General features: G+C 37.4%; 4 protein-coding genes and 3 long non-coding RNA genes across 9 annotated transcripts; 6 read left to right on the forward strand and 1 right to left on the reverse strand.

Moving 5' to 3' along the window:
* Positions 1-5,235: 5,235 nt before the first annotated feature.
* LOC115417111 (asialoglycoprotein receptor 1-like) lies at positions 5,236-11,460 on the forward strand. Its single transcript, XM_030131137.1, has 4 exons — positions 5,236-5,370; positions 8,689-8,852; positions 8,935-9,041; positions 10,306-11,460. Exons 1-4 carry the CDS (start codon positions 5,313-5,315, stop codon positions 10,454-10,456), a joined length of 480 nt encoding a protein of 159 aa, XP_029986997.1. The 5' UTR covers positions 5,236-5,312; the 3' UTR covers positions 10,457-11,460.
* Positions 11,461-14,616: 3,156 nt separating this feature from the next.
* LOC115417757 (CD209 antigen-like protein A) lies at positions 14,617-22,142 on the reverse strand. Its single transcript, XM_030131805.1, has 6 exons — positions 22,031-22,142; positions 18,734-18,802; positions 18,534-18,647; positions 16,669-16,811; positions 15,771-15,871; positions 14,617-14,764 (listed from the first exon to the last, which is right to left on the reverse strand). The coding sequence occupies exons 3-6, from the start codon at positions 18,619-18,621 to the stop codon at positions 14,617-14,619; spliced, it is 480 nt and encodes a 159-aa protein (XP_029987665.1). The 5' UTR covers positions 18,622-18,647; positions 18,734-18,802; positions 22,031-22,142.
* A 7,258-nt stretch (positions 22,143-29,400) lies between these two features.
* Positions 29,401-39,760, forward strand: LOC115413597 (uncharacterized). Its single transcript, XR_003934490.1, has 3 exons — positions 29,401-29,414; positions 31,268-31,274; positions 39,638-39,760. It is a non-coding gene; the product is annotated as an uncharacterized LOC115413597 (long non-coding RNA).
* A 1,080-nt stretch (positions 39,761-40,840) lies between these two features.
* Positions 40,841-97,654, forward strand: LOC115417766 (uncharacterized). Its single transcript, XM_030131817.1, has 33 exons — positions 40,841-41,036; positions 42,289-42,402; positions 42,514-42,888; positions 42,995-43,140; positions 44,434-44,534; positions 44,804-44,937; positions 49,705-49,908; positions 51,147-51,260; positions 51,372-51,731; positions 52,736-52,758; positions 53,299-53,399; positions 53,669-53,802; positions 58,680-58,847; positions 61,170-61,376; positions 63,347-63,396; positions 67,219-67,405; positions 69,245-69,358; positions 69,470-69,748; positions 69,855-70,000; positions 71,270-71,359; positions 78,574-78,760; positions 80,008-80,121; positions 80,233-80,523; positions 82,446-82,579; positions 87,765-87,951; positions 89,207-89,320; positions 89,432-89,638; positions 89,745-89,890; positions 91,181-91,281; positions 91,619-91,746; positions 95,716-95,846; positions 96,528-96,629; positions 97,538-97,654. The coding sequence occupies exons 1-33, from the start codon at positions 40,841-40,843 to the stop codon at positions 97,652-97,654; spliced, it is 5,202 nt and encodes a 1,733-aa protein (XP_029987677.1).
* On the forward strand, positions 57,920-63,601 carry LOC115429363 (uncharacterized). Of its 3 annotated transcripts, XM_030148721.1 has the most exons (7): positions 57,920-58,113; positions 58,561-58,847; positions 60,945-61,058; positions 61,170-61,376; positions 61,483-61,629; positions 62,926-63,026; positions 63,347-63,601. In XM_030148721.1, the coding sequence occupies exons 2-5, from the start codon at positions 58,652-58,654 to the stop codon at positions 61,581-61,583; spliced, it is 618 nt and encodes a 205-aa protein (XP_030004581.1). In that variant the 5' UTR covers positions 57,920-58,113; positions 58,561-58,651; the 3' UTR covers positions 61,584-61,629; positions 62,926-63,026; positions 63,347-63,601. The 3 variants fall into 3 exon arrangements, with proteins under 3 accessions (XP_030004581.1, XP_030004591.1, XP_030004601.1); XM_030148741.1 differs by lacking the exon at positions 61,483-61,629 and having other exon boundaries at positions 57,922-58,113; XM_030148731.1 differs by lacking the exons at positions 62,926-63,026; positions 63,347-63,601 and having other exon boundaries at positions 61,483-61,942.
* Positions 80,641-84,626, forward strand: LOC115429381 (uncharacterized). The gene is made up of 3 exons (XR_003936775.1): positions 80,641-80,775; positions 82,076-82,150; positions 82,446-84,626. It is a non-coding gene; the product is annotated as an uncharacterized LOC115429381 (long non-coding RNA).
* A 19,938-nt stretch (positions 97,655-117,592) lies between the features above and the next one.
* Positions 117,593-119,393, forward strand: LOC115429377 (uncharacterized). The gene is made up of 3 exons (XR_003936773.1): positions 117,593-117,711; positions 118,967-119,067; positions 119,337-119,393. It is a non-coding gene; the product is annotated as an uncharacterized LOC115429377 (long non-coding RNA).
* Positions 119,394-131,933: the final 12,540 nt, after the last annotated feature.

Here is a 131,933-nt window from a genome sequence, read left to right on the forward strand (position 1 = left end):
TTCATCTTTTCATGGTCATCAGATATGACCCATGTAAGCATTCAGAGACTCTGTAGTTACTGTGGAAACACAGTCTTCTTCTACAACATTGGTTCACTAGTAAAACCCATGGAGTTGGATCAATGACAGTGGATGAGTCATTGGGTTTATGTTCTGTTAATGCTATATTTTACAGAAGTCACTTTTTCTTCAGTTTTTTTCTGTTTTGATACAATAACCTTTGACTTTACTCTGAGCTCTAATTAACATCTTCATTATCAGTCCGTTAGACAGAGGAAAAAAGATGATTTTCACTGGAAAAAATGCAAAATTCAGAGGACGATATTATAATAAATGGTGATAAATCACTTAGGAAAGGTTAAATACAGAGAAAAATTCATTTGGGAACTGACATAAAAGTCCCACTGGGTCCTTATGGGTATGTGGAAAAAGTTCAATTACATTATGAAATTATTCACATTTACAAAATTACCTTGCACAACAAAATGTGAACAACCTGAAATGTCTGGAGAAAAATAACCGGAATTTTAACAATATTATGCCTGTTACTAAATATTCGTGCATTTGCAGATCCACTGTGATCTGTAAGTTGTGTTAATAATAAGCTGAGATGTAATATTTTTGTATGATTATGCATGGTTGTTGGGGTTATTCCATTTTCATACTGTAATTTTGTTTTGCTTTTTTCACACTAAAACAAAGGGAAAAATTTGGATTATTATATATAAGAGATCATTCTATTTTTTTACTGGTCCGGCCCACTTGAGATCATATTGGGTTGTATGTGGCCCCTGAATTAAAATGAATTTGACCTGATTTAGTTTGTTGATGATTAATAATGTTACTTTACATTTTTCTGTTTGGCTTTCATGTTTAGATCTTTGTTTTAGCTGTTGAACTGACTTTTACACACAGTGATGTTAAATAACCATTCAGAGGTAAAGATATGAATACTGAATAGGCTGGTAAAGGTCATATTTGTGTTTCTGCCTGTTTTCTTATTGTGGTCTGTAATGAAATTGTTTGGTTAGAAAGAAGTGTCAAAAAAACAGAAAAGAAAACATACAGGGTGGGGAAGCAGGCACTACATCAATTGTTTTGAAACCAAACATATATTGGTGTCATAATCATACCTAACACTATTATCCATATCTTTTCAGAAACTTCTGCCCATATGAGTAATCAGGAAAGCAAACGTCAAAGAGTGTGTGATTTGCTGAATGCACTCGTCACACCAAAGGAGATTTCAAAAATAGTTGGAGTGTCCATAAAGACTGTTTATAATGTAAAGAAGAGAATGACTATGAGCAAAACTATTACGAGAAAGTCTGGAAGATACTATTAAAGAAGAATGGGAGAAGTTGTCACCCGAATAATTGAGGAACACTTGCGCAAGTTTCAGGAAGCGTGTGAAGGCAGTTATTGAGAAAGAAGGAGGACACATAGACTAAAAACATTTTCTATTATGTCAATTTTCTTGTGGCAAATAAATTCTCATGACTTTCAATAAACTAATTGGTCATACACTGTCTTTCAATCCCTACCTCAAAATATTGTAAATTTTGCTTCCCCACCCTGTATAGTGTGAAAAGACAACAATGAAAATAGTCCAGTTCAGTGCATATGTCATGAAAATTCTTCCTGTAAATACTGATATGAAATGTGTTCCGTTATAATCCAGTCAGACTCCTTATTAATGCAACAAATGATTTATTTGTTTATTAATTATACATATTATGCTTATTTATTTATGCATTTAAAACCTGCACAGCATCATGAAAACAGTATTAATCTATGACATATATAGTCCCACAGAATTCAAATCACTTTATTACTTTAAAAGTCTTTCACAGATCCAGTAATTTTTCTGCAAACAAGGAATGTCATTCCATCGCAGTGGTGGGTCAGAGACGTAGATCTCAGCACAGTCCTCTTCAGAGTGTCCTTGATTACTGTCAGGCTGTTTATCTTTCCAGAAACTATGAATACAATAGAAAATACATTTACACATTAGGAAACTTATTGTAAACTGTTAAGGGTCAGTATTTTGTTGATTCTGTAGTGTGCTGTGTCATTTGTGATTCTGTTGTATTTTTGTAGTTTTTTTCTGTTCTCTTCCTTGTGTGGGTGTGTTCTGTCTTTCCCTCCAACAGATAATGGTTGATTGAGGATGAGCTGCAGGAGTGGTGTTGCTTTGCTGGCTGCAGCTGATTGGTGCTTCACAGATGAGCTGGGAAATTTAAAGCCAGTTCTTCCTTCCTCCCAGGAAACTCCTCTCATTCCACCCCCCCACCCCCTATGCAGACCAGCCTTTTGTAATTTTTGTTAGAACTTTGTGAAATCAGCTATACAAGGAGGGAATCTTTTTCTTTAAGTTTTGTTAGGTAAGACTGATGTATTTTGGTTTCCTTCGTTGGTGTTTGTAGATTATTAGGGTTCCTTACCTGATTTAATTTTTCTTTTTTTGTAAATAAATATCTCATATTGCAGTGGTGTGGTTGCTGGTCATTTGTTTAATTTGCTCCTGTTTGTTAAGGGACATGGAGGGAGGGGAGTCTCACACCATGTTGCTTCTTGGCAACCCCTAGACCGAGTGTAACATAAACCCAGAGTGGTTCAAAGTGAAGATATTAATGACAGCTCTGAGAAACAGGACATAAGTACTGATCACATTATTACACCATCCCTAACCTCAGGAGAGTCCGTCTATCTCTCTCTCTCAAATGTTATTAAATAAACAACTAGAAGCACTCGGAGAGCGCAGACATCCGTCAAGGCAGATCAGTGCCCCTCACCCCCCCACCCCTGATCACCACCAAAACTGAATCATTTGTTCCTTGTGCCAGAATCAACATTTCCTGAAATTTTCATCCAAATCTGTCCATAACTTTTTGAGTTATCTTGCTAACAGACAGACAGACAGACAGACAGACAGACAGACAAACAGACAGACAGACAAACAGACAGATAAGCAGACAGACAGACAGACAAACAGACAGACAGACAAACAGACAGACAGACAGACAGACAGACAGACAAACAGACAGACAGACAAACAGACAGACAAACAGACAGACAGACACTGACAACGCCAACAAAAACATCACCTCCTTGGTGGAGGTAATAACATTTGTACCTTATGTTCAGTGTTGTCCCATCAACCCATTTCCACACCCCCTCCTTATCTACATCCGTCAGCCCGATCCAAACTCTTTTGTTGAAGGAAGTCACAAATTTCTACAACAAAAATAAAAGGTAAAATATGATTAACAGTATAAAAAAAAAATAAAATAAAAAAATAAATAAATAAATAAAGTAGTTAAATTTTAACAGAACACAGTAAAAATGCAAGAGAAAGGCTTCTGATTTGACTCTGAATGGAATTGTATCAATTTACTGCCCCCTTCAGGACATTTGAGGTTCCATCATTGAACATCTCATCTCTGAGTAGCAAGAACTGAGAAAACAGTTGAACCTAAAAAACAGAAACCAGACTTCTGGAAATCTTTGATGGCTACTACTGCAGTTTATGCGTCTCATCTGGGAGAAGGATTTATATTTTTCATGGGTGAAGATCATATAAAATGGGCTGGTTTACAAGAGAACTCTGCAAAATAAAGTTAAACATTCCAATTTCAATTAAAGCCGCAAGCGCCATCTAAAGGCCCTCGCTACGGGCACGTCCAGTAGAAGTATGTCCATTGTTCAGCAGGTGGCGCTCTAGCACCAAATTTCAATGTCTTCTGATGAATGGGTGTAGGCCTGGGAGATTGACAACTGATTTAAATTTGAGGCAGATCTTTGTTCGTATGTCCAAACGAAAGAAATTTTTGTATAAGTAAATCTGTAGGGGGCGCTATACAGCTAAAATTAAATTTCTTCCATTGAATGGGTGCAGGCCTGCGAGATGTACCGCTGAGTCAAATTTGAGCCAAATCGGTGTTCGTATGTCTGAATTAATGCAATTTTTGTGAAGGTAAATTGTACGGTAAATGGTGGGCGTGACCACAATAATATTTTTTGTCTCCTCATGATGAATCTGTGTACCGATTTTCATGAATCTACGACAAACTTTACGTTGGATGTGCTCCCATTGACGTAATGCATTTCCACTTTTCAAGGGGGCGCTGCAGCAACATTTCTTTACCAACATCCATGAAACCTATATGTAAATTCAATTTTGCACATTTCTGAAGTTTGGGCAAATTTTGGTGAGTTTTCGGGAATGTTTAGGGGGTCAAATTTGAGCTCAAAGTGCAGGAGAAAGAAAAATAAACATTAAATAAATAAATAAAAACAATAATAATCTGAGGAAGAACAATATAGCCGTTTCCGTGGCAACCACGTATTTGGCCTTAGTTGAAAGCTCTCGAGGTCCCCCACATGTCTGTGGGGTCAGATGTCACGTGTCGTGCACTTACACCCATGTGACTGACCCCGACAGGGCGTGGCCCATTGACTCCCATTCATTCTAAGCAGGTGTAAATATGCGATTTGTGCACATGTCATGTACATCTTCGGAAAGGTCTCAGTGCCATGAATGTGAATATGTGTGAGAGTGGTGACAGTGGCGAAAGGCGACCGCGTCACTGGTGATTTCGTCCCCATGCGCCCACTGCAGATTCAATAGGCCCTGCGCCAGCTTTACTAGGCTCGGGCCTAATAAAAATAATAATAATCTGAGCAAAAACAATATAGCCGTTTCCGTGGCAACCACGTATTTGGCCTTATTGGAAAGCTCTCGAGCTCCCCCACGTCTGTGGGGTCAGATGTCACGTGTCGTGCACTTACACCCACGTGACTGACCCCGACTGGGCGTGGCCCATTGACTCCCATTCATTCTAAGCAGGTGTAAATATGCGATTTGTGCACATGTCATGTACATCTTCGGAAAGGTCTCAGTGCCGTGAATGTGAATATGTGTGAGAGTGGCGACAGTGGCGAAAGGCGACCGCGTCACTGGCGATTTCATCCCCATGCGCCCACTGCAGACTCAATAGGCCCTGCGCCGGCTTTACTCGGCTCGGGCCTAAAAATAAATGAGAATGAATAAACCTGTGAGCTGTCAGATGTTCATATGTGTCCTCCTTTTTTGTCTCAGTTCTTATTTTTACTTTTGTAACTAACCTCAGTGGGACAGTTTTACTCGGAAACATGTGACGAAGCCCTGACCCTGAATTCTCATTGGATATAATATTTAAACCCCTCATCCTTTTGCCTCAGTATTATCCTTCTGTCTGCACTATTGCAGGACCATTTCTACCCTCTGCATAGAAGAACTACCATACTATTGTCTGATCAAACAAACAACAATGAAGAGCTTATTTCTTCTTTTAATCCTGGGAATTGTCCTGTATGAGGCGGCAGCAAGTGAGTTTTGGACTTTTTAAATCATCTGATTCATTGAAAAAAAGAGTTTTTATATGAGTTGATTTCTTCATAGTTGTTCTGTGTCTTATGTTTCGCAAGTTCTTTAGTTGAACTGTGTTGGTGCTGAAGACATGTCTACAGATTGTAGAAGTATTTTCAGACATTGCTTTTATTTTTCCTATAACATTAGTAAATAATGTCTGTTCATCTTATTGGTTTGTGATATTTTAGGTCAGTGCTGAATGTTGTCAGGAATGATCTATTATATTATTGAAATGTGACTTTAGAAAGGTAAATTTAATTTTTAGTAGTTGTTTCAATCAGTAACTTTATATTTTATCAGCAGTATTTTGATCGGTCACAGATCTGGTACTTTCCAAAATGACAGGACGCTGTGCATTTATGCAGAGCGAAGAAGAGCCAGTGCACATTCACAAATGAAGAAACAAAATATAAGGAAATGGAATTGTATTTGGCTCGTTAATATAACATATTTTTCTAGGCACTATATTTATTATACATATGCCATATTTTCACATGAAACTGCATTTTAGATTTCACAGTACCAGTTTCAGTCGGTTGATGGCGCTGTTTAAGCCCTGATGAAGCCAAACAGTTTTCTGCTTTGTGTTTAAAATATAACAATTAAAATAATGAACTAATATATGCCAATAGATTTAGTCCAAAGGCATGATATGCTGTCTAATATTTTTCATAAGAAAAGTGTACTTCTACCACAAGATATTACATGTAGCCTTAATGTATATTTAACTAGAAGCACTCGGAGAGCGCAGACCTCCGCCAAGGCTGATCAGTGGCCCCCCCCCCCGTGGGCCCCCCCCACCCTCGATCACCACCAAAATTTAATCATTTCTTCCTTATCCCATTTCCAACAAACCCTGAAAATTTCATCCAAATCTGTCCATAACTTTTTGAGTTATGTTGCACACTAACGGACAGACAAACAAACGAACAGACAGACAGACAGACAAACAAACAAACCCTGGCAAAAACATAACCTCCTTGGTGGAGGTAATAACAACAACAATGACAACAACAATATTAATAATAATTAAAGCCGCAAGCGGCATCTAAAGGCCCTCACCCTTGGGCACGTCTAGTACAAGTCAAGTCAGTACAATGTCCATCGTTCAGCAGGTGGTGCTCTAGCACCAAATTTTATGTCTTCTGATGAATGGGTGTAGGCCTGGGAGATTGACAACTGATTCAAATTTGAGACAAAAAGGTGTTCGTATGTCCGAACTGAAAAAATTGTTGTATAAATAAATCTGTCGGGGGCGCTATGGAGCCAAAATTCAATTTGTTCCATTGAATGGGTGTAGGCCTGCGAGATGTACCACTGAGTCAAATTTTAGCCAAATTGGTGTTCGTATGTCTGAACTGATGCAATTTTCATGAAGGTAAATTTGTAGGGGGGTGCTATTGAGCAAAATGGCATTTTCTTTTGATAAATGGGTGGAGGCCTGGGAGATTGACAACTGATTCAAATTTGAGTCAATTCGGTGTTCGTATGTCCAAACTGAAGCCATTATCGTAAAGGTAAAGTTGTAGGGGGCGCTATAGCGCCAAATTTCAAATTTTTCTGATAAATGGGTGTAGGTCTGGGAGATAGACGTCTGATTCAAATTTGAGCCAAATTGGTGATTGTATGACCAAACTGAAGCAAGATTTGTAAAGGCAAATTTCTGAAAAAACTTCACAAACTTTGCGACCTCCTTGCACAAAAACGGTAAAACTGATCCCAAAAATTCGGCTAACTTTTGATGCCCCACTTCTCTAGATACTGTACACCAATTTTGAGCTCATTTGGCCAAGCGCACAAGGAGGAGATAGTTAAAATACAACTTCAGTGAAAACGCTGACTCAGCATTTTGGAAATTTCAATCCAATATGGCCAACTTCTGGTTGGTTTAGGGGCGTGGCCACAATAATATTTTTTTGTTTGTCTCCTCATGATACATCTGTGTACCGATTTCCGTGGCTCTACGACAAACTTTACGTTGGACATGCTCCCTTTGACATAATGCATTTCCACTTTTCAAGGGGGCGCTGCAGCAACATCTTTACCGACATCTACGAAACCTATATGTAAATTAAATTTTGCACATTTCTGAATTTTGGGCAAACTTTGGTGAGTTTTCGTAAATGTTCTGGGGATCAAAATTGAGCTCAAAGCGCAGGAGAAAAAAAAAAAAAAAATTAAAGCCGCAAGCGGCATCTAAAGGCCCTCGCCAAGGGCACGTCCAGTAGAAGTATGCCCATCGTTCAGCAGGTGGCACTCCAGCACCAAATTTCAGTGTCTTCTGATGAATGGGTGTAGGCCTGGGAGATTGACAACTGATTCAAATTTGAGGCAGATCATTGCTCATATGTCCGAACTAAGGAAATTTTTGTATAAGTAAATCTGTAGGGGGCGCTATGCAGCTAAAATTAAATTTCTTCCATTGAATGGGTGCAGGCCTGTGAGATGTACCACTGAGTCAAATTTGAGACAAATCGGTGTTCGTATGTCCAAATTGATGCAATTTTCGTGATGGTAATTTTGTAGGGGGCACTACTGAGCGAAATGGCAATTTCTTTTGATAAATGGGTGTAGGCCTGGGAGATTGACAACTGATTCAAATTTGAGCCAAATTGGTGTTCGTATGTCTGACGTGAAGTACTTTTTGTAAAAGTAAAATTGTAGGGGGCGCTGTAGCGCCAAATTTCAAATTTTTCTGATAAATACGTGTAGGCCTGAGAGACAGATGTCTGAGTCAAATTTGAGCCAAATCGTTAATAATAATCTGAGCAAGAACAATATAGCCGTTTCTGTGGCAACCACATATCTGGCCTTATTTGAAAGCTCTTGAGCTCCCCCACATGTCTGTGGGGTCAGAGGTCACGTGTCGTGCACTTACACCCACGTGACTGACCCCGACTGGGCATGGCCCATTGACTCCCATTCATTCTGAGCAGGTGTAAATATGCGATTTGTGCACATGTCATGTACATCTTCAGAAAGGTCTCAGTGCCGTGAATGTGAATATGTGTGAGAGTGGCGACAGTGGCGAAAGGCGACCGCGTCACTGGCGATTTCGTCCCCATGCGCCCACTGCAGACTCAATAGGCCCTGCGCCGGCTTTACTCGGCTCGGGCCTAATTACTATATTCAGTAATCAGCTGAGTATGGCGCTGGAGCAGAACAAAAAGCTGCAAAAGTAGTTGAAGGGTGAGAAGAATATATGAGTATGACCTCTGACCCTGATGTTCCTGATTGATAATTCATAAGAAATATTCATGTCCATTGTTTTCCAGATAAGTGTTCATCCACGGATAGTTCTGGTTGTCCGACAGACTGGAGGGAGATTGGTGGTAGATGTTACTTCCTCTCCAGTGAGATGAAAACATGGGTGGAAAGCAGAAATTACTGTCGAAGACAAGGCGCTGACCTGGTGGTGATCAATAGTATAGAGGAACAGGTGCAGCATGTTGAATCTTTGTTTCTGTTTGAGTACACCTGCGATCTGTCATTCTGATTCACGTTCTGTATTATCTCACCAGAGAGCCTTGTACCGTCTGGATGGGGACCATGAGCTTTTGTTCTGGATTGGTCTGGATGGCAGAGATGGGGATTTCAAATGGGTCGATGGTTCCGCACTGACAAGACCGTAAGGAGCTAGCAAAAGAAAAATATTGAATCATTCATGTTTAAGAAGAATTAACTCAGGAATTACACACACTGGCCACTTCATTAGGTACACCTGTGCCAGTGTCATTTGTACTCAATAAACAAGTGGTGTTTTCTCTGTTTCTGATATAATAACTTTCAACTTTAATCTGTGCTTTAATGAACACCTACATCACAGGTGTCAAACATGTGGCCTGGGGGCCAAATCCGGCCCGCCAAAGGGTCCAGTCCGGCCCTTGGGATGAATTTGTGAAATGCAAAAATTACACTAAGATATTAACAATCCTTTGAGTTCAGGTTCCACATTTAGACCAATTCAATCTGAAGTGGGTGGGATTCAGTAAAATACTATCATAATAACATATAAATAATGACAACTCCAAATTTTTCTCTTTGTAAATGTAAATATTTTCATGTATTTACACTAAAACAAAGTATAATTTCATAAAAAAATGTGAATAACCTGAACAAATATGAACAACCTGAAATGTCTTAATAGAAGTAAGTACAATTTTAATAATATTCTGTCTGTTGTTAAATGTATTTGTGTGTTTGTAGATCCACTGTGATCTGTAAGTTACAATGAACATGTGTAAATGATAAACTGAGGCATAATATTGTTAAAATTACACTTATTTTTTCAGTTTGTTCATGTGATTCACATCATTTGAAGGGATAGTTTGTAGATGCAAACCTCTTCATAATGTAAATTTACTTTTTTTCACTCTGAAACATAGAGAAAGGTTTGGAGTTGACATTATTTATATATTATTATGTTATTATTTTACTGGTCCGGCCCACTGCAGATCCAATTTAACTGAACATGGCCCCTGAACTAAAATGAGTTTGACACCCCTGACCTACATGATCAGTAAATTAAATACAGGAAAATGCATGATTATACTGAAAAAAAAACCAAAAAACAAAAAAACCCGCAAAATACAGAGGATAATAATATTATAAATGGTGATAAATCATTTAAGAAAAGTGAAATCTATTTAAACATTCATTTGGGAACTGCCATAAAAGTAACACTGGGTCTTTATGGGTTAAACTGTGAATAAAATATAGTTTTATGAGATTCCCATTCTTCTGTTATTTACATTTTACACAAAATCCCAGCTTTTTTTGGAGTTGAAATTGTATGTGCATATTGTAGCATTAGTTCACTCTTTTAGGGTCTAAGGTAGAATTTTGAGCTGTGGAAATGTTTTAACTCTGTCACTGTACTTACTACCCTGCAGATTCTGGCAGGAAGGACAACCAGATGATGCAGGTCCAAACACCAAAGTTGAAGACTGTGTGGAGATGTATCACCACAACCCCGTGTACGCCAACTGGAATGACGCACCCTGTGAAAGCACACGCCGCTGGATGTGTGAAGAAACTAAATGATGTTATTTACAATTTAATGAAGCAAAGATGTTTTTTCATGGAATGGAAAATTTCCAATGATAAAAAACTCAAGCTTTGGAAACAAGTTCAATATCAGTATATGATGTGCCACATTCTGTACTCTGCTACTTTTGAGATACTTGGTGCTATTTTTGTGATGTTTTTGTAGTTTGTTACATGTCAAACTGTGTGTGAAATTGACAAAGTGCTTGCGGTGAGATGTCTGTGTAGGTTCTCATTTGCCCAGGTCATTGTTCTTTGAGGTAGTTCTTCTCAGTTCAACTGGACTGCTTTAGCTCTTTTGAAAACATTTTGTCTCTTGGATTAGAGACGAAACATTTTGACAAAATGTATCAGTCGTCGTTTGTTATCTGAAGAAGAACTGAAGAAGTCTCTCAGATGAGATGAAACGTTTTCAAAAGAGCTAAACCAGTCCAGTTGAGGTGAGATAAAATCTGAATGCAGTCTGTTCACATGTTCAGTTTAACCTTTTAACATTTACTCTTTCTGGGAACCCTCATTTGCAGGCTTCTTTTGAAAGAGAAAATCCTCAAATTTCTATATTTCACATCTAAACATCAGTTTAGACACGGCTCAAATGTAACCTGAACTTTTAACTCCACCGTAACTCTAAATCTGAAATGATAGAGGACATTTAGAGGTTAACCCTCCTAGACATAGAAGCAGCCACTGGTGACAAAAAGTATTCATTCATCTTTTTTTTTTTTTTTTTTTTTTTACCTTTATTTAGCCAGGAAAAAAAAAAACTAATTAAGATTATAAATCTCTTTTGCAAGAGTTATCTAAAATGTTCAATAACTTTTCAACCGCTATTCCCACCAATACGTGTAAATACTTCAGCTAAGATGCAGTTTCTCAGCTTTTCTGCAACAATCACCTATAACCCATTTGTTCCATCAGAAACTCTATAGTAAATGTGAAAACACTGTCATCTTCTGTGGCATTGACTCTCCAATAAAACCTTAGCAGTTTCATAAATAACAGTGGTTGTAGATGCTTGTTTTTTCCATTTAACTATGATCATGATTTTACTTCACTTTCTCTGTTTTGGATTTACTTTTATGATCATCTACATAATAAGTAAATTGAATGTTGTAAAATATTTGCTATTCACTGAAAAATGCAGAGGATATAATGATAAATAGTCCTAAATAACATAGTAAAAGATAGCTGTAAGAAAAAAAAAAAAGTTTATGTCATATCAGTCCCCGGACTCTTGCATGTTTTGTCTGTCTTGTCTGTTATTTCCTGTTTTATTTTGTTAAGTTCTCCTCTTGTGTCATGTCTGGTGTCCTTGCTTCCCTTCCCTGATTGTGTCACCTGTGTTGATTACCTGTCCCCGCCCTGATTTGTTCCACCTGTGTCTCATTGTCTTCCCTCCCTTCTGTGTATATAAGCCCTGTGTTTTCCCCTGTCCTGTGCCAGTTTGTATTCCTCCTTTTGGTGTGTCTACCTACCAGTGTTTCTTGCGATCCTGTTTGTTTGCCTGCCTGCCTGCCTGCCTGCCTGCCTGCCTGCCTGCCTGCCTGCCTGCCTGCCTGCCTGCCTGCCTGCCTGCCTGCCTGCCTGCCTGCCTGCCTGTTTCCAACCCAGATTGTTCTTCGACTCCTGAGATTTGCCTGACCCCCTGTCTGTACTTCAGCCTGATCTGCCACTCCCGTGTTTGACCTTTTTTCCTGGATTTATGGTACGTGATTCTCCCTTTTCCCCTATGTACTGTTGCCTGTCTGCTAGACTCCCTGTGCATGACCTGGTCTGTCCCCTGACGCTCCTCTGCTTTTTCCTAGTCGGGTTCCCCTCATGTGCTCCCGACCCAGGCCGTGGGTTTCCTCCCTTGGATTCGGACAACGTGACGAATCCGCGGAGACAATACACTGAGGACTCACCAAAAACCTCTTTTTGTGAACTGTATACCCTGTCTGTGTTGAATAAACACAACTTAATTGTATTTTTGTCTGGTGGTTGTGCTTTTGGGTCCAGACTTTGTACTTCCAGTCTTAACAGTTTAGAAGTCACTACCGAAATAGTTAAGTGCATATCTGTAAATGTCAGTGGTGGGAAAGACTCAGCTGTGTAAGTGCAAAAATGAAACTGAAAATATTAACATGAAAAGGTAATGGCATAATAACCTACAAATAATGTCAACTGCAAATTTTCTTCTTGGTTTAAAGACCCAAACATCCACTGTCAACCCAAAGCATCTACTGATACGAACTGTTGATCCACTAATCCTATCAATCCATGTCAATAATTGGTGTAAAATGCAGTTATTCATCTTTTCATGGTCATCAGATATGACCCATGTAAGCATTCAGAGACTCTGTAGTTACTGTGGAAACACAGTCTTCTTCTACAACATTGGTTCACTAGTAAAACCCATGGAGTTGGATCAATGACAGTGGATGAGTCATTGGGTTTATGTTCTGTTAATGCTATATTTTACAGAAGTCACTTTTTCTTCAGTTTTTTTCTGTTTTGATACAATAACCTTTGACTTTACTCTGAGCTCTAATTAACATCTTCATTATCAGTCTGTTAGACAGAGGAAAAAAGATTTTTTTCACTGGAAAAAATGCAAAATTCAGAGGATGATATTATAATAAATGGTGATAAATCACTTAGGAAAGGTTAAATACAGAGAAAAATTCATTTGGGAACTGACATAAAAGTCCCACTGGGTCCTTATGGGTATGTGGAAAAAGTTCAATTACATTATGAAATTATTCACATTTACAAAATTACCTTGAACAACAAAATGTGAACAACCTGAAATGTCTGGAGAAAAATAACCGGAATTTTAACAATATTATGCCTGTTACTAAATGTTTGTGCATTTGCAGATCCACTGTGATCTGTAAGTTGTGTTAATAATAAGCTGAGATGTAATATTTTTGTATGATTATGCATGGTTGTTGGGGTTATTCCATTTTCATACTGTAATTTTGTTTTGCTTTTTTCACACGAAAACAAAGGGAAAAATTTGGATTATTATATATAAGAGATCATTCTATTTTTTTACTGGTCCAGCCCACTTGAGATCATATTGGGTTGTATGTGGCCCCTGAATTAAAATGAATTTGACCTGATTTAGTTTGTTGATGATTAATAATGTTATTTTACATTTTTCTGTGTTTGGCTTTCATGTTTAGATCTTTGTTTTAGCTGTTGAACTGACTTTTACACACAGTGATGTTAAATAACCATTCAGAGGTAAAGATATGAATACTAAATAGGCTGGTAAAGGTCACATTTGTGTTTCTGCCTGTTTTCTTATTGTGGTCTGTAATGAAATTGTTTGGTTAGAAAGAAGTGTCAAAAAAACAGAAAAGAAAACATACAGGGTGGGGAAGCAAAATTTACAATGAACATTTAGTTGTTTTTTCTCAGCAGGCACTACATCAATTGTTTTGAAACCAAACATATATTGATGTCATAATCATACCTAACACTATTATCCATATCTTTTCAGAAACTTCTGCCCATATGAGCAATCAGGAAAGCAAACGTCAAAGAGTGTGTGATTTGCTGAATGCACTCGTCACACCAAAGGAGATTTCAAAAATAGTTGGAGTGTCCATAAAGACTGTTTATAATGGAAAGAAGAGAATGACTATGAGCAAAACTATTACGAGAAAGTCTGGAAGATACTATTAAAGAAGAATGGGAGAAGTTGTCACCCAAATATTTGAGGAACACTTGCACAAGTTTCAGGAAGCGTGTGAAGGCAGTTATTGAGAAAGAAGGAGGACACATAGAATAAAAACATTTTCTATTATGTCAATTTTCTTGTGGCAAATAAATTCTCATGACTTTCAATAAACTAATTGGTCATACACTGTCTTTCAATCCCTGCCTCAAATTATTGTAAATTTTGCTTCCCCACCCTGTATAGTGTGAAAAGACAACAATGAAAATAGTCCAGTTCAGTGCATATGTCATGAAAATTCTTCCTGTAAATACTGATATGAAATGATTCCATTATAATCCAGTCAGACTCCTTATTAATGCAACAAATGATTTATTTGTTTATTAATTATACATATTATGCTTATTTATTTATGCATTTAAAACCTGCACAGCATCATGAAAACAGTATTAATCTATGACATATATAGTCCCACAGAATTCAAATCACTTTATTACTTTAAAAGTCTTTCACAGATCCAGTAATTTTTCTGCAAACAAGGAATGTCATTCCATCGCAGTGATGGGTCAGAGACGTAGATCTCAGCACAGTCCTCTTCAGAGTGTCCTTGATTACTGTCAGGCTGTTTATCTTTCCAGAAACTGTGAATACAATAGAAAATACATTTACACATTAGGAAACTTATTGTAAACTGTTAAGGGTCAGTATTTTGTTGATTCTGTAGTGTGCTGTGTCATTTGTGATTCTGTTGTATTTTTGTAGTTTTTTTCTGTTCTCTTCCTTGTGTGGGTGTGTTCTGTCTTTCCCTCCAACAGATAATGGTTGATTGAGGATGAGCTGCAGGAGTGGTGTTGCTTTGCTGGCTGCAGCTGATTGGTGCTTCACAGATGAGCTGGGAAATTTAAAGCCAGTTCTTCCTTCCTCCCAGGAAACTCCTCTCATTCCACCCCCCCACCCCCTATGCAGACCAGCCTTTTGTAATTTTTGTTAGAACTTTGTGAAATCAGCTATACAAGGAGGGAATCTTTTTCTTTAAGTTTTGTTAGGTAAGACTGATGTATTTTGGTTTCCTTCGTTGGTGTTTGTAGATTATTATGGTTCCTTACCTGATTTAATTTTTCTTTTTTTGTAAATAAATATCTCATATTGCAGTGGTGTGGTTGCTGGTCATTTGTTTAATTTGCTCCTGTTTGTTAAGGGACATGGAGGGAGGGGAGTCTCACACCATGTTGCGTCTTGGCAACCCCTAGATGTAACATAAACCCAGAGTGGTTCAAAGTGAAGATATTAATGACAGCTCTGAGAAACAGGACATAAGTACTGATCACATTATTACACCATCCCTAACCTCAGGAGAGTCCGTCTATCTCTCTCTCTCAAATATTATTAAATAAACAACTAGAAGCACTCGGAGAGCGCAGACATCCGTCAAGGCAGATCAGTGCCCCCCCCACTCCCGATCACCACCATAATTGAATCATTTGTTCCTTGTGCCAGTATCAACACTTCCTGAAATTTTCATCCAAATCTGTCCATAACTTTTTGAGTTATCTTGCACACGGACAGAAAGACAGACAGACAGACAGACAGACACTGACGACGCCGACAAAAACATCACCTCCTTGGTGGAGGTAATAACATTTGTACCTTATGTTCAGTGTTGTCCCATCAACCCATTTCCACACCCCCTCCTTTTCCACATCCGTCAGCCCGATCCAAACTCTTTTGTTGAAGGAAGTCACAAATTTCTACAACAAAAATAAAAGGTAAAATATGATTAACAGTAAAAAATAAAAATAATAATAATAATAATAATAAAGTAGTTTAATTTTAATAGAACACAGTAAAAATGCAAGAGAAAGGCTTCTGATTTGACTCTGAATGGAATTGTATCAATTTACTGCCCCCTTTAGGACATTTGAGGTTCCATCATTGAACATCTCATCTCTGAGTAGCAAGAACTGAGAAAACAGTTGAACCTAAAAAACAGAAACCAGACTTCTGGAAACCTTTGATGGCTACTAATGCAGTTTATGCGTCTCATCTGGGAGAAGGATTTATATTTTTCATGGGTGAAGATCATATAAAATGGGCTGGTTTACAAGAGAACTCTGCAAAATAAAGTTAAACATTCCAATTTCAGTGATATTTGTTTGCTTTCCAAACGCATAATTCTGATTTGTTATTTAATTTTGTCTTTTTTTTTTTTCATTTTACTGCTTGGCTGTGTGTACTTCTTCCTGCACCTGTCTTAAGATAATGGGTTTTTTTTAGTCAGTTTGTGTTAAATTAGACTCAAAATATTTGGCATTTTATCTCACAGTTACAAACATTTTTTTTCCATTTTTAAAAGAGTTAGCATGCAGTTCCTGTCTATCAGCTAATCAATAATATTGCTTCATTGAAAACTAATGAAAGCTGGCAGATCAACATTAAGCACAATTAGACTTTGTACTGATATGCAAGTACGTAAATGATCACTGGATTCCATCAGTGCAAACAATTTGTGTATTGATTATTAGTTTTCACATGGGCTCATTTCCACCTGCATTTCCTCTCCACTGATGATCACCAGGTCAGCTCCTTTCTTCTTACACTCCTGTCTGCTTTCCATCCACGTCTTCTGTTCAGTCGATATGAAGTAAAAGCCGTTGTCAAACTTCATCCAGTTTTCACAAGACTCCCTCACTGTGTTAACAGCACACAAGCCACATTTATACAAACCAGCAACACGCAATAAAGTGCATTTTTAGTCATATCGTACAATCTGAAAAGTTCATAAGTGAATGTGAACATTTCTTGCAATGATTTGGAGTCATCTTTCTAATCAAAAACAACACAACAACTACAGTCTGTACAAAGATATTTAACAAAACTAAAGAGATCCATCCATACTATATGAATTCATTTTTTTCCCTAATGGTAGCAATATGGAAAAGTTTTTTTTTTTCATCTTGAATCATCCATGAATCATTAATCCATAGTTGGATGGTTCTGTACTGAAAAAAAAAAAAAAAAATACAAGGAGCTAAGAAAAATATTGAATGGTTCAAGTTACCAGGAAGATTTAACTCAGAAATTATATATTCTGGCCACTATATTAGGTACACTGGCAAGGCGTACCTATCAAATTAGCCAATATGTGCAGAGTATTTGTCGCTGCCGTTATCCTTGTGTCTCAAAGTTCAACCTGTTGTACGTTCATAGACTTTGTACCCAATCTGGCTATTATACTCAGACCTTTTCAGGCAGATAACTACCACCCAATGGATGTTCACTCGTTTTTGGACTTTTCTCCTTAAAACATACAGAATGTTTTATGTGAGAATCTCTGTAAAATGAACAATTTCTAAAATACTCAGATAAGACCAACAACCATGTCACATTCAAAGTCATTTAAATCCCCTATCATCAAATTGCATAATATTTGCATAATATTATGTGCTGTAAATTATGAGATATTCAAAGTTTTAGCTATTTTTGAGGAAACTGTTCTAGTTGTTTTAGCAGATTTGTGAATCTCTGCCCATTTTTACTTCTGAACAATTCTGCTTTTTTAAGATGCTCCTTTTTGCGCATGATCTTGTTACTGATCTGTTGACTATTAACCTAATTATTTACAAAATGTTCCTCCATCTGTTTAGTACCACTTTCCGGCCTTTTTTTTTTTTTTTTTTTTTCTTGCCTGTCAGAAGTTTCTGGTTATGTATCGTTTGTTCCATGTTACTTTTGTCTCAAAACAGTATATTTTCTTAGTTTAAACATTTGACATATATTCTATATTAAACTGTGAATAAAATATGGCTTTCTACTTTTATTTTATATTTTACACAATTTCCCATGTGCATATGGTATGTGCATATTTTAGCATTAGTTCATTCCTTCAGTGTGTAAAAGCAGAATTTAGAATTGTAGAAATGTTTTAACTCTGTTTTTGTACTACCTTGCAGATTCTGTCAGGATGAGCTGCATGAATTTATCATTTTTCCCGATGGTAGTGTTACAGAAAAATTTTGTAGTTAACTTTATACCTGATTTTACAGAACATCAACGCCCACACAGATGCAGTTTTTCTCTGCAGACACAGTTCTTGCCACATTTCCCCACCACCAGTTTGTGGTTAATAAAGTGCAGCAGCTAAAATATCGTGCAACATATACCAAATGCGCTATGTCTGTACATTTTTTTTTTTCACAAATTTTACACTTTGGACTGGATTTGCAGATGCTTGTCCAATAGTCAAAATATTATTAAAGTAGATTTAAGAGTGAAATGTGAACAATTTACTGCAAGATGTGAACATTTTGCAGGAAAAGAACAGAGTTTTAATGCTGTGTCTGGAAAAAGCTTAACCTATTGAAAAACCCCAAACCAACCAGCTCTGACTGGCAGAAAATAAATAATTTCCACCTGAAATCAAGTTGTTTAGACGCATCCACAAAGAGTTTCTTTCATTTGTCAGATTGGTGTAATTCATCTCCATCTGAGTCATCTTCATTTCCCACTCAGCGTTGTTCTTGGTAACTGTTTGGAACATTAAAAAAAAAAAAAAAAAAAATTAGCAGTGCCATTAATTTAGTACTTAAGCGGCTTGAGAATAACTTACTTACACAAGAAAACCAGAGCTATGAGTCCAGCTGTGAGGAGAAGACACAGCAGACCAAGAAATACTGCAGCACCTGTGGAAAACATCTAATAGTTTACAACTTTCATCAACAGAAGCAATTTTTCTTGTGTTAGTGTTGCTCACTGTTTCATATTTTCTTAGTGATGCAGCTATTAGAAGATTCTGAAACTATTACACATAATGCAGATAATAAGTACCACTGAAATATAGTAATATATCACAGATTTTTTGGTTAAACAACAAACGTCTTGAATTTAATAACCCAAATCCAACTACAGTATTGTATCATACAGTTGCGGAAAAAAGGATTAAACCATCAAAAGTCATCAGAAACAATGGTTATGTAATCAAGCACAAACTCCTGTGTGTATCATGTGACTAAAACAGACAGAAAAGAAAACATGGAATGCCTAAAAGCACTGTTTTTGTCAGTACAATGCCATAGATATTGATGTAAGAATTTAAGTGATTTTGGTTATTAACAAGAAAATATGGAAAATGGCTAAATATCAGCTCTTAAATTAAACTCTTATGAGATATTTTTGTTGTTATCATTATATTTGTCCAAACAAATGTACCTTTAGTTGTACCAGGCATTAAAATAACCAAGAAATTGAAGAAAACAAGGGTGGTCTAGTAATTTTTTCCGCAACTGTATATCAGATCGTCACACATATAATTCACTTAAAGAAATTACACTTGTTTTGAGGTGTGAAGTATTTATTTATTTATTTATTTAATAGGGACAGTGCATATTAATGAACATCTACAACAATTGCAGTTTGTTTGTGATGTGAAATGTGAGTTGTCAATGGAAATGTGCTAATGTGCTTATAAACAGTGACACAGTGGTCAAACACATTCTGACTGAACTACGGAAAAGAAGAACATTGGACCGATTACAGACACTCCCATGGAATATTATAGACTTCTATGCCTTTTTCTCATATGCAAAAAAAAAAAAAAAAAGGGGGGGGGGGGTGTATGTAGGTGTGTTTGTATGTATATGTATATATATATGTACGTATGTAGACATCTATGTTAGTGTATGTGCGTATGTATTTGTTATTATAAACACATGTGTTTGTGTATATTTATATGTGTACGAGTGTATATACAGATATTTTAGTTTTTATTCACTATTTTGAACACGGGCAATTGGATGTATATTTTTATGAGGGGGTGTACATAAATATACAGATGCGTAAATATGTATAGAGTTATTAAGTATACATGGGGATATTTATATGGGGTGTGTTTAGGGTAAGTGTTTACTTTGTAAATCACCTTGAATTAAATAAAAGTCTCTAAAAAAGGACATGTGCTAAGGTTAAAAAATACCAGAATATAACTATATTTTGTGTTTTATTAAGATTTTTTTTGTATCTTAATCCTTTCATGCATGACTTGTGAGAACCTTAGTCAAGAATTTTTTCTTCTGTGTTTTTATTCCACCTTAGGCATGAAAAGAAACAATGAACAGTTTTTTTTTTTCTATGGAGTTACAAAAATATCCATGCATTTAATTTTTGAAGAAAAGAAACCTGTTTGAAACCCAATATCAGAAAGTGATATGAAAACAATGAAATAAAAACATTTTTAATGCTGCTAATCTGATGTCTTCTCACATTTTAACATATTCTAATGCTAGTAATTACTCACTTCATGGAGATAATATGCAAAAAAAAAAAAAAAAACCTTCTTGTCCAACAAATAACAATTGATTTACACTAAAACATGTTCGTGCAGATCAGCTTTATCAAGAACAGCAAAGTTACAGTAATGGTGTGAATGTCAGGGTATGAGATGGTGCGTAAGTGTCCACTGTGTTGGCTGATATGAAACTAAAACAACAAAACCCATGAATATACAAGAGAGCAGCTGGAAAATAACTGTCCACTGTAGTGACTTATGCATGAAAGGGTTAATTGTCTCAAGTTTATAGTCAGATAAAATTGCCCAATATTGCCTTTTCAGAATGGTTTCATTGAGATAACATTAAAAATGTCTCTGTGGTATATTTGTGCCTGTCCCAAATTATATTGTGTCCCTAATAAACCACAGGTAGGTTTGGATAGATGTTATATAAAAATATAAACTGATGTATCATCGGCATAACATCAAAAATAATTCCTGTGCTATATCCATCCCCATCCCCTTTTCAAACCATGTGTTTATCCATCTGTCCAGTTGTCATCTGTTAAGTGTTAAACTGTGGTAGCAGGTTTGAAATAAACATGTGAATGAATGAATGAATGAATGAATGAATGAATGAATATATTTTTGAAACTTAAGGCTGAATAAAACTATTGAGCATCAAGTTTATCTAATGCTCTATAGACTGAATGCTAAAAACTAATGCACTGTAGGTTTCACATACAAAACCATCAACAGACAGGAAACCAGACTGTGACCACTCTGCTGTTCTCTGTGTTTGTCTTGGCACAGGTTCTCTTTTGTTTCCTTTAAAGAGGTTGTTTTAGAAAATAAAGTCTGTTCTGTTTTTTGTTTTTTTGTTTTTTTCTTTTCTGCGGTTTGTGTCATTCTGTCTGGCTCCTGGATATGCAAATTTACACAAACCATTCTTTTTTTTTTGCTAGTTATTAGGTTTTAACATCTTTAGTATCATACTTTAGGAGAAATCTGTGGAATAATCTACGACTGGAACTTTAATCAACATCTACTTTATCATTGTTTAAAAAGCATCTGAAAAGGACCTTAATTCATGAGAAAATGTAAGGCTGTATATCATTTGATTTGATGATTTGTAATGTGATTTGCATTTTGGTTGTTTTTTCTTTAGTTATTAATTCAGTTATATAGTATTTTTAATTCTTTTTTTTTTTTTTTCTCTGTGTATTGTTCATTTCCGGGGAGGTATTCATATAATCCTCTTTTGGCTTCTGACCTCTCCTGCACAGTATTGTTACTTGTTTGAATGTTTTTTTGTTTTTTTTTTAATTTTCTCTTGCTGTTTCATGATGTGCAAATAAAACTGAAAAAAAAACAAAAAAAAAAACAAAAAAAAAAAACATAATAGGAATGACTGTAAGTGATTAGGGAATTTATCTTAGCTGCATCAAAAGTAGCACACCATATGGTTTACATGATTATAATATATAATGTAAACAAATTAAAATAGAATAATCCATCCTGTAAAACAAGGTTCCCATAATATGTGCATATAGTTACCATCTCATTTTAACTTGTTCTTTTCTTTCTTTTTTAACTGAATCCTTCATATGTTTTGGGAGCCTTGTAGTAGAAAAGTGTTCATTACCTGTATGCACAGTTTTCTTTGGCTTTGGAGCATCTTCATTTACATAAATATTTTCTGAATCCGCTGCTTTAGGATGATTTATTCCATGATGTATCGGTGCTTCTACATTGGCGTAGACATTATCTTCATCCATTGTGTTGAAGTTACACACTATCTGTGTAAAAAGTGGTCAGTACAAACCTCACCTCACAGGAAGAGACTGCATCAGACCTGTCTTCATAAAATGAAACTGTTTCTTTGGTTAGAAACAGTTTCAGATCAAAAGTTTTGCCCCCCTGGTTAGAAAGTATCTTAGACAGAATCATTCAGTGAACGCACACTTACCATACATACACAACAGGGTTCAAAAGACACACAACTAAAATTGTTTTTAATATGAATGAAAATCCTCCTCTGGTAGTAAATTGTTTCATTTCATTTTTTCCTTGTTTTTTGTGTGTATTCATTGTGTTACCTTCATGGATTTATGTATGTATGTATGTACTTATTTTTTTACTTTTCTGGTATGTCAATATGGGTGTGTATGTATGTGCATGTGAGGATGATAAGTGAGGTTAATTATTCACAATCACAAAAGATCCAATGGACTTGATTGTTCATATATTATGCTGATAGGAAGCTGAAGGATAGACTGCTGTGTAGAGATGGAATGGGATTAAATAACTCATACTTCCTCCCGCTCCTTTTCAAATATGCAAATGAAATCTTACTTTGTTTTCATGTATACTGTATGTATAGCGGCTAAAATTTACTTAGGGGGTCAAATGAGTGGCCATTTCTGTCAAAAAAGAAGTTGTAAGAAATGCATAGAACTGTGTTGAAATAATGCTAATACATTTGCGCACAGACTACTGATATTATTTGACAGTGGAAGCTATATTTTCAGAAATATTGGATTTTGCTGGTGGACGGACGTGACATTACCCGTGATGATCTGGTCAATACCAGTACTTTATTAGTAATAAACTTATATACTTACTATTGCTAATTCTCCTCTTATTCATAAATGTTAGTGTTGTGGATCTAAAACAATAACAGCTGAACAAAAACACAAAATGTGGCAGTGGACGGATGTGACATGGTTGTTACAGATCCCATCATACTGATGCTCGGCAGCCATGTCACCGTTTACACAAATGATCCCTGTGCAAAAACTAGGATCAGAATTATTTATTGTATAGTTTATCATCATACTAAAGAGTAAATAACAATATAGAATTGTTAATTCTTTATAAAAATCCTTTTTATTAGAAAACTGATTGAAAAAGTGACGTGTGTCATTCTTAATGTATGTATTGGCGTAACATAAGCAGGATGGATCAGCACCATACTCCATATTGGAACCTGTAAAAATCAAACATGTGATATGTAGGATAGAATCTTGTAAGAAAAACTGGGGAATCTAAAACAAATAGTATATTTGTTTTTCAGGTAAATTCAGTTCAAATATAACTTGGCCATTTGTGACATGAAAATATAGCATGAATTGTGATGAAATTGGACATTTTTGAGCTGAAAACATAGTTCATTTGACCATCAACATGTTGCAACAAAACTGAAATCCTGTAAATTTGCAGAACTTGCATTTACCAACACAAAGTTCCTTTGGGAATTCATTTATATTGGTTTCTTATGCACAAAGACAGAAATAAGACCTCTAAGTAAATTTTAGCCGATGGGTTTTTTGTTTTTTATTCCTCCATGATTTCTTACTGTCTGTTTTCATTTCTAAATAGTTTTGATCTGTAAAAAAAATATAAACTTTTTTCAATTACAGTCTACTCTCGTTAAACCGCCCGCCGTTATACCGCCATTTCCGCTTATCGCCATCCGCCAGCCCAGTTCCATGCACAAACAACACTTATACCATTGATTTCCCGACCCTTATACCGCCAGCGTCGCGGCGCGGCACCTCCGAGGTGCGGCTCCCAGTGTTGTCTTTTCCGTGGAAACCGGGTCGAAATGGCTCTTTGAGTGTTAAAGGTTGCCGATCCCTGCCTTACAACATAACAGAATCAAGATTTATTTAGAAACGCAATTAGAACGGGTTAACGGAGGCAGCATAGACATCATATAGTAAAGACATGCACATTATGGACGCAACCCGTTGTAACGCCATTTTCGCTATACCGCCAATTTGGCTGTGAACGGAAGTTGGCGGTATAACGAGAGTAGACTGTATATTGCATTTTATTTTTCAAATTTTGCAAACTTAAAGATTTTAATGCAACATACTTTTAGATGCCTTTGCGTATCTCCACAAGGTTTGTCTGCTACAAATCATTATATAACAGCTTTACAGAATGGAAGACATTCACTTTATGGACTCAAGGATGAACTATCTTGATTTTAATGGCCTGGGGTCAAAGGTTGTATTCTCACAAAACTTGGCAATAACTCAGAATATGACAAAATAAGTAAGCAATGACATTTGTTTATCCAGGTCTTAAACAATGGACACTGTCTGTCCATTATTCAACTGTATGATGTCTTATACTTGTGCTTTGCATTATTATCTTCTGTCAAGATTTATGGCGCCGGGGATGCCGGCAGCCTGTTACGTCTTGTGCTGTTGTTGTAACGAAGAAATTTCCCCATGGCAGGATCAATAAAGGCATATCTAATCTAATCTAATCTAATCTAATCTAATCTAACACTATACTCCTCTGTTAGAACGGTCAGTAAGTGCAGACACCATGCCTCACTCATTCACTCACTCATTTGACTCTGATGCTAACTATCAACATGCTGCATCAGTCTTGTTTTTATCTTTTTATTTTCCATACCATTACTGCAGAATATGAATATTGTTACATTATGAAAGAGCGGCGAGAAACTACATTGTATTGTCTGCTGAATTCTACTGTTGCTGTCTATCAGGTATCCTCCAGTAAATGTGTCACTAAGTGTTGGTTTTAAGAAACTTAGAGACAGAACAATATAATGGATAGTACACAGTATTCTGATCTAAGCCAAGCCTCTTGTTTAATCTTGTTCAGGTTTACTTTGGAAAAAAACTCAAAAACCTGTTAAAATTGATAAAGGCATTTGCACTTTTCCTAATTCATTTTCCATATTTGTAAGAATAGGCCCAAGGAATTGCTGAAATAAACATTTGCATAGAGCACAGGTGTCAAACATGCAGCCTGAGGGCCAAAGGGTCAAGTCTGGCCCTTGGGACAAATTTGTGAAATGCAAAAATTACACTAAGATATTAACAATCCTTTTAGTTCAGGTTCCACATTCAGACCAATTCGATCTCAAGTGGGCAGGACCAGTCAAATACTATCATAATAACATATAAATAATGACAACTCCAAATGTTTCTCTTTGTAAATGTAAATATTTCATGTATTTACACTAAAACAAAGTATAATTTTGCAAAAACTGTGAATAACCTGAACAAATATGAACAACTGGAAATGTCTTAAGAAAAGTAAGTACAATTTTAACAATATTCTGCCTGTTACACAATGTTTTGTGTGTTTGTAGATCCACTGTGATCTGTAAGTTATAATGTACATGTGTAAATGATAAACTGAGGCAGAATATTGTTAAAATCAGTTATTTTTTTCAGTTTGTTCATGTTATTCACATCTTTTGAAAGGATAGTTACTAGATGTAAACCTTTTCATCATGTAAATTAACTTTTAACACTCTAAAACATAGAGAAAAGTTTGGAGTTGACATTATTTATATATTATTACGTTATTATTTTACTGGTTCGGCCCACTTCAGATCAAATTTAGCTGAATCTGGCCCCTGAACTAAAATGAGTTTGACACCCCTGGCATAGAGAGTTTTTTTTTTCCATTAGAGGGCAACCAAGAGCTATATATGTGGTCTAGGAAATGCTCTTGTTAATTTCCTTATTAAGTAATCTTGGAGCTCCTTATATTCATGCATACCATATTTCCTATAGCTTCCAGTTAATTGTCCTCTATGAGTACAACTGCAAAACATCTACTTGATTTATTTTATGATCACTGACTGTGTTATAAAATCACTTTGCCGGTCACATGCTTCATCATTCTGGCTGTTTTACAGGTCATGGGCTGTCAGTATTGCTATTTGGATCATCATCGGGTTTGTTTATGTTCCAGTAACTGAAAAAAACCAAACAACAACAACAACAACAACAACAACAGATATTCAGCAATATTTCATTTGTTTTGTTGTTGATGGTCATGGAGCATATACATACTCAACAAAACTTGATCGGATGCGGTTCAGTATGGTTTGGAAATATGTCAATAGGCATCGGTCACTATAGTAAAATGCCCATAAAGAAAAATAGTGACTGTCCTCATAGATCATCAGTATCATTATATAAGTGACCACAAGTATCTGAGAGGCTGGTGTGAGAATGGAAAAAAAAGTGTAAACTCAATGATTTTTGGGGTTAACGTCCATCCATTTCCCCGCCACATCTTTCTTTAGATCAGTCAGTCCAGCCCACACTGCCTTCTGGAAACTCCTTCATTACAGAGAAAAACATACTGCCATGTACAAGCACATACTGTGATATCATCTCTGCTCACTGTCATTTATTTTTATTTTCTCCTCTTATACACAGACACACACCTTTTCTTTTTCTTTTCTTTTCTTTGCTATTGTCTCTTGCTACTGTCTGAGTTGCCAGTTTTTTTTTTCCCAATAGAAGCGATGTAGTAGACACTACAGCTGAAATACACCTAACACCATCTCATATAATGTCTTACTGAAAAACCCATGAGGAAATGAAGTCAGTCAAAGAAAAAAAAAACATTCAATAGCAAAAGATTTCAATTTGAACCAACTCAGATCCTAACAATTGGTGTATGTGTTAGAATAGATATAATACTTAAGATTATTATAGATCATACTGTTTTGTAGCAGATTATATTTAACTAATCTGCTTAGATAGTGTCAAGAATCAATAAATGAAATAAATCAGTAATGTAGTTTGTGCTGATCAAAAGAGATTTGCAATATGACTGCTAGGAAATATCATATATACATTATTGAATAAACGGTTTTGAAATCCTCCAAAAAATTTGATGATCTCTTGAGAAAAATCATCCCAATCAAACTACTGCCCTTTGAGTCTTACAACCATATAGATCAGATGACCTGTCGTTGAAAAGATGTGACACTAATATTTGCAAATGTATTTATAATATGATGAATCACTGTTTACACTGTTGTATCTCTGCACTTTCAATACTAGTTTTATATTTTTTAAATTTTACTCTTTCATACAGTATATTTCTAATTCGCATATATTTCAGTTGCACTTTTTTATTCTTTATGGTTGTTTTTTTAAATAATTGTCTGTATCTTATTGTGTTGTTATTTAGATGTAAGTGGAGTGTCACTGGAAAAGACCACCTGCAATTTTATTGTACAACTGGTGTAATGACAATAAAGCCTATTCTATTCTATTCCATTCTATAAACTTAAAGACATAAGACAGTGGTAGTTTTCGACAGAAGTGTCAAAAACCTGCAGACGTCACATAATGTTTTTAGTTTTGGTTTATTTGGATCACAGTCACCATTGATCAATAGATAAATACTGGCAAGGTGTAATCTAATGAAATATTTAACTTGAGAGTAACTGATAAGTTAACTCCAACCTAAAAGCATTGTGGTGTGTAATTATCAGGATCAAAGTATCCTTCCTTCCTGTGTGTTCCTTGGAGTCAATTTGACCTCATTCCGCTGTCTTCGTCTATGGGATGTGGATGTGGAAGGCAGCAGAAGGGTTAAATATTGTTTCCATTTAACAAGGTTTTATAGCTGGGTTCAAAGTCTGGGCCTCATCAGATCTGAATTATGTTTTATTACTCTAGTTTTATTACATGCCATGATTTGCTTTTATGAGCTCAAGTTTGAACTCTTACAGGTTTCTGTCTGCACATGGGCAAGATAAACACCAGTATTTATAACCCATGTGTAGCAAAAATGTTGCATGGTTTAGACAATATTGGTTCTCTAACAAGTCAGCCATTGGTAATACATCTGTACATATGCAAAAGGATTTGTCAGGTAACTCTTCAAATGCATGTTCACAGTTAAAAAATAAGTTCTCAAGTAAAATAAAAAGGCAGACACATAGAAGTTGTTTCTTCAACCCATTAAACATGTACACAATGATAGAAATTACATCCTTGGCAAATGTTGGAATTAAAAGACTCATGTACTTGGGAGGAATAGAGGAAATGAACACAGCAGTTGTGAGTTTGTGTGCAGAGTCAAATGTCGTGCTGCGTCAGACAGCTGATAACGTGCATTTACAAGCTATAAAGCTGGGATTTTAATGTTTGACCAAACCCCACCCGCTTTTTAGAAAGGTTAATGCAAAATGAGAACAAAAGATGGCTTGTTAGGAGAAGAACCGTATGAGGTACACGAAGGTATAGAAGGCTGAACAGATAAAAATGCTGTTACCTGTGACATTTGGAACAGGTTCATCATCTGTTTCATGTTCACTCTGCTGCTGAAACACACAAATGAGAAAAGAAGTTGCAGTGGATGCAGGACTTAACCCCTTGTAGACCATTGTCTCAAATTTGCTTCAGTATTCATATGAACTGCACAAAAAACAAATCATACATATGTTAACCATTACAAGGTCAGGTGGGAGGGTCCTGATCTGGAAGGTTTCTCTCAGCTGCATTAGTGTGTTTTCACACCTGGATCGATTGGAGCTGTTGTTCTGAAACAAGTCTTTGGCTCAGTTTGGGCATATGTGAAAGCAGTAATCACACTCCATTTCAGAACAAAACAACCGAGGTGAGACCGCTTGGAAGAGGTGGTCTCAGCTTGATTGCAATCACTTCGCAGAGCGGTTCATTTACAGTGTGAATATGACAACAATGATAGAAATAGACAACTAAAGTTTTCTCTACTACTCTGGGTATGATATGTTGTGATGTTGCAAACATTACCATAAAGCAGAGTGGTTCTGTTGGAAAAGTGCCACTGCCAGACATAAACAGATAGCAGGTGAATGAACTTAATGAGCTTTAATACCTTTCGTCGTCCAGATAAACAAGTGCAGAAAATGAGTCGAGGAGCAATTTGGACGGAGAAAGACAAAGAATGCCTCATTGGCATTTGGGAAGACAAGCATACAGTATATTGGAAATGCTCAATAACATGCGCAAAAGCTCTGAAGTATTCAAGATTTTCAGGGAGCGCATGAAGGGCATGGAGCAGTGTGAACACAAACTGAAATAAGGTGGAACACTGTAACACATTAGTCGCTTTTCCATTGACCCTCAAATTGCATGAATATAACTTGTGCATAAGAAATTACTTAACGGAAAAACGACAATTTCACCAAAACTCTTGTTTTTTGATTAAAAGGTTTTGTGCTGGCAAGAGGTGGTTTTTCAGGGGTAGTGCAAATGGTATATCACACAAAACTGCAATGGAAAGACCTTTTTCCACAACTAGAATCACATGAATAAAAAAAAAAAAAAAAAAAGGATGTCAACGGATGTTACAACAGTGCAGAAAAAGAGTTTTAAAAGAAATATGGCGCCGTACATGTGGACACACCAGGAAACCGAATAATTTTTTAATTTAGGAGGGGATAGAGGGGTCATATATATGTCACAAAGGGGAAAAGAAAGGACTCAAATGCTCAGTACTGAAGGGAAAAAAATAACAAGTTTATTTAACAAAATATGAAAACAACGCAACGAAAACCTAACACAAAAGCTAAATCAGAAACAGAGTCCATAAAAAACATACAACACCTGGGTCAGAGTCCGTGGATGAATATGGGTAATTGTCCAGGCTATGGAAAGGAATGAGGAGAAATGGACCAGCGCTGCATGGCTGCAAACCAAAGCCTTAAATAGGAAAGAGATAATTGGCTGCAGCCATGCAGCGCCAGCAGGTGAGTCAGATGAAAGAAATCAGGAGAAACTGAGGGTCATACAGGCACAGGTCCATGACCAAAAGGGAGGAGCTGAAAATCACATAGGCACAGATCCTGACATATAACAACATATAGGGCGACACAGTGGTACAGTGGATAGCACTCGTGCCTCACAGCAAGAAGGTCTTGGGTTCGATTCCAACACCAGTTGATGGGGGTGGGTTTGCATGTTCTCCCCATGTCTGTGTGGGTTCTCTCCGGGTATTCCGGCTTCCTCCCACCATCCAAAGACATGCACTGATAGGTTAATTGGTTAATCTAAATTGCCCACAGGTGTGAATGTGAGAGTGATTGTTTGTCTCTATGTGTTCAGCCCTGTGATGAATTGGCAACTTGTCCAGGGTGTACTCTGCCTTCACCCCCATGTAGCTGGGATAAGCAACCCCCATGACCTTAGTGAGGATAAAACAGGTTCAGAAAATGAATGAATGAATATCTATAAATCAGCACAATATTTATGTTCATTGCCATGTTTATGGAACGGCTACTCATGTTATCTCACATAATAAATAAACAAATAATCACATTTGTGATTTAAAGGAAAAATCGACATTACGCACTTCTTTTTTTTCGACATTTAGTAAATATCGGTAAAGTTTTGCACATATGTCCAATGCAAAAGCCACTATTGTAATACTCCCCGAATCAGAATGAAATTCAGGTGTGAAAACACCCTTGAAATCATCAACATCCACAACATAAAAGACAGTTCAATTTTATACAATAAAAAAGTATAATTTTGCAGCAAAACAATCATACAATGGCAGATTATGAAAAGGAAATGTATAGAACTGCAGGTGATATAAAATATGAAAGACCCCTGAAGCTCCAGAAACCACAGCTAAATGATTTACAATCCTGAATACAATATATTTGGTCACAAACATACAAAGCAGTCACGTTTTGTCCTTGTCTATAACTTTAATTAATCAAACCAACAGCCAGATCACTTTCTGGATCATACAACTTACACTTTACACTTTACAAATAGTTGGACACAATAAAATGCTGAGAGAGGACTGTGAGACACATAGAACTCCCAATTCCACAATCAGGACTGTCTACAAGTTTGTAGTGTAGAAATCAAACAGACCAAGGACAGTGGGCTCTATGCACAGCCACACTACTTCCTGAACTTAAGGCAGTTCCTTTTTTTCCTGTCTTCCATTATTGGACACACTGATTAATCCAGGTGTGTCTGCTACTTCTTGTTGTGACTGCTGTGGTCAGACACACCTGGATTAATCAGTGTGTCTGATAATGAAAGACAGGAAATAAAGGAACTGCGTGAAGTACAGGAAGTAGTGGGGCTGTGCATAGAGCCCATAAGAAATCCATATTTTCTATTTCTGATATTGCTAAGCAAAATAATGTGGAACAAAGAAATCTGGTTCTAAATGTGTCACATGACATGTACCTGATAATCCTCTGAACCCTCGAACCTTAAAAATAAACATCGGTACAGACAGCTGCCTGTCAGCCAGCTGAGCCCAATTAGAAAAAGTAAAAAAAAAAACAAAATTAAAAAAAAAAAAAAAAAAACATCACATCACATTCTATTTAAACAGGAGGCAGACAGAGTATTGATAATTGAACTATTATAAGTCATTATAAGCTTTAGCTGAATGATTTTATTTTACGTAAATTAACCCTTTCATGCATAGTGGTCACTACAGTGAACAACTGTTCAGAGGTGTTCTCTTGTATATTCATCGATTTGTTTGTTTTAGTTCCATATACAGTGGACACTTATGCATCATTCCATATGCTGCAATTCATACCATTACTGTAACTTTGCTGTTCTTGATAAACCTAATCTGCAGTAACATGTTTGAGTGTAAAAAAAAAAAAATGCTGATTGTTATTAGACTGTAATTAAGAGGATTTTTTTTTTTTTTTTTTTTGCTTTTTTTAACCTTTTTTTTTTTTTCCCATATTCTCACCATGAAGTGAGTAATAACTAGTATTAGAGTATGATAAAATGTGATAAAACATCAGATTAGCAGCATTAAACATGTTTTTATTTCATAGTTTTCACACAGTACATCAGTAAATACATGTACAAAATACACGTTTCTTTGCTTCTAAAATTAAACACATGGTGTCCAGCTGAGTGGACATTTTTGTAACTCCATGAAAAATATGTTCTTACCAAAAATTCAATCACTTTTTTTTGGGGTTTTTTTCTTTGGTTTTTTCATGCCCAAAGAGGAATAAAAATCACTTGGGAAAAACATCTTGATTAAGGTTCTCACAATTCATGCATGAAAGTGTTAAACTGGGGTGTCAAACATGTGGCTTGTGGGTTAAAACCAAAAAGTCAGAGGTTCAGGGGTCACATACAGCCCAATTTGATCTCAAGTGGGTCTGACCAGTAAAATAATAGAATAATCACCTATTTAATCTCAATATTCCAAACTCCAAAACTTTACTAATATTTTGCCTGTTGCTAAATCTTTTGTGCCTTTGTAGATCCACTGTGATCTGTAGTGCAGATGTATGAATGATAGGGTGAGACATAATATTGTTAAAATGGCATTTTATGTTTGTTTATGGTTGTTCATATTATTCACATTTTTTTGTGAAAGAATAGTTTGTAAATGTACCTATTTAATATTTAATGGAATTTAATTTTACTTTTTTGCACTAAAACAACGATATAAACTTGGAGTTGTCATTATTCATAGGTTTTCATTTTATTATTTCTGCAGTTACAGCCCACTTGGCATCAAACTGGGTTGTATGTAGCCACTGAGCTAAAATGACTTTGACAAACCTTGAATTAAACCCTCAGTTTCACAATAGCTTGGCCATACAAATGAGGCTGAAACTGTTGCGTGCCACGTCCCCATTTCCACCAGACAGACACACACTAGACTGGCACATCACAGGTTATCATCTTCAACACTCATCACAGGCTCACCACACACTTGATAAACTGTTTCTGATGTAATTCAGAGTTCAGCTACTTCCTCCTCTTTTGTGCTGCTTTGTTTTTTTCGTTTTTGCTCTTTAATTGTTCCTCATTTTCATGCAAATTTAACTCAAACATCCTCCTTTTTCTCCCCACTTCTCACAGTTTCTAAGTTGACTTTGAGTCAGACCACAAGTACTTAAATACCTTTTTATCATTGTAAGAGAATCATTTTAAGAGTCTCAGTAAGTCAAACCGAAACCTTATAATGTACCAGCATGAGATGCAGTGTTAGAAAAGAGTTAAAGTATGAGTTAAAGTAACTGTGGAGTAATTTAAGTAGTTAAAGCTTTTTATTTTTCAGTCAAAAACGTTCTGTTGCATGATAAAGAGACTGTGTAATGTAAAAAATAAGGGCAAATTATAGCAGCAAAGTGACACAAAACATTCCTGAGTAGAATTAAAGTTATAAACTGTTCATTAAAATGTATTAAATCAAATATATTGCAATTTATAGAAGACCTAAAATACATTTAACTGTTAAGAGTTCAAATGAACTACGCCAGGAGGTATTATGATCACTTTGCTTTGTGTGTTTGTGTGTTTGCATGTTTGCGTGCGTGTTTGTTTGTTAGCAAGATAAGTCAAAAAGTTATGGACAGATTTGGATGAAAATTTCAGGAAATGTTGATACTGGCACAAGAAACAAATTATTAAATTTTGGTGGTGATGGGGGGGACAGATCGGTTTTGGCGGAGGTCTGTGCTCTCCGAGTGCTTTTCTTGTTGTTAATGTAAATGTCTGAGTCAAACGTGTTACATATTATTACAAAAAAATCAACATATATTATTTTTTTCATTCTTCTTATTATCATATGTTACAAATAAGGTATAAACAGTTCAAAATACAGTATAATGCAACTTTATTGTGAAAAAATTGTGAAATAAAGTGGAAATTCGGAAATGACCGAAAGCAGTGATTCTAAAATGAATAACATATATCCAATTCCTACTCTTTCATTATCATAGTCTTCTGTGAATTATGTAATGTGATGCTTTTTTCTATTAAAACTGGCAAAGACTGAATCAATTACTGGTTTAGATATATTTATTTAAACCTAAAATTATCCTTAATCTTTTCAGTAAACGCTATTTTTATCTACTGACTGCAGCTCTGTTTACATGGGACAAGTATTCATGAAATATTTGCATGAGATAATCAAAGTCTGTTTTTTTACTTGAATCTGTTGGAATTATTCCCTGGTTCTGATGTCAAGAGCAGGTTCACCACTATTAGAAAAATATCACTCGCAACCAGGATGTGGATTTAATCAGGTGATTTATTCTTGCAAGAAGGAGGGAAGAGTTTGACAAATCCAAACTCAAATGACTGTGTCAGGATCTGTGCCTGGGTGACTCTTTGCTCCTCCCTTTTGGTCATGGACCTGTGCCTGTGTGACCCTCAGCTCCTCTTTTGTTATAATCATTATCATCATCATACTCACCTGCTGGCGCTGCGTGGCTGCAGCCAATTACCATTGGCCTATTTAAGGATTAGGTTTGCAGCCATGCAGCGCTGGTCCATTACTCCTCTCTCCTTTCCATAGCCCGGACATTTGATCATATTCATCCACGGACTCTGACTCAGGTTTTGTATGTTTTTTTTCCTATGGACTCTACTTTAGTTTTTGTATTAGGTTTTTCGTTGTCTGGTTTTCATTTTTTGTTAAATAAACTTGTTATTTTTTCCCTTCAGTACTGTGCATTTGAGTCCTCTCATTTTCCCCCTCGTGACAGAAGGGACCAGCCATACCTGGACTCAGCCGGTACTGAAGGGACCCGTTTTTTCGTTTTTCCGTGTTTTTAGTTTTTTCATCCCTGGTTTCGTTTGTCTTTCCTTAGTTCTCCCCTTGTACCGTCGCTCCGCGCTTCCCTGCCCCATATCCGGCTTTTCTGAGACTTACCTTTGTCCTCAGCTCTGGCGGCTCGGTCTCCTCCGTGCCGGTTGGTTCTGGAGGTCCCGGATCCGTCGGGTGCATACCCCGGTTTGTTCTCCCGGTGTATCTGTCCTCTGTGTGTTTCCTGCCTTGTATTACCGGCGTTCCCATGTCATGTGGGGTCCCGGACCATGTTGAGTCCGGGCTCTCCTCCCGTGTTGTTTTTTCCGGTGCGTTTCTGTCTCTCGTCTGTTTCCTGCCTCGTGTTTCCAGTGTCCTGTTCCATGTGGGGACCTGGGCCTTCGTGGGGTCCGGGTTCTTCTCTTGTGTCTTTTCCTTCGTGTGTCTAATGGTTCGAGTGAGTTTATTAGCTCTGATCTGCCTGTTCATGTTAGTTTGTTTGTTCTGCTTGTTTTATTCGTTCCTCCCTGTCTCTCTCTGTCCGTGTGTGCCGTTTTCTGAGTGTATTTCTCCGTGTGTATTTCTCCGTGTGTATTTCTCCGTGTATTTGTCTTTCTGTGTATTTTTCAGTACTACCTGGAGGCTAGTACGCCGTCTGGTAGTTTCCCCTCCTTGAAGTCCGGTTCCGGCCGCGCAGCGTTTTCTGAAGCCTGATTCAGTTTGTCCGTGCAGCGTTCCTGCAATCTGATTCTGTCTGTTCGCGCAGCGTTTTTTAAAGCCTGTTCCTGTCTGTTCCTGAAGTCCGGTTCCGTCCGGCAGCGTTCCTGAAGTCCGGTTCCGTCCGGCAGCGTTCCTGAAGTCCGGTTCCGTCCGGCAAAGTTCCTGAAGTCCGGTTCCGTCCGGCAAAGTTCCTGAAGTCCGGTTCCGTCCGGCAAAGTTCCTGAAGTCCGGTTCCGTCCGGCAAAGTTCCTGAAGTCCGGTTCCGTCCGGCAACGTTCCTGAAGTCCGGTTCCGTCCGTCCACGCAGCGTTCCTGTTTCCCCGTCTCGGCCTCGCTCTTTGTGTCTCCCTGTCAGTCCAGAGTCCGTTCCCCTGTCAGTCCAGTCTCAGAGTCCGTTCCCCTGTCAGTCCAGTCTCAGAGTCCGTTCCCCTGTCAGTCCAGTCTCAGAGTCCGTTCCCCTGTCAGTCCAGTCTCAGAGTCCGTTCCCCTGTCAGTCCAGTCTCAGAGTCCGTTCCCCTGTCAGTCCAGTCTCAGAGTCCGTTCCCCTGTCAGTCCAGTCTCAGAGTCCGTTCCCCTGTCAGTCCAGTCTCAGAGTCCGTTCCCCTGTCAGTCCAGTCTCAGAGTCCGTTCCCCTGTCAGTCCAGTCTCAGAGTCCGTTCCCCTGTCAGTCCAGTCTCAGAGTCCATAGCCCTGTCTGTCCAGTCTCAGAGTCCATAGCCCTGTCTGTCCAGTCTCAGTCAGCTCGAGTCATGGGTCCAGCCATAGTCCAATTCCAGTCGATGTCTGTAGTCCAGTCAGTGTTCGGTCTGTCTTGTCTCAGTTAGAGTCACTAGTCCAGCCATATTCAGTTCCAGTCAATGTCCTAAGCCCAGCTGGAGTCCTGTCTGCCACAGCCCTGGAGGTCCACGAACCAGGGGATTTTTCTGTCCTGTTTTGGAGGGGTTCTCACGTCCTGGTCGGGAGGTTTCTCCATGATCTGGTCCGGAGGGGCTACATCATCCTGGTTTGGAGGTTTTCCACGTCCTGGTCCGGAGGTCTGTCCTGAGGTGCTTCGGCAGTCTTCCCGGAGGCTCTTCACGCCGCTTCACCGGGAGGTGCTTCAGCCTGTTCGCCCTGAGGTTCTGCAGCCAGTCCGCCCGGAGGCTCTTCACGCCGTTTCACCGGGAGGTGCTTCACCCTCTTCGCCCGGAGGCTCTTCACGCCGTTTCACCGGGAGGTGCGTCAGCCTGTTTGCCCTGAGGTTCTGCAGCCAGTCCACCGGGAGGTGCTTCACCCTCTTCGCCCGGAGGCTCTTCACACCGTCCCACCGGGAGGTACTTCAGCCTATCTCCCCTGTGGTTCTTCATGCCCCTTTTGCCAGGATGCCCTGGTCTTCGTGGGGGGCTTTTTCGCATCTCTGGGGACGTCAGGATGCCGTCCCTTGAGGGGGGGGTCCTGTCAGGATCTGTGCCTGGGTGACTCTTTGCTCCTCCCTTTTGGTCATGGACCTGTGCCTGTGTGACCCTCAGCTCCTCTTTTGTTATAATCATTATCATCATCATACTCACCTGCTGGCGCTGCGTGGCTGCAGCCAATTACCATTGGCCTATTTAAGGATTAGGTTTGCAGCCATGCAGCGCTGGTCCATTACTCCTCTCTCCTTTCCATAGCCCGGACATTTGATCATATTCATCCACGGACTCTGACTCAGGTTTTGTATGTTTTTTTTCCTATGGACTCTACTTTAGTTTTTGTATTAGGTTTTTCGTTGTCTGGTTTTCATTTTTTGTTAAATAAACTTGTTATTTTTTCCCTTCAGTACTGTGCATTTGAGTCCTCTCATTTTCCCCCTCGTGACAGACTGTCTCCTCAGGTCTCAGTCTGACAGTTGTGGAAAAACAATGCAAGGTCTGTCTGGAACATAGTTATGTCTGTCATCCTGGGATCTGTGTTACTTTGGATTATGGCATATCTCTACCAAGGCTGCAATGGTTATTTTCTCTAAATGACAAGAGTTTAACAAATGGCCGAGGCCTTGGTACTTTTCTGAGATCACACATGAATGAACACTTGAACACTGTCAAACTAAATTCATTAGAATGGCATTTGACTTTTCTTCCAACTTAGAGGGGTCATATTTTGCTAAAACTACATTTTTTTTTAGTCTTTGGTTCATTTATTTGTGTATTTGGACCCTAGTAGTTCATAAAGTTTAAATTTGAACCCTCCAGGTGCTGCAAAGCTATCTTTATATTCATTTTGGCAAAAATGGAGTGGATTTCTACAACCTGTTTTAATTCCCACTTAATTTGTTATGTCTATAACTAGTTATAGCAGGAATAACATTTGCACATATAAGGTCAAGACTTCCAACGAACATTTCTCAGAGTACGCCATAACTGTGTATCAGCAGCAGCAGTTGCAGTCCATGCTGAAAATATGTCCAAACTGCAAGGTGATTACCTAAAATGTTCAGTTGTTGGTTGTATTCATGAGCACAAGTGGCTGAACGGGGTGGAAGATGGACCTGTGGAGTTGAATTAATGAAGAATTCAGACCCAAGCATAGCATTTACAGTTTATGTAGACCACAGGGAAATGTTTTAAAATGCATAATTCCATTTAAAAAAGCAAAATATGATCCCTTTAACACACTTACAGACAGAACAATGTCCTTATAGTAGCTGTCACCCATCTCTGTATCATATAATAATGATAATAACAATAATGGATCAGATTTATATAGTGGTTTTCTATTAACACATACTCAAAGCACACATAGTGGATGCATTCTTTATTCACTCACACATTCCCACTCTGGTGGTGGTAAACTACATATGTAACCCCAGCGGCCCTGGGGCAGGCTGACAGAAGCATGACTGCCAATTCGCACCTACGACGCCTTCGACCACCACCGAACATTCACACATTCATTCAGAGATCAGTTCTGTAGGACTAGATGTTATGATCCCAATCTTGCATACATGAGACTTTGGGCAGGTACTGTGAGTGGTGGCACCCGTTGGGTCATCAGGTGGGCTTTCTCCTTCACAGGTGTTTTGCTGACTGGGCCCACAACACCTCCAGAGGGTTCAGCAGTGAGACCCAGCGTCCTGGGCTCACCCCCTAGGTGCCACCACTCACTTGACTGCCCACGTTGAGTCTTTCCTCTTCCACCACAGCCACTGACTCCCCTTCTCTACACGGCGTACCTCAGTTTCTTGCGCTCATAGGCCTCCTCCACAGCACTCTCCCAGGGGACCGTGAGCTCAATGATGTAAACGAGCTTGAGGGACGCCGACCACAGCACGAGGTCTGACCTCAGGTTGGTTGATGTGATTTCCATTGGGAAGCAGAGTTTCTGGCCTATGTCTGCCCTAAGCTTCCAGTTGCGTACCCCACCAAGCCTCCCAGCCCCTGGTCTCGGGTCGACGAGACTGGCTTGGCTCACACCCTGCCGAACAAAGGTTGTTGTTGGCCAGCGAGCTGCTGGGGGCGGGAGGGCATTGATTCTCGACCGCTGGCTTTCCAGCACAGCTGCAAGACATTGTAGTGCCTGGTTGTGCCGCCAGGTGTAATGGCCTTGAGTAAGGCTGGTCTTGCAGCCCACCAGGATGTGCTTGAGTGTGGCTGGAGATGGGCAGAGGGAACATGTGGGGTTTTCTCCATACCGCTCTCTCAGATTCATGGGTGACGGTAGCACATTATAGGCAGCCTTGATGGTGAAGCTTGCCCTGAATGCCTCAGACTCCCAGAGCTCCTGCCAGGAGATCTTCCCCTTCTCCACTCCCTCCCAAGTCATCCATTGCCCTTGCTTTGCCTGTGCCACCGCCTTTGCACACCTTGCTGCCTCTTCTTGTTGGCTCACCTCCTGAATGACCAGTTTACACCTCTGGGGTGCAGTAGCCTTGTTCCAGACTGGTGTGGTGTCTCCACTGCAAGACCACTCGTCCCATGATGTCTTTATGCCTGAGTGTGGCCTTTGCCTGCTCAGTTGCTTCTGCTGAGGTCCACTTCCTCCCAGTGGCCAGGATGGGGGTAACTTGGGCTACCGAGGGATTGTTTGAGTCCAACAGTGTCATCTCCAGCCTCACTTTGGTGCACTTGAACTCCTCTGTTAGACTGGAAATGCCTGCCCTGGGGCAGGCTGACGGAAACGTGACTGTCAATTTGCGCCTATGACGCCTTTGACCACCACCGAACATTCATACATTCATTCAGAGTAGCAGCACTGGAGGCAAGGAGGTTGAAGTGTCTTGCCTAAGGACACAACAGCACATGACTAGAATAGAGCAGGGTTCGAACCACCAACTCTTCGGTTATTGGACAACCCACTCTACCTTTTGAGCCACAGCTTCCCCCAATATAATAATAATAATAATAATAATAATAATAATAATAGTAATAATAATAATAATGATATCCATGCTACTTCATGACGTGAACCTCCTTACTTTAACCTGAAAACATTTTTTGACAACTTTTATGTATCATAATTGAAATAAATAAAGAGAAAATGTTGCAAATCTCTGCAAATCACACCAACACTAATTGATACAGAAGAGTTGATAATTTACAGTGGAATTTTAACTTTACAAATTAGACATATGGCACATTCACATAGGGTTTCAGTAATACTCCCGAGTAGTGTCACTTTTTACAGTGTGGTATAAAGGTGAGTTCAGATGGGCCCTCCAATCCATGGTTGAGGCTGATTTAAGTGCTTGTTTGTACTTGTACGGTGTCTTCCACAGTACTATTCACAACAAGGGGTATTTTATTACACTATTGCTGAACTTTAATTTTACTGACAGCACATTTGCATAATTAGTATGTTTTTATTAGAATACTCCTGTGTTGTATTAGTACTTTGACTTAATTACACACTTTAGATTTAAAAAAAAAAAAAAAAAAAAGGGTTGGTAGAATCATACATTTTGTTATTTCTTCATCCTGTGCAACTGTGTTCATAAGTGACATAATAAGTCACAGTAAATGTTTATGTAGGAATACTGAAACCTGATATGATGATAAGCCAGTTTATTGTTCTAATTCATGGCATTTCTTCCCTTCTGTAAAAATTAGAGTCCACATAACATCTAGTACTTCCCTTCGAAATTACAGGCAGAGGTACTGTATAGTTTTATGCAAATGGTAAAATAAGCTGAAGAGAAAACAGAGAGGTCCTCACATCATCAGACATTTCTTAGGTAGAAGGAAAATGGAAGTTGTGTAGAAAAGTGTAAAAAACAATCAGGTCACTCAATAGTTCTACTTAATGTCATTTCTTTTCTTCCCTTTTTGGTTAAATCTCACATTTCCCTCCCTCTAAAAACAGGTAGATGTACTGCATAGTTATACAGAAGTCATGAACAGGACCTTCCATTTTAACTGGATTCATACATAGAGAGAAAAGGTGACATACTGTGATGTCTGAGGATATCTATGCCAAATCAGACCTCACCAAGAAAGTTAGGTTTCAAAGAAATGAGGCTGGCAATGAAGAAGAGAGTGACAAAAATATAAAGGATTATGTGGATAGTGTGAAGATTTATGACAACTTCTGGGCAGAGGGGAACTCACCTCCTACAGTAGAGGACAACACCACTGAGGACCAACAGCAGAGTATGTATATACACCTGTGTAACGGCTTATACAGTTAAATAATGTGTTTTTAAGCACATCTTCATATTTGAGTATGGGTGCTTCTGTGAAACTGGGTTCATTTTGGTACCTGCCAGCTTTTTTAGACTCAATAATAAAAGAGAAATTTAGACGTATTTCCCCTGAGGATGTACCTAATGATGACCTCAGATAAATGCAAAAAAAATTATACTCTTGCTCTGAGCCATCCCAAAATTAATGAATTTTTTAAAATAAAATATTTGGGCTAAAAATAGGACCAAAATTGGGACAGTGCATTGGATCTGGAAAACATGGTTTGAAATGGTCTTATTTACCGCTGTTAAATTTGGTGATCCTAGTGGTTTTTCAAATCCAGACATGCAGATTTTTCATGAATCTCAGTCTCATTCCAGGTTTCATGTGTAACCCATCGTGTCCGCTGGTGTTAAATACAGAAGCTGCCCATTTAAACACAAATAAATCGTGAATGATTTTGGAATAGTGGTCATTTTTGTTAAACACTCTGCTTTGCAAAATTAGTTCAATTCCCAAAATGTACTTGTGAGAGAATAAAAAGATATTTAAAACTAGAAAAGCACTCAGAGAGCGCAGATCTCCGCCTATGCAGATCAGTCCCGTCCCCCGCCCCCCCCCCCCCCCGATCACCACCAAAATTTAATCATTTGTTTCTTGCACCAGTATCAACATTTCCTGAAATTTTCATCCAAATCTCTCCATAACTTTTTGAGTTATCTTGCAAAAGGACAGACAGACAGACAGACAGACAGACGCTGGCAAAAACATAACCTCCTTGGCGGAGGTAAAAATAGTAGCACATAATTTTTCTGTCCTTTTGACCGTTTCACATAAGGATTTTTATACAAAAATATTGCAAAACAATTTAAAAATGTGTTTCATCTGAAAAATTGTTTCTCTTTTATCTCAGAAAGAATTTATTTTTAAAATAGACCCAAAGTGTATTATATGTCTTATGTTTAAGTGTTTTGTTTATTTATCTTCTTCTGTTTGACATTCATGTTCGAAATAAATACATCAATCAATCAATCAATCAATCAATCAAAAAATAGATCCAAAGTGCTTCCAAACTTGCTTCATAACATTAGTCTACATCTGGTTGGAATTTTTAACTCCTATGTCCTGTTTTTAGGGACCAGTTTCATAAAGGCACCCATATGTAACAGAAATTAAATACTATTTTTAATAATTATCATCTGTTTATTTATGTTCATAGTTAATTCTGTCGATGTGAATTCAGAGAAGAGAAACTACGTCAAAACTGCTTTACTGCTCTTGGGACTGCTGTGTTTTCTCCTCCTGGTTGCTGTCATTGTCTTAATGAGCATCAGTAAGTTTTTGATCTTCATTCAACCAGTGGAAATACTGAGCCCAAATATAAAATATGATACATGGTGTAAATATGTAATCCTTGGTTTCCTGTGATTCAATTTTATTCAAGGCATAGCCAGTTGGCGCTCAGAAAGAAATTTGAGAATGGAGCTTCAGAAAAGCAATGGGAATTTGGAAAGGTCTAATCAGAACCTGACCAAAAGGAGCAGACTGTTAGAAGATGAGAAAACCAACCTGACCATTGAGAGAGACCAACTGGAGGCCATTAACTCTAATCTAACTAGTGAACAATACCAGTTAAAAACCATTAACTCCAACCTAACCACAGAGAGAGACCAACTGGAGGCCATTAACTCTAATCTAACTAGAGAAAAATACCAGTTAAAAACCATTAACTCCAACCTAACCAGTGAGAGAGACCAGTTAAAGGCAATCAACACCAATCTGACTAAAGAAAAAGATGAGTTGTGTAAGCAGCTTCTGGGTGAGTAAATAATGATCTAGAACTTTTTTGTGAACTTGTTTCCCTCAGCTGTAATATACTATGTTTTATACAAAGGTATTCATGTTTGTGCTGGTTATTTTTGTAGATGTATCTTCTTGTCCTGATTCATGGAGGAAGTTTGGTGGTCATTGTTATTTTATTTCCAACTCAACACAAACCTGGCATGTCAGCAAACAGGACTGTGAAAACCGTGGTGCAACACTTGCAGTTGTATCTAATGAAGAGGAACAGGTGAGTTCATGTCTGATAATGGATTGAAAAATGAAAACTTGCCCTTTTTGTTCATATTTTTGTCACATGCAAATGTCAATATATTCCTCACAAACTCCAAAAATCCTACTGCTGTAACTGTCATGAATTAGTGGTTATGTTTGTTATTGTTTATCTCTAATGCTAATTTCCAATACACGACAAAGGGAAATATAGAATTCAAAAGGAAGAGTCCTCCTCACTGACTTCTACAAAGTCAAAAAAAACCCCAAAACAATAAACAAATTAAAAGATTTCAATGATGTCTGAAAAATGACAAAATATGGAGATAAAAATAAACATATGAAACCAATTATGAGTTTTTTTTTTGTTTGTTTTTGTTTTTTTTTTTACTTCAAACTGAATTTAAAAAAAACAACCCAGTGCTACTTTTGTGACTTTTTCCAAATGAATTTTTCTGTAGATTTAACCTTTCTTAAGTGATTTATTACCATTTATTATAATATTATTCTCTGTATTTTGCCTTTTATCAGTGAAAATCATGTATTTTCTGATATTCAATTTACTGACCATGTAGGTGATCATAAAAGCTCAGCATAAATTCAAAAGTTATTAAACCAGAAACACAGAAAACTGAAGAAAAAGTTACATTTTCAGCATAGATATCAATAACTGAATGTAAAAATATGCATCTCCATCCACTGTCACTTGTCAAATTCCATGGGTTTTACTGGTGAATCAATGCTGTAGAAGATGACAGTATTTCCACGTTAAGTACGGAGCCTCTGAACATCCAAATGGGTCATATCTGATGACCATGAAAACATGACAAACTGTATTTCACACTGATTATTTACATGTGTTGATAGGATTAATGGATCAACAGATATTAAACATTTTAGATCAGTAGATGGTTTTGGTCATCAGTGGCTGTTTGGGTCTTTATGGGTTAAACACTTCACAGTACGGAACAATCCTGTTTTGTTGACAGTATAATAATCATTGTTAATCAGTGTTTTAAATTAGTTGATTTGATCATAAACCTCATTAGTTTGACATATGTTAAAGTAAACTTGGAATCCTTTTTTGTCTGAAGGTCAGATCTCCATATATCACATACACAGAGTACAGAAAGGAAGTGAGGAGTGATCTCTCTTCCACAGGACAGGCCTTTAACTCACAGCTGACTTCAGTACAATGGAATAAAAATCCACATTTATAAACCAGGATGGCTCAGCAGCTACTATAAGGAGGAAAGCTGAATGAAAATAAATCAACCGTTATTGACTAATAATTTCTATGTATGACATGCAGAGATTCATCAGCTCATTGGGGCAGCGTTTGTGGATTGGTCTGAATGATCTTGAGAACGAAGGTGTCTGGAAATGGGTAAATGGAGAAAATGTTGGCAGAACGTAAGACTCTTTTTTTTGTATAAATCCTGCTTGTGGTACATTGAAAATGCAGAGAATATCAGAATACTGTGATGTTTAGAGTTAATTAAACCAAACCTTGATGCAGGGTTACAGTTTGTAATGACTTAAAAAAACAGAGATATACAGACATACTGATGTGAAGAAGATTAGATCTGATGTGATTTATAGCAATGATTGTGTCTTTAAAAATATGTAACAGAAAGTTCTTTGGAAAGTACAGATGGAGTTTGTCTTTATCTCTTCTGCAGGTACTGGAAACAGGGACAGCCAGATGATTGTAAACCTTGTGGTGGAGAAGACTGTGGTGAGGTTTTGGGTCAAGAGAGGGACCCTCTTAAAACCTGGAATGATCGATTTTGCAATGATAAAGAACTCTTCATCTGTGAGAAGGCACTTGAGCATCAATGTGTTTAACTCTTGTGACTGATTTCACATTTGTCTTCTTCTAACGCATGTAAAATCAGAGTCAAACCCCCAAACAAACAAACAGAAATGTTACCTCACCTAAAAACAAAAGAAAAAATATTTTTAGCAACATTCAATGACATTTCTATTTTGCTTTACTTTATACATGTTCAGCATAAGGTGCTGATCAATGTACCCCAAAATTTATATGAATTAGTGAAATTCTATTGTTTGTGTTACAACCTCTTGCAGTGAACTACATAAGTAGTGGCTCAATAATATGCACAACAGCGGGTTTATGCTTCATTAGTTTATGGATGAAAAGATAAACCCTAATACTTTGATATCAACGTGCATCTGTTTGACTTGCTATTGTTTTCAAAGTTTTACACTGTTGTCAAGGGGAATTGCTACTGCAACATGAGAACAGTTCAAAGTTTGTTTGTTTGTTTTTATACTTAATTCACTAGATACACAGGACATACAGACAACTGAGATACTGTTAGATAGAGAAAGTCACACCTTGCTACTTAAATACTATGCATTTTAAAAAAGGTAAAAAAATAAAAATAAAAAAAAAGTTGATAAAAATTTATAGATAAGAAAGATAAAAAGTAAGAATAAATAAGTGGTATAAAAAATATTCTATAACAGAATGTAAAGGATATAAATCCAACCTATTTACAATAACAGCAGTAGTGCAATATACCATGCAAATATCATTTTATTCCTCACAAAATCCAAAAATCCTACTGCTTTAACTGTCATGAGTTGGTGGTTATATTTATCGTTAATCTTTGATGCTAATTTCCAGTACATGATGAAGGGAAATATATAATTCAAAGGACAGACTCCTGCTCACTGGCTTCTACAAAGCTTCTTCCTACAGAAATAATTCAATAGTCATATCAAAAAATTCCCTGATGTATGAAAAATACAAAATACCGGAGCTTAAAACACAAATACGTAGTTTTTAATCAGCATAGAGTAGTGATTGTATTTAGTATTTCCCCGTCCTGAACAGTCCTGCTCCGCTCACAAAAACAGTTGGCAGTCGACATATGACTGTAAATTTACAAACAAAAACAAAACAATAAACACATTAATTACACATTACTTACAAAGAATGGGATAAATCTAAATCAAGTCTTTTAGGGGGAATGTTAAATGAAGAGGTAAATAAATGACCGATTACAATCGGACTTTCCGCATTGATAAGTTTCAAAATAATTAAACAATCTAAATGCTATTCCAGGGTATGAAATTATAACTTGTTACCTACATCTTGCAGAAAACCCCATTTAATTTAGTTCAGTGGTCACGGAGAAATGTGGATCTTTGTAAAGCATGTCACAGGTTCCTTTCTTCCAAGTTTGGCATGTGGATGCTCTTGGCATCCATATGAATGAAAATATTTTACTCACAACTGACGGGGCAACGAACAAATGAATTCAAATTCTGTGCAGGAAGGAGGAAGAAGAAGGAGCTCAATCCAATCTTCCATGAGTTAATAATGTAATATCTTTCTTTAATCATTCATTTTTGCACCTTACCAACGTTTGCAAAACTCCGAAATCTGCTTCCTTTTGGATGTAACTCATTATTCATTTTGTTAGTTGAAAATGAAAAGAAACAAGCAGTCACTTTTTCAAAAGAGATATTTTTGTGTGAGAACACAATGAACAACTTCGTATTTGTAAGGCATGAACACAATGGACAACGCGTCTCTGGGAAGGGACTTCTGACATACTTTACAAAGATCCATATTTCTCCGGGACCACTGAAGAGTTTTAAATGGGGTTTTCTGCAAGATGAAGGTAAAAAGTTATAATTTCATACCTTGGAATAGCATTCAGTTTAATTATTTTGAAACTTATCAATGCGGAAAGTCCGATTGTAATCGGTCATTTATTTACCTCTTCATTTAACATCCCCCCTAAAAGACTAACAGCTCAAATATGGTATAATGCAACTTTATTGTGAAAAAATTGTGAAATAGAGGGAAAATTTGGAAATGACTGAAAGCAGTGATTCTAAAATGAATAACATATATCCAATTTCTATTCTTTCATTATCAATGTCTTCTGTGAATTATGTAATTTGATGCTTTTTTTCTATTAAAATTGGCTGAGACTGAATCAGTTACTGGTTTAATTATATTTATTTAAACTTAAAAATATCCTTAATCTTTTCAGTAAATGCTATTTTTATCTACTGACTGCAGCTCTGTTTACATGGGACAAGTATTCATGAAATATTTGCACGAGATAATCAAAGTCTGTTTTTTTACTTGAATCTGTTGGAATTATTCCCTGGTTCTGATGTCAAGAGCAGGTTCACCACTATTAGAAAAATATCACTCGCAACCAGGATGTGGATTTAATCAGGTGATTTATTCTCCGAAGAAGGAGGGAAGAGTTTGACAAATCCAAACTCAAATGACTGTCTCCTCAGGTCTCAGTCTGACAGTTGTGGAAAAACAATGCAAGGTCTGTCTGGAACATAGTTATGTCTGTCATCCTGGGATCTGTGTTACTTTGGATTATGGCATATCTCTACCAAGGCTGCAATGGTTATTTTCTCTAAATGACAAGAGTTTAACACATGGCCGAGGCCTTGGTACTTTTCTGAGATCACACATGAATGAACACTTGAACACTGTCGAACTAAATTCATTCGAATGGCATTTGAGTTTTCTTCCAACTTAAAAGGGTCATATTTTGCTAAAACTACTTTTATTAGTCTTTGGTTCATTTATTTTTGTATTTGGACCCTAATAGTTCATAAAGTTTGAATTTGAACCCTCCAGGTGCTGCAACGCTATCTTTATATTCATTTTGGCAAAAATCGAGTGGATTTCTACAACCTGTTTTAATTCCTGCTTAATTTCTTACGTCTATAACTAGTTATGTCACGACATTTGCACATATAAGGTCAAGACTTCAGATGAACATTTCTCAGAGTATGCCATAACTGTGTATCAGCAGCAGCAGTTGTAGTCCACGCTGAAAATATGTCCAAACTTGGAGGCGATTACCTAAAATGTTCAGTTGTTGGTTGTATTAATGAGCACAAGTGGCTGAACGGGGTGGAAGATGGACCTGTGGAGTTGAATTAATGAAGAATTCAGACCCAAGCAAAGCATTTACAGTTTATGTAGACCACAGGGAAATGTTTTAAAATGCATAATTCCATTTAAAAACGCAAAATATGATCCCTTTAACACACTTACAGACAGAACAATGTCCTTATAGTAGCTGTCACCCATCTCTGCATCATATAATAATGATGATAATAATAATGGATCAGATTTATATAGTGGTTTTCTATTAACACATACTCAAAGCACATACAGTGGATCCATTCTTTATTCGCTCACACATTCCCACTCTGGTGGTGGTAAACTACATATGTAACCCCAGCTGCCCTGGGGCAGGCTGACAGAAGCATGACTGCCAATTCATGCCTACGACGCCTTCGACCACCACCGAACATTCACACATTCATTCAGAGTAGCAGCACTGGAGGCAAGGAGGATGAGATGTCCTGCCTAAGGACACAATGGCACATGACTAGGACAGAGCAGGATTCGAACCACCAACCTTTTGGTTACTGGACAACCCACTCTACCTTCCGAGCTATGGCTTCCCCCAATATGATAATAATAATAATAATAATAATAATAATAATAATAATAATAATAATAATAATAATAATAATAATAATAATAATAATAATAATGATATCCATGCTACTTCATGACGTGAACCTCCTTACTTTAACCTGAAAACATTTTTTGACAACTTTTATGTATCATAATTGAAATAAATAAAGAGAAAATGTTGCAAATCTCTGCAAATCACACCAACACTAATTGATACAGAAGAGTTGATAATTTACAGTGGAATTTTAACTTTACAAATTAGACATGTGGCACATTCACATAGGGTTTCAGTAATACTCCCGGGTAGTGTCACTTTTTACAGTGTGGTATAAAGGTGAGTTCAGATGGGCCCTCCAATCCATGGTTGAGGCTGATTTAAGTGCTTGTTTGTACTTGTACGGTGTCTTCCACAGTACTATTCACAACAAGGGGTATTTTATTACACTATTGCTGAACTTTAATTTTACTGACAGCACATTTGCATAATTAGTATGTTTTTATTAGAATACTCCTGTGTTGTATTAGTACTTTGACTTAATTACACACTATAGATTTAAAAAAAAAAAAAAAAAAAGGGTTGGTAGAATCATACATTTTGTTATTTCTTCATCCTGTGCAACTGTGTTCATAAGTGACATAATAAGTCACAGTAAATGTTTATGTAGGAATACTGAAACCTGATATGATGATAAGCCAGTTTATTGTTCTAATTCATGGCATTTCTTCCCTTCTGTAAAAATTAGAGTCCACATAACATCTAGTACTTCCCTTCGAAATTACAGGCAGAGGTACTGTATAGTTTTATGCAAATGGTAAAATAAGCTGAAGAGAAAACAGAGAGGTCCTCACATCATCAGACATTTCTTAGGTAGAAGGAAAATGGAAGTTGTGTAGAAAAGTGTAAAAAAACAATCAGGTCACTCAATAGTTCTACTTAATGTCATTTCTTTTCTTCCCTTTTTGGTTAAATCTCACATTTCCCTCCCTCTAAAAACAGGTAGATGTACTGCATAGTTATACAGAAGTCATGAACAGGACCTTCCATTTTAACTGGATTCATACATAGAGAGAAAAGTTGACATACTGTGATGTCTGAGGATATCTATGCCAAATCAGACCTCACCAAGAAAGTTAGGTTTCAACAAAACGAAGGACGCAACATAGAAGAGAGTGACAAAAATATAAAGGATTATGTGGATAGTGTGAAGATTTATGACAACTTCTGGGCAGAGGGGAACTCACCTCCTACAGTAGAGGACAACACCACTGAGGACCAACAGCAGAGTATGTATATACACCTGTGTAACGGCTTATACAGTTAAATAATGTGTTTTTAAGCACATCTTCATATTTGAGTATGGGTGCTTCTGTGAAACTGGGTTCATTTTGGTACCTGCCAGCTTTTTTAGACTCAATAATAAAAGAGAAATTTAGACGTATTTCCCCTGAGGATGTACCTAATGATGACCTCAGATAAATGCAAAAAAAAATTATACTCTTGCTCTGAGCCATCCCAAAATTAATGAATTTTTTAAAATAAAATATTTGGGCTAAAAATAGGACCAAAATTGGGACAGTGCATTGGATCTGGAAAACATGGTTTGAAATGGTCTTATTTACCGCTGTTAAATTTGGTGATCCTAGTGGTTTTTCAAATCCAGACATGCAGATTTTTCATGAATCTCAGTCTCATTCCAGGTTTCATGTGTAACCCATCGTGTCCGCTGGTGTTAAATACAGAAGCTGCCCATTTAAACACAAATAAATCGTGAATGATTTTGGAATAGCGGTCATTTTTGTTAAACACTCTGCTTTGCAAAATTAGTTCAATTCCCAAAATGTACTTGTGAGAGAATAAAAAGATATTTAAAACTAGAAAAGCACTCAGAGAGCGCAGATCTCCGCCTATGCAGATCAGTCCTGTCCCCCCCCCCGATCACCACCAAAATTTAATCATTTGTTTCTTGCACCAGTATCAACATTTCCTGAAATTTTCATCCAAATCTCTCCATAACTTTTTGAGTTATCTTGCAAACGGACAGACAGACAGACAGACAGACAGACGCTGGCAAAAACATAACCTCCTTGGCGGAGGTAAAAATAGTAGCACATAATTTTTCTGTCCTTTTGACCGTTTCACATAAGGATTTTTATACAAAAATATTGCAAAACAATTTAAAAATGTGTTTCATCTGAAAAATTGTTTCTCTTTTATCTCAGAAAGAATTTATTTTTAAAATAGACCCAAAGTGTATTATATGTCTTATGTTTAAGTGTTTTGTTTATTTATCTTCTTCTGTTTGACATTCATGTTCGAAATAAATACATCAGTCAATCAATCAATCAATCAAAAAATAGATCCAAAGTGCTTCCAAACTTGCTTCATAACATTAGTCTACATCTGGTTGGAATTTTTAACTCCTATGTCCTGTTTTTAGGGACCAGTTTCATAAAGGCACCCATATGTAACAGAAATTAAATACTATTTTTAATAATTATCATCTGTTTATTTATGTTCATAGTTAATTCTGTCGATGTGAATTCAGAGAAGAGAAACTACGTCAAAACTGCTTTACTGCTCTTGGGACTGCTGTGTTTTCTCCTCCTGGTTGCTGTCATTGTCTTAATGAGCATCAGTAAGTTTTTGATCTTCATTCAACCAGTGGAAATACTGAGCCCAAATATAAAATATGATACATGGTGTAAATATGTAATCCTTGGTTTCCTGTGATTCAATTTTATTCAAGGCATAGCCAGTTGGCGCTCAGAAAGAAATTTGAGAATGGAGCTTCAGAAAAGCAATGGGAATTTGGAAAGGTCTAATCAGAACCTGACCAAAAGGAGCAGACTGTTAGAAGATGAGAAAACCAACCTGACCATTGAGAGAGACCAACTGGAGGCCATTAACTCTAATCTAACTAGTGAACAATACCAGTTAAAAACCATTAACTCCAACCTAACCACAGAGAGAGACCAACTGGAGGCCATTAACTCTAATCTAACTAGAGAAAAATACCAGTTAAAAACCATTAACTCCAACCTAACCAGTGAGAGAGACCAGTTAAAGGCAATCAACACCAATCTGACTAAAGAAAAAGATGAGTTGTGTAAGCAGCTTCTGGGTGAGTAAATAATGATCTAGAACTTTTTTGTGAACTTGTTTCCCTCAGCTGTAATATACTATGTTTTATACAAAGGTATTCATGTTTGTGCTGGTTATTTTTGTAGATGTATCTTCTTGTCCTGATTCATGGAGGAAGTTTGGTGGTCATTGTTATTTTATTTCCAACTCAAAAAAAACCTGGCATGTCAGCAAACAGGACTGTGAAAACCGTGGTGCAACACTTGCAGTTGTATCTAATGAAGAGGAACAGGTGAGTTCATGTCAGATAATGGATTGAAAAATGAAAACTTGCCCTTTTTGTTCATATTTTTGTCACATGCAAATGTCAATATATTCCTCACAAACTCCAAAAATCCTACTGCTGTAACTGTCATGAATTAGTGGTTATGTTTGTTATTGTTTATCTCTAATGCTAATTTCCAATACACGACAAAGGGAAATATAGAATTCAAAAGGAAGAGTCCTCCTCACTGACTTCTACAAAGTCAAAAAAACCCCCAAAACAATAAACAAATTAAAAGATTTCAATGATGTCTGAAAAATGACAAAATATGGAGATAAAAATAAACATATGAAACCAATTATGAGTTTTTTTGTTTGTTTGTTTTTGTTTTTGTTTTTTTTTACTTCAAACTGAATTTAAAAAAAACAACCCAGTGCTACTTTTGTGACTTTTTCCAAATGAATTTTTCTGTAGATTTAACCTTTCTTAAGTGATTTATTACCATTTATTATAATATTATTCTCTGTATTTTGCCTTTTATCAGTGAAAATCATGTATTTTCTGATATTCAATTTACTGACCATGTAGGTGATCATAAAAGCTCAGCATAAATTCAAAAGTTATTAAACCAGAAACACAGAAAACTGAAGAAAAAGTTACATTTTCAGCATAGATATCAATAACTGAATGTAAAAATATGCATCTCCATCCACTGTCACTTGTCAAATTCCATGGGTTTTACTGGTGAATCAATGCTGTAGAAGATGACAGTATTTCCACGTTAAGTACGGAGCCTCTGAACATCCAAATGGGTCATATCTGATGACCATGAAAACATGACAAACTGTATTTCACACTGATTATTTACATGTGTTGATAGGATTAATGGATCAACAGATATTAAACATTTTAGATCAGTAGATGGTTTTGGTCACCAGTGGCTGTTTGGGTCTTTATGGGTTAAACACTTCACAGTACGGAACAATCCTGTTTTGTTGACAGTATAATAAAAATCATTGTTAATCAGTGTTTTAAATTAGTTGATTTGATCATAAACCTCATTAGTTTGACATATGTTAAAGTAAACTTGGAATCCTTTTTTGTCTGAAGGTCAGATCTCCATATATCACATACACAGAGTACAGAAAGGAAGTGAGGAGTGATCTCTCTTCCACAGGACAGGCCTTTAACTCACAGCTGACTTCAGTACAATGGAATAAAAATCCACATTTATAAACCAGGATGGCTCAGCAGCTACTATAAGGAGGAAAGCTGAATGAAAATAAATCACCGTTATTGACTAATAATTTCTATGTATGACATGCAGAGATTCATCAGCTCATTGGGGCAGCGTTTGTGGATTGGTCTGAATGATCTTGAGAACGAAGGTGTCTGGAAATGGGTAAATGGAGAAAATGTTGGCAGAACGTAAGACTCTTTTTTTTGTATAAATCATGCTTGTGGTACATTGAAAATGCAGAGAATATCAGAATACTGTGATGTTTAGAGTTAATTAAACCAAACCTTGATGCAGGGTTACAGTCTGTAACGACTTAAAAAAACAGAGATATACAGACATACTGATGTGAAGAAGATTAGATCTGATGTGATTTATAGCGATGATTGTGTCTTTATAAATATGTAACAGAAAGTTCTTTGGAAAGTACAGATGGAGTTTGTCTTTATCTCTTCTGCAGGTACTGGAAACAGGGACAGCCAGATAATTGTAAACCTTGTGGTGGAGAAGACTGTGGTGAGGTTTTGGGTCAAGAGAGGGACCCTCTTAAAACCTGGAATGATCGATTTTGCAATGATAAAGAACTCTTCATCTGTGAGAAGGCACTTGAGCATAAATGTGTTTAACTCTTGTGACTGATTTCACATTTGTCTTCTTCTAACGCATGTAAAATCAGAGTCAAACCCCCAAACAAACAAACAGAAATGTTACCTCACCTAAAAACAAAAGAAAAAATATTTTTAGCAACATTCAATGACATTTCTATTTTGCTTTACTTTATACATGTTCAGCATAAGGTGCTGATCAATATACCCCAAAATTTATATGAATTAGTGAAATTCTATTGTTTGTGTTAAAACCTCTTGCACTGAACTACGTAAGTAGTGGCTCAATAATATGCACAACAGCGGGTTTATGCTTCATTAGTTTATGGATGAAAAGATAAACCCTAATACTTTGATATCAACGTGCATCTGTTTGACTTGCTATTGTTTTCAAAGTTTTACACTGTTGTCGAGGGGAATTGCTACTGCAACATGAGAACAGTTCAAAGTTTGTTTGTTTTTATACTTAATTCACTAGATACACAGGACATACAGACAACTGAGATACTGTTAGATAGAGAAAGTCACACCTTGCTACTTAAATACTATGCATTTTAAAAAAGGTAAAAAAATAAAAATAAAAAAAAAGTTGATAAAAATTTATAGATAAGAAAGATAAAAAGTAAGAATAAATAAGTGGTATAAAAAATATTCTATAACAGAATGTAAAGGATATAAATCCAACCTATTTACAATAACAGCAGTAGTGCAATATACCATGCAAATATCATTTTATTCCTCACAAAATCCAAAAATCCTACTGCTGTAACTGTCATGAGTTGGTGGTTATATTTATCGTTAATCTTTGATGCTAATTTCCAGTACATGATGAAGGGAAATATATAATTCAAAGGACAGACTCCTGCTCACTGGCTTCTACAAAGCTTCTTCCTACAGAAATAATTCAATAGTCATATCAAAAAATTCCCTGATGTATGAAAAATACAAAATACCGGAGCTTAAAACACAAATACGTAGTTTTTAATCAGCATAGAGTAGTGATTGTATTTAGTATTTCCCCGTCCTGAACAGTCCTGCTCTGCTCACAAAAACAGTTGGCAGTCGACATATGACTGTAAATTTACAAACAAAAACAAAACAATAAACACATTAATTACACATTACTTACAAAGAATGGGATAAAATCTAAATCAAGTCTTTTAGGGGGAATGTTAAATGAAGAGGTAAATAAATGACCGATTACAATCGGACTTTCCGCATTGATAAGTTTCAAAATAATTAAACAATCTAAATGCTATTCCAGGGTATGAAATTATAACTTGTTACCTACATCTTGCAGAAAACCCCATTTAATTTAGTTCAGTGGTCACGGAGAAATGTGGATCTTTGTAAAGCATGTCACAGGTTCCTTTCTTCCAAGTTTGGCACGTGGATGCTCTTGGCATCCATATGAATGAAAATATTTTACTCACAACTGACGGGGCAACGAACAAATGAATTCAAATTCTGTGCAGGAAGGAGGAAGAAGAAGGAGCTCAATCCAGTCTTCCATGAGTTAATAATGTAATATCTTTCTTTAATCATTCATTTTTGCACCTTACCAACGTCTGCAAAACTCCGAAATCTGCTTCCTTTTGGATGTAACTCAGTATTCATTTTGTTAGTTGAAAATGAAAAGAAACAAGCAGTCACTTTTTCAAAAGAGATATTTTTGTGTGAGAACACAATGAACAACTTCGTATTTGTAAGGCATGAACACAATGGACAACGCGTCTCTGGGAAGGGACTTCTGACATACTTTACAAAGATCCATATTTCTCCGTGACCACTGAAGAGTTTTAAATGGGGTTTTCTGCAAAATGAATGTAAAAAGTTATAATTTCATACCCTGGAATAGCATTTAGTTTGTTTAATTATTTTGAAACTTATCAATGCGGAAAGTCCGATTGTAATCGGTCATTTATTTACCTCTTCATTTAACATCCCCCCTAAAAGACTAACAGCTCAAATATGGTATAATGCAACTTTATTGTGAAAAAATTGTGAAATAGAGGGAAAATTTGGAAATGACTGAAAGCAGTGATTCTAAAATGAATAACATATATCCAATTTCTATTCTTTCATTATCAATGTCTTCTGTGAATTATGTAATTTGATGCTTTTTTTCTATTAAAATTGGCTGAGACTGAATCAATTCCTGGTTTAAATATATTTATTTAAACTTAAGACTACCCTTAATCTCTTCAGTAAATGCTATTTTTATCTACTGACTGCAGCTCTGTTTACATGGGACAAGTATTCATGAAATATTTGCACGAGATAATCAAAGTCTGTTTTTTTACTTGAATCTGTTGGAATTATTCCCTGGTTCTGATGTCAAGAGCAGGTTCACCACTATTAGAAAAATATCACTCGCAACCAGGATGTGGATTTAATCAGGTGATTTATTCTTGGAAGAAGGAGGGAAGAGTTTGACAAATCCAAACTCAAAGGACTGTCTCCTCAGGTCTCAGTCTGACAGTTGTGGAAAAACAATGCAAGGTCTGTCTGGAACATAGTTATGTCTGTCATCCTGGGATCTGTGTTACTTTGGATTATGGCATATCTCTACCAAGGCTGCAATGGTTATTTTCTCTAAATGACAAGAGTTTAACACATGGCCGAGGCCTTGGTACTTTTCTGAGATCACACATGAATGAACACTTGAACACTGTCGAACTAAATTCATTCGAATGGCATTTGAGTTTTCTTAAACTTAAAAGGGTCATATTTTGCTAAAACTACTTTTATTAGTCTTTGGTTCATTTATTTGTGTATTTGGACCCTAATAGTTCATAAAGTTTGAATTTGAACCCTCCAGGTGCTGCAAAGCTATCTTTATATTCAGTTTGGCAAAAATCAAGTGGATTTCTACAACCTGTTTTAATTCCTGCTTAATTTCTTACGTCTATAATTAGTTATAGCAGGAATAACATTTGCACATATAAGGTCAAGACTTCAGATGAACATTTCTCAGAGTATGCCATAACTGTGTATCAGCAGAAGTGGTTGTAGTCCACACTGAAAATATGTCCAAACTTGGAGGCGATTACCTAAAATGTTCAGTTGTTGGTTGTATTAATGAGCACAAGTGGCTGAACGGGGTGGAAGATGGACCTGTGGAGTTGAATTAATGAAGAATTCAGACCCAAGCAAAGCATTTACAGTTTAGGTAGACCACAGGGAAATGTTTTAAAATGCATAATTCCATTTAAAAAAAGCAAAATATGATCCCTTTAACACACTTACAGACAGAACACTGTCCTTATAGTAGCTGTCACCCATCTCTGTATCATATAATAATGATAATAACAATAATGGATCAGATTTATATAGTGGTTTTCTATTAACACATACTCAAAGCACACACAGTGGATCCATTCTTTATTCACTCACACATTCCCACTCTGGTGGTGGTAAACTACATATGTAACCCCAGCTGCCCTGGGGCAGGCTGACAGAAGCATGACTGCCAATTCATGCCTACGACGCCTTCGACCACCACCGAACATTCACACATTCATTCAGAGTAGCAGCACTGGAGGCAAGGAGGATGAGATGTCTTGCTGAAGGACACAACGGCACATGAGTAGGACAGAGCAGGATTCCAACCACCGACCCTTTTGTTACTGGACAACCCACTCTACCTTCCAAGCCATGGCTTCCCCCAATATGATAATAATAATCATAATAATAATAATAATAATAATAATAATAATAATAATAATAATAATAATATCCATGCTACTTCATGACATGAGCCTCCTGACTTTAACCTAAAAACATTTTTTGACAACTTGGTAGAATCATACATTTTGTCATTTCTTCATCCTGTGCAACTGTGTTCATAAGTGACATAATAAGTCACAGTAAATGTTTATGTAGGAATACTGAAACCTGATATGATGATCAGGCCAGTTTATTGTTCTAATTCATGGCATTTCTTCCCTTCTGTAAACATTAGAGTCCAGATAACATCCAGTACTTCCCTTCTAAATTACAGGCAGAGGTACTGTATAGTTTTATGCAAATGCTAAAATAAGCTGAAGAGAAAACAGAGAGGTCCTCACATCATCAGACATTTATTAGGTCGAAGGAAAATGGAAGTTGATATACCGTGATGTCAAATCAGACCTCACCAAGAAAGTTAGGTTTCAACCAAATGAAGGAAGCAACAAAGAAGCGAGTGACAAAAATGTAAAGGATTATGTGGATAGTGTGAAGATTTATAACAACTACTGGGCAGAGGGGAACTCACCTCCTACAGTACAGGACAACACCACTGAGGACCAACAGCAGAGTATGTATATACACCTGTGTAACGGCTTATACAGTTAAATAATGTGTTTTTAAGCTCATCTTCATATTTGCTGTACAGATGAAGACAATAAGTCATTTAAAATACAGGGTGTCCCATAAGTCTCCATACATAGGAGACATAATACAAATGGTTCTAACATGTATTTCTTTATATTTCTTCTTTATAGTTCTTCAGCAGTGGAGGACACGCATTGAAATGTGTTCCCGACAAAATGGCAGTCATATAGAGCATATTATATAAATAAAAATGGTTTATGTCAAGAAACGTTTATTTTTCCTATGTGTGGACACTTATGGGACACCCTGTACATGACCAAGTCAACCAACAGTGTAAAAAGTAATGAGGTCACTCAATAGTTCTACTTAATGTCATTTCTTTTCTTCCCTTTTTGGTTAAATCTCACACTTCCCTCCCTCTAAAAAACAGGTAGATGTACTGCATAGTTATACAGAAGTCATGAACAGGACCTTCCATTTTAACTGGATTCATACATAGAGAGAAAAGGTGACATACTGTGATGTCTGAGGATATCTATGCCAAACCAGACCTCACCAAGAAAGTTAGGTTTCAAAGAAATGAGGCTGGCAATGAAGAAGAGAGTGACAAAAATATAAAGGATTATGTGGATAGTGTGAAGATTTATGACAACTTCTGGGCAGAGGGGAACTCACCTCCTACAGTAGAGGACAACACCACTGAGGACCAACAGCAGAGTATGTATATACACCTGTGTAACGGCTTATACAGTTAAATAATGTGTTTTTAAGCTCATCTTCATATTTGAGTATGGGTGCTTCTGTGAAACTGGGTTCATTTTGGTACCTGCCAGCTTTTTTAGACTCAATAATAAAAGAGAAATTTAGACGTATTTCCCCTGAGGATGTACCTAATGATGACCTCAGATAAATGCAAAAAAAAATTATACTCTTGCTCTGAGCCATCCCAAAATTAATGAATTTTTTTAACTAAAATATTTGGGCTAAAAATAGGACCAAAATTGGGACAGTGCATTGGATCTGGACAACATGGTTTGAAATGGTCTTATTTACCGCTGTTAAATTTGGTGATTCTTGTGGTTTTTCGAATCCAGACATGCAGATTTTTCATGAATCTCAGTCTCATTGTAGGTTTTGTGTGTAACCCATCGTGTCCACTGGCGTTACATACAGAAGCTGCCCATTTAAACACAAATAAATCATGAATGATTTTGGAATAGCGGTCATTTTTGTTAAACAGTCTGCTTTGCAAAATTAGTTCAATTCCCAAAATGTACCTGTGAGAGAATAAAAAGATATTTAAAACTAGAAAAGCACTCAGAGAGCGCAGATCTCCGCCAAGGCAGATCAGTCCTGTCCCCCGTCCCCCCCCCGATCACCACCAAAATTTAATCATTTGTTTCTTGCACCAGTATTAACATTTCCTGAAACTTTCATCCACTTTTTGACTTTTTGAGTTATCTTGCAAACGGACAGACAGACAAACAGACAGACAGACATACGCCGGCAAAAACACAACCTCCTTGGCAGAGGTAAAAATAGTAGCACATAATTTTTGTGTCCTTTTGACTTTTTCATGTGTGGATTTTTATACAAAAATATTGCAAAACAATTTAAAAATGTGTCTCATCTGAAAAATTGTTTCTTTTTTTAATCTCAGAAAGAATTTTTTTTTTTAAATAGATCCAAGTGTATTATATGTCTTATGTTTAAGTGTTTTGTTTATTTATTTTCTTCTGTTTGACATTCATGTTCGAAATAAATACATCAGTCAATCAATCAGTCAATCAATCAATCAATCAACCAATCAATCAATCAATCAATCAAAAAATAGATCCAAAGTGCTTCCAAACTTGCTTCATAACATTAGTCTGCATCTGGTTGGAATTTTTAACTCCCATGTCCTGTTCTTAAGTAAGTAAGTAAGTAAGTAAGTAAATTTTATTTATAGAGCACTTTTCACAGACAGAGTCACAAAGTGCTTTATCATTCAAATCAGAATCAAATTACGTTTACAGAGACCCAACAGAATCCTTCAGGAGCAAACACTTGTGATTGGTGACAGTGGCGAGGAAAAACTTCCCTTTAACGGGCAGAAACCTCGAGCAGACCCAGACTCCTGAAGGATGGCTGTCTGCCTTGACCAGTTGGGGTTAAAGAGAGAGAGAGAGAGTAAAGGAGGAGACAAGAGAGAGCGATAGAGATATAGAGAGACTGGGGGGGGGGGGGGGGGGGGGGGGCGGGATGACACATGGAGTATGTTATGATGAATACATAGTGTAATCAGTTTGTGGTGGTCCTGGGTCAGGTGGGAGACTAAAAAGCCTTTTTGAACAGGAGGGTTTTGAGGTGTTTCTTAAAGCTCTCTACAGAGTCCATGGACCGTAGGTGTAGAGGCAGGTCATTCCATAGACGTGGTGCCACAGCTTTAAAAGACCTGTCACCGCGTGTGCTAAAACAGGTGCGTGGAACCATCAGCAGGTGCTGTCCTGAAGACCTCAAGCTACGAGTCGAGCTGCAGGGCTGGATCAGAGAAGCAATGTATGCAGGGGCCTGGCCATGTAGAGCCCGGAAAGTTAGCACAAGAATTTTGAAATGATGACGATATAGAACAGGGAGCCAGTGGAGAGATTTAAGAATGGGAGTGATGTGGGTTCTCCTGTTTGTGCGGGTCAGAAGCCTGGCAGCAGAGTTCTGGACAAACTGTAGACGAGCCAGCTCCTTCTTGTAGGGACCAGTTTCATAAAAGCACCCATATGTAAAAGAAATTAATACTATTTTTAATAATTATCATCTGTTTATTTATGTTCATAGTTAATTCTGTCGATGTGAATTCAGAGAAGAGAAACTACGTCAAAACTGCTTTACTGCTCTTGGGACTGCTGTGTTTTCTCCTCCTGGTTGCTGTCATTGTCTTAATGAGCATCAGTAAGTTTTTGATCTTCATTCAACCAGTGGAAATACTGAGCCCAAATATAAAATATGATACATGGTGTAAATATGTAATCCTTGGTTTCCTGTGATTCAATTTCATTCAAGGCATAGCCAGTTGGCGCTCAGAAAGAAATCTGAGAATGGAGCTTCAGGAAAGCAATGGAAATTTGGAAAGGTCTAATCAGAACCTGACCAAAAGGAGCAGACTGTTAGAAGATGAGAAAACCAACCTGACCATTGAGAGAGACCAGTTAGAGGCAATCAACACCAATCTGACTAAAGAAAGAGATGAGTTGCATAAGCAGCTTCTGGGTGAGTAAATAATGATCTAGAACTTTTTTGTGAACTTGTTTCCCTCAGCTGTAATATATTATATTTTATACAAAGGTATTCATGTTTGTGCTGGTTATTTTTGTAGAGGCATCTTCTTGTCCTGATTTTTGGACAAGGTTTGGTGGTCATTGTTATTTTATTCCCAACTCAAAAAAAAACCTGGCATGTCAGCAAACAGGACTGTGAAAACCGTGGTGCAACACTTGCAGTTGTATCTAATGAAGAGGAACAGGTGAGTTCATGTCAGATGGTGGATTGAAAAATGAAAACTTGCCCTTTTTGTTCATATTTTTGTCAGATGCAAATGTCAATATATTCCTCACAAACTCCAAAAATCCTACTGCTGTCACTGTCATGAATTAGTGGTTATATTTGTTATTGTTTATCTCTAATGCTAATTTCCAATACACGACAAAGGGAAATATAGAATTCAAAAGGAAGAGTCCTCCTCACTGACTTTTACAAAGTCAAAACAAAAATAAAACAAACACATTAAAAGATTTCAGTGACGTCTGAAAAATGACAAAATATGGAGACAAAAATAAGCATATGAAAGCAATGTTTTTTTTTTGTTTTTTTTTTTACTTTGAACTGAATTTAAAAAAACAACAACAACAACAACAACAACAAAAAACAGTGCTACTTTTGTGACTGTTTCCAGATGAATTTTTCTGTAGATTTAACCTTTCTTAAATGATTTATTACCATTTATGATAATATTATCCTCTGTATTTTTCCTTTTATCAGTGAAAATCATGTATTTTCTGATATTCAATTTACTGACCATGTATGTGATCATAAAAGCTCAGCATAAGTTCAAAAGTTATTAAACCAGAAACACAGAAAACTGAAGAAAAAGTTACATTTTCAGCAAAGATATCAATAACTGAATGTAAAAATATGCATCTCCATCCACTGTCACTTGTCAAACTCCATGGGTTTTACTGGTGAATCAATGCTGTAGAAGATGACAGTATTTCCACGTTCAGTACGGAGCCTCTGAAATGGGTCATATCTGATGACCATGAAAAGATGACAAACTGTAATTTCACACTGATTATTTACATGTATTGATAGGATTAATGGATCAACAGATATTAAACATTTTAGATCAGTAGATGGTTTTGGTCACCAGTGGCTGTTTGGGTCTTTATGGGTTAAACACTTCACAGTACGGAACAATCCTGTTTTGCTGACAGTATAATAATAATCATTGTTAATCAGTGTTTTAATTTAACTGAAATTTGATCATAAACCTCATTAGTTTGACGTATGTTAAAGTAAACTTGGAATCCTTTTTTTGTCTGAAGGTCAGATCCCCATATATCACATACACAGAGTACAGAAAGGAAGTGAGGAGTGATCTCTCTTCCACAGGACAGGCCTTTAACTCACAGCTGACTTCAGTACAATGGAATAAAAATCCACATTTATGAACCATGATGGCTCAGCAGCTACTATAAGGAGGAAAGCTGAATGAAAATAAATCAACCATTACTGACTAATAATTTCTTTGTATGACATGCAGAGATTCATCAGCTCATTGAAGCGGCGTTTGTGGATTGGTCTGAATGATCTTGAGGAAGAAGGTGTCTGGAAATGGGTCAATGGAGAAAATGTTGGCAGAACGTAAGACTCATTTTTTCCTGCTTGTGGTACATTGAAAATGCAGAGAATATCAGAACACTGTGATGTTTAGTTAATTAAACCAAACCTTAATGCAGGGTTACAGTTTGTAACGACTTAAAAAAACAGAGATATACAGACATACTGATGTGAAGAAGATTAGATCTGATGTGATTTATAGCAATGATTGTGTCTTTATAAATATGTAATGGAATGTTCTTAAAAAAAACAAGCAAACAAACAAACAAACATAATTCTATGTTTAGATTGATATTTTTATTCTCTGAAAGTACAGATGGAGTTTGTCTTTATCTCTTCTGCAGGTACTGGAAACGTGGACAGCCGGATAATTGTTGTAGAGGAGAAGACTGTGGTGAGCTTTTGGGTCAAGAGAAGGACCCTCTGATAAACTGGAATGATCGATCTTGCAAACAGGAAGAATTCTTCATCTGTGAAAAGGCATTTCAGTAAAAATGTATTTGACTCTTGTGACTGATTTCACATTTGTCTTCTTCTAATGCATGTAAAATCAGAGTCAACCCCCCCAAAAAAAACAAACAAATAAACAGAAATGTTACCTCACCTAAAAACAAAATAAAAAACATTTTTAACAACATTCAAAGACATTTCTATTTTGCTTTACTTTATACATGTTTAGCATAAGGTGCTGATCAATATACCCCAAAATTTATATGAATTAGTGAAATTCTGTTTGTGTTAAAACCTCTTGCAGTGAACTACATAAGTAGTGGCGGTGGTTTGTTTACAATGGATGGTTTTTAATAAGTTGTACAGATAAATGACCATGTGGCCATCGGGGGCCCTCGTCAGCGAGGGGGCCCTAGGCAGCTGCCTACCTTGCCTACATCATCCCGGCGGCTCTGCATACAGGTACATGTACATGGTGTTACACAGTGTAGGATTATGTAGGATGATAAATGTATGTACTATGAAACCTCAAATGTCCATGGAAAAATTCGTGGAGGCCACGCGTTCACAGTGCGCACGCCCCTCACCTGGGCACTTCATCTCTGTGGTGCAGTGAAGACACTGACCCAGCGCTGCACAGACCACACCCTTAAAGTCAGGGTCTACTGATGGAACAGGGGCCGCGGGCCCGCGGCAGGTGGATAATGCATCTGATTACCGAGGGAGGGGTCCGCGGAAACACCGAAGCGGACCAGACCTCCGCCTCTGCTTCCTCCGTGCGCATCAGGTGAGAGGAGGAGAGAGGAGGGGAGCATCAGAGCTCAGGCAGAGGGAAGCGGGCGGGGCTTTGGAGGGAGGCAGGTTGTTCATGTTCAAACTTTTACTAAGTGCTGTGAGAAATACCACATCGGTAGGTATAGCTTTAAAACACAAATATGTAGTTTTTAATCAGCATAGAGTAGTGATTGTATTTAGTATTACCCAGTCCTGAACAGTCCTGCTCCCCTTACAAGAACAGTCAGCAGTCGACATATGACTGTAAATTTACAAACAAAAACAAAACAATAAACACATTAAAAGATATCAGTGATGTGTAAAAAATTGCACAAAATGTGGACACAAAACTGAACTTATGAAAAAATTAAAAACTGATTGTTTTTACTCGAAATTCAAATACTTCACAGTACTGAACAATCCTGTTTTGTTGACAGTATAATAATAATCATTATTAATCAGTGTTTTAATTTAATTGAAATATGATCATGAACCTCATTAATTGGATTTATGTGAAAGTAAACATGGAAATCCTTAGATCTCCATATGTCATACACAGAGTATATAATGGAAGTGATTGAATCTCTTCATACACTTTCACACACAGTTTATTTACATAGAATGGGATAAAAATCTAAATCGAGGCTTTTAGGGGGAATGTTAAATGAAGAGGTAAATAAATGACTGATCACAATCGGACTTTCCGCATTGATAAGTTTCAAAATAATTAAACAATCTAAATGCTATTCCAGGGTATGAAATTATAACTTGTTACCTACATCTTGCAGAAAACCCCATTTAATTTAGTTCAGTGGTCACCGAGAAATGTGGATCTTTGTAAATTAGAAAAATATCACTCGCAACCAGGATGTGGATTTAATCAGGTGATTTATTCTCAGAAGAAGGAGGAAAGAGTTTGACAAATCCAAACTCAAAGGACTGTCTCCTCAGGTCTCAGTCTGACAGTTGTGGAAAAACAATGCAAGGTCTGTCTGGAACATAGTTATGTCTGTCATCCTGGGATCTGTGTTACTTTGGATTATGGCATATCTCTGCCAAGGCTGCAATGGTTATTTTCTCTAAATGACAAGAGTTTAACACATGGCCGAGGCCTTGGTACTTTTCTGAGATCACACATGAATGAACACTTGAACACTGTCAAACTAAATTCATTAGAATGGCATTTGAGTTTTCTTCCAACTTAAAAGGGTCATATTTTGCTAAAACTACTTTTATTAGTTTTTGGTTCATTTATTTGTGTATTTGGACCCTAATAGTTCATAAAGTTTGAATTTGAACCCTCCAGGTGCTGCAAAGCTATCTTTATATTCATTTTGGTAAAAATCAAGCGGATTTCTACAACCTGTTTTAATTCCTGCTTAATTTGTTATGTCCATAACTAGTTATGTCACAACATTTGCACATATAAGGTCAAGACATTGATATTTACTTGCTTTGGATGTGGTGAATGCTTGAATGGAATGAAAACACGTATACTATTTTCTGAAAGAAACAATCAATTGTAACATCTTCCTATAAAATCTGAAAAGTAGAAGTATAATGTAATGTCACAACCTTATCTTGGACAAATTCCACTGGTAGTTTCATAGGAAAAGGTGGAATAATTCAGAAATACCACCAGACGCCATTAAGTGTAATGATATATTTTTGGAAAAAACGAGATACCATATAATCATGACTAAGCTACTCATATGGAAAGGCTATCATGGTTTAATACACATATATACTGTATGTCCTACTAACAAAATGGCACCACAAAGGTTTTGCCCCCTTTGGTGGTACCACTACCTGGCCTGGCCCATGGACTATTACAGTAGGTTTATTCAATGGCTGATAGCTATGACTAAGCTACTACTCTGGAATGGCTATCATAGCAAAATATTATAATAATAATAACTTTATTTGTATAGCACCTTTAAAAACAAAGTTTACAAAGATCTTTGACAGAGGGCACAACAGCAGGATACACGAAGCAAGTAAAAACACTAAAACAGAAGCAACACAATTAGAGAGATGTATGAACAAGTTCATTATCAAACAGGATCAAATTAAAAATTTAAAATTAAGGGTAAAAAGGGGACAGACATCACATAAAAGCAAGTCTATAAAAATGTGTTTTAAGAAGTGATTTAAAAGATGTTACTGATTCCGCATTATCTATAGATATAGGCCATTTCAAAATGCATGACTAGAACTTGCCCCCTTGGGTGGTAATATCCCACATATCTGGTCTTGGCCCATGGACTACAACAGCAGAGTATGTATATACACCTGTGTAATGGCTTATACAACTAAATAATGTGTTTTTAAGGTCATCTTCGTATTTACAGTACAGATGACGACAATAAGTAATTTAAAATACATGATGAAGTCAACCAACTGTGTAAAAAGTAATGAGGTCCCTTTTTCTTTATTTTATTTTTATTTAACCTTTATTTAACCAGGAAGAAAATCCCATTGAGATTAAGAACCTCTTTTCCAAGGGAGTCCTGGCCAAGAGGCAGCACAACACATAGTTACAACATACAGTTACATCATACAGTTACATCATACAATAATTTACAGGACCAGTCAACCTATGTAAAACACGTGCAAGTCATTGAGTTATTCTCTAGCACTGTGAGTTTGAATTTAAAAGCATTCAGAAAGATCAGTTCAGTCAGTTTTCAGTCTCTTAGCAGCATATTCCCTGAGCAAGGAGCAGAGTACACAAATGCCCTTTTGCCCAGCTCTGTACGGGCCAATGGCACAAACAGGAACAAATGCTCATTTTATCACAGACAATAAAATTCACTCAATAGTTCTACTTAATGTCATTTCTTTTCTTCCCGTTTGGGTTAAATCTCACACTTCCCTCCCTCTAAAAAACAGGTAGATGTACTGCATAGTTATACAGAAGTCATGAACAGGACCTTCCATTTTAACTGGATTCATACATAGAGAGAAAAGTTGACATACTGTGATGTCTGAGGATATCTATGCCAACCAAGACCTCCCCAAGAAAGTTAGGTTTCAAAGAAATGAAGAAGGCAATGAAGAAGAGAGTGACAAAAATATAAAGGATTATGTGGATAGTGTGAAGATTTATGAAAACTTCCAGGCAGAGGGGAACTCACCTCCTACAGTAGAGGACAACACCACTGAGGACCAACAGCAGAGTATGTATATACACCTGTGTAACGGCTTATACAGTTAAATAATGTGTTTTTAAGCTCATCTTCATATTTGAGTATGGGGGCTTCTGTGAAACTGGGTTCATTTTGGTACCTGCCAGCTTTTCTAGACTCAATAATAAAAGAGAAATTTGGATATATTTCCCCCCAGGATGTACCTAATGATAACCTCAAATAAATGCAAAAAAATTATACTCTTGTTCTGAGCCATCCCAAAATTAATGATTTTTTTTTTTTTTACTAAAATATTTGGGCTAAAAATAGGACCAAAGTTGGGACAGTGCATTGGATCTGGAAAACATGGTTTGAAATGGTCTTATTTACTGCTATAAATAAAGGCACTGTGTTAAATTTGGTGATCCTAGTGGTTTTTTGAATCCAGACATGCAGATTTTTCATGAATCGGCAGTCTCTTTCCTGGTTTTGTGTGTAACCCATCGTGTTCACTGGCGTTACATACAGAACCTGCCCATTTAAACACAAATAAATCGTGAATGATTTTGCAACAGCTGTCATTTTTGTTAAACACTCTGCCTGGCATAATTAGTTCAATTCCCATAATGTACCTGTGAGAGACTTAAAAAAAAAAAAAAAAAAAAAAATAGTAGCGCATCATTTTTGTGTCCTTTTGACCATTTCACGTGTGGATTTTTGTACAAAAATATTGCAAAATAATTTAAAAATGTGTTTTATCTGAAAAATTGTTTCTCTTTTATCTCAGAAAGTATTTCTTTTTAAAATAGATCCAAAGTGTTTCCAAACTTGCTTCATAACATTAGTCTACATCTGGTTTGAATTTTTAGCCCCCATGTCCTGTTTTTAGGGACCAGGGGCTCGTTTCTGGGTTAAATAGTGAACACAGCTGTTTGCGCACCCTTCAGCACAAATAGTGAGCGAACGAGGGGTCGGCGAACGCAGAGGCTTAACGGACGCAAAATCCATTTCTGCACTCGCTGCGTTCGCTAAGCCATCGTTCGCTCATTATTTGCGTTCAAGGGTGCGCTAAACAGGTGCGTTCACTATTTAACCCAGAACAGCGCCTCCGCTCCTGCTGTTTCCAGTCATGTGACAGCATTATGGTTAGAATGAAGAAGTATTAGAGGATATCTGTGAGCCCGGATCTGTGACTTCCTCCCTCACCCTCACCTGTCTGGATGGACCTCCTCACCCTCATCTGACTATAGATGGACCCCCTCAGCTGTCTGCATGCCCCCCCCCCCACACACACACACACACACACACACACACACAATGAACTGAATTATTTACTAGGCCTGTAACGGTACACGTACCGAACCGTTTCAGTACACACCTGTTCAGTTTGGTACACAACTGTACCGAAACGGCACAGTATGTTGAGAAAAAGAAAAAGGAACGAAAGACATTGTTTGATGCGGAACTTTAAATCCGCGCAAGTGCCACACGGCCCAAAACGACAGAAGTGAAGTGAAATGAAGCTACAAGAATACATCCTCCTTGTAACGCTGAGGTCCATGTTAAAATCAGCTCTGGAACGAGGGACTGGGCGAGCACACACTTTTAACCAACTAGCCCAGAAACGGGACAGTGCATTTTGCGTTGCGTTGGGGTTAACGAACTAACGCACAAACGCATGTTGCATTACGTTAGTTTTTAATGAACAAAGAGCGAGCCCAGAAACGGGAAAGCAAAAAATGCGTTAAATGGACACATTTTGCGTTACGCTGAGCTTAACGATTTAACGAGCTAGTGCAGAAACGAGCCCCAGTTTCATAAAAGCACCCATATGTAACAGAAACCAAATACTATTTTTAATAATTATCATCTGTTTATTTATGTTCATAGTTAATTCTGTCGATGTGAATTCAGAGAAGAAAAACTACGTCAAAACTGCTTTACTGCTCTTGGGACTGCTGTGTTTTCTCCTCCTGGTTGCTGTCATCGTCTTAATGACCATCAGTAAGTTTTTGATCTTCATCAAACCAGTGGAAATACTGAGCCCAAATATAAAATATGATACATGGTGTAAATATGTAATCCTTGGTTTCCTGTGATTCAATTTCATTCAAGGCATCTCAGAGAGAAATCTGAGAACTGAGCTTCAGAAAAGCAATGGAAATTTGGAAAGGTCTAATCAGAACCTGACCAAAAGGAGCAGACTGTTAGAAGATGAGAAAACCAACCTGACCATTGAGAGAGACCAACTGGAGGCCATTAACTCTAATCTAACTAGTAAACAATACCAGTTAAAAACCATTAACTCCAACCTAACCAGTGAGAGAGACCAGTTAAAGACAATCATCACCAATCTGACTAAAGAAGGAGATGAGTTGTGTAAGCAGCTTCTGGGTGAGTAAATAATGATCGAGAACTTTTTTGTGAACTTGTTTCCCTCAGCTGTAATATACTATATTTTATACAAAGGTATTCATGTTTGTGTTGGTTATTTTTGTAGACGTATCTTCTTGTCCTGATTCATGGAGGAAGTTTGGTGGTCATTGTTATTTTATTTCCAACTCAAAAAAAACCTGGCATGTCAGCAAACAGGACTGTGAAAACCGTGGTGCAACACTTGCAGTTGTATCTAATGAAGAGGAACAGGTGAGTTCATGTCAGATGGTGGATTGAAAAATGAAAACTTGCCCTTTTTGTTCATATTTTTGTCACATGCAAATGTCAATATATTCCTCACAAACTCCAAAAATCCTACTGCTGTAACTGTCATGAATTAGTGGTTATGTTTGTTATTGTTTATCTCTAATGCTAATTTCCAATACACGACAAAGGGAAATATAGAATTCAAAAGGAAGAGTCCTCCTCACTGACTTCTACAAAGTCAAAACAAAAACAAAACAATAAACACATTAAAAGATTTCAGTGACATCTGAAAAATGACAAAATATGGAGATAAAAATAAATGAAACCAATTTTTTTTTTTTTTTTTACTTCAAACTGAATCTAAAAAAACAACAACCCAGTGCTACTTTTGTGACTTTTTCCAAATGAATTTTTCTGTAGATTTAACCTTTCTTAAGTGATTTATTACCATTTATTATAATATTGTCCTCTGTATTTTGCCTTTTATCAGTGAAAATCATGTATTTTCTGATATTTAATTTACTGACCATGTATGTGATCATAAAAGCTCAGCATAAATTCAAAAGTTATTAAACCAGAAACAAAGAAAACTGAAGAAAAAGCTACATTTTCAGCATAGATATCAATAACTGAATGTAAAAATATGCATCTCCATCCACTGTCACTTGTCAAACTCCATGGGTTTTACTGGTGAATCAATGCTGTAGAAGATGACAGTGTTTCCACGTTCAGTACGGAGCCTCTGAACGTCCAAATGGGTCATATCTGATGACCATGAAAAGATGACAAACTGTATTTCACACTGATTATTTACATGTATTGATAGGATTAATGGATCAACAGATATTAAACATTTTAGATCAGTAGATGGTTTTGGTCACCAGTGGCTGTTTGGGTCTTTATGGGTTAAACACTTCACAGTACGGAACAATCCTGTTTTGTTGACAGTATAATAATCATTGTTAATCAGTGTTTTAAATTAGATGAAATTGATCATAAACCTCATTAGTTTGACATATGTTAAAGTAAACTTGGAATCCTTTTTTGTCTGAAGGTCAGATCCCCATATATCACATACACAGAGTACAGAAAGGAAGTGAGGAGTGATCTCTCTTCCACAGGACAGGCCTTTAACTCACAGCTGACTTCAGTACAATGGAATAAAAATCCACATTTATAAACCAGGATGGCTCAGCAGCTACTATAAGGAGGAAAGCTGAATGAAAATAAATCAGCCGTTATTGACTAATAATTTCTATGTATGACATGCAGAGATTCATCAGCTCATTGGGGCAGCGTTTGTGGATTGGTCTGAATGATCTTGAGAACGAAGGTGTCTGGAAATGGGTAAATGGAGAAAATGTTGGCAGAATGTAAGACTCTCATTTTTTTTATAAATCCTGCTTGTGGTACATTGAAAATGCAGAAAATATCAGAACACTGTGATGTTTACAGTTAATTAAACCAAACCTTAATGCAGAGTTACAGTCTGTAACGACTTAAAAAAACAGAGATATACAGACATACTGATGTGAAGAAGATTAGATCTGATGTGATTTATAGCAATGATTGTGTCTTTATAAATATGTAACAGAAAGTTCTCTGGAAAGTACAGATGGAGTTTGTCTTTATCTCTTCTGCAGGTACTGGAGACCAAGGTTATTATCGTTAACGAAAACGAACGAAATGACGAAAACTAAAATTGAAAAAACATTTCCGTTAACTGAAATAAATAAAAACTCTAATTAAAAGAAAAAAACGATAACTAACTGAAACTGTATTGTGAGCTTACAAAACTAACTAAAACGTATAAAAATTATGGATACAATTCCCTTCGTTTTCGTCTCTGTCAATGTCGGATTGATATGAAATTAATTTATTTCACTTCAGCAGTTTGAGCTGGTGACACCATACGACACTACACAGTCTGTCATGTCTGGTCATTTGTGGTTTCCAGTCGTCTTCTGGTCCCCACTCTACCTGGAACATACAGACTAAAGCTGGGACACAGCAGCACAGTCCTGTCTGGGGTTTACTGTAGTGATACATGGGTCGGTTTTTTTTTTTTTTTTTTTTTTTTTTGGCGTACCGTGTGTGTGTGCGCGTGAGTGACAGAGACAGAGCTGAGCTAAAGGACAGTCAGTGTTGAACTAGCATCCAGGTTAAAACTGGAGAGTTTATCACCATGAAAAGGCCTTCCAAGCCCTGAACTGCACAGTTTAGAAGAGGAGAAAAGAGGAGGATGAAAACTAATCCAATTACAGAGGTATGGAACCTGTTAGAATGTTAAAAAACGTTTGATGTTACTAGCTACAGCTAGCTGAACTGAACTGAAGCAAAGTTGGCTAATAATGGAACTGGAGATGATTAAGATATGAGAGATCTGCTAAGGTGTGGTTGACTGATGAGGAACTGGGTTATATATGTTTATAAGTGGTTTATATATGTTTCTGTCTGCTTTAACTGCTGGTTAGCTGGTTTATAATAGGTTCCTATCTGGTTTAACTGCTGGTTAGCTGGTTTATATATGTTTCTATCTGCTTTAACTGCTGGTTAGCTGGTTTATATATGTTTCTGTCTGCTTCAACTGCTGGTTAGCTGGTTTATAATATGTTCCTATCTGCTTTAACTGCTGGTTAGCTGGTTTATATATGTTTCTATCTGCTTTAACTGCTGGTTAGCTGGTTTATAATAGGTTCCTATCTGGTTTAACTGCTGGTTAGCTGGTTTATAATATGTTCCTATCTGCTTTAACTGCTGGTTAGCTGGTTTATATATGTTCCTATCTGCTTTAACTGCTGGTTAGCTGGTTTATATATGTTTCTATCTGCTTTAACTGCTGGCTGCTTTGTGCATCTCCTCTCATGCTTTGCACATCTTCGCATTGTTTCACGTAAGTGACGTTGTGTATGGATTGCACCCCACCTCAACCTGCTATAGGGAATTTATACATTGTACGGTACATTGTGTCTCTGCTCAGTCCATGAGCCGCCCTAACCCGACCCCCAAATAAAGTGTCCAGGGTAACACATATCCACACCTCACTAATTTCTTTGAATAGGATGATGAGGAAGATAAAATATATGAAATAACTAAAACTAATACTAAAACTAAACTAAACTAAACTAAAACTAAGCATTCAGAAAAAAACGATAACTAATAAAAACTAACAAACCTGCTCTAAAAACTAATTAAAACTAACTGAATAAGAGAAAAAAAAAGTCAAAACTAATTAAAACTAAACTATAATTAAAAATCCAAAACTATTATAACCTTGCTGGAGACAGGGACAGCCGGATGATTGTAAACCTTGTGGTGGAGAAGACTGTGGTGAGGTTTTGGGTCAAGAGAGGGACCCTCTTAAAAACTGGAGTGATCGATCTTGCAATGATAAAGAACTCTTCATCTGTGAAAAGGCACTTGAGCATCAATGTGTTTAACTCTTGTGACTGATTTCACATTTGTCTTCTTCTAACCCATGTAAAATCAGAGTCAAACCCCCCCCCCCCCCCCAGAAAAACAAACAAACAAACAAATAAACAGAAATGTTACCTCTCCTAAAAACAAAAGAAAAAATGTTAACATTTAATGACATTTCTATTTTGCTTTACTTTATACATGTTTAGCATAAGGTGCTGATCAATGTACCCCAAAATTTATATGAATTAGTGAAATTCTATTGTTTGTGTTACAACCTCTTGCAGTGAACTACATAAGTAGTGACTCAATAATATGCACAACAGCGGGTTTATGCTTCATTAGTTTATGGATGAAAAGATAAACCCTAATACTTTGATATCAACGTGCATCTGTTTGACTTGCTATTGTTTTCAAAGTTTTACACTGTTGTCGAGGGGAATTGCTACTGCAACATGAGAACAGTTCAAAGTTTGTTTGTTTGTTTTTATACTTAATTCACTAGATACACAGGACATACAGACAACTGAGATACTGTTTCTCTCTCTCCTTGCTACTTAAATACTGTGCATGTAAAATATGTAAAAAAAAAAAAAAAAAAAAGTAGATAAAAATATAAAGATAAGAAAAAAAAAAGTAAGAATAAATAAGTGGTATAAAAGATATTCTATAGTAGAACATAAAAGATATAAATCCAATCCATTTACAATAACAGCAGTAGTGCAATACACCATGCAAATGTCATTTTATTCCTCACAAAATCCAAAAATCCTACTGCTGTAACTGTCATGAATTGGTGGTTACATTTGTTATCGTTTATCTTTGATGCTAATTTCCAGTACATGATGAAGCGAAATATATGATTCAAAGGACAGACTCCTGCTCACTGGCTTCTACAAAGCTTCTTCCTACAGAAATAATTCAATAGTCATATCAAAAAATTCACTGATGTATGAAAAATACAAAATACTGGAGCTTAAAACACAAATATGTAGTTTTTAATCAGCATAGAGTAGTGATTGTATTTAGTATTTCCCAGTCCTGAACAGTCCTGCTCCGCTCACAAAAACAGTTGGCAGTCGACATATGACTGTAAATTTAAAAAAACAAAAACAAAACAATAAACACATTAAAAGATTTCAGTGGTGTGTAAAAAAATGACACAAAATGTGGACACAAAACTTAACATATGAAACCAATTAAAAATGGATTGTTTTTACTGTAAATTCAAATACTTCACAGTACTCAACAATCCTGTTTTGTTGACAGTATGATAATAATCATTGTTAATCAGTTTTAATTTAATTGAAATATGATCATGAACCTCATTAATTGGATATATGTGAAAGTAAACATGGAAATCCTTAGATCTCCATATGTCATACACAGAGTATATAAAGGAAGTGATTGAATCTCTTCACACACTTTCACACACAGTTCATTTACATAGAATTGGATAAAATCTAAATCGAGACTTTTAGGGAGAATGTTAAATGAAGAGGTAAATAAATGACTGATTACAATCGGACTTTCCGCATTGATAAGTTTCAAAATAATTAAACAATCTAAATGCTATTCCAGGGTATGAAATTATAACTTGTTACCTACATCTTGCAGAAAACCCCATTTAATTTAGTTCAGTGGTCACGGAGAAATGTGGATCTTTGTAAAGCATGTCACAGGTTCCTTTCTTCCAAGTTTGGCACGTGGATGCTCTTGGCATCCATATGAATGAAAATATTTTACTCACAACTGATGGGGCAACAAACAAATGAATTCAAATTCTGTGCAGGAAGGAGGAAGAAGAAGGAGCTCAATCCAGTCTTCCATGAGTTAATAATGTAATATCTTTCTTTAATCATTCATTTTTGCACCTTACCAACGTTTGCAAAACTCAGAAATCTGCTTCCTTTTGGATGTAAGTCATTATTCATTTCGTTAGTTGAAAATGAAAAGAAACAAGCAGTCACTTTTTCAAAAGAGATATTTTTGTGTGAGAACACAATGAACAACTTCATATTTGTAAGGCATGAACACAATGGACAACGCGTCTCTGGGAAGGGACTTCTGACATGCTTTTCAAAGATCCATATTTCTCCATGACCACTGAACTAAATCAAATTGAGTTTTCTGCAAGATGAAGGTAAAAAGTTATAATTTCATACCCTGGAATAGCATTTAGTTTGTTTAATTATTTTGAAACTTATCAATGCAGAAAGTCCGATTGTAATCAGTCGTTTATTTACCTCTTCATTTAACATCCCCCCTAAAAGACTAACAGCTCCAATATGGTATAATGCAACTTTATTGTGAAAAAATTGTGAAATAAAGTGAAAATTTGGAAATGACTGAAAGCAGTGATTCTAAAATGAATAACATATATCCAATTTCTATTCTTTCATTATCAATGTCTTCTCTGAATTATGTAATTTAATGCGTTTTTTCTATTAAAATTGGCTAAGACTGAATCAATTACTGGTTTAAATATATTTATTTAAACTTAAAACTACCCTTAATCTTTTCAGTAAATGCTATTTTTATCTACTGACTGCAGCTCTGTTTACATGGGACAAGTATTCATGAAATATTTGCATGAGATAATCAAAGTCTGTTTTTTTACTTGAATCTGTTGGAATTATTCCCTGGTTCTGATGTCAAGAGCAGGTTCACCACTATTAGAAAAATATCACTCGCAACCAGGATGTGGATTTAATCAGGTGATTTATTCTCCGAAGAAGGAGGGAAGAGTTTGACAAATCCAAACTCAAATGACTGTCTCCTCAGGTCTCAGTCTGACAGTTGTGGAAAAACAATGCAAGGTCTGTCTGGAACATAGTTATGTCTGTCATCCTGGGATCTGTGTTACTTTGGATTATGGCATATCTCTACCAAGGCTGCAATGGTTATTTTCTCTAAATGACAAGAGTTTAACACATGGCCGAGGCCTTGGTACTTTTCTGAGATCACACATGAATGAACACTTGAACACTGTCGAACTAAATTCATTCGAATGGCATTTGACTTTTCTTCCAATTTAAAAGGGTCATATTTTGCTAAAACTACTTTTATTAGTCTTTGGTTAATTTATTTGTGTATTTGGACCCTAATAGTTCATAAAGTTTGAATTTGAACCCTCCAGGTGCTGCAACGCTATCTTTATATTCATTTTGGCAAAAATCGAGTGGATTTCTACAACCTGTTTTAATTCCTGCTTAATTCCTTACGTCTATAACTAGTTATAGCAGGAATAACATTTGCACATCTAAGGTCAAGACTTCAGACGAACATTTCTCAGAGTACGCCATAACTGTGTATCAGCAGCAGCGGTTGTAGTCCACACTGAAAATATGTCCAAACTTGGAGGCGATTACCTAAAATGTTCAGTTGTTGGTTGTATTAATGAGCACAAATGGCTGAACGGGGTGGAAGATGGACCTGTGGAGTTGAATTAATGAAGAATTCAGACCCAAGCATAGCATTTACAGTTTATGTAGACCACAGGGAAATGTTTTAAAATGCATAATTCCATTTAAAAAAGCAAAATATGATCCCTTTAACACACTTACAGACAGAACACTGTCCTTATAGTAGCTGTCACCCATCTCTGTATCAATGATAATAACAATAATGGATCAGATTCATATAGTGGTTTTCTATTAACACATACTCAAAGCACACACAGTGGATGCATTCTTTATTCACTCACACATTCCCACTCTGGTGGTGGTAAACTACATATGTAACCCCAGCTGCCCTGGGGCAGGCTGACAGAAGCATGACTGCCAATTCATGCCTACGACGCCTTCGACCACCACCGAACATTCACACATTCATTCAGAGTAGCAGCACTGGAGGCAAGGAGGATGAGATGTCTTGCTGAAGGACACAACGGCACATGACTAGGACAGAGCAGGATTCGAACCACCAACCTTTTGGTTACTGGACAACCCACTCTACCTTCCGAGCCATGGCTTCCCCCAATATGATAATAATAATAATAATAATAATAATAATAATAATAATAATAATAATAATAATAATAATAATATCCATGCTACTTCATGACATGAGCCTCCTGACTTTAACCTCAAAACATTTTTTTGACAACTTGGTAGAATCATACATTTTGTCATTTCTTCATCCTGTGCAACTGTGTTCATAAGTGACATAATAAGTCACAGTAAATGTTTATGTAGGAATACTGAAACCTGATATGAGGATCAGGCCAGTTTATTGTTCTAATTCATGGCATTTCTTCCCTTCTGTAAACATTGGAGTCCAGATAACATCCAGTACTTCCCTTCTAAATTACAGGCAGAGGTACTGTACAGTTTTATGCAAATGCTAAAATAAGCTGAGGAGAAAACAGAGAGGTCCTCACATCATCAGACATTTATTAGGTCGAAGGAAAATGGAAGTTGATATACCGTGATGTCAAACCAGACCTCACCAAGAAAGTTAGGTTTCAACCAAACGAAGGAAGCAACAAAGAAGAGAGTGACAAAAATGTAAAGGATTATGTGGATAGTGTGAAGATTTATAACAACTACTGGGCAGAGGGGAACTCACCTCCGAAAGTAGAGGACAACACCACTGAGGACCAACAGCAGAGTATGTATATACACCTGTGTAACGGCTTATACAGTTAAATAATGTGTTTTTTAAGCTCATCTTCATATTTGCTGTACAGATGAAGACAATAAGTCATTTAAAATACAGGGTGTCCCATAAGTCTCCATACATAGGAGACATAATACATATGGTTCTAACATGTATTTCTTTATATTTCTTCTTTATAGTTCTTCAGCAGTGGAGGACACGCATTGAAATGTGTTCCCGACAAAATGGCAGTCATATAGAGCATATTATATAAATAAAAATGGTTTATGTCAAGAAATGTTTATTTTTCCTATGTGTGGACACTTATGGGACACCCTGTACATGACCAAGTCAACCAACAGTGTAAAAAGTAATGAGGTCACTCAATAGTTCTACTTAATGTTATTTCTTTTCTTCCCTTTTTGGTTAAATCTCACACTTCCCTCCCTCTAAAAAACAGGTAGATGTACTGCATAGTTATACAGAAGTCATGAACAGGACCTTCCATTTTAACTGGATTCATACATAGAGAGAAAAGGTGACATACTGTGATGTCTGAGGATATCTATGCCAAACCAGACCTCACCAAGAAAGTTAGGTTTCAGAAAAATGAAGCTGGCAATGAAGAAGAGAGTGACAAAAATATAAAGGATTATGTGGATAGTGTGAAGATTTATGACAACTTCTGGGCAGAGGGGAACTCACCTCCTACAGTAGAGGACAACACCACTGAGGACCAACAGCAGAGTATGTATATACACCTGTGTAACGGCTTATACAGTTAAATAATGTGTTTTTAAGCTCATCTTCATATTTGAGTATGGGTGCTTCTGTGAAACTGGGTTCATTTTGTTACCTGCCAGCTTTTTTAGACTCAATAATAAAAGAGAAATTTAGACGTATTTCCCCTGAGGATATACCTAGTGATGACCTCAGATAAATGCAAAAAAAATTATACTCTTGCTCTGAGCCATCCCAAAATTAATGATTTTTTAAAAATAAATATTTGGGCTAAAAATAGGACCAAAATTGGGACAGTGCATTGGATCTGGAAAACATGGTTTGAAATGGTCTCATTTACCGCTGTTAAATTTGGTGATCCTAGTGGTTTTTCAAATCCAGTCATGCAGGTTTTTCATGAATCTCAGTCTCATTCCAGGTTTTGTGTGTAACCCATCGTGTCCGCTGGCGTTACATACAGAGCCTGCCCATTTAAACACAAATAAATCATGAATGATTTTGCAATAGCGGTCATTTTTGTTAAACAGTCTGCTTTGCAAAATTAGTTCAATTCCCAAAATGTACCTGTGAGAGAATAAAAAAATATTTAAAACTAGAAAAGCACTCGGAGAGCGCAGATCTCCACCAAGGCAGATCAGTCCCCCCCCCCCCCCCCCCCCCCCCCCCCCCGATCACCACCAAAATTTAATCATTTGTTTCTTGCACCAGTATCAACATTTCCTGAATTTTTCATCCAAATCCGTCCATAACTTTTTGAGTTATCTTGCAAACAGACAGACAGACAGGCAAACGTCGGCAAAAACATAACCTCCTTGGCGGAGGTAAAAATACTAGCACATAATTTTTGTGTCCTTTTGACCATTTCACGTGTGGATTTTTATACAAAAATATTGCAAAACAATTTAAAAATGTGTTTCATCTGAAAAATTGTTTCTCTTTTATCTCAGAAAGAATTTATTTTTAAAATAGACCCAAAGTGTATTATATGTCTTATGTTTAAGTGTTTTGTTTATTTATTTTCTTCTGTTTGACATTCATGTTCGAAATAAATACATCAATCAATCAGTCAATCAATCAATCAAAAAATAGATCCAAAGTGCTTCCAAACTTGCTTCATAACATTAGTCGACATCTGGTTGGAATTTTTAACTCCTATGTCCTGTTTTTAGGGACCAGTTTCATAAAGGCACCCATATGTAACAAAAATTAAATACTATTTTTAATAATTATCATCTGTTTATTTATGTTCATAGTTAATTCTGTCGATGTGAATTCAGAGAAGAGAAACTACGTCAAAACTGCTTTACTGCTCTTGGGACTGCTGTGTTTTCTCCTCCTGGTTGCTGTCATTGTCTTAATGAGCATCAGTAAGTTTTTGATCTTCATTCAACCAGTGGAAATACTGAGCCCAAATACAAAATATGATACATGGTGTAAATATGTAATCCTTGGTTTCCTGTGATTCAATTTCATTCAAGGCATAGCCAGTTGGCGCTCAGAAAGAAATCTGAGAATGGAGCTTCAGAAAAGCAATGGGAATTTGGAAAGGTCTAATCAGAACCTGACCAAAAGGAGCAGACTGTTAGAAGATGAGAAAACCAACCTGACCATTGAGAGAGACCAACTGGAGGCCATTAACTCTAATCTAACTAGTGAACAATACCAGTTAAAAACCATTAACTCCAACCTAACCAGTGAGAGAGACCAGTTAGAGGAAATCATCACCAATCTGACTAAAGAAAGAGATGAGTTGTGTAAGCAGCTTCTGGGTGAGTAAATAATGATGTAGAACTTTTTTGTGAACTTGTTTCCCTCAGCTGTAATATACTATGTTTTATACAAAGGTATTCATGTTTGTGTTGGTTATTTTTGTTGATGTATCTTCTTGTCCTGATTCATGGAGGAAGTTTGGTGGTCATTGTTATTTTATTTCCAACTCAAAAAAACCCTGGCATGTCAGCAAACAGGACTGTGAAAACCGTGGTGCAACACTTGCAGTTGTATCTAATGAAGAGGAACAGGTGAGTTCATGTCAGATGGTGGATTGAAAAATGAAAACTTGCCCTTTTTGTTCATATTTTTGTCAGATGCAAATGTCAATATATTCCTCACAAACTCCAAAAATCCTACTGCTGTAACTGTCATGAATTAGTGGTTATGTTTGTTATTGTTTATCTCTAATGCTAATTTCCAATACACGACAAAGGGAAATATAGAATTCAAAAGGAAGAGTCCTCCTCACTGACTTTTACAAAGTCAAAAAAAAACCAAAACAATAAACAAATTAAAAGATTTCAGTGACGTCTGAAAAATGACAAAATATGGAGATAAAAATAAACATATGAAACCAATTATTAGTTTTTTTTTGTTTTTGTTTTTTTTTTTTTACTTCAAGCTGAATTTAAAAAAACAACAACCCAGTGCTACTTTTGTGACTTTTTCCAAATGAATTTTTCTGTAGATTTAACCTTTCTTAAGTGATTTATTACCATTTATTATAATATTATCCTTTTCTTTATTTTGCCTTTTATCAGTGAAAATCATGTAGTTTCTGATATTCAATTTACTGACCATGTAGGTGATCATAAAAGCTCAGCATAAGTTCAAAAGTTATTAAACCAGAAACACAGAAAACTGAAGAAAAAGCTACATTTTCAGCAAAGATATCAATAACTGAATGTAAAAATATGCATCTCCATCCACTGTCACTTGTCAAATTCCAAGGGTTTTACTGGTGAATCAATGCTGTAGAAGATGACAGTGTTTCCACGTTCAGTACGGAGCCTCTGAAATGGGTCATATCTGATGACCATGAAAACATGACAAACTGTATTTCACACTGATTATTTACATGTATTGATAGGATTAATGGATCAACAGATATTAAACATTTTAGATCAGTAGATGGTTTTGGTCACCAGTGGCTGTTTGGGTCTTTATGGGTTAAACACTTCACAGTACGGAACAATCCTGTTTTGCTGACAGTATAATAATAATAATAATAACCATTGTTAATCAGTGTTTTAAATTAGTTGATTTGATCATAAACCTCATTAGTTTGACATATGTTAAAGTAAACTTGGAATCCTTTTTTTGTCTGAAGGTCAGATCTCCATATATCACATACACAGAGTACAGAAAGGAAGTGAGGAGTGATCTCTCTTCCACAGGACAGGCCTTTAACTCACAGCTGACTTCAGTACAATGGAATAAAAATCCACATTTATAAACCAGGATGGCTCAGCAGCTACTATAAGGAGGAAAGCTGAATGAAAATAAATCAACCGTTATTGACTAATAATTTCTATGTATGACATGCAGAGATTCATCAGCTCATTGGGGCAGCGTTTGTGGATTGGTCTGAATGATCTTGAGAACGAAGGTGTCTGGAAATGGGTAAATGGAGAAAATGTTGGCAGAACATAAGACTCTCATTTTTGTATAAATCCTGCTTGTGGTACATTGAAAATGCAGAGAATATCAGAACACTGTGATGTTTACCGTTAATTAAACCAAACCTTAATGCAGGGTTACAGTCTGTAACGACTTAAGAAAACAGAGATATACAGACATACTGATGTGAAGAAGATTAGATCTGATGTGATTTATAGCAATGATTGTGTCTTTATAAATATGTAACAGAAAGTTCTCTGGAAAGTACAGATGGAGTTTGTCTTTATCTCTTCTGCAGGTACTGGAAACAGGGACAGCCAGATGATTGTAAACCTTGTGGTGGAGAAGACTGTGGTGAGCTTTTGGGTCAAGAGAGGGACCCTCTTAAAACCTGGAATGATCGATCTTGCAATGAGAAAGAACTCTTCATCTGTGAGAAGGCACTTGAGCATCAATGTGTTTAACTCTTGTGACTGATTTCACATTTGTCTTCTTCTAACGCATGTAAAATCAGAGTCAAACCCCCCCCCAAAAAACAAACAAACAAACAAACAAATAAACCGAAATGTTACCTCTCCTAAAAACAAAAGAAAAAATGTTAACATTCAATGACATTTCTATTTTGCTTTACTTTATACATGTTTAGCATAAGGTGCTGATCAATATACCCCAAAATTTATATGAATTAGTGAAATTCTATTGTTTGTGTTACAACCTCTTGCAGTGAACTACATAAGTAGTGGCTCAATAATATGCACAACAGCGGGTTTATGCTTCATTAGTTTATGGATGAAAAGATAAACCCTAATACTTTGATATCAACGTGCATCTGTTTGACTTGCTATTGTTTTCAAAGTTTTACACTGTTGTCAAGGGGAATTGCTATTGCAACATGAGAACAGCTCAAAGTTTGTTTGTTTGTTTTTATACTTAATTCACTAGATACACAGGACATACAGACAACTGAGATACTGTTTCTCTCTCTCCTTGCTACTTAAATACTGTGCATGTAAAAAATGTAAAAAAAAAAAAAAAAAAAAAGTAGATAAAAATATAAAGATAAGAAAAAAAAAGTAAGAATAAATAAGTGGTATAAAAGATATTCTATAGTAGAACATAAAAGATATAAATCCAATCCATTTAGAATAACAGCAGTAGTGCAATACACCATGCAAATGTCATTTTATTCCTCACAAAATCCAAAAATCCTACTGCTGTAACTGTCATGAATTGGTGGTTATATTTGTTATCGTTTATCTTTGATGCTAATTTCCAGTACATGATGAAGCGAAATATATGATTCAAAGGACAGACTCCTGCTCACTGGCTTCTACAAAGCTTCTTCCTACAGAAATAATTCAATAGTCATATCAAAAAATTCACTGATGTATGAAAAATACAAAATACTGGAGCTTAAAACACAAATATGTAGTTTTTAATCAGCATAGAGTAGTGATTGTATTTAGTATTTCCCCGTCCTGAACAGTCCTGCTCCGCTCACAAAAACAGTTGGCAGTCGACATATGACTGTAAATGTACAAACAAAAACAAAACAATAAACACATTAAAAGATTTCAGTGGTGTGTAAAAAAGTGACACAAAATGTGGACACAAAACTTAACATATGAAACCAATTAAAAATGGATTGTTTTTACTGTAAATTCAAATACTTCACAGTACTCAACAATCCTGTTTTGGTGACAGTATGATAATAATCATTGTTAATCAGTTTTAATTTAACTGAAATATGATCATGAACCTCATTAATTGGATATATGTGAAAGTAAACATGGAAATCCTTAGATCTCCATATGTCATGCACAGAGTATATAAAGGAAGTGATTGAATCTCTTCATACACTTTCACACACAGTTCATTTACATAGAATGGGATAAAATCTAAATCGAGGCTTTTAGGGAGAATGTTAAATGAAGAAGTAAATAAATGTCTGATTACAATTGGACTTTCCGCATTGATAAGTTTTAAAATAATTGAACAATCTAAATGCTATTCCAGGGTATGAAATTATAACTTGTTACCTACATCTTGCAGAAAACCCCATTTAATTTAGTTCAGTGGTCACCGAGAAATGTGGATCTTTGTAAAGCATGTCACAGGTTCCTTTCTTCCAAGTTTGGCACGTGGATGCTCTTGGCATCCATATGAATGAAAATATTTTACTCACAACTGACGGGGCAACGAACAAATGAATTCAAATTCTGTGCAGGGAGGAGGAAGAAGAAGGAGCTCAATCCAGTCTTCCATGAGTTAATAATGTAATATCTTTCTTTAATCATTCATTTTTGCACCTTACCAACGTTTGCAAAACTCAGAAATCTGCTTCCTTTTGGATGTAAGTCATTATTCATTTCGTTAGTTGAAAATGAAAAGAAACAAGCAGTCACTTTTTCAAAAGAGATATTTTTGTGTGAGAACACAATGAACAACTTCATATTTGTAAGGCATGAACACAATGGACAACGCGTCTCTGGGAATGGACTTCTGACATGCTTTTCAAAGATCCATATTTCTCCATGACCACTGAACTAAATCAAATTGAGTTTTCTGCAAGATGAAGGTAAAAAGTTATAATTTCATACCCTGGAATAGCATTTAGTTTGTTTAATTATTTTGAAACTTATCAATGCAGAAAGTCCGATTGTAATCAGTCGTTTATTTACCTCTTCATTTAACATCCCCCCTAAAAGACTAACAGCTCCAATATGGTATAATGCAACTTTATTGTGAAAAAATTGTGAAATAAAGTGAAAATTTGGAAATGACTGAAAGCAGTGATTCTAAAATGAATAACATATATCCAATTTCTATTCTTTCATTATCAATGTCTTCTCTGAATTATGTAATTTAATGCTTTTTTCTATTAAAATTGGCTAAGACTGAATCAATTACTGGTTTAAATATATTTATTTAAACTTAAAACTACCCTTAATCTTTTCAGTAAATGCTATTTTTATCTACTGACTGCAGCTCTGTTTACATGGGACAAGTATTCATGAAATATTTGCATGAGATAATCAAAGTCTGTTTTTTTACTTGAATCTGTTGGAATTATTCCCTGGTTCTGATGTCAAGAGCAGGTTCACCACTATTAGAAAAATATCACTCGCAACCAGGATGTGGATTTAATCAGGTGATTTATTCTCCGAAGAAGGAGGGAAGAGTTTGACAAATCCAAACTCAAATGACTGTCTCCTCAGGTCTCAGTCTGACAGTTGTGGAAAAACAATGCAAGGTCTGTCTGGAACATAGTTATGTCTGTCATCCTGGGATCTGTGTTACTTTGGATTATGGCATATCTCTACCAAGGCTGCAATGGTTATTTTCTCTAAATGACAAGAGTTTAACACATGGCCGAGGCCTTGGTACTTTTCTGAGATCACACATGAATGAACACTTGAACACTGTCGAACTAAATTCATTCGAATGGCATTTGACTTTTCTTCCAATTTGAAAGGGTCATATTTTGCTAAAACTACTTTTATTAGTCTTTGGTTCATTTATTTGTGTATTTGGACCCTAATAGTTCATAAAGTTTGAATTTGAACCCTCCAGGTGCTGCAACGCTATCTTTATATTCAGTTTGGCAAAAATCGAGTGGATTTCTACAACCTGTTTTAATTCCTGCTTAATTCCTTACGTCTATAACTAGTTATAGCAGGAATAACATTTGCACATATAAGGTCAAGACTTCAGACGAACATTTCTCAGAGTACGCCATAACTGTGTATCAGCAGCAGCGGTTGTAGTCCACGCTGAAAATATGTCCAAACTTGGAGGCGATTACCTAAAATGTTCAGTTGTTGGTTGTATTAATGAGCACAAATGGCTGAACGGGGTGGAAGATGGACCTGTGGAGTTGAATTAATGAAGAATTCAGACCCAAGCATAGCATTTACAGTTTATGTAGACCACAGGGAAATGTTTTAAAATGCATAATTCCATTTAAAAAAGCAAAATATGATCCCTTTAACACACTTACAGACAGAACACTGTCCTTATAGTAGCTGTCACCCATCTCTGTATCATATAATAATGATAATAACAATAATGGATCAGATTTATATAGTGGTTTTCTATTAACACATACTCAAAGCACACACAGTGGATGCATTCTTTATTCACACACACATTCCCACTCTGGTGGTGGTAAACTACATATGTAACCCCAGCTGCCCTGGGGCAGGCTGACAGAAGCATGACTGCCAATTCATGCCTACGACGCCTTCGACCACCACCGAACATTCACACATTCATTCAGAGTAGCAGCACTGGAGGCAAGGAGGATGAGATGTCCTGCCTAAGGACACAATGGCACATGACTAGGACAGAGCAGGATTCGAACCACCAACCTTTTGGTTACTGGACAACCCACTCTACCTTCCGAGCCATGGCTTCCCCCAATATGATAATAATAATAATAATAATAATAATAATAATAATAATAATAATAATAATAATAATAATAATAATAATAATAATAATAATATCCATGCTACTTCATGACATGAGCCTCCTGACTTTAACCTAAAAACATTTTTTTGACAACTTGGTAGAATCATACATTTTGTCATTTCTTCATCCTGTGCAACTGTGTTCATAAGTGACATAATAAGTCACAGTAAATGTTTATGTAGGAATACTGAAACCTGATATGATGATCAGGCCAGTTTATTGTTCTAATTCATGGCATTTCTTCCCTTCTGTAAACATTAGAGTCCAGATAACATCCAGTACTTCCCTTCTAAATTACAGGCAGAGGTACTGTACAGTTTTATGCAAATGCTAAAATAAGCTGAAGAGAAAACAGAGAGGTCCTCACATCATCAGACATTTATTAGGTCGAAGGAAAATGGAAGTTGATATACCGTGATGTCAAACCAGACCTCACCAAGGAAGTTAGGTTTCAACAAAACGAAGGAAGCAACAAAGAAGAGAGTGACAAAAATGTAAAGGATTGTGTGGATAGTGTGAAGATTTATAACAACTACTGGGCAGAGGGGAACTCACCTCCGAAAGTAGAGGACAACACCACTGAGGACCAACAGCAGAGTATGTATATACACCTGTGTAACGGCTTATACAGTTAAATAATGTGTTTTTAAGCTCATCTTCATATTTGCTGTACAGATGAAGACAATAAGTCATTTAAAATACAGGGTGTCCCATAAGTCTCCATACATAGGAGACATAATACATATGGTTCTAACATGTATTTCTTTATATTTCTTCTTTATAGTTCTTCAGCAGTGGAGGACACGCATTGAAATGTGTTCCCGACAAAATGGCAGTCATATAGAGCATATTATATAAATAAAAATGGTTTATGTCAAGAAACGTTTATTTTTCCTATGTGTGGACACTTATGGGACACCCTGTACATGACCAAGTCAACCAACAGTGTAAAAAGTAATGAGGTCACTCAATAGTTCTACTTAATGTTATTTCTTTTCTTCCCTTTTTGGTTAAATCTCACACTTCCCTCCCTCTAAAAAACAGGTAGATGTACTGCATAGTTATACAGAAGTCATGAACAGGACCTTCCATTTTAACTGGATTCATACATAGAGAGAAAAGGTGACATACTGTGATGTCTGAGGATATCTATGCCAAACCAGACCTCACCAAGAAAGTTAGGTTTCAGAAAAATGAAGCTGGCAATGAAGAAGAGAGTGACAAAAATATAAAGGATTATGTGGATAGTGTGAAGATTTATGACAACTTCTGGGCAGAGGGGAACTCACCTCCTACAGTAGAGGACAACACCACTGAGGACCAACAGCAGAGTATGTATATACACCTGTGTAACGGCTTATACAGTTAAATAATGTGTTTTTAAGCTCATCTTCATATTTGAGTATGGGTGCTTCTGTGAAACTGGGTTCATTTTGTTACCTGCCAGCTTTTTTAGACTCAATAATAAAAGAGAAATTTAGACGTATTTCCCCTGAGGATGTACCTAATGATGACCTCAGATAAATGCAAAAAAAAATTATACTCTTGCTCTGAGCCATCCCAAAATTAATGAATTTTTTTAAATAAAATATTTGGGCTAAAAATAGGACCAAAATTGGGACAGTGCATTGGATCTGGACAACATGGTTTGAAATGGTCTTATTTACCGCTGTTAAATTTGGTGATCGTAGTGGTTTTTCTAATCCAGACATGCAGATTTTTCATGAATCTCAGTCTCATTCCAGGTTTCGTGTGTAACCCATTGTGTCCGCTGGCGTTACATACAGAACCTGCCCATTTAAACACAAATAAATCGTGAATGATTTTGCAATTGCTGTCATTTTTGTTAAACAGTCTGCTTTGCAAAATTAGTTCAAGTCCCAAAATGTACCTGTGAGAGAATAAAAAGATATTTAAAACTAGAAAAGCACTCGGAGAGCGCAGATCTCCGCCAAGGCAGATCAGTCCTGTCCCCCGTCCCCCCCCGATCACCACCAAAATTTAATAATTTTTTTCTTGCACCAGTATTAACATTTCCTGAAATTTTCATCCAAATCCGTCCATAACTTTTTGAGTAATCTTGCAAACGGACAGACAGACAGAAAGACAGATGCCAGCAAAAACATAACCTCCTTGGCGGAGGTAAAAATAGTAGCACATAATTTTTGTGTCCTTTTGACCGTTTCACGTGTGGATTTTTATACAAAAATATTGCAAAACAATTTAAAAATGTGTTTCATCTGAAAAATTATTTCTTGTTTATGTCAGAAAGAATTTATTTTTAAAGTAGATCCAAAGTGTATTATATGTCTTATGTTTAAGTGTTTTGTTTATTTATCTTCTTCTGTTTGACATTCATGTTCGAATTAAATACATCAGTCAATCAATCAGTCAATCAATCAGTCAATCAATCAAAAAATAGATCCAAAGTGCTTCCAAACTTGCTTCATAACATTAGTCTACATCAGGTTGGAATTTTTAACTCCCATGTCCTGTTTTTAGGGACCAGTTTCATAAAGGCACCCATATGTAACAGAAATTAAATACTATTTTTAATAATTATCATCTGTTTATTTATGTTCATAGTTAATTCTGTCGATGTGAATTCAGAGAAGAGAAACTACGTCAAAACTGCTTTACTGCTCTTGGGACTGCTGTGTTTTCTCCTCCTGGTTGCTGTCATTGTCTTAATGAGCATCAGTAAGTTTTTGATCTTCATTCAACCAGTGGAAATACTGAGCCCAAATACAAAATATGATACATGGTGTAAATATGTAATCCTTGGTTTCCTGTGATTCAATTTTATTCAAGGCATAGCCAGTTGGCGCTCAGAAAGAAATCTGAGAATGGAGCTTCAGGAAAGCAATGGGAATTTGGAAAGGTCTAATCAGAACCTGACCAAAAGGAGCAGACTGTTAGAAGATGAGAAAACCAACCTGACCATTGAGAGAGACCAGTTAGAGGCAATCAACACCAATCTGACTAAAGAAAGAGATGAGTTGCATAAGCAGCTTCTGGGTGAGTAAATAATGATCTAGAACTTTTTTGTGAACTTGTTTCCCTCAGCTGTAATATACTATGTTTTATACAAAGGTATTCATGTTTGTGTTGGTTATTTTTGTAGAGGCATCTTCTTGTCCTGATTTTTGGACGAGGTTTGGTGGTCATTGTTATTTTATTTCCAACTCAAAAAAAACCTGGCATGTCAGCAAACAGGACTGTGAAAACCGTGGTGCAACACTTGCAGTTGTATCTAATGAAGAGGAACAGGTGAGTTCATGTCTGATAATGGATTGAAAAATGAAAACTTGCCCTTTTTGTTCATATTTTTGTCACATGCAAATGTCAATATATTCCTCACAAACTCCAAAAATCCTACTGCTGTAACTGTCATGAATTAGTGGTTATGTTTGTTATTGTTTATCTCTAATGCTAATTTCCAATACACGACAAAGGGAAATATAGAATTCAAAAGGAAGAGTCCTCCTCACTGACTTCTACAAAGTCAAAACAAAAACAAAACAATAAACACATTAAAAGATTTCAGTGACGTCTGAAAAATGACAAAATATGGAGATAAAAATGAACATATGAAACCAATTATTATTATTATTATTATTATTATTATTATTATTATTGTACTTAGAACTGAATTTTTTTTAAAAAGTTTTACTTTTGTGACTTTTTCCAAATGAATTTTTCTGTAGATTTAACCTTTCTTAAGTGATTTATTACCATTTATTATAATATCCTCTGTATTTTTCCTTTTATCAGTGAAAATCATGTATTTTCTGACATTCAATTTACTGACCATGTAGGTGATCATAAAAGCTCAGCATAAATTCAAAAGTTATTAAACCAGAAACACAGAAAACTGAAGAAAAAGTTACATTTTCAGCAAAGATATCAATAACTGAATGTAAAAAAATATGCATCTCCATCCACTGTCACTTGTCAAACTCCATGCGTTTTACTGGTGAATCAATGCTGTAGAAGATGACAGTGTTTCCACGTTCAGGATGGAGCCTCTGAACGTCCAAATGACTCATATCTGATGACCATGAAAAGATGACAAACTGTAATTTCACACTGATTATTTACATGTATTGATAGGATTAATGGATCAACAGATATTAAACATTTTAGATCAGTAGATGGTTTTGGTCATCAGTGGCTGTTTGGGTCTTTATGGGTTAAACACTTCACAGTACGGAACAATCCTGTTTTGTTGACAGTATAATAATCATTGTTAATCAGTGTTTTAAATTAGATGAAATTTGATCATAAACCTCATTAGTTTGACGTATGTTAAAGTAAACTTGGAATCCTTTTTTGTCTGAAGGTCAGATCTCCATATATCACATACACAGAGTACAGAAAGGAAGTGAGGAGTGATCTCTCTTCCACAGGACAGGCCTTTAACTCACAGCTGACTTCAGTACAATGGAATAAAAATCCACATTTATAAACCATGATGGCTCAGCAGCTACTATAAGGAGGAAAGCTGAATGAAAATAAATTACCCATTACTGACTAACAATTTCTTTGTATGACATGCAGAGATTCATCAGCTCATTGAAGCAGCGTTTGTGGATTGGTCTGAATGATCTTGAGAACGAAGGTGTCTGGAAATGGGTAAATGGAGAAAATGTTGGCAGAACGTAAGACTCTCATTTTTGTATAAATCCTGCTTGTGGTACATAGAAAATGCAGAGAATATCAGAACACTGTGATGTTTAGAGTTAATTAAACCAAACCTTAATGCAGGGTTACAGTCTGTAATGACTTAACAAAACAGAGATATACAGACATACTGATGTGAAGAAGATTAGATCTGATGTGATTTATAGCAATGATTGTGTCTTTATAATATGTAATAGAATGTTCTTAAAAAAACAAACAAACAAACAAACAAACAAACAAACATAATTCTATGTTTAGATTGATATTTTTATTCTCTGAAAGTACAGATGGAGTTTGTCTTTATCTCCTCTGCAGGTACTGGAAACGTGGACAGCCGAATAATTGTTGTAGAGGAGAAGACTGTGCTGAGCTTTCGGGTCAAGAGAAGGACCCTCTGATAAACTGGAATGATCGATCTTGCAAACAGAAAGAATTCTTCATCTGTGAAAAGGCACTTCAGTAAAAATGTGTTAGACTCTTGTGACAGATTTCACATTTGTCTTCTTCTAATGCATGTAAAATCAGAGGCAATCCCCTCCAAAAAAACCCAAACAAACAAACAAACAAACAGAAATGTTACCTCACCTAAAAACAAAATAAAAAATATTTTTAACAACATTCAATGACATTTCTATTTTGCTTTACTTTATACATGTATAGCATAAGGTGCTGATCAATATACCCCAAAATTTATATGAATTAGTGAAATTCTGTTTGTGTTAAAACCTGTTGCACTGAACTACATAAGTAGTGGCTCAGTAAAATGCACAACAGCAGGTTTATGCTTCATTAGTTTATGGATGGAAAGATAAACCCTAATACCTTGATATCAACGTGTATCTGTTTGACTTGTTATTGTTTTCGAAGTTTTACACTGTTGTCGAGGGGAATTGCTACTGCAACATGAGAACAGTTCAAAGTTTGTTTGTTTGTTTTTATACTTAATTCACTAGATACACAGGACATACAGACAACTGAGATACTGTTAGATAGAGAAACTCTCACCTTGCTACTTAAATACTTTGCATTTAAAAAAAGGTAAAAAAAAAAAAAATTTTAAAAAAGTAGATAAAAATATATAGATAAGAAAGATAAAAAGTAAGAATAAATAAGTGGTATATAAGATATTCTATAACAGAATGTAAAATATATAAATCAAATGTATTTATAATAACAGCAATAGTGCAATATACCATGCAAATGTCATTTTATTCCTCACAAAATCCAAAAATCCTACTGCTGCAAATTTCATGAATCGGTGCTTATGTTTGTTGTTGTTTATCTCTGATGCTAATTTCTAGTACATGACGAAGGGAAATATATGATTCAAAGGAAAGACTCCTGCTCACTGGCTTCTACAAAGCTTCTTCCTACAGAAATAATTCAATAGTCACATCAAAAAATTCACTGATGTATGAAAAGTATAAAATACTGGAGCTTAAAGCTATACCGTATGATGTGGCATTTTTACACTTTTCTTTTGTCATCTTAAAATGCTCCTAATAAGCGCATGTCAAACTAAAATGTAAAAGAAATCCACCAGGTATTGAAACTCAAAAATGTTTAGTTCTCATATGTTTCTGATAAAAGTCTGACCAATCATTTCATTTGGTCCGAATGAAATAATTGGCTGAACCTGGCTGAGCCTCCTGTCAATCATCCATAACGGCCGTCCAGCATCCAATCCATTATCGCCGTCCCCGCATCCGATATGTGTACCTCTGAATCTGACGCTTCACTCGCGCTGCTTCTCCTGTCACTGACCACAGTCTGTCTAGGATGTGTATGGATAAAACTCAAATGCACATGTGGAGGGGAAAAAACGGATTTATTAACAGAAACAACAACCAAGGGGAGCAAACAGGAGTCCGATGAATGAAGGATGGAGATAAAAGTCTGAAAGTCTGGTGTACTGGACTGAACAGACAAGTCTGCACAAAGGTCAGCTTTAATGACTGTGGGACTCACACAGGCAGGGCCGTTTCAAGATATCTGGGGGCCCTAGGCAAGAAAGTAAAGTGAGGCCCCTAATACGCGAAGATGTGGTGGTCGAATCACCGAAGAAGAAAAATAATAATAATTATTATTATTAGGCCTATTCATTATATAATAATATGCAATTAGTACTGATTGTGATAGATTTAATAATGCTAAGATTTTTTTCCTAGACTGTGATGTAACTAATTCCATGTAGCCCAATAAATACCTTCAGCTTGTGAGGAGGTGGCATTGTCACTATCAATTGGCTCTGACAGAAATTTAAGCAAAGCACCTAAAAAAAGCAACAAAAAAAAGGGATTTGGTGAGTAGGCTTACTTTTGTCCTTATTCTAGATGTATATGATTAAAATGCGGAGGATTTGATAGTAACTTTGCCGGAGAAGAACTTCACTTCCCATAATGCACCAAAATGTAACGTCAGACCTCATCGACAAAACTACCTGAGCACATGGTGCAAAGTGTTGTGATGTGTTAAAGGGCAAGTGTGGGAAATATAGATAATTACAGAGTTTAAAATGTAGTATTGTGATTACACGGTTCACAGACATGGTTCACAGACACCGCCATTCATTTTTTTTAATGTTGTATTTGAATATTCTGAATATTTGACGATTTTGAAAAGTGTTGTAATTTCCTAATTATTCTAATTGTTCCTGAACGCCTCATGTAGTGTTTACGTGTGCTGCCTTGAACGTGAACAGATCTCAGTTCTGCAGTGAGGGCACAGAGCTGATGTGAGGGACTCGAACAAATGTTGGCTTGAAAATACCAACTTTTGCTGCAGTCCTACTCTAGTCCTCTTCTGTGTCTAAACCAGCTGCAACACAAGGAACATACGTATTGATGAGACGGACAAACGCAATGGAAAAGGGACATTTTCTCCTAATGGGATGGACAGATCACCAACGGAAATTGCTACCTAACCGAAAATGTCCATTGAACTTGATGGATTATTTGGCCAAACTGGATGGGATTCTACGGAAGCGTATTGCATTCACACAAAAAAATAATTTCGGCTCTGTTTTTCTGAATTAATGAGATAATTATCTCATAATTACGAGAAAAAATTGTCATGTCTGCTCCCAGACTGTGTCTGTGTTTTCTGTTTTGTCTGTCATTTCCTGTTTTATTTTGTTAAGTTTCCCTCTTGTGTCATTTCTGGTGTCTTTACTTCCCCTCCTTGATTGTTTCACCTGCTCCTGATTACCTGACTCCTCCCTGATTATCTCCACCTGTGTCCAATTGTCTTCCCGCCCTCTTGTGTATTTAAACCCTGTGTTTTCCCCTGTTCCTTTGCCAGTTTGTGTTCTACCTTTGTGTGCTCACTTAGCAGCGTTTTTGGATACCTGTCAGTCTGTCTGCCCGTTTTGACCCGTTTTGCCTTCCGACCACCGATTCTGCCTGTTCCTCGTCTTCCTGCTCGTCTGGTTCTGACCTGGTTCAAACATCGACTTCTGATTCTGCCTATTCCCTGATCACCTCAGCCTCCAACGTGTTACCTTGTGTTTCGACCCTCGCCTGGACCTTGACCGTGAGTAGCCTTTCCCTCATGCCCCGTTGCCTCCTGAATTGCCCTCCTGTGTATGACCTGGCTTGTTTTTTGACTATCCTCTGTTTTGCCCTAGTTGACGGGAATCCTCCGGCTCGGCCGTGCTGACCATTCATATTCCCCGCTCACAGCCCGGACGAAGAGTCCTGTATCACACACCTTCACAGACGTATTAACTTTTTTGTGCTGTGTTTTTACTACTGTGATTGTGTTTAATAAACACTCTCAATTGGTCATCTGTGTTCTGGTCTTGCATTTGGGTTCAGCCTTTGTACTAGTCCCATCACAGTACAAACTGGCCAATATAATGAACCCAGCAGACCTAGACCAGGTCCGGGAGGCAGTCAGGTCCCAGGGGCAACGTCTGGGGGGACATGAACAGATTTTGCATTCCCTGGTGGACAAGATGACTCAGCTGTCCTCACAGTTTTCCCAGTTTTCCCGTAATCAGGCTTCTGCTCCAGTCCCGCCAGTCGAGAACATTAACTCTGTCTCACCCGTTAAAACCTTGGAGGAACCTAACATCCCACCTCCATCTAAGTACACAGGTAACCCTGATACTTGCCGTAATTTTTGTACACAACTCCAGCTCATTTTTGATTCCCAGCCCCGCCGTTTTGCTAATGAGATAGCTAAGGTTGCATATATTGCTAGCCTGTTGGAAGGCCCTCCTTTAAGCCTTTTCAACGCAGCCTATGAACAAGGGTCTCCCATCACTCAGTCAGCCTCGGGTTTGATGGCTGAGCTAAAAAGGATTTATGACCATCCTAGCCGCGGACCACAGGCCAGTCAAAAACTCATGAGGCTGAGGCAGGGAGATCGCCCCATTAGGCAGTATATCAGTGAGTTTCGTTCTCTGGCAGCAGAAGCTGAATGGAACGAGAAGTCTCTGATCTCTGCATTCCAGAGTGGTCTCAACCGCACCGTTGGTTGTGAGATGGCGCTCCGGCAGGAACTCCATTCACTGGATGATGTCATCGAGGCAGCTATTCAGGTTACTGACCAGTCGGCGTTTTGGCAGCCAGAACCATCATGGAACCGCCAGCCCTCCGTGAGTAAGCCCCACTCAGAACCCCCTCACCCAGTACCTGAGTCCAGCGGGGGTTCGAAAGTGGAACCGATGCAAGTGGGTCGGACTCGTCTGTCGGCAGAGGAACGTCAATGCCGTCTGGTGGCTGGTCTGTGCCTATACTGTGGTCAGGAGGGGCACCGAGTCAGCAACTGCCCAGTGAAACCTAGAACGATGGCAGGTGAGGACTCTCTTTTGAGCAGAACGTTCTGTGTGTCCAGCGCCTCTCGTGTTCAGCCCTTGGTCTGTGTATGCTCTAGTTCTGTGTCTCTGCAGCTTCCAGTCCTGATAGACTCCGGGTCTGACGCTAATCTTATGGATGAAGAATTAGTTAAGCAGCTCCACCTCAGCCTGCTCCCGGTTCTGAAGCCCCTGGAGGCGAGGGCTTTAGACAATCACATTATCTGTAGAGTGACTCAACGGACTCAACCAGTTACTGTCCGGTTCAAAGATGGTCACTCTGAGGAAATCAGTTTTCATGTTTATCGTTCTGACTCTCACCCTCTTATATTAGGTCACCCCTGGCTATCTTTCCATAACCCCTGTATTAACTGGCAAACGGGGGAGGTCCAAGCTTGGGGAGAAGGGTGTTGTTCCTGTCGTGAGGGGGTCCGGAATCCTGATCCTCCGTCCAAGCCAGTCCAGGTCACTGTGGCACCTGTCATTTCTCCGGAGGAGCAGGAGACGGTGTTCCCTGCTCTTAGTAAGGTACCCGAGTGTTATCACGACCTTAAGGAGGTATTTAATAAGTCACACGCTACTGCGCTGCCCCCTCACAGACCGTATGACTGTGCTATTGATTTGCGTCCTGGTACCTGTCCCCCTAAGGGGAGGCTGTATTCTCTGTCTGGCCCGGAGACGGCCGCTATGAAAAAGTATATTGATGAGTCCCTGGCGGCCGGCCTGATTCGTCCATCCTCATCTCCAGCCGGGGCAGGGTTTTTTTTCGTCGACAAGAAGGATAAGACGCTACGCCCCTGTATTGACTACCGTGGCCTTAATGACATTACCATCCGTAATAGATATCCATTACCCCTCATGTCTTCAGCATTCGAACTATTACACGGGGCCAAAGTATTCACCAAGTTAGACCTCCGTAATGCATATCACTTGGTGAGAATCAGAGAAGGGGATGAGTGGAAGACTGCCTTTAACACCCCAAGCGGACACTATGAGTATTTAGTGATGCCGTTTGGTCTCACTAATGCCCCTGCTGTTTTCCAGGCTTTAGTCAATGACGTGTTACGTGACATGCTCAATGTTTTTGTATTTGTGTATCTGGATGATATTCTTATTTTTTCTCCGGATGAGGGGTCACACGTCCAGCATGTCCGCCAGGTGCTCCAAAGACTTCTCCAGAACCAACTGTTTGTTAAAGCTGAGAAGTGTGAGTTTCACCGCCCGTCTGTTTCCTTTCTGGGTTTCATCATTGCGGAGGGGAGTGTCCAGATGGACCCAGACAAGGTCAGTGCTGTCGGGGATTGGCCCACGCCCACCAGTCGTAAGGATGTCCAGAGATTCCTTGGATTCGCTAACTTCTACAGGAAGTTCATTAGGGGGTTCAGCAGTGTGGCTGCCCCTTTGCATGCTCTAACCTCTCCCAAGTCCGTTTTCAGATGGAACCCCGAAGCAGATGCAGCGTTTGTGAAGTTGAAAAGGGCGTTCACTTCGGCCCCCATTCTGTCGGTTCCGGATCCGGCTCGTCAGTTCATCGTGGAGGTGGACGCCTCTGATCTGGGGGTCGGGGCAGTCATTTCGCAACGCTCTCCAAAGGACAACAGGCTTCACCCGTGCGCTTTTCTCTCCAGGAGACTGTCCAAAGTGGAGAGTAACTATGACATCGGCAACAGGGAGTTGCTAGCCATCAAGGTGGCCCTGGAAGAATGGCGCCACTGGCTGGAGGGGACTGAAATTCCATTCATGATCTGGACGGATCAAAAAAACCTGGAGTATCTGCGGTCTGCAAAGAGACTCAACTCCCGTCAGGCCAGGTGGGCTCTGTTCTTTACACGATTCAATTTTTCTCTGTCATATCGGCCTGGTTCCAAAAATGTAAAACCTGACGCTCTGTCCAGACTCTTTTTGCCTGTCAATTCTGATTCGGAACCAGGACCTATCCTCCCTGAGACCTGTGTGGTGGGGGCGGTGCAGTGGGAGATTGAGAAGTCTGTTATTAATGCTTTACAAGACTGTGATGGGACTAGTACAAAGGCTGAACCCAAATGCAAGACCAGAACACAGATGACCAATTGAGAGTGTTTATTAAACACAATCACAGTAGGAAAAACACAGCACAAAAAAGTTAACACGTCTGTGAAGGTGTGTGATACAGGACTCTTCGTCCGGGCTGTGAGCGGGGAATATGGATGGTCAGCACGGCCGAGCCGGAGGATTCCCGTCAACACCCCGACAAGGGCAAAACAGAGGATAGTCAAAAAACAAGCCAGGTCATACACAGGAGGGCAATTCAGGAGGCAACGGGACATGAGGGAAAGGCTACTCACGGTCAGGGTCCAGGCGAGGGTCGAAACACAAGGTAACACGTTGGAGGCTGAGGTAATCAGGGAATAGGCAGAATCAGAAGTCGATGTACGAACCAGGTCAGAACCAGATGAGCAGGCAGACGAGGAACAGGCAGAATCGGTGGTCGGAGGGCAAAACGGGTCAAAACGGGCAGACAGACTGACAGGTATCCAAAAACGCTGCTAAGTGAGCACACAAAGGTAGAACACAAACTGGCAAAGGAACAGGGGAAAACACAGGGTTTAAATACACAAGAGGGCGGGAAGACAATTGGACACAGGTGGAGATAATCAGGGAGGAGTCAGGTAATCAGGAGCAGGTGAAACAATCAAGGAAGGGAAGTAAAGACACCAGACATGACACAAGAGGGAAACTTAACAAAATAAAACAGGAAATGACAGACAAAACAGAAAAGACAGACACAGTCTGGGAGCAGTCATGACAAAAATAAGTTTAAAAAAAAACGGCGCTGTTTTTCTGAATTAATGAGATACTGCTTTCTGAAAAAAATTAAATTCGGCTCTGTTTTTCTGAATTTACGAGATACTGTTTACTGAAAAAAAATTTTTTTTTTGCTCTGTTTTTCTGAGTTTATGAGATACTGTTTTCTGAAAAAAAAAATTTGCTCTGTTTTTCTGAGTTTACAAGATACTGTTTTCTGAAAAAAAAAAAAAAATTTGCTCTTTTTCTGAGTTTAAGAGATACTGTTTTCTGAAAAAAAAAAAAAAAAAAAAAAATCGGCTCTGTTTATCTGTGGCAGTGGGACAGTGGTCCCTCGCCCGAGAGGTTTTCAGCAGCACAGATAGAAGGAGCTCCTGCCTGGATCAGTCCCACTGACACAGATAAACAGAACTGAATTTTTTTTTTTTTTTTTCCAGAAAACAGTATCTCGTAAACTCAGGAAAAAAAGAGCAAAACATTTTTTTTTCAGAAAACAGTATCTCGTAAACTCAGAAAAACAGGGCAAAAAATGTTTTTTTCAGAAAACAGTATCTCGTTAATTCAGAAAAACAGCACCGATTTTTTTTTAAACTTATTTTTTCTCGTAATTATGAGATAATTACCTCATTAATTCAGAAAAACAGGGCCAAAATTATTTTTTTGTGTGAATGCAATACCCTTCCGTAGGATTCATAGGACCAGACGATTTTGTTTGGAATAAAGTTGTGTGGGCGATCGCAGCAGGAGGCAGACAACCGTCCAGAGTAAGTGAAAACACTTCAGTAGGCTTAGCTTTTGGCTTTTCAGGACTAAATACTTTTAATGCTGTGGTACTTCGGTCCTCCACATCCAAATTATTTCGCTCAAAAGAAGTTTTGGAACGCTGTACAATAGTAGAAAAGGGCGATGGAGAAGTTGTGTTTCTTCTCTCCTTAAATTCTTCCAAAAGAACACAGTTGTGTTGTGTGTATATGATTAGTTCTTGAACTGAATCCTCTCCCTCTCATGCTAACATCTATCTGTGTGTTTGGTCACTGATGTGAGGGCTTGTGTTCGCACACTTTCAAACATATCACACAGTTGTAGCCTATTTGGAGAAAACAATGGTTTGCTTAATACTTACCGCTGTGTCGTTCGCATTTTTCCTCTTCTTTCTTTTTTTGTCTTTTTGCAAACCCTGAAGGGTAGGAGCGCTTCATCACTGATATTATTTTAAAATGGCCGCCATCGTGCTCAGTATGGACAGACCGTTTGTTCCTCCACTGACAGCAAGTGGGGGATGTGATGGGGGGTGCGCGATGGCAGATGTCCCTTCTGCATGACCCTCACCGTGTTTGTCATTGCATAGGGGGAATTCCTCTAGTTTGGGGGGCCCCAGTCACAAAACAGTACAGGAGAGGGTTAGCGCTGCCTCACTGTGGTGGTTTGTTTACAATGGATGGTTTTTAATTAGTTGTACAGATAAATGACCATGCGGCCATCGGGGGCCCTCTTCAGCGAGGGGGCCCTAGGCAGCTGCCTACCTTGCCTACATCATCCCGGCGGCTCTGCATACAGGTACATGTACATGGTGTTACACAGTGTAGGATTATGTAGGATGATAAATGTATGGACTATGAAACCTCAAATGTCCACGGAAAAATTTGCGGAGGCCATGCGTTCACAGTGCACGCGCCCGTCGCCTGGGCACTTCATCTCCGTGGTGCAGTGAAGACACTGACCCAGCGCTGCACAGACCACACCCTTAAATTCAGGGTCTACTGATGGAACAGGGGCCGAGGGCCCGCGGCAGGTGGATGATGCATCTGATTACTGAAGGAGGGGTCCGCGGACACACCGAAGCGGACCAGACCTCTGCCTCTGCTTCCTCCGTGAGAGGAGGAGAGAGGAGGGGAGCATTAGAGCTCAGGCAGAGGGAAGTGGACGGGGCTTTGGAAGGAGGCAGGTTGTTCATGTTCAAACTTTTACTAAGTGCTGTGAGAAATGCCACATCGGTAGGTATAGCTTTAAAACACAAATATGTAGTTTTTAATCAGCATAGAGTAGTGATTGTATGTAGTATTTCCCAGTCCTGAACAGTCCTGCTCCCCTTACAAGAACAGTCAGCAGTCGACATATGACTGTAAATTTACAAACAAAAACAAAACAATAAACACATTAAAAGATATCAGTGATGTGTAAAAAATTACACAAAATGTGGACACAAAACTGAACATATGAAACAATTAAAAACTGATTGTTTTAACTCGAAATTCAAATACTTCACAGTACTGAGCAATCCTGTTTTGTTGACAGTATAATAATAATCATTGTTAATCAGTGTTTTAATTTAATTGAAATATGATCATGAACCTCATTAGTTGGATATATGTGAAAGTAAACATGGAAATCCTTAGATCTCCATATGTCATACACAGAGTATATAATGGAAGTGATTGAATCTCTTCATACACTTTCACACACAGTTTACTTACACAGAATGGGATAAAAATCTAAATCGAGGCTTTTAGGGGGAATGTTAAATGAAGAGGTAAATAAATGACTGATCACAATCGGACTTTCCTCATTGATAAGTTTCAAAATAATTAAACAATCTAAATGCTATTCCAGGGTATGAAATTATAACTTGTTACCTACATCTTGCAGAAAACCCCATTTAATTTAGTTCAGTGGTCACGGAGAAATGTGGATCTTTGTGAATTAGAAAATATCACTTGCAACCAGGATGTGAATTTAATCAGGTAATTTATTCTCGGAAGAAGGAGGAAAGAGTTTGACAAATCCAAACTCAAAGGACTGTCTCCTCAGGTCTCAGTCTGACAGTTGTGGAAAAACAATGCAAGGTCTGTCTGGAACATAGTTATGTCTGTCATCCTGAGACCTGTGTTACTTTGGATTATGGCATATCTCTACCAAGGCTGCAATGGTTATTTTCTCTAAATGACAAGAGTTTAACACATGGCCGAGGCCTTGGTACTTTTCTAAGATCACACATGAATGAACTCTTGAACACTGTCAAACTAAATTCATTAGAATGGCATTTGAGTTTTCTTCCAACTTAAAGGGGTCATATTTTGCTAAAACTACTTTTATTAGTTTTTGGTTCATTTATTTGTGTATTTGGACCCTAATAGTTCATAAAGTTTGAGTTTGAACCCTCCAGGTGCTGCAAAGCTATCTTTATATTCATTTTGGCAAAAATCGAGTGGATTTCTACAACCTGTTTTAATTCCTGCTTAATTTGTTATGTCCACTTTGTCCAGTGGTGTGAGGAGTCCTACCTTCACATGAACATATCTAAAACAAAAGATATGATCATTGATTTTAGGAAAAAACAAGACAGGCACGGAGTCACTTTAATTAAAGGTTAGACTATAGAGCAAGTGCAATCATACAAATACCTTGGGACGATAATTGATGAAAAACTGAGTTTTAATGGAAACTGTAGATCTGTGTGTAAAAAGGGCCATCAGCGCCTCCACTGCCTTAGAAAACTGGCACACTTCCACATTGACCAAACCATTTTAACTTTGTTTTATCGTTCTTTTATTGAGTTTTATCTTTTTGCCTGGTGGCGTAGTTCGGTCAGACCTCAGTTGCAGAGAGAAACTCACTGAATCAAATAGTGAGATGGTCCAGTCGCCTGATCGGTGAGTCCCAGTCTTGTCCCGCCTCCCTGTACACTAAACAGGTACAGACAATGGCTTCATCAGTTCTTAATAATGACTCCCATCCTTTACCAGGTGAATTTCAACTCCTTTCCTCTGGACGGAGGTTCTTAGTCCCAAGGTGCAGGACACAGCGTTATAAAAATAGCTTTGTTCCTGTCGCCATCACTGAGCTCAATAAGAAATAGTGACATTGCACTTTACTAACTTATTTAGTTATTTATTCCATTTCTTTGCTCTATTTATTATTATTGTGACTTCAAATTTTTTTTAATTTTTTAATTTTATGTTCTTATCCTGGTTTTTATCCCAGACTGTTTTTATTTTATCTTTTCTGGTTTTTATTGTGTTTTATTGCATCTTGTTTTTATTTATTTTATTCTTTTACTTATCCATGCTGCTATACCGATGAATGGTGGAACACTGAGCACTTTTTGTCCTGTCTTTTTGTCCTGTCTGTAAGTGTGATCAAGTGCCTGTCTTGCATGTTCAATGTATGTTTGTTGAAATGCCAAGGCAATCACCTAGACTGCAAAACAAATCTACCTACGGGTATAAATAAAGTAACCTTGAACCTTGACCTTGATGTCTATAACTAGTTATGTCACAACATTTGCACATATAAGGTCAAGACTTCAGACGAACATTTCTCAGAGTACACCATTAACTGTGTATCAGCAGCAGTGGTTGTAGTCCATACTGAAAATATGTCCAAACTTCGAGGTGATTACCTAAAATGTTCAGTTGTTGGTTGTATTAATGAGCACAGGGGGCTGAATGGGGTGGAAGATGGACCTGTGGAGTTGAATTAATGAAGAATTCAGACCCAAGCAAAGCATTTACAGTTTATGCAGTCCACAGGGAAATGTTTTAAAATGCATAATTCCATTTAAAAAAGCAAAATATGATCCCTTTAACACACTTACAGACAGAGCAATGTCCTTATAGTAGCTGTCACCCATCTCTGTATCATATAATAATGACAATAATAATAATGGATAAGATTTATATAGTGGTTTTCTATTAACACATACTCAAAGTACACACAGTGGATCCATTATTTATTCGCTCACACATTCACACTCTGGTGGTGGTAAACTACATATGTAACCCCAGCGGCCCTGGGGCAGGCTGACAGAAGCATGACTGCCAATTCATGCCTACGACGCCTTCGACCACCACCGAACATTCACACATTCATTCAGAGTAGCAGCACTGGAGGCAAGGAGGATGAGATGTCTTGGCTAAAGACACAACAGCACATGACTAGGACAGAGCAGGATTTGAACCACCAACCTTTTAGTTACTGGACAACCCACTCTACCTTCCGAGCCACAGCTTCCCCCAATATAATAATAATAATAATAATAATAATAATAATAATAATAATAATAATAATAATATCCATGCTACTTCATGACATGAGCCTCCTGACTTTAACCTAAAAACATTTTTTGACAACTTTTATGTATCATAATTGAAATAAATAAAGAGAAAATGTTGCAAATCTCAGCAAATCACACCAACACTAATTGATACAGAAGAGTTGTTAATTTACAGTGGAATTTTAACTTTACAAATTAGACATGTGGCACATTCACATAGGGCTTCAGTAATACTCCCGGGTACTGTCACTTTTTACAGTGTGGTATAAAGGTGAGTTCAGATGGGCCCTCCAATCCATGGTTGAGGCTGATTTAAGTGCTTGTTTGTACTTGTACGGTGTCTTCCACAGTACTATTCACAACAAGGGGTATTTTATTACACTATTCCTGAACTTTAATTTTACTGACAGCACATTTGCATAATTAGTATGTTTTTATGAGAATACTCTTGGGTTGTTTTAGTACTTTGACTTAATTACACACTTTAGATTAAAAAAAACAAAAAGTGTTGGTAGAATCATACATTTTGTAATTTCTTCATCCTGTGCAACTGTGTTCATAAGTGACATAATAAGTCACAGTAAATGTTTATGTAGGAATACTGAAACCTGATATGACGATAAGCCAGTTTATTGTTCTAATTCATGGCATTTCTTCCCTTCTGTAAACAATAGAGTCCAGATAACATCCAGTACTTCCCTTCTAAATTACAGGCAGAGGTACTGTACAGTTTTATGCAAATGCTAAAATAAGCTGAAGAGAAAACAGAGAGGTCCTCACATCATCAGATATTTATTAAGTCGAAGGAAAATGGAAGTTGATATACCGTGATGTCAAATCAGACCTCACCAAGAAAGTAAGGTTTCAACAAAACCAAGGAAGCAACAAAGTAGAGGGTGACAAAAATGTAAAGGATTATGTGGATAGTGTGAAGATTTATAACAACTACTGGGCAGAGGGGAACTCACCTCCGAAAGTAGAGGACAACGCCACTGAGGACCAATAGTCCATGGGCCAGGCCAGGTAGTGATACCACCAAAGGGGGCAAAACCTTTGTGGTGCCATTTTGTTAGTAGGACATATATATGTGTATTAAACCATGATATTCTTTCCAAATGAGTAGCTTAGTCATGATTACATGGTTCCTCTTTTTTTTTCAAAAAATGTATCATTACACTTAATGGCGTATGGTGGTATTTCTGAATTATTCCACCTTTTCCTGTGAAACTACCAGTGGAATTGGTGCAAGATAAGGTTGTGACATTACATTATGCTTCTACTTTTCAGATTTTATAGGAAGATGTTACAATTGATTGTTTCCTTCAGAAAATAGTATACATTTTCATTCCATTCGAGCACCGCATCCGAGGCAAGTAAATATCAATGTTTATTTAAGACTTAGTCAAGACATAGTTAACCCATAAAGACCCAAACATCCACTGGTAACCAAAGCCATCTACTGATCCGAATTGTTTAATACCTGTTGATCCACTAAGCCTATCAATACATGTAAATAATTGGTGTAAAATGCAGTTTGTCATCTTTTCATTGACATCAGATATGACTCATTTGGGCATTCAGAGGCTCCACAGTTACCGTGGAAACACTATCATCTTCTACAACATTATTTCACCAGTAAATATTTGGATTTTGTTAAATGACAGTGGATGGAGACACATGATTTAAGTTCAGTTAATTATATATTTTGCTGGAAAAGTCGTGTTTTCTTCCTTTTTCTCTGTTTCTGATATTATGAAAATCAACTTTAATCTGGGCTTTTACGAACATCTACATGATCAGTGAATTAAATATAGGAAAATACCAGATTTTCATTGAAAAACGCAAAATACAGAGGATAATATTATAATAAATGGTGATAAATCACTTCAGAAAGATTAAATAGAGACTAATGAAGTTGGGAACTGCCACGAAAGTAGCACTGGGTCTTTATGGGTTAAGATTAAAATAAGTGAAGTGATGATAAATTCTCTTTTCATACAGAGCAAATGAAAGTAAATGAAAGTTCTGGAGTGATCACAACAAAGACAGCAGTTTAATAATGACACAACTACGGAGCAGAAAACAAATGTACCATTTCATTTCATACAGAAGAGCACATGTTATAGTGCCAATCCCGATGCAAACAGACAAGAAAAGAACACAAAATATTTTGGTGTCTTTGCAGGTCTGAATACCAGGGCCTAACTGAAAATGGACTCAGGGATGAGTGGCACAGCACCCAAGCAGGTACACCTTAAATACCTGATCCACTCTGGAGAAGAAGATGACGACTCAAAACTGATATCACCAAAGCACATCAACTCCTGGGTAAGGGTTAGTTAGGGTTAATAAACATTGATATTTACTTGCTTCGGATGCGGTGCTCAAATGGAATGAAAACACGTATACTATTTTCTGAAAGAAACAATCAATTGTAACATCTTCCTATAAAATCTGAAAAGTAGAAGCATAATGTAATGTCACAACCTTCTCTTGGACCAATTCCACTAGCATTGTCACAGGAAAAGGTGGAATAATTCAAAAATACCACCATACGCCATTAAGTGTAATGATATATTTTTGGAAAAAACGAGATACCATATAATCATGACTAAGCTACTCATATGGAAAGGCTATCATGGTTTAATACACATATATACTGCCACTACCTGGCCTGGCCCATGGACTATTACAGTAGGTTTATTCAATGGCTGATAGCTATGACTAAGCTACTACTCTGGAATGGTTATCATAGCAAAATATTATAATAATAATAACTTTATTTGTATAGCACCTTTAAAAACAAAGTTTACAAAGTGCTTTGACAGAGGGCACAACAGCAGGATACACGAAGCAAGTAAAAACACTAAAACAGAAGCAACACAATTAGAGAGATGTATGAACAAGTTCATTATCAAACAGGATCAAATTAAAAAAAGTAAAATTAAAATTAAGGGTAAAAAGGGGACAGACATCACATAAAAGCAAGTCTATAAAAATGTGTTTTAAGAAGTGATTTAAAAGATGTTACTGATTCCGCATTATCTATAGATATAGGCCATTTCAAAATGCATGACTAGAACTTGCCCCCTTGGGTGGTAATATCCCACATATCTGGTCTTGGCCCATGGACTACAACAGCAGAGTATGTATATACACCTGTGTAATGGCTTATACAACTAAATAATGTGTTTTTAAGGTCATCTTCGTATTTACAGGACAGATGACGACAATAAGTAATTTAAAATACATGATGAAGTCAACCAACTGTGTAAAAAGTGATGAGGTCCCTTTTTTTTATTTTATTTTTATTTAACCTTTATTTAACCAGGAAGAAAATCCCATTGAGATTAAGAACCTCTTTTCCAAGGGAGTCCTGGCCAAGAGGCAGCACAACACATAGTTACAACATACAGTTACATCATACAGTTACATCATACAATAATTTACAGGACCAGTCAACCTATGTAAAACACGTGCAAGTCATTGAGTTATTCTCTAGCACTGTGAGTTTGAATTTAAAAGCATTCAGAAAGATCAGTTCAGTCAGTTTTCAGTCTCTTAGCAGCATATTCCCTGAGCAAGGAGCAGAGTACACAAATGCCCTTTTGCCCAGCTCTGTACGGGCCAATGGCACAAACAGGAACAAATGCTCATTTTATCACAGACAATAAAATTCACTCAATAGTTCTACTTAATGTCATTTCTTTTCTTCCCTTTTTGGTTAAATCTCACACTTCCCTCCCTCTAAAAAACAGGTAGATGTACTGCATAGTTATACAGAAGTCATGAACAGGACCTTCCATTTTAACTGGATTCATACATAGAGAGAAAAGTTGACATACTGTGATGTCTGAGGGTATCTATGCCAACCAAGACCTCCCCAAGAAAGTTAGGTTTCAAAGAAATGAAGAAGGCAATGAAGAAGAGAGTGACAAAAATATAAAGGATTATGTGGATAGTGTGAAGATTTATGAAAACTTCCAGGCAGAGGGGAACTCACCTCCTACAGTAGAGGACAACACCACTGAGGACCAACAGCAGAGTATGTATATACACCTGTGTAACGGCTTATACAGTTAAATAATGTGTTTTTAAGCTCATCTTCATATTTGAGTATGGGTGCTTCTGTGAAACTGGGTTCATTTTGGTACCTGCCAGCTTTTTTAGACTCAATAATAAAAGAGAAATTTGGATATATTTCCCCCCGGGATGTACCTAATGATGATCTCAGATAAATGCAAAAAAATTATACTCTTGTTCTGAGCCATCCCAAAATTAATGATTTTTTTTTTTTTTTATAAAACATTTGGGCTAAAAATAGGACCAAAATTGGGACAGTGCATTGGATCTGGAAAACATGGTTTGAAATGGTCTTATTTACTGCTATAAATAAAGGCACTGTGTTAAATTTGGTGATCCTAGTGGTTTTTTGAATCCAGACATGCAGATTTTTCATGAATCGGCAGTCTCATTCCAGGTTTTGTGTGTAACCCATCGTGTCCACTGGCGTTACATACAGAACCTGCCCATTTAACCACAAATAAATCGTGAATGATTTTGCAACAGCTGTCATTTTTGTTAAACACTCTGCCTGGCATAATTAGTTCAATTCCCATAATGTACCTATGAGAGACTAAAAAAAAAAAAAATAGTAGCGCATCATTTTTGTGTCCTTTTGACCATTTCCCGTGTGGATTTTTGTACAAAAATATTGCAAAATAATTTAAAAATGTGTTTTATCTGAAAAATTATTTCTCTTTTATCTCAGAAAGTATTTATTTTTAAAATAGATCCAAAGTGTTTCCAAACTTGCTTCATAACATTAGTCTTCATCTGGTTTGAATTTTTAGCCCCCATGTCCTGTTTTTAGGGACCAGGGGCTCGTTTCTGGGTTAAATAGTGAACACAGCCGTTTGCGCACCCTTCAGAGCAAATAGTGAGCGAACGATGGGTCGGCGAATGCAGAGGCTTAACGGACGCAAAATCTGTTTCTGCGCTCGTTGCGTTCTCTAAGCCATCGTTCGCTCACTATTTGCATTCAAGGGTGCACTAAACAGGTGCATTCACTATTTAACCCAGAACAGCGCCTCCGCTCCTGCTGTTTCCAGTCATGTGACAGCATTATGGTTAGAATGAAGAAGTATTAGAGGATATCTGTGTAGTCTCATGACGGTGGAGTGAGTGAACAGACTCAAAAACAGAATTATAAATTATATTATCTTCCTCTCCGTGTCAAACCAAATTCCTGAACAACCATGCTGATTGGTTGGTTAGCAGGTCAGTGCACGGACATCCTCTGCAAATGACATTTACGAAGACAGATGATCTTAAGGAATGAGCCTAATGGCCTTTAGACAATGAAACTTAGGCTCATTTTCGTTCTGTTCTTCATCAAGAGCCATTTCCCTTGTCGTGGTAATTGAGAGCACCCCGGAACTTGTGCTCACACTTTGCTGACTTTGTCCTCTCAACATCTGTTTTTATCATGTTGCTTATCCAGAGGTGAAGATGAACCCAGAAGAAGAAATAGACTGAATGACAAAATCACTATATGTGCCATGTTAATAATGTATTACATTATGTGTTAATGTTGATTAACTCAGCATGTTAACTCTTTTATGCACGTAAGACTTAAGCCATTTGCCTGACCTGTGGTTTCACATATGTGTGTCCTGATCATGTTCACGGTGAATTATGTGAAAGTAAGAGTATCACTGCTTATAGCATTTCTGAATAATCATGCTATTATTTTACTGATGCTTAAGTGAGGTTACAGGTGATGTATAATGTTTGAGTGATCTTATTTAAGGATCTTATTTAAGGATGCAAAGTTTTCTTACAAGTCTACAACGTCCTCTCCCCCTCTGTCTTCCCAAGAGGGAAGAGAAACGTGATACTTTGAGATATGTAAATGACATACAAAGGACTTTGGTTTCCCTCCGAAAACAGACAAAGAAGGCAACGCCCCAAGGCATCGATGACTCATCAATATGCACGAGGAAGGCGTGCCAAGTTGGTTTTTGGACAGAACTATAAAAGTAAATGAAACCAACTTTTCAGCAGAGTCTTCTCCAGAGTCTTCTCCACCTCTTCTGGGCTCTCACCTACACAAAGAGCTGTTCCACCTTCTAAGCTCCCCAAGAGCTGTTCCATCTTCGCTGTTCTCCACTTCTCCTGGCGAGCTTTCCAGAACCAGCCGCCAGAGCCAGCTGTGAACCTCCTCCAGCCAGCAGAACTTCAGACCTCCAGACCTTCAGGCCTCCAGCGCAAACACGTCGCTTCACAGCCTGTTCCTGCTTCGAACTACGTCAGAAGACTTCATCCATCTGCCGTCAAGGCCTCTCCAGCCTGCATCCTTCAGAAGGCCTCTAACTTGTAAGAAAACTTGCTCCTGATTTATCTGAGTTGGTGTTATTCCAATTTAAGTAGGTTTACCTCAACGTAACCTCACTAACATTATAATATCTTGAATATAGCTATCTGCCAACTTAATCTACATATTCTCCTGTCCATAATCTCCTGCTCCTTTGGTTGTGTTTGTCTCTTGTCTTTATGTTATTTGTGTGTCTTAGTTTAGTTAATAAATTATTTATATGTGTATAAATCCATTGCCTCAGTTGTGCTTTGTGTACTGTTTATTCACACTCGGGTTCATCTGTGCAGTCCACGAACTATCACCTTTGCAAGATTTCTAAATTATTGTTTTGGGTTGATTTAAGTTTAAGCTTAGTTGTAAATCTATAATAAATTTTTTTTTTTTTTTTTTTTTTTAAGATGGCGCCGGTGAAGCGGCAGCCTGTTACGAGCAGCTCTGTATTGTGTCTTGTTAGTGTGCTTTTTAGGTGTGTTTTAGATGTGCTTTTGCTTTTTTTTTTTTTTTGCTTAGCTTAGTGTGTATTATAAGTTTCACAGTTCAAGGCACGGAATGGATATTGTCCCTCTCGGTGTGTCTTATACAGAGAAGACTTCTCCATTTCACGGACTCACTCATGCGGAGCAGAACAGCCGGCCGGCTTTTGTTTACTCTAGGCGGGAGTTACTGAATCTTGTCCCTTTCTCCAAACTTGTTGGGACAAGACACGCTATTCCGGCAGAACTGTTGAGGGTAAGACGCCGGGGAGTACGGGCTGGGGCAAAAAGGAACAGGAGGCAGAGGGTGAGAGCATGGAGGGAGGCTTTTAAACCTGCGCTCCCCTCTGTTGTCATGGGAAATGTCCGCTCCTTGGGCAATAAGATGGAGGAGCTGGAGACTCTGGTCAGGAGCCAGAGGGTCTACCGGGACAGCAGCCTTATGTGTCTTACGGAAACGTGGCTCAGTGACTGCATTCCTGACAACAACACCAGCATTAGTGGATTCCTTACAATCTGAGCGGACCGGGACACCAAAGCAAGCGGCAAGAAAAGAGGAGGGGGAGTCGCCCTGCTAATTAACAACAGATGGTGTAACCCGGGACACGTCACCATCAAGGAGCGGATATGTAACAGAGACATTGAACTCCTCGCAGTGAGTATGAGACCCTATTATCTGCCGAGAGAGTTCACAGTGGTCATCGCCATTGTTGTTTACATTCCGCCGTCGGCACATGCTGAAACTGCGTGTGACGTCATACACGCAGTTATCGCGGGACTCCAAGCCGAATACCCGGATGCCTTCATTCTGCTGTCTGGAGACTTCAATCATGTCTCCCTTTCCAGCACACTCCCCACCTTCAAGCAGTTTGTGGCCTGTCCTACCAGAGGAGATAAAACTCTGGATCTGTTGTATGCTAATGTGAAGGGTGCATACAGATCCACTGTGCTGCCTCCTCTGGGTGGCTCAGACCACAACCTGGTCCAACTCTCCTCCACCTACACCCCCATTGTTAAAAGAATCCCTGTCACCACCAAAACTGTTAAGTGCTGGTCCCAGAAAGCAGAAGAATCTCTGCAGAGCTGCTTGGAACTCACAGACTGGGATGTTTTCTGCGAGTCACATGGTGAAGACATTGATGGACTCACAGATTGCATCTCTGACTACATCAAGTTCTGTGTTGAGACCAATGTTCCCAGCAAAGAGATCCGGTGCTTCCCAAACAATAAACCCTGGATTACCAGAGACATGAAGCACCTTCTAAATCAGAAGAAAAAGGCTTTCAGGGAGGGTGACAGGGATAAAGCAAAGGCCCTACAAAAACAACTCAAGGTGAAGATTGTGGAGGGGAAACAAGCCTATAGGGACAGACTGGAACACCAGCTGCAGCAGGACGGTGTGAGACAGGTCTGGTCTGGCATGAGAAAGATCACCGGCATGAAGCAGAAGGGTGGGCCATTGATGGATGGCGACCAGGACCTGGCTGACAACCTAAATCTGTTTTTTAACAGATTTGATGGTTCCAACTCATCCTGTGCGCTGCCTAGGGTGCAACTCCCCCCCTCCATAAGCTCTTTCTCCACCACACCCATAACTTTCCAGACATTTCAGGTGAAGAGACAACTGGACAAACTCAAATGTGGAAAGGCGGCCGGACCTGATGGGATCAGCCCCAGACTGCTGAGGATCTGTTCCAGTCAGCTCTGTGGAATAGTCACTCATCTTTTCAAACTCAGTCTGCAGCTACAGAGGATCCCCACCCTGTGGAAGACATCTTGTCTTGTCCCTGTCCCCAAAAAGAGACATCCAGTGGACTTTAATGACTACAGGCCTGTAGCCCTCACTTCACACTTAATGAAGACACTTGAAAGGCTGGTCCTCTCCTGTCTAAGTCCCAGTGTGAGGGTGCACATGGATCCTCTACAGTTTGCATACCAGCCTAACATCGGTGTGGATGATGCTCTCATTCACATGTTACAGAGGGCCCAGGCACACCTGGACACCTCGGATGCAGCTGTGAGGATCATGTTCTTCGACTTTTCAAGTGCCTTTAACACGATCCAGCCGGGGCTGCTTGGTGTGAAGCTGAGAGAGATGCAGGTGGAGTCATGGATGGTCTCCTGGATCATGGACTACCTGACCTGCAGACCACAGTATGTGAGACTGCAGAACTGTGTCTCAGGAAAGGTCCTGTGCAACACTGGAGCACCACAAGGGACTGTTCTGTCCCCCTTCCTCTTCACTCTGTTCACATCAGACTTCCAATACAACTCATACAGCTGCTTTCTTCAGAAATTTTCTGACGACTCAGCAGTTGTCGGTTGTATCAAAGGAGAGGAGGAGGGGGAGTACAGGGGCCTGGTGAAGGACTTTGTGAACTGGTGTGACCTCAACCACCTCCAACTGAACATTTCCAAGACCAAGGAAATGGTTTTGGACTTCAGAAGGAAGAGGTCCAGACTGGTGCCAGTCACCGTTCATGACACAGAGGTTGGAGCTGTCTCCAGCTACAGGTACCTTGGAGTCCAACTGGACAACAAGTTGGACTGGTCCTGAGACTCTGCACAAGAAGGGGCAAAGTAGACTTTATTTCCTACGGAGATTAAAGTCTTTCAAGATCTCCAAGCCTCTTCTGTGCAGCTTCTACCAGACTGTGGTGGCTGGTGCCCTTTTTTTTGGTGTGGTGTGTTGGGGAGAGGGAGCTTGCATTTCTGACAGAAACAGACTGAACAAACTCATTAAGAAAGCGAGCTCCATCATTGGGACTGGACTGGAAACAGTTCAGCAAGTGGCTGGGGTGAGAATGCTCAGGAAACTGGACTCTATTCTGAAGAACGCATCTCACCCACTGCACCATCTTGAGGTGTTCAGAGAGAGCACCTTCAGCCACAGACTGATCCCCCCTCGGTCCAAGACTGAACACAGTAGGAGGTCCTTCCTGCCGGCTGCTATTAGACTTTTTAATATCGCTGTGCGATAAATTATTATTGTATGCTGTGCATACTTAGGTGTGTTAGGTGTTTTTAGGTTATTGTATTATATACATTACTTGTATTGTACATATATATATATATATATATATATATATATATATATAAACATATATATATATATATATCTTTTATTCTGTTTATTATTTATTTGTTCCATTGATGACTGTTTGTGGGATGTTCATGCGATGGGTCAGAGTGTTTTTCTTCTTGTACTGCTGCTGTTGTAACAAAGCAATTTCCTGCAAAGGATCAATAAAGTATCTATCTATCTATCTATCTATCTATCTATCTATCTATCTATCTATCTATCTATCTATCTATCTATCTATCTATCTATCTATCTATCTATCTATCTATCAAATTAATCAATAAATCAACACTCAATTAATCAATAATTTGGTATCCTATTCTTGCTACATCTGTGAGCCCGGATCTGTGACTTCCTCCCTCACCCTCACCTGTCTGGATGGACCTCCACACCCTCATGTGACTATAGATGGACCCCCTCAGCTGTCTGCATGCCCCCCCTCCCACACACACACACACACACACACACACCGAACTGAATTATTTACTAGGCCTGTAACGGTACATGTACCGAACTGAACCATTTCGGTCCACATCTGTTCGGTTCAGTACACAGCTGTACCGAAACGGCACAGTATGTTGAGAAAAAGAAAAAGGAAGAAAAGGTGTTGTTTGATGCGGAACTTTAAATATGCGCAAGTTCCACACGGACATATTGAAGGGCACGCACATTGACCCGAAATACGAAATAACAGCTGATATAAGGTAAAAAAAAAGCAACAAATATGATGTGAACCTAGAAGGAAGAGACTGAAGACCCTCCACCATTATTACAGTCCAGTTTGGGATCAGTTCAGGTTCAGGTGAAAGACAACGAGGAAAGAGACAGAGATAAGACGGACGTTGTTTACCACCTATGAACTACGGTAGTTCTAAAACACTTAGGGGCCGTTTACACGGCGTAGGATTCAGTCGACTCCGGGAAGATTTCATCGCGGATTAGCCTTCTGTTAACATGGAAACGGTGCCTAGAGTGCCTGAATCCGGAAACTTTTGATACCAGGGTCCAGGGTGGAATGTTATCGATACGCTCCGCATTTCAGCTCCGTGTTAACGCGAATTGGAGTGTTCCGGGGTAAAATATGACGTCACCGCATGCGCGTGCAGCCAAGAACCGCCAGTTAACCCACTCCAGGCCAGGGTGGCGGTAATGCGCCTCCAAGCTGGTTTGCCAGCCTCTATGACACAATAAAGCTGCAGAAAAAGTCTGTCCAGACAAAGAAGTCCTGCGTCTTTGTACAACCACTCGCCATTGTTGTTTGTAAATAGTGTTGTCCACCTCGTCTTCTTCTTCTTCTTCTCCTCATTTAAAGGCTGTCTAAACCAGAAATCGTTTGTGCGCAGGCGCGTGTTTTACCGCCACTGTTTCACTACAGCTCTACATCGCCAGCTACTGGTCTGGCATGGCCACTACAGCGTATTCAGCCGTCCTCGCGGACTCATGTTAACGCAGATCGTTATCATAGCGGCTTCGTCTTAACGCGGAATGATTTTATAACGCAAAGGAGAAATCTTTGCGGAGTGTTGCCGTGTAAACGTACCCTTACACTAGCTCTGTCTGTCTGTCTCTCTCTCTCTCTCTCTCTCTCTCTCACGCACGCTTTATAACAGAGGAACAGAACCCGTAGTTGGACGTTGAAAGTATATAAAGTTTCACTTTCGTTTCGTTTTGCCAGCGTTTGTTACGTTACTTATGGGCCCCCCCACCCCCCCGGTTCCGACCAAAACAAAAAAAATAATCCCCCCGACAAATCGCACCCTGCACGCACATACACAAAGTGGCCTAAAGAGTTTGTTCTCTGTCCTAAGATAAATAATTTGGTTAATTTTTTGTTGTCAATGTTGCTCTTCAGTTTGTTTAAAGAGAATACCAGTTTGTCCTCTTGTTAATGTTGCACTTCATGTGGAATTTTTTTGGTATTTTTATGCAGAATGTGAACTGACAGAACTGTGATTTGATTTTTGTTGTTTGTTCAAAACTACCTGTCAGAGAAAAGTGCAATACTAATGTTTAAAATACATTTAGTAATATTAATAATTTATTTTGTTTTCTATTTGATTTATAGCAGCAGAATTATATTCCTGTTTTTCTATATTAAACATTTTTCAAAAAACTGGGGGAAAATTTTTCAAAAATTCATAAATGGATTAAAGACATTTTGAGGGGTTTTCTTTCTTCCCCGTACCAAACCAAAAAAAAAAAAAAAAAACGAACTGTGGCTTTCAAAACCGAAAACTTACCAAACCGAAAATTTTGTGTACTGTTACAGGCCTATTATTTACACATATATATGGTGCGTCGGGCTGGACGTCTAAGGATGACCCCAGTTATTCCGCACTGGTGACTTTGTCAACAGAACTCTAAACGGTCACTGTTGGTCGTAACCACGCCGAACAACAGGACAAACAGAAAAACTGAACGCTGTTCCGTTCCTCTCATTCATGCGCTCATATCTCATTACGCACACGCGCACAGACACACACACCCACTGGTGTGTGTGGCACCAGTTCACTGGCTCTGTTCCCATACTGTTCTCATTCATTCATTCATTCATTCATCTCTCAAAGCCACACACACTTTGTCCAGAACTAATCTATATTTATCCATAAATCGATAGAGAATAAAATTCAGTGAGCCGATCAGTCCTCACTCAGTAAATAAATTTTTATTCGTGCAAAATGTCAGTGGAAAAAAATCTGATATTATAAAGATATTGTTGAACTTGTGTTAAAAATCTTCTTTTTCAAATGTAAATAATATTTCAAAGGAAATACAAGACAGAAGTGAAGTGAAATGAAGCTACAAGAATACATCCTCCTTGTAACACTGAGGTCCGCGTTAAAATCAGCTCTGGAACGAGGAACTGGGCCAGCGCACACTTTTAACCAACTAGCCCAGAAACAGGACAGCGCATTTTGCGTTGCGTTGGGGTTAACGAACTAACGCACAAACGCATGTTGCATTGCGTTAGTTTTTAAAGAACAAAGAGCGAGCCCAGAGATGGGATAGCAAAAAATGCGTTAAATGGACACATTTTGCGTTGCGCTGAGCTTAATGATTTAACAAGCTAGTGCAGAAACGAGCCCCAGTTTCATTAAAGCACCCATATGTAACAGAAACTAAATACTATTTTTAATAATTATCATCTGTTTATTTATGTTCATAGTTAATTCTGTCGATGTGAATTCAGAGAAGAGAAACTACGTCAAAACTGCTTTACTGCTCTTGGGACTGCTGTGTTTTCTCCTCCTGGTTGCTGTCATTGTCTTAATGACCATCAGTAAGTTTTTGATCTTCATTCAACCAGTGGAAATACTGAGCCCAAATATAAAATATGATACATGGTGTAAATATGTAATCCTTGTATTTCCTGTGATTCAATTTCATTCAAGGCATCTCAGAGAGAAATCTGAGAATGGAGCTTCAGAAAAGCAATGGAAATTTGGAAAGGTTTAATCAGAACCTGACCAAAAGGAGCAGACTGTTAGAAGATGAGAAAACCAACCTGACCATTGAGAGAGACCAGTTAGAGGCAATCAACACCAATCTGACTAAAGAAAGAGATGAGCTGTGTAAGCAGCTTCTGGGTGAGTAAATAATGATCTAGAACTTTTTTGTGAACTTGTTTCCCTCAGCTGTAATATACTATGTTTTATACAAAGGTATTCATGTTTGTGTTGGTTATTTTTGTAGACAGATCTTCTTGTCCTGATTCATGGAGGAAGTTTGGTGGTCATTGTTATTTTATTTCCAACTCAACACAAACCTGGCATGTCAGCAAACAGGACTGTGAAAACCGTGGTGCAACACTTGCAGTTGTATCTAATGAAGAGGAACAGGTGAGTTCATGTCAGATAATGGATTGAAAAATGAAAACTTGCCCTTTTTGTTCATATTTTTGTCACATGCAAATGTCAATATATTCCTCACAAACTCCAAAAATCCTACTGCTGTAACTGTCATGAATTAGTGGTTATGTTTGTTATTGTTTATCTCTAATGCTAATTTCCAATACACGACAAAGGGAAATATAGAATTCAAAAGGAAGAGTCCTCCTCACTGACTTCTACAAAGTCAAAACAAAAACAAAACAATAAACACATTAAAAGATTTCAGTGACATCTGAAAAATGACAAAATGTGGAGATAAAAATAAGTATATGAAACCAATTATTAACCAATAGCATTTTTTTTTTAAAAGTTCTACTTTTGTGACTTTTTCCAAATGAATTTTTCTGTAGATTTAACCTTTCTTAAGTGATTTATTACCATTTATTATAATATTATCCTCTGTATTTTGCCTTTTATCAGTGAAAATCATGTATTTTCTGATATTCAATTTACTGACCATGTAGGTGATCATAAAAGCTCAGCATAAATTCAAAAGTTATTAAACCAGAAACACAGAAAACTGAAGAAAAAGTTACATTTTCAGCAAAGATATCAATAACTGAATGTAAAAATATGCATCTCCATCCACTGTCACTTGTCAAACTCCATGGGTTTTACTGGTGAATCAATGCTGTAGAAGATGACAGTGTTTCCACTTTCAGTACGGAGCCTCTGAACGTCCAAATGGGTCATATCTGATGACCATGAAAAGATGACAAACTGTATTTCACACTGATTATTTACATGTATTGATAAGATTAATGGATCAACAGATATTAAACATTTTAGATCAGTAGATGGTTTTGGTCATCAGTGGCTGTTTGGGTCTTTATGGGTTAAACACTTCACAGTACGGAACAATCCTGTTTTGTTGACAGTATAATAAAAATCATTGTTAATCAGTGTTTTAATTTAGTTGATTTGATCATAAACCTCATTAGTTTGACATATGTTAAAGTAAACTTGGAATCCTTTTTTGTCTGAAGGTCAGATCTCCATATATCACATACACAGAGTACAGAAAGGAAGTGAGGAGTGATCTCTCTTCCACAGGACAGGCCTTTAACTCACAGCTGACTTCAGTACAATGGAATAAAAATCCACATTTATAAACCAGGATGGCTCAGCAGCTACTATAAGGAGGAAAGCTGAATGAAAATAAATCAACCGTTATTGACTAATAATTTCTATGTATGACATGCAGAGATTCATCAGCTCATTGAAGCAGCGTTTGTGGATTGGTCTGAATGATCTTGAGAACGAAGGTGTCTGGAAATGGGTAAATGGAGAAAATGTTGGCAGAACGTAAGACTCTCATTTTTGTATAAATCCTGCTTGTGGTACATTGAAAATGCAGAAAATATCAGAACACTGTGATGTTTACAGTTAATTAAACCAAACCTTAATGCAGGGTTACAGTCTGTAACGACTTAAAAAAACAGAGATATACAGACATACTGATGTGAAGAAGATTAGATCTGATGTGATTTATAGCAATGATTGTGTCTTTATAAATATGTAACAGAAAGTTCTTTGGAAAGTACAGATGGAGTTTGTCTTTATCTCTTCTGCAGGTACTGGAAACAGGGACAGCCAGATAATTGTAAACGTTGTGGTGGAGAAGACTGTGGTGAGGTTTTGGGTCAAGAGAGGGACCCTCTTAAAACCTGGAATGATCGATCTTGCAATGATAAAGAACTCTTCATCTGTGAGAAGGCACTTGAGCATCAATGTGTTTAACTCTTGTGACTGATTTCACATTTGTCTTCTTCTAACGCATGTAAAATCAGAGTCAACCCCCCCCCCAAAAAACAAACAAACAAACAAACAAACAAATAAACAGAAATGTTACCTCTCCTAAAAACAAAAGAAAAAATATTTTTAACAACATTCAGTGACATTTCTATTTTGCTTTACTTTATACATGTTTAGCATAAGGTGCTGATCAATATACCCCAAAATTTATATAAATTAGTGAAATTCCGTTGTTTGTGTTAAAACCTCTTGCACTGAACTACATAAGTAGTGGCTCAATAATATGCACAACAGCGGGTTTATGCTTCATTAGTTTATGGATGAAAAGATAAACCCTAATACTTTGATATCAACGTGCATCTGTTTGACTTGTTATTGTTTTCAAAGTTTTACACTGTTGTCGAGGGGAATTGCTATTGCAACATGAGAACAGCTCAAAGTTTGTTTGTTTTTTATAATTAATTCACTAGATACACAGGACACACAGACAACTGAGATACTGTTTCTCTTTCTCCTTGCTACTTAAATACCGTGCATGTAAAAAATGTTTTAAAAAAAGCAGATAAAAATATAAAGATAAGAAAAATAAAAAGTAAGAATAAATAATTGGCATAAAAGATATTCTATAATAGAATATAAAAGATATAAGTCAAATCCATTTACAATAACAGCAGTAGTGCAATACACCATGCAAATGTCATTTTATTCTTCACAAAGTCCAAAAATCCTACTGCTTTAACTGTCATGAATTGGTGGTTATATTTGTTATTGTTTATCTTCGATGCTAATTTCCAGTACATGATGAAGGGAAATATATGATTCAAAGGACAGACTCCTGGTCACTGGCTTCTACAAAGCTTCTTCCTACAGAAATAATTCAATAGTCACATCAAAAAATTCACTGATGTATGAAAAATACTAAATACCGGAGCTTAAAACACAAATATGTTGTCACTTAGGATGTAGTTTTTAATCAGCATAGAGTAGTGATTGTATTTAGTATTTCCCCGTCCTGAACAGTCCTGCTCCTCCTTACAAAAACAGTTGGCAGTCGACATATGACTGTAAATTTACAAACAAAAACAAAACAATAAACACATTAAAAGATTTCAGTGGTGTGTAAAAAAAAAATGACACAAAATGTGGACACAAAAATTAACATATGGAACCAGTTAAAAATTGATTGTTTTTATTCAAAATTCAAATACTTCACAGTACTCAACAATCCTGTTTTGTTGACAGTATGATAATAATCATTGTTAATCAGTTTTAATTTAATTGAAATATGATCATGAACCTCATTAGTTGGATATATGTGAAAGTAAACATGGAAATCCTTAGATCTCCATATGTCATACACAGAGTATATAATGGAAGTGATTGAATCTCTTCACACACTTTCACTCACAGTTTATTTACATAGAATTGGATAAAAATCTAAATCAAGTCTTTTAGGGAGAATGTTAAATGAAGAGGTAAATAAATGACTGATTATAATCGGACTTTCCGCATTGATAAGTTTCAAAATAATTAAACAATCTAAATGCCATTCCAGGGTATGAAATTATAACTTGTTACCTACATCTTGCAGAAAACCCCATTTAATTTAGTTCAGTGGTCACGGAGAAATGTGGATCTTTGTAAAGCATGTCACAGGTTCCTTTCTTCCAAGTTTGGTACTTGGATGCTCTTGGCATCCATATGAATGAAAATATTTTACTCACAACTGACAGGGTGACAGAATTCAAATTCTGTGCAGGAAGGAGGAAGAAGAAGGAGCTCAATCCAGTCTTCCATGAGTTAATAATTTAATATCTTTCTTTAATCATTCATTTTTGCACCTTACCAATGTTTGCAAAACTCAGAAATCTGCTTCCTTTTGGATGTAATTCATTATTTATTTCGTTAGTTGAAAATGAAAAGAAACAAGCAGTCACTTTTTCAAAAGAGAAATTTTTGTGTGAGAACACAATGAACAACTTCGTATTTGTAAGGCATGAACACAATGGACAACGCGTCTCTGGGAAGGGACTTCTGACATGCTTTTCAAAGATCCATATTTCTCCGTGACCACTGAAGCAAATTGAATGGGGTTTTCCGCAAGATGACGGTAATAAGTTATCGTTTCATGCCCTGAAATTGCATTTTGATTGATCAACTCGTTTTAAAGTTATCATTCCAGAAACTCCGATTGCAATTTTTTTGGGGACATGCAGTATATCAATACTGAAAGCTTGACGAAAATTTGGCTTTAAGAGTCAACACCAAGAAAGTATGAATGCACATAACACATAGTATTCTGTTACCATTTTAGGTTTTGATTGAAATTTGTGTGAAGCAGGTCTTTCAATTAAATGTACTGTCATGTACTGTTAAAGAAATGTTATCAGGAGAGGTTCTGATATGCTCACAAATGGTGAAATTCACTGTTCGCTGCTGTCATGTCAGAGTGAAAGAACGGACTTATACACATGGTGCTGAAGGGAGAAACAGGTTTTATTAACAGAAAATAAACATGAACAAGGGGTAACAAATAACCTGAAAATCGAATGATGGCAGAGTCGGCAGCATGGCAGGATAGGGTGGATAATGGGCTGAGAGTCTGGAAGAGTCTATGTAGAAGCTGTGGCAATGGTCTGGCACCGCACTGGAGCAGAGGAGCCGCTTATATAAGCTCCTAATGGAGATCTGCTCCAGGTACGGTGCCAGTAGGTGAAGCAGATAAATGAGATAATGACGGGTCCGCGGTGACACAGGAACCCACCATGACAACTGCACTGTCAGGCAGATAAAGCCAAAGGTGCGTCTGTGCCATTTGCCTGGATGCAAATCTGGGAATATTCATGCACTGGATGTAAAATTGGCCTCTGACTATGCAAATAAGAATTAATACAAAAACCTATTGTATTGTATTGTATTGTATTGTATTGTATTCTGTTCTATTCTATTCTATTCTATTCTATTCTATTCTATTCTATTCTATTCTATTCTATTCTATCAGTGTCTGTCCTGAAGTGTGGGAGGCTTGAATGTTGCAGAACATGTAACCTCAAATGACTCTCAGATCCATCTGTAAATGCCATGAAACTCCAGCTGAACTCTTCTCCAGATACATTCACTGACACTTAACATTATTTTAGTCAAATACATCTTAGACCTGGCTGACTGATAGAAAAATTCTGAGGAAACAGACAGAGACACTAGATTCTGGAATCAAAACAGTTTATTTGCAGCAAAAAATCTAGTACATACAACAGCAGGTGCAGCAGTTGATTGACTAACATTAAGAATTGTAGTTTCTTATAGAGCAGAGAATGTCAGACCCATTGACTGTCCGACATTGTAACGTGTCAAAACAGTACTATGTGCCTGCGTCTGATGATAAGGTTCATGGCGCCTCTCGACAGGAGTTATCTCCAGTTGGTGCCCAGTTGTTGTGCAGTCTTCAGGGTCAGGAGACAGTGCCGGCGTCTCCTAGAATAGAGGCACTGCCACTATTTCCAAAACAAAGGAGACACTGTGGATTCCAATCATCTTCTTATCTAAAAGTGAGGTGTCATATTGACACAACCTTCAAACACACAGTGCATTCAGAAATAGTCTAACAATGTATTTTTCCAACAATGAGTTACATTCATTGGAGCGTATTTTAATGAACGTGAGATAATATTGTCATGACCCCGCTACTGACCCGTGACAAAGAAATGCAAAGAAAACTAGCTGAAAAGTGTTTAAACTTATCAAAGAAAAAAAAAAATTTTTTTTGAGGTGGAGTTTGTAGATCACTTCACCTGTTGTTCTTGCATGTATGTGGGAGAGCTGCAAAAGAATTGGACATTTTGGGATAAATAAAGTTGTCTGAACCAAAGTGAACTGAACTGAACCAAACCGAACTGAATCGAAATGATCAGTGTGTCTGTTTTTGGGTGAGCGTGGAATGATGAATGAAATGTGCTGTAATAATGTCTGTAATATAGTATGCATGTAGCTGTGAATCTGTAAAAATGGAATTTTCTCGTGTTTTTGCCTTTGTCTGGTTTAGGTCACTGAAAATGATTATTCTGTAACACTCTGGCCTACGTGTTTGTAAGTGTGACCTCTGTTTATCTTAAGTCTGTAAAATGCTTGCATGTGTAGAATAAATGAGTTTTAGGTCCCAAACGTTATGTGACAAAAAGATGCGTAAACGTCATGTGTGCCACCTTTGTTTATCTTAAAGGAGTGATATTTTAAAATTATGCATTTTAAAACATTTCCCTGTGGTCTACATAAACTATAAATGCTATGCTTAGGTCTGAATTCTTCACTAAGTAAACTCGACAGGCCCATCTTCAACCCTATTTCTGAGTAATGACATAAGAAATAGGTGTTTTGTTTTGGGGTTTTTTTTTTTACAATTTTTATTTATTTCACATTTTCATCAGTACTATACAATCTCCTCAGGTTGAGAGGCAGAAAAAGAAACAAAAGAGCAAAAAAACCAAACATGAAAAGAACAGCCTGTGTTGGTTTCAGAATATTCTAAGTTTCCTTAATAGGTACATTTGTCCCTGAATGTGCCATTTTCCCCAGTTTTTCATGAAGAGATTTTCTTTTAACTTCAGTCTAAACATAAGATGTTCCATGACAAATGTATTATCTATGATTGAAAGCCATTGTTTGTAAGACAGAGCATCAGTCTTCAGCCAGTTCTTTGTTATGGCCTTCTTCCCAGTGACCCGGAGGATCTTGACAAGATATCTGTCTTCTTTATGCACCGATTCCTTCAAATATCCGAGGTAAAGAACAAGACAAGAATTTGGTATTACATATCCCAACACATCACAGAGAGCTGAGTGAACCTTCCCTCAGAAGGGTTGAATATTTGTGCATTTCCAAAACGTGTGTGTGAGCTGAATCCATGTGATTACAAAGTCTCCAACACGGCAGTTCAGTATTCATTTGTTTACTTTTAATTTTAGATGTGATGAAATAACAAATTTGATTTTTCCAATTAAATTCTCTCCATTTAGGTGATTGAGATGTTGATTGGTGTGTTTGCCACATATCATTCCATATCCCCTCTGGAATCTTCTAACCCAGCTCTTTTTCGCATTGGGTTTTAACATTTTGTAATATCTAGATGTAAAGTTGAAGCACTTAGGAAAGTTATGATCATTCTACAACAGAACCATTACACATGGTCATGAAACAAAGGAGCAATTTAGCTCATGGTGCAAGAAAATGAAATCAGTAGAATTAATCATTCCACAAGAAAACAACTAACAGAAAGGGCAAAACACACCATAACTCTGTTATCAAACAAGAACACTTCTTTTAAACTTAGAACACGGTAAATACATAAAACTATCCCAAATTACTTTGTCCAAATGCATGCTGGGAAACTTCCCCCAGCTGCTCCTCCAACATGCCACAATATAATGTTTAATCTTTTCTAGAGTCCATCAAACAACAGTACAAAACTGACACAGTTTTTGGGATAGCATTACCATGAGCTCGTACAAGTAGGTTTACGATAGGATGTATTTTATCCTCACTTGTTTTAATATCTTTGATGTAATAGTCCCTCATTTGCAGGTATGTAAAGAAGTCCTGAATAGTTAACTTATAGAAAAAGGCCGTTTTGAGTGCTGGCCCTTTAAATGCTCATGAGCCACTTCATGCCCCACCCCCTTCAGGTTGTTGACCATGCTTTCAGTCCCATTCAGCCACTTGTGTTTGTTAATATAACCAACAACTGAACATTTTAGGTAACTGGCTCGAAGTTTGGACATCTTTTCAGTATGGACTACAACCGCTGCTGCTGACAAACAATTATGTCATACTCTGAGAAATGTTTGTCGAAAGTCTTGACCTTATATGTACAAATGTTGTGATGTAACTAGTTATAAATGTAACAAATTAACAAGGAACTGAAACGGGTTGTAGAAATCCACTCAATTTTTGCTGGAATGAGTATAAAAATAACTTTACAGCACCTGAAGGGTTCAAATTCAAACTTTATGAACTATTAGGGTCCACAAATACACAAATAAATGTACCAAAGACTAAAAAAAGTGGGTTTAGCAAAATGTGACCCTTTTAAGTCTAACCCCATGATAGCACTTTACAGCCTATTTTGTAATGGTTGAAAAGTTATCTTGATTGGTAGATGTAGTGTGTAGACAGGTTCAGCTGGATGTAGTGTTTCCATGTTGCTGCTGAGCTGAACTGACAATGCAGATACTGAAAACTAAGAAAATTTTACAGCTCTGCTCGAGTCACTAACATGTCCCTTGCATGAATGATATTCTGTTACTGAACTGGAGGTTTGGCCCATCACAACCCTGCTTATCCACCTTGCCTCTTCCTATATGTTATTCTTTATGGTATACCATCTTATGTCCTCCTGAGACCCAGGAATGTACAAGTTTTGGCTTTTTTTTTATATTAAATAGTTGCCTTTATTGGAAGCAGCACAATGCAATCATTTTTTCTGATGCGTTATTTGTTTGTTTGGGTTTTTTTATGGAATGTCCTTTGCAGTGGACAGCGTTTTTTGTTTTGTTTTGGTCTTTTTTTCCCCCCAATAAAGCTATGAAACTTTTGTCCCCTACAGAAGACAAAAAGCATTGCTGGGTCTCAGGAGGTTAAATGAATATTCAAATTTCTTTGCATTCTGGCAGTCAGTGTGGGTTAGGATCACATAAAAAGATGAGAGCTGGACTTACTTGAGAGAGGGAAAACAGGCTGCTCATGCAAATACCAGATCTATGCACTGCAAAGACAAATGCAAAATAAGGATGACAGAAGAGTTGTTTCCTTACTAGTGTACACCTAACAATAGAACCACTGTGTGTGTATCAGGAGCTTTACAGATACATTCATAATGTGAGAGCTGTGAAGGAAACATAAAAGGAGAATATGAGGTGAATAGAGTCATTCCCTGTATTCAGTGTATTGATCCCTGTTAGTCTATGTCCTCATTTTGACTAAATGGATAAAAACGCATTTCAGAATCTGTGTCGGAGACATTTACTGTAATATGGTGAATGAATGTTAACAATCCTATGCCTTGATTTTATCCGTTTACAGTGGCTGTAAAAAGTATTCACACCCTTGGAAGAATTCCTTTTTTACTGCTTAAACAGAATTATGGTCAATATAATTTTGCTTTCTGACATGTCTCAATAAAAGGCTCTTACTATCAAAGGTCAAAGAAGCCAGTTGGCAGCTAATTCAAGTTTTATAAATGCGGTATGATTGTTTTGTCTTCTTCCAAATGAATTTTGGACTGTGACACAGTTTTCAATTTCCTTTACTCTTCAATAAATCATAGGACGTCAGACAATAAAGGACATTACAGTATCTGGTAGAAATCATTTTATGTTTTCATTCATATTTCTGTAACTTCATGGGGATGCCCTGGTAGAGTAAATACAGCAACCCCTCTTTCTACTGTGGATTTAAAATAAAGCAAATCTGCAAAAACAAGTGTCAGATCATTTCCTCCAGAATTTGCTTCTGGTATGTTACCCGTTCTGCAAAAAAGTTAAAATAAATGCATTTTATTTCTTCTTATTTTAGTCAGTGCGTTGTAATAAACTGAGAGATGATTACATCAACTGTTTTGTTTAATTTATTCACAGTTAGTATTCTCATTGTTTTGTATCACCAACCCTTACGTATTTTACTAATTGTTTGATAAGGCCTATATTTTGTTTAAACCAACAACATATAAAAAGTACGGAAGCCGAGAAGGGCCATGGTTAATACATAATTTAATGGTTATTATCTCGTGATAACAACTTAATTCAGTCGTTATCTCGAGGTAACAACATTTGTTATCTTGTGATAACAACTTAATTAACTCGTTATCACGAAATAATGAAGATAAAATTATGTGATAAACCATGGCCCTTCTCGGCTTCTGTATAAAAGTATACTTTACATTATATGTTATTGTTTAGAACTGTATGGGAGTTATTTCAACAGGTATAAAGTACTGTATGGGCTGTAACATGTTAAATCTAACACACATACTGTACATGAACTAAGTTACTTTGAACCACAAGAAACCTCTGATGCATTTTTTTATTCTGTAAAATCATGTTGTTTCAACTCAACTGTCCTGTTGCTCCCTCTGACGATGCCTTTCAAAGTAAATGCACAATATTTACTATAAATTAATGCACAATTAATACATAATTAATATCACTACAAATTAAAGCAATACAATCTAATAGAAGAAGAATTTTTGTTTTGTCAGTATATTTGACATGTGGACCTGCAACACAAAATGTATTGAACCCATCACTATCTGAACATGCTAGAACACACACACACACACTTTAGACTTTTAGCAGTGGGCTGCTGAGTCACACGCCCAGGGAGCAAGTGGGGAGCAAGTCTTGCTCAAGGGCACATTAGTGAACAATTTCCCTGCCAGTTGAAGAATCGAACTGCCGGCACAAGCAGCATTTAATTTGCTTTTTCATTTATACAGCTCTGGAAAATATTAAGAGACCACAACAATTTCCTGTGAAATCATCATGTCTGCATGCCTGACAGCCATCCCATTCCTGTGTCTGTTGAATTCCAACACAAACACACCTTATTCTACTGAATAAACACCTGATCCATGTCTTATTTAAGAAGGAGAAGTATAAACACCACTACTGTAGCCATCACTATCTTTTTACGATAGGCAAAAACAGTGCTAATAGTACCACAAAAGTAATTGGAATCCAAAAATAACTTTTGAAAACTACTGGACTTCTGCTCTGACAATGTTCCCAAACTCTGAGGACTGTTTTTTTTATCAGGACAATGCTCCTGGCCTCAGCTAGGTCAGTAAAGGTGTGGATGACGGACCACCAGATGAAGATGTCATGGCCAGCCCAATCTCCAGACCTGAACCCACTTTGAAAACTTCTGGAGGAAGATGGATGGTCACAGTCAAGGTACATGTCTGAGCGTCTTGAATTTCTCTGCCAGGAGCTGCATAAAGTCATCCAACAGCAATGGAGGAGAGAGAAGACATGTGAAAGCTGTCACTGAAAATCAGGGTTATTCCACCAAATATTCATGTCTGAATTTTTCCCAAGTTATAACAGTATTGTGTTGTGTAGAAATGAATATGAACCGTTTTTTTTTTTTGGTTTTTTTTGCATTATTTGAGGTCTGAAAACACCTACATCTTTTTGTTATTTTGACCATGTGTTGTGTTCTGCAAATACATGCTCTAAATAACAATAGTTTTATTTGGAATTTGGGAGAAATGTTGTCGATAGTTTAGAGAATGAAACAAAATTTTCATTTTACTCAAACACATACCTAGAAATGGTCAAATCAGAGAAAGTTATAATTTTCTAGTGGTCTGAATTGTTTCCAGAGGTGAATTTCGGGATTTTTGTCACGTCCATTTCTTATCTATGAAAGTTTGTCAGGGAACCGAACTGGTGACTCACAGAATGCCGAATCCAGGCCATTGCACCACTAACCATTTCACGATCAGGTACCGTGTGGGGTAGAAGTTCCTTCACCTCCTGTTTCAGTGTCTGTGAGTCTAGGCCTGGACTGGCTAATCGGGAGGACTGGGACAATTCCTGGTGGGCTGGTATAATATTTAGGCCACGAGGGCCGAAGTTCACTTTAAATGTATATTTAAATTTTTTTTTTTTTTTTGGGGGGGGGGGGGGGGGGGTGTTGGTGTTCAGTCATAGCACTGGGTTGATTATGTAATCTGCAACTGCTATTCCTGGGCCGCCACCCCCTCTACTAGCAAACTGGGGTTTTTTTTTCCTCTTTTTTACAGACGCACCGTGACCTGACGTAATCTGTCCTTGCATACGGTTAGTAGCTCTATACTGTAGCTGTGGAGCATAGACGATCTGTGCTCTGTAGGCTGTGGATGGTCAGCTGTGTTTGCTGTTTGAAACATGGATAATAGAAGGAACAATGGTGGTGGGTTGGGGTTAGGGTGGGAGAAGGCAAGAATTAAAGAGGAAAGCTCTTGAAGCAAACGCAGCCAAATGTGCCAAAATCTGCAACTTTTTCATAAAAATGACCTCCCGGGTGGAAACTAATAAGGACGATGAAACGGGTAAACCACCTTTCAAGCTAGTTAATTATCGAGTCAGTGAATTGTGTGGCATTGTGGCGTGTAACATAACCTTATGTAATTTAAATAATAGTATGATGCGACGCCACATAACTGGGAAACTTTGTCTTGTAGCTCCTCAGAGTCAGACAGCAGATCCAGCAGCAGACACCAGCCATGAGCCCACAAGTCCAGAGTGTGCAGGTAGGACTGCTCAGAGAGGGAAGAGGATTAGAAGAAATAGGCTCCAATGAAGAGTATGGTGTAGGCCTGTTCAGTATGAAAGGTGCTCTGAGATGCTAGATGATTCAGAACTACATGAATGAAACTGACACCAAGGCTTTGAAAATAGAAGATTTGTGCTGAGAATTCTGAGCATTTTTAAAATGTGCTTTAGTGTCAGAAGCAGAGCCAGGAGCCAGTAGTGATGAGGGGATTGTTCCTGTCAGGATGGAAGGAAAAGGTGAGCTGTTAGAATAGACTGTGTGAACAAGCATTAGTTCCAGTGAAACCACTTTCTATGCCCAAACCATATTCCTGACCTATTTTATTTTTTATCATTAAAAGTGAGACAGTAAATACACAAAGCCCACAACTGAAAGGTAATAGCATAAAGTAATATTAAATAAGCCTGCATATTTTGCCAATGTAAATATCTTATTTGGTTAAGTAAGTCCAAATGTCTGTAGATATTATTTTTTATTGTGATCCAGGTGCAGGCGAGTCTAGGAAAACTGGAGGAAATGTGAAAGGGAGAGCAGAGTCTACTGATGACAGAGGAGCAGCTCAGCAGCACAACCCTGAACCACTAGGCACAAATGAGACAAATGAAGAGGAGTCTGTTGTTAGCTTTGATTGCTTTGCTCACCCTCAGTCACAGGATATACAGACATTTTTTTTCTTATCATCCTCATCAAACCCCTAATATAACTATACCAAAAGTTTTCAATAGCAAAGATGGAACAAACCGCAAGTAAGTTGTGATGGAAATCTTTTGTTGCAGAGGATACAAAAATGATAGTTATTACCCAAAAATCTAATTTTATCATATTTTGTAACAAAAATTAGAAGTATAACAAGGAAAACAACAAAATATTCATAGATAACTTTGAAATAACCCAGGTATTTTACGTTAAATTTTTGGGTGTTATTGTAGATGAAAAATTGAATTGGAAATCTCATATTAATCTTGTCTGTAAAAAAAAATCTTGTCTGTAAAAAAATTTCACAATTTCTTTATGTTGTCTTCTGTTATTCACAACTTTCCGACACAATTTTCAAGCAATTTTATCTTTCGTACTGCCGAACTTCAGTCTGTCAGTATTCTCTGAAATATCGTGGACCAAATCTGTGGAATAATCTAAGACCTGAACTTCAATCAACATCTACTTTATCATTGTTTAAAAAGCATCTGAAAAGGACTTTAATTCATGAAAAAATGTAAGGCTGTATATCACTTGATTTGTATTTGATGATTTGTAATGTGGATTACATTTTTATTGTTTTTACTTTTGTTTATTATTTCAGTTATATTGTATTTTTTAATTCTTTTTTTTTTGTGTATTGTTCATTTCGGGGGAGGTTTTCATATAAGCCTTCTTTGTTGGCTTCTAACCTCTCCTGCACAATTTTGTTACTTGTTTGAATGTTGTTGTTATTTCCATTGCTGTTTTTATTTTGTGCAAATAAATTAAATTAAATTAAATTAAATTAAATTATTAGAAAGTGCAGCAAGCTTTCTTTTTTTTTAAATAATTTTTTTATTTAATTTTTTTAATGTATTCTTTTATTTCATTTCAAACATTTTAAAGGTTTGAAAAATGTTAACACTTCTAAGAACAAAAACATAGATTCTGTTATTGTTGTGTTGTGAGGAATAATAATGTTGGAGATGTCGATGTGCACTCACTGTTGAAATAAATCTACATTGTGAAGCAACCTTTCCTTGCGCTGAATTGGACATATTTTAGAAAATACGCTGAATTACAAGGCTTTGCAGAACAGTGTGAAGACCTAACATGTAAGGTTAGAATTCCATGATTTTAACCCTTTCATGCATGAAAAGCCTTAATCAAGAATTTTTTCCAGTGTTTTTATTCCTCTAGGCATTAAAAATGCAATGCCATTGAAATTTTTTTAATGAACCTATTTTTCATGGAGTCGCAAAAGTGTCCACTCAGCTGGACACCATGCATTTAATTTTTTAAGCAAATACATGTATTTACTGAGAAAACTATGAAATAAAAACATTTTTCATGCTGGTAATCTGATGTTTTCTCACATTTTAACTTAATGTAATACTAGTCATTACTCATTTCATGGAGATAATATGCAA

This window comes from Sphaeramia orbicularis, chromosome 1, assembly GCF_902148855.1.
Source record: "Sphaeramia orbicularis chromosome 1, fSphaOr1.1, whole genome shotgun sequence".
Taxonomy (NCBI): Eukaryota; Metazoa; Chordata; class Actinopteri; order Kurtiformes; family Apogonidae; genus Sphaeramia; species Sphaeramia orbicularis.

Excerpts from the sequence above, each read along its gene's own strand:
- LOC115417766 (XM_030131817.1), top strand. The coding sequence starts at position 40,841 with ATGTCTGAGGATATCTATGCCAAATCAGACCTCACCAAGAAAGTTAGG. Across the intron at positions 89,321-89,431 it reads CATTGTCTTAATGAGCATCA|GCATAGCCAGTTGGCGCTCA; the intron begins GTAAGTTTTTGA and ends ATTTTATTCAAG. Across the intron at positions 89,639-89,744 it reads GTTGCATAAGCAGCTTCTGG|AGGCATCTTCTTGTCCTGAT; the intron begins GTGAGTAAATAA and ends TTATTTTTGTAG.
- LOC115417111 (XM_030131137.1), top strand. The coding sequence starts at position 5,313 with ATGAAGAGCTTATTTCTTCTTTTAATCCTGGGAATTGTCCTGTATGAG. Across the intron at positions 8,853-8,934 it reads TCAATAGTATAGAGGAACAG|AGAGCCTTGTACCGTCTGGA; the intron begins GTGCAGCATGTT and ends TTATCTCACCAG. Across the intron at positions 9,042-10,305 it reads GGTTCCGCACTGACAAGACC|ATTCTGGCAGGAAGGACAAC; the intron begins GTAAGGAGCTAG and ends ACTACCCTGCAG.
- LOC115429363 (XM_030148721.1), top strand. The coding sequence starts at position 58,652 with ATGTCTGAGGATATCTATGCCAAACCAGACCTCACCAAGAAAGTTAGG. Across the intron at positions 58,848-60,944 it reads CACTGAGGACCAACAGCAGA|TTAATTCTGTCGATGTGAAT; the intron begins GTATGTATATAC and ends TTATGTTCATAG. Across the intron at positions 61,059-61,169 it reads CATTGTCTTAATGAGCATCA|GCATAGCCAGTTGGCGCTCA; the intron begins GTAAGTTTTTGA and ends ATTTCATTCAAG.
- LOC115417757 (XM_030131805.1), bottom strand. The coding sequence starts at position 18,621 with ATGAAGATGACTCAGATGGAGATGAATTACACCAATCTGACAAATGAA. Across the intron at positions 15,872-16,668 it reads TCAGTGGAGAGGAAATGCAG|AAATTTGTGACTTCCTTCAA; the intron begins GTGGAAATGAGC and ends TTTTTGTTGTAG. Across the intron at positions 14,765-15,770 it reads GGGACAACACTGAACATAAG|TTTCTGGAAAGATAAACAGC; the intron begins GTACAAATGTTA and ends TTGTATTCACAG.